Below are 129,901 nucleotides of genomic sequence, written 5' to 3'. Positions count from 1 at the left end.
TTAACGTCTATGATATCGCGTTACATAAACATTGTATTAAGGAAACATTTAGAGCAGGGGTTCCCAAACTTACTTAGTCTACTGCCCACTTTGAGAATAAATTATTTTCGAGCGCCCCCATTTTTTCACAAACCTAAAAACCACTGTAATGAGAGTTTAGTCGGTGTCTAAGAGTCCTTATTATATATTAATTTATTATATATTATTATTATATATTCAATTTATTATATATTATTATATATTAAATTTATTATATATTATTATATATTAATTACAAATCGCCTCCCAAGCTTCTGCACAACGCTCCCTTTTTTTTTTCTGGATCTGTTACCGCCCCCTTTATTAGGCCTGCAGCGCCCACAGGGGGGCGTTATCGCCCACTTTGGGAAAGGCTGATTTAGAGTAATGCAAAATAAGAGGAAAATTGTTCTTTTTAAAACAATATCCGTTATTTAGGTCACGTATAAAAGTAAGCGTCATACTGACCTCAATGCACTCGAGCAGAATTATAAAACAACGCACTTGTTAGTACTGAGTACATCCTGCATACAGGAATGTGAGCAAATCTTTTAATACTACTGACTCAACGATTGTTTTTGTCTTTAGTCAAAAACGAGATTACCATCATCATCTCCTGCCCTTCTCCCAGTCACCTGGGGTCGGCGCAACATGTTTTCTCCTTCCATACTCCTCTATCACATAATATTTCCCACTCCCGTCTTACACATATCGTCTTTCACGCAATCCATCCATTTCTTCTTGAGTTTATCTCTTCCTCTAAACGGGGTTACCATTATGGGGATAACGATGAAGGGAAGATCTTTAATGTAGCGGGTGATATGCTCGGTAGACCGACGGTCCGAATGTTTTTTTTTTAAATAATTGAAGTATTAAGTACGGTGGCTTGGAGGCCTTTCCAGTTTCACCTGGACATATGGCCGAGCAAAGATTCAGTCAGGAGGTCCGAATGTTGTTGTTCGGAACTTGTATATATGCAAGCTTATCTTTAAAATATCGTAAACGAGATTCAAGTGTCTGTCAAATATCTTGTATTCTATAATGGCTACCGCCACACCATCCTCGAATTACGGGTATAGTAGGGTACTTATTGAACGAAGCCACAACATAACCTCACTGTCAAAGTTATAGTCGATTATGGTACTAGGACATGAGTGGGTTCTCGATCGCAATACATGCCTTATTCGCTATCAGTCGGCATTAGTAACATTAAGTAGGCAGTAGCTCCATTCTTCCTCATGCTTCGTGTATCCTCAGCATTCAGGGTTGCGACCTCTGCGAAGTGTTCCGATAAGCTATGTCACGCCAAGAAGATCATTAACCCTGGCATTGGATTATTTTTTATTTCCATTTTATATAAATCGGTTTTCTAATAATAATTTAATAATGAATTTACATTAATTTAAAAATTAAGTTATCGTTTTTTTTTGGCTTTCTGTTTTAGATAGATTCGGTGTTTTAATAATAATTGAATAATTAATTTACACTACAGGTCCCGCAGTAGTCGAAATTTGACTATAATTAATTGGAATTGTAAGTTTGTACACTATTATGATTGTATTTTATACTTCTATATTCACAAATTTCGCCAAGACTACACTATAAAAAATATTAACAAAGACAAACAATAATTAATCTATTCTCAATTTGACAACAGACGTCAAGAACAAAAGTTTGACAATAAATAGTATGCATGCGTGTGTGCGTCAAATACATGGTATATAGTGTGTGTAATGTTTTTTTTATTGATTTAATGCATCTTTTATGCATTATTTCAAAAAAATATTAGCATTGTGCACTTCTTCTCTATATTCTCTATAAGTGTGGAAAATTTCATACTCCTCCGTCCGCGCAATTTTCGTAAAAAGGGATACAAAGTTTTTGTTTCACGTATTAATATATAGATTAGTTTAATAATTAATTTAAATTACACATTGAATAATGTATTCTAAAAATATGTATAGTTTGGTAACACTCAAATAGCAAGCAATTCATAATTATTTTCACCTGGTGTTCCTAATCAGGAGTATACCTGAGCCAAATTAATAAAAATATTGTATTGCCATCGGACGTGACACGTTAGCAAATTTTCAATTAAAAAAAAATTATTAGCTGGGTGGACGAGCTCACTGCCCACCTGGTGTTTATCAGAGTCTATAGACAACTACGACTTACCTAAATGCCGCCACCTACCTTGATAGATAAGTCCTAAGGTCTCAACTTGTACAGTACAACGGCTGCCCCACCCTTCAAACCGAAACGCATTACTGCTTCAGGGCAGAAGTAGGCAGTTTGGTAGTACCTACCCGTGCAGACTCACAAGACGTCCTACCACCAGTAAAAGTCAATCGGACGTTTTGAATTTGGTGAAAATTACGTTGAAACATTCCATATCATTGATATACAGATTAAGTTAATAAAAGCTAACTTTCTTATCATGACCGGAGCTAATTAAATATCCGACACAGGCGACGAGGTAACGCAAAGCCAGCGTCACCCGTAACAAGTCTTCTCGGATCTTGCGGATCAACATTCGGTGCTTTTAAGCTCTCCAAGCACTGTACTAGTCGAACTCGTTGAAAAAATTCGTCGTGCCAACTATTCCATAGTTACAGGCCACTGAGTTTCTCGCCGGATCTTCTCAGTCGGTCGTGATTCCGATCCGGTGGTAGACTCTTCGGAGCACTGCTCTTGCTAGGGCAAGCGTTAGCAATCTTTCTTCCGTGAACTTACCTATCAGTCTTTGAGTAGCTGAAATAGCCCCTCAGGCTACCAGCGACTAGGTTAAAAAAACCGTCCTATATAGAGATGATGTTCATTGATTGTCAGGATGCATTTACAAATGAGTGACTCAGAGAGTGTTGCTTCATTTCCGAAGAACAATTCAGTTAGATCTTCTCTAGGCCAAGCCAAATATTATTTCTAGGAAGTCAACTGAATTTACCGATAGTGAAATCGATAGTGTCTTATCTGACGAGTGTCGATGCGCTGAGCTAACTCGTAAACATTATTAAAACTAATTTTACGATTTAAAATATTCTTAAAATACTACAGTAAAAAGTAATTTAAAATCTTTATTGAAACGTAAAAGCAATTTTAATATATTCTCATATTTTCAATGTCACCGCATACAAGCCTAACTATCATCATTTCTCTGAAGTCATTGGATTTTATTAAGAATGAGCAAGCAAGGCTAGTCAAAGGTTGAATCAGTTTCCAACTACATATTGCTTCCGTTTTGACATGTTTCAACTAGTTACACATCGCTCGCTGAATACACAGTAGCGATATGTAATGTAATTTATGTAATTTTTGTCCTTAAGGTGCTACGTAATGAATTAGTAATAATGCAGTGCAAAAAATAACATTTTTTTTTATTGCCTAGATGGATGGACGATCTCACAGCCCACCTGGTGTTAAGTGGTTACTGGAGCCCATAGACATCTACAACGTAAATGCGCCACCCACCTTGAGATATAAGTTCTAAGATCTCAGTATAGTTAAAACGGCTGCCCTACCCTTCAGACCGAAACGCATTACTGCTTCACGGCAGAAATAGGCAGGGCGATGGTACCTACCCGTGCGGACTCCCAGAGGTCCTACCACCAGTGTTTACGCAAATTATAATTTTGCGCGATTGATTTTTATTACACGATGTTATTCCTTCACCGTGGAAGTCAATCGTGAACATATTTTGTTGAGTACGTATTTCAACAGAAAAATTGGTACCCGCCTGAGATTCGAACACCGGTGCATCGCTGCATACGAATGCACCGGACGTCTTATCCTTTAGGCCACGACGACTTCAAGCGCTTATCCGAAAGCATATTTAGTAGATACGTTCTAACTACAAGTCCTTATGTTTACTTATACAAATGTATTTGCCCGGGTTTTTTGTTTGAATTGTGATGACTTAATTGCTTAATAAGTTGCGTTGTAGCGAGATAAGTTCGGGCATTCAATTTAGTGTCGATTATAAGATACACATGTCTCATAATATCAAAACACAATAATCCATTCTCCTGTAGTGTAGTACATATAAGCCATGTAATTTGTAATAAGAGAGGAGTATTAAACCCCATGAAGGGAGTTTCTTGTTCGAATGAAAACAACTGTCTTGTCCGAGTGTTGGTTTAATACTCCTCTCTTATTATAAATTACATGGCTTATATGTACTACACTACACCCCTTAAGCGATCAATTCACAACATTTACTCCGTTTTTCGCGAGTGAAAGACATAATTAAAATCAATTTTACAATTGACTTGAAAGCCGAGAACTATTTTATATATATAGCCTTAGTCGTCAAGTTCATTGTCGACGAACAACAGTCTTAGTTATACGTAGCCACGAAAAAAGTAAAGCATTCTAAACATCTGAAATAATATAATGAAAATAGGAAACACGAGAATAACTGTAAAAGTGTTTTTAATTTATTATTATTATCTCTTCATTCGCTACTGAGGTACGCGGCCAGCTAGCTATACCTAAAATATTTTCTAGATTGTACACATTAACGTCAAGGTGAATGAACTTAAACTAAGCAAGGCGGTGAAGGATATCCCTTCATATCAAATGACTAATTCATTTGTATTCATAATAACATAAAGGGCAGAGCGACCTAAACGTATCAAGGTTTCCTCGTTCAATCAAACACACTACATCGTAGTGATAAGTATTTGTTTTTGGGAGTCCTAACGCATTTTTGAGGTTATCATACCGCACGTTGAGAATTGAAATGGCTAAAATCCTAAATTCTTATTTTTTGATAAACGTGAAAAAATGTAATTTTTCCGTTTTGATTTTAATACTTTAAGCCTTAAAACCTTAAAGCTATGCGTAAAGGTAAACCCTTGATTTAAAAGAAATGGAAAGTGTACTTTGTCCTTTTCTGCCTAAAATTTTAATTTTATCTTTAATTTAAAAAGAATAATTATATAAATAGACAGAATACATGTTTATAACTCGTTTAAAGTATAAAACTCATTTTCTTAAAATTTTTAGCTAGGCCTCTTCAATTCTAAAGGTACGATATTGCGTGCCAATGGATGCGTTCAAAACTAAATGCAGCACGTCCTTACGAATCCATTAGATCCAATAGCCCTTGCATTAGACGCCTTCAGCTCTAACACTAGGAGCCGGCTTAGGGACCTCGGTAACCGTACTCGTCGAGCTCAACAAAGAGTTCGACGTGCAACCTAACCCATGCATCAGCCCGCTGAGTTTCTCGCCGGATCTTCTCAGCGGGTCGCGATTCCGAACCGGTAGTAAACCATCCGCGAAGTAGCTGCTCTCGAGTTGTTAGGTCTCCTTCGGAGGCGCTCGGGCAGCTGTCCTGGTGGAACTGGAAAGGCCTCCGGACCACCAATCATAAAAGGACACTAAATGTGGTATGCATTGTCACGATACAATAGCAAAGCCATCAAAAAATAACTTTATCGCCGGTCGCAATATTATTTAGTTTTTATATTTTTTTATTGCTTTTGTAGGCAGACGAGCATACGGCCCACTGATGGTGAGTGGTTACCGTCGCCCATGGACTTCAGCAATGCCAGAGGCAGAGCCAAGCCGCTTGCCTGCACTGCCTGCTTGTTTTTACAGTTAACATGATATTAACAGTCCAAGCTAACTCAGTTGATATTAAGAATTCACTGAGCTTTCATAATTTTTGGATTCCGGCAGAATCAAACCGGACAGTTTTAGCTGCTGGCGCTAGCTCGCAATAAATCCGGAATTACGTCCAGTCGTTATAAAATTCTTTATCACGCGCTTAACCTTGCGAATCGAGATGCCTAAGCACGTATATTTCGAATAAAAACTAAATTCATTGTTGATTTTATTCGTTGTATCTTAGAAACTAAAGCGGATCTCGGAAATGTGGCGCATGCAACAAATATGCGGCGTATTTACCTTAAATAGGATTATTCATGGCAACACTTACATCGCGTTTGATCAACAGCGTTATCGCGTGATCCAGAATAGTGTAGCGGGAATAGATTTTGTACGACTATAAAAAACTATAAATGTGGTGTCGTGGGACACCAGGTAGGAACGAAGTTCCTTCGGCTAATGTAGAATCGACATAATTTGCAAAAAAAAAAATCGTGCTCAATTTTATGTTGGTTTTCTTGATTTTTCTCTTAAATTTTGCTGATTAGTTTTTATTTAAGTACAGGAAAGTATTTAGGAAATTCAGTATTTTAAGAAATAATAAATTAGGTAAAAAAAAAAAACATCGTAATTCAAATTATCAATTAAAATAACAAAATATGTCTCTTTATTTTTGTTTGACAACATAAAATTACATAGAAATAGAAATAATTACAAAATAGAGAGAGAAGAAATGAGAGAACGAAAAGAAAGAGGGAGAAAGAGGGAGAAAGAGAAAGGTATTATACACTACTCGCTTGTGTATACGACTGTTGCGCCTGCGCACGTCTTATTTAACGGTTTTATTCCACGCACTTTTTTCCACGGATTTTTTCTTACGGTTTTACTATCACATTTTTTTCAGTTCGGTCGCGCAGCAAAATCCCTATCCCCTCCAAGCCTGCTATAAGGAACTTCGTTCCAAAAAGTTTAGACGCTAAAATGTATACATACATATACATATTGTGTCGTGAGACATGAAGCCTCGGATTTGCAACGCAGGGCAGTGATATCAGAGAAAAAACATTATAGGCAATTTAATAATGAAAAAAAAGGTCAAAAAAAGTTCGCAAAGTTCTCCGCTACATCGCAAATATTTTAACCCGTTTTTTTTAGTTTGACCCATATGAAATAGAAACGTAATACAATAATTTTGAAACTTTGCCTATTAATTTGATTAAAATAAAAAAATTAGGCAAATAGAAAAGGTTATTGCGTTTTTTTATGTTCCTATTTACATTTTAACAATTTTAATGACCGGTAAGTTTTTTATTTGTTGATACTAGTATAGTTAGCATATAGTTAGCATTAATTTAAATTTGGTCCTTTCTTACGCCAAAGGCCCCCACTATCTTTCTCCATGACCCCTAGCCTGAACCCATCGTCATTTCCGTCCGCTAACTCAAAAAAGATTAATGTTTTAATTTCACGTCAGGTTATTTAGTACAAGTTCACATTAACTTAATATGAGATAGCTTATAGGCATTGAAGGAAATTTTTAAAATGAATGTTCTAGAACTTTCGCTTCAGTACATTTTGATAAAATGCGTTGTTACGTTGTTGTAATGTAAATGCATTAATGTAATAAAAAATCAAACCCGCAAATTATAACTTACGTAATTACTGGTGGTAGGACCTCTTGTGAGTCCGCGCGGATAGGTAGCACCACCCTGCCTATTTCTGCCGTGAAGCAGTTATGCGTTTCGGTTTGAAGGATGGGGCAGCCGTTGTAACTATACTTGAGACCTTGGAACTTATATCTCAAGGTATGTGGCGCATTCACGTTGTAGATGTCTATGGTCTCCAGTAACCACTTAACACCAGGTGGGCTGTGAGCTCGTCCACAAATCTAAGCAATAAAAAAAAATCTTCATACGAACACTGTGAAGCTTAAAGGCACTGAAGGAAATTTTTAAAATGAATTTTCTAGAAAGTTCTAGTTCTTTTCGCTGTCAATACATTTTGTTATAACGTGTTGTTACTTATAAGCCATTCTCGATCCAAATTCACTGGCTGTTTGAACAACACACGTTCGTATGGTCATCGATAATGCCAAGGACGTGACTATTGCGTTAACACGACTCCACAAATTGCGTAAAATTTTAATATAAACGATTTTCTTTTATGATTCATGCATGGTGTATATTGAACGTTAATGTCAAGTTCGTCACCACGAAAACCTTACAGTATTCGTAACTTTGGAAATAATATAAAGACAATAAACACGGCAATAGACACGTGATTAATTTAAACCGTAAAAATAGTTTTAATAACGTTAATTCTACTAGAGGTCCCGCAGTAGTCGAAATTCGACTATAATTAATTGGAATTGTAAGTTTGTACACTATTATGATTGTATTTTATACTTTTATAATCACAAATTTCGCCAAGACTATACTATAAAAATATTAACAAAGGCAAACAATATTTAATCTATTCTCAATTTGACAACATACGTCAAGAACAAAAGTTTGACATTAAACAGTATGCATGCGTGTGTGCGTCAAATACATATTATGTAGTGTGTGTAATGTTTTCTTTATTGATTTAATGTATCTTTTATGCATTATTTAAAAAAAATATTAGCATTGTACACTTCTTCTCTATATTCTCTATAAGTGTGGAAAATTTCATACTCCTCCGTCCGCGCAATTTTCGTAAAAAGGGATACAAAGTTTTTGCTTCACGTATTAATATATAGATTTTATTTTTAATATCAAAATCAACCGATTTTTTTTTATTGCTTAGTTGGGTGGACGAGCTTACAGGCCACCTGGTGTTAAGTGGTTACTGGAGCCCATAGACATTATAACGTAAATGCGCCACCCACCTTGAGATATAAGTTGTAAGGTCTCTGTATAGTTACAACGGCTGCCCCACCCTTCAAGCCGAAACGCACTGGTTCACGGCAGGAATAGGCGCGGTGTTGGTACCTATGCGAACTCACATTAGGTCCTACCACCAGTAAAAATTAGCATTCAATGATAAAGCTGAAGGTCGATTTGAAAGCAAACAAAGACAATAACTAAATAAATAAACACAAGACAATAAGTAAGTAGGCATCTGAAAATTAAATTAAAATTAATTTAGCAAAATCAAAAATTAGGTCAATGCCAGCCACGTCACAGATACAGCGAAAGGCGTATTCTTATTAAATAACTAAAAAAAGTTTTTATAACAAAAAAATATTTTGGTACGTAACCTTACCAACGGCCGTCTGGTGTAGAGGGTAAGTGACATGGTCACTACACAAGGGGGTCGCGGGTTCGAATCCTGCCAAGGGAGGATATTTGTATGATAAATATAAATGTCTTTTCCAGGGTTATGGATGTCTATTAAATATATGTATGTGTATAATAAAAATTTTACATTTATTTCCGTTATCTGGTACCTGCAACACAAGTTCTTTACGAACTTATCACGGGACCAGTTAACGTGGCGTGATTGTTAGTAAATATTTATTTATTTGTTTCATGCACTTGTCAAATCTGTATTGGTTGTCATCTCTAGAGAATGCGGCCGAGATACGTTTCGTAATTTGAGAGATTAATCCAACATCCTGTTATCGCATTCCGGTTTTACGGGAAAACCGTTGTTCCGGTCTTGAAGGCAGACCTTTACACGTGCGCAGTGAGGTGCATATAATTATTAGTTGTCGCTCAATATTTTGTACTAGCTTATTATTTTGAAAGTAAATCACAACGTATTCTAATTTTAGCTATTCTCTTTTTTATTTTTTTATTGCTTAGATGGGTGGTGTTAAGTGGTTACTGGAGCCCATAGACATCTACAACGTAAATGCCGCCACCCACCTTGAGATATAAGTTCTAAGATCTCAGTATAGTTACAATGGCTGCCCTACCCTTCAGACCGAAACGCATTATTGCTTCACGGCAGAAATAGGTAAGGCGGTGGTACCTACCCGCGCGGACTCACAAGAGGTCCTACCACCAGTTTATTAAAGAAATACATTTAAAAAAAATATCATATAAAAGCCACCAAAAGAAAACCGGGAAGAATAAACAAATGCTATTTTATTTAAATCTAATTAGGGAAAGACGAGATAAGTTCGGGCATTCAATTTAGTATCGATTATAAGAGATATATGACTCATAATAACAAAACACAATAATCCATTCCCCCTGAGCGATCAATTCACAATATTTACTCCGTTTTTCGCGAATGAAAGACATAATTAAAATAAATTTTACAATTGACTTGAAAGCCGAGAACTTTTTTATATATGTATATACTTAACACGTTAACAGTCCGGTGTTATCTATGTGGTACACGGTGAGCGGTTCCGCCGAGTTCGTGTACCCTATGAGGTACACGAGCCGATGTGTTTCTCTACGGGGCCTAGATCCACGGACTTGTCAAATTAGTTAGTGTTTTCTTTGTGGACTTGTGGCCAAGGATCTAATAAATGGAAAAAGTCGAAAACATGTCATATTTTTTTTAAATTCTTAGTATAGCAACGCGACATAAAAAAACTTAGAAAAAAAGATACAAATTTTAATAGGTGAACTAAAAGTTTAGAAAAACAAACAAGGCAATATGCTTTTTTTGCAAATTTTACATTGCGTTGATACCCTTTTGGCTTTGGCCTGTGCATATGGAGCAAGTCGACCTTCATCAAGAAGGTTTTGGCAGCATCCCACGCATCGTCTTCGGATGAATCGAGATTCTTTCTTGCCCAAAAACTCCAAAAAATGTGTCATTCTCAGCGGCGTAACTTGAACTTAAACGTTTCATGTGCTGCTAGAATGCTTTTCTCTCCTTCTCTCTTTCGGTAAACCTTTTCTCTTTTTAGTGATTGTGCCACAGAGGTCTGTATTGCGAGAAAGCATAAATTCTGTCAAAGGGTCGCTCGTGTAGTAGTTGTCAGTTATCATGCAGCGACCTTCATCAAGTAAACCTTCTGCCAATGTTACTACTATACTTCCGGAGGTATCCAAACCAAAAACTTGCACATTTTGACCATTGTAAATTTGGTATCCCCAAGTGTTCTGCAGACCATAGTTTATAGATCTTCATGATATATTTATGTGTTTGAGGGTATGTATTAGCGGAAAAGTAGTCTGCCGCGGAAGTGTACCATCGATATGGTAATAAACTAACCATACATACGTCTACTGGAACACTCATGAGCCTGTGGTACACGTTAAAGATACCCGGTAATTTAAATCATAAGTCCGTGTACCGCCCGCTGTACACGGGTATATCCGGGGTCAACGACCATATTTTATTACTTTTAATGCATCAGCAGATAGGTGGACATCTCATAATGGCCAAAAAATATATAATCACACTTGGACATATGGCGTGTTTCGGAACGCTTGTATAGGGACTGTTAACGTGTTAAGTAGACCTTAGTCGTCAAGTTCACTGTTGACGAACAACAGTCTTAGTTATACGTAGCCACAAAAAAAGTAAAGCATTCTAAACATCTGCAATAATATAATGAAAATAGGAAACACGAGAATAATTGTAAAAGTGTTTTTAATTTATTATTATTATCTCTTCATTCGCTACTGAGGTACGCGGCCAGCTAGTTATACCTAAAATATTTTCTAGATTGTTCACATTAATATAATGAAAATAGGAAACACGAGAATAACTGTAAAAGTATTTTTAATTTATTATTATTATCTCTTCATTCGCTACTGAGGTACGCGGCCAGCTAGTTATACCTAAAATATTTTCTAGATTGTTCACATTAATATAATGAAAATAGGAAACACGAAAATAACTGTAAAAGTGTTTTTAATTTATAATTATTATCTCTTCATTCGCTACTGAGGTACGCAGCCAGCTAGTTATACCTAAAATATTTTCTAGATTGTTCACATTAATATAATGAAAATAGGAAACACGAAAATAATTGTAAAAGTGTTTTTAATTTATAATTATTATCTCTTCATTCGCTACTGGGGAATGCGACCACTTAGTTATACCTAAAATATTTTCTAGATTGTTCACATTAACGTCGAGGTGAATGAACTTAAACTAAGCAAGGCGCTGAAGGATATCCCTTCATATCAAATGACTAATTCATTTGTATTCATAATGACATAAAGGGCAGAGCGACCTAAACTTATCAAGGTTTCCTCGTTCAATCAGACACGTTACATCGTCGTGATAAGTATTTGTTTTTGGGAGTCCTAACGCATTTTTGAGGTTATCATACCGCACGTTGAGAATTGAAATGGCTAAAATCCTAAATTCTTGTTTTTTTGGAAAGCGCCAAAAAATGTCATTGAAAAAATGTAATTTTTCCGTTTTGATTTTAATACTTTAAGCCTTAAAACCTTAAAGCTATGCGTAAAGGTAAACCCTTGATTTAAAAGAAATGGAAAGTTTACTTTGTCCTTTTCTACCTAAAATTTAAATTTCATCTTTAATTTTTTTTTAATAGTTTTAAAATAGATAGAATATATGTTTATAAGTCGCTCAAAGTATAAAACTCATTTTCTTAAATTTTTTAGTTAAGCCACATCAATTCTAAAGGTTACGATATTGTACTTTTCAACCAATGCGTTCAGAACTAAATGCAGCACGTCCTTACGAATCCATTAGATCCAATAGCCCTTGCATTAGACGCCTTCAGCTCTAACACTAGGAGCCGGCTTAGAGATCCCGGTAACCGTACTCGTCGAACTCGATAAAGAGTTCGACGTGCAACTTAACCCATGCATCAGCCCGCTGAGTTTCTCGCCGGATCATCTCAGCGGGTCGCGATTCTGATCCGGTAGTAGACAGCCGCGAAGCAGATGCTCTCGAGCTGTTAGGTCTCCTTCGGAGGCGCTCGGGCAGCTGTTAGCTAATTCCACCCCACCTGGCTGAGCCTTTGCTCGCCCACCTGTCCTGGTGGAACTGGAAAGGCCTCCGGGTCACCAATCATAAAAGGACACTAAATGTGGTATGCATTGTCACGATGATTTTTACAATATCAGAGCCATCAAAAAAAAAAAAAGTGTGTGTGTCCGCTCCGACGCACGACTGGAGTTTACTGGATATAAAAAATTAAACGAAACAATACGAGAAATAGTTCTATATTACGACAACACGATACACTACAGATTATTAACAAATTAACGAGACACAAAACAAACGACTAACAAATATATGAAAATACAATAATGAGAGAAACGCGCGATCAGTACGAGGCTTTGTGGCGGACTGCCGGCGCAGCAGCCCGGCGTCACCTGCGATACGCATTTCGTGTGACATGCGCAATCAGGCGCATAACGCATTTCGTGTGACATGCTAGTACGATTTTGGTCCCCATAATTTTCATACCCCGGGCCTATATATGTAAATCGATTCTAAAGGAGTAAACTCCAATAACTTTATGATCGGTTGCTATATTATTTATTTTTACAGTTAACATGATACTAACAGTCCAAGTTACCTCAGTTGGTATTAAGAGTTCACTGAGCTGTCAACATTCTTGGTTTCCGGCAGAATCAAACCGGACAGTTTTAGCTGCTCGCGCTGGCTCGCAATAAATCCGAAATTACGTCCAGTCGTTATAAAATTCTTTATTACGCGCTTAACCTTGCGAATCGAGATGCCTAAGCACGTATATTTCGAATAAAAACTAAATTCATTGTTGATTTGATTCGTTGTATCTTAGAAACTAAAGCGGATCTCGGAAATGTGGCGCATGCAACAAATATGCGGCGTATTTACCTTAAATAGAATTATTCGTGGCAACACTTAAATCGCGTTTGATCAAAAGCGTTATCGCATGATCCAGAATAGTGTAGCGGGAATAGATTTTGTACGACTATAAAAAAGTTTAGACGCTAAAATGTATACATACATAGGTATACATATTGTGTCGTGAGACATAAAGCCTCACATTTGCAACGCAGGGCAGTGATATCAGAGAAAAAACATTATAGGCAATTTAATAATGAAAAAAAAAGTTAAAAAAAAGTTCGCAAAGTTCTCCGCTACATCGCAAATATTTTAACCCGTTTTTTTTAGTTTGACCCATATGAAATAGAACGTAATACAATAATTTTAAGACTTTTGCCTATTAATTTGATTAAAATAAAAAAATTAAGCAAATAAAAAAAGGTTATTGCGTTTTTTTTATGTTCCTATTTACATTTTAATTATTTTAGTGACCGGTAAATTTTTATTTGTTGATACTAGTATAGTTAGCGTTAATTTAAATTTGGTCCTTTCTTACGCCAAAGGCCCCCACTATCTTTCTCCATGACCCCTAGCCTGAACCCATCGTCATTTCCGTCCGCTAACTCAAAAAAGATTAATGTTTTAATTTCACGTCATGTTATTTAGTACAAGTTCACATTAACTTAATATGAGATAGCACTGAAGGAAATTTTTAAAATGAATTTTCTAGAAATTTCGCATCAATACATTTTGTTATAATGCGTTGTTACGTTGTTGTAGTGTAAATGCATTGTTGTAATAAAAAATCAAACCCGCAAATTATAATTTGCATAATTACTGGTGGTAGGACCTCTTGTGAGTCCGCGAGGGTAGGTAGCACCACCCCGCCTATTTCTGCCGTGAAGCAGTTAAGCGTTTCGGTTTGAAGGATGGGGCAGCCGTTGTAACTATACTTGAGACCTTGGAACTTATATCTCAAAGTAGGTGGCGCATTCACGTTGTAGATGTCTATGGCCTCCGGTAACCACTTACCACCAGGTGGGCTGTGAGCTCGTCCATAAATCTAAGCAATAAAAAAAAAATCTTCATACGAACACTGTGAAGCTTAAAGGCACCGAAGGAAATTTTTAAAATGATTGTTCTAGAACTTTCGCTGTCAATACATTTTGTTATAACGTGTTGTTACTTATAAGCCATTCTCGATCCAAATCCACTGGCTGTTTGAATAGCACACGTTTGTATGGTCATCGATAATGCCAAGGACGTGACTATTGCGTTAACACAACTCCACAAATTGCGTAAAATTTTAATATAAACGATTTTCTTTTATGATTCATGCATGGTGTTTATTGAACGCTAATGTCAAGTTCGTCACCACGAAAACCTTAAAGTGTTCGTAACTTTGGAAATAATATAAAGACAATAAACACGGCAATAGACACGTGATTAATTTAAACCGTAAAAATAGTTTTAATAACGTTAATTCTACTAGAGGTCCCGCAATAGTCGAAATTCGACTATAATTAATTGGAATTGTAAGTTTGTACACTATTATGATTGTATTTTATACTTTTATAATCACAAATATCGCCAAGACTATACTATAAAAATATTAACAAAGGCAAACAATATTTAATCTATTCTCAATTTGACAACATACGCCAAGAACAAAAGTTTGACAATAAATAGTATGCATGCGTGTGTGTGTCAAATACATATTATGTAGTGTGTGTAATGTTTTCTTTATTGATTTAATGTATCTTTTATGCATTATTTAAATAAAATATTAGCATTGTACACTTCTTCTCTATATTCTCTATAAGTGTGGAAAATTTCATACTCCTCCGTCCGCGCAATTTTCGTAAAAAGGGATACAAAGTTTTTGCTTCACGTATTAATATATAGATTTTATTTTTAATATCAAAATCAACCGATTTTTTTTTATTGCTTAGTAAGGTGGACGAGCTTACAGGCCACCTGGTGTTAAGTGGTTACTGGAGCCCATAGACATTATAACGTAAATGCGCCACCCACCTTGAGATATAAGTTGTAAGGTCTCTGTATAGTTACAACGGCTGCCCCACCCTTCAAGCCGAAACGCACTGGTTCACGGCAGGAATAGGCGCGGTGTTGGTACCTATGCGAACTCACATGAGGTCCTACCACCAGTAAAAATTAGCATTCAATGATAAAGCTGAAGGTCGATTTGAAAGTAAATAAATAAACACAAGACAATAAGTAAGTGGGCATCTGAAAATAAAATTAAAATTAATTTAGCAAAATCAAAAATTAGGTCAATGCCAGGCACGTCACAGATACAGCGAAAGGCGCATTCTTATTAAATTATTAAAAAAAGTTTTTATATAATTTTTTTTTTTGTATGTAACCTTCATTTGTTTCGTGCACTTGTCAAATCTGTATTGGTTGTCATCTCTAGAGAATGCGGCCGAGATACGTTTCGTATTTTGAGAGATTAATCCAACATCCTGTTATCGCATTCCGGTTTTACGGGAAAACCGTTGTTCCGGTCTTGAAGGCAGACCTTTACACGTGCGCAGTGAGGTGCATATAATTAGTTGTCGCTCAGTATTTTGTACTAGCTTATTATTTTGAAAGCAAATCGCAACGTATACTAATTTTAGCTATTCTCTTTTATATTTTTTTATTGCTTAGATGGGTGGACGAGCTCACATTCCACCTGGTGTTAAGTGGTTACTGGAGCCCATAGACATCTACAACGTAAATGCGCCACCCACCTTGAGATATAAGTTCTAAGATCTCAGTATACCTAGTTACAATGGCTGCCCTACCCTTCAGACCGAAACGCATTATTGCTTCACGGCAGAAATAGGTAAGGCGGTGGTACCTATCCGCGCGGACTCACAAGAGGTCCTACCACCAGTTTATTAAAGAAATACATTTAAAAAAAATATCATATAAAAGCCACCAAAAGAAAACCGGGAAGAATAAACAAATGCTATTTTATTTAAATCTAATTAGGGAAAGACCAAAAAGTTCTGTGCCGTTTTCTTGACTTATTGTCCACAGATTATATTATAATTCTTTTTTAAATTTAGACTGTTGAATAGTTTTAATACAATAGAAAACTTTAACTGTATGGATTACAGCAATATTAATTACTAAACAAGGAGCTAAATCGGTTTCCTAAAGTTTCAAACAGGATATTAATTTAAACCTTGAATCGACTATAACTATGGAAGAATTTCAATCGTTGACCGAACTAAAAAGGAATTACTGTTTTATGATTTAAAGAATCACATTCTCAATTGATCGTCGAGTTTTAGTCTAACCTATTTCTGGTAAAACAGGATGTATGCATTATTAATAACGACGAAAATTTGGGTTAATCCAACAACGTATTGCGTTACAATCCAATTATTTTTATTACAAAATCGCACTTCCACAGAAAATCCAAAAAAACATTACCCAACACAACATAATTTCGCGTGATCTATCAAAAGAATAAATAATTACCGATTTTATAGATAACCTGATTTTACTAAAACGATTACACTTTCACATTTGGATTTAGTTTCAATTGTTGTTTGGATCGCTGCTACCGTTGGCCGGACCATTGGATTCTGGTAAAAATGACGATTCAGGAGAGCACCATATGCGGTTTGATACAAAGCTTCCCTGTATTAGTAATACTAGCGCAGAACAACAACAAATGTCTTAAGACCCCTTTTCTCTACAAGCCTCCGAGTCCTACGCAGCCACCGGAGTATTACGAGGCGCTGAACGCTCTTTTCCAGAGTTTATTCGGGCATGACCAGCACGGATACAGCCAGCCCGCCCACAGCCATGGCTACAACACCGGCTACGCTCACCACCACGGCTACGAGCAGAGCTATTCGCCGTGTGCGTATTACGGCAAGAAATGGCACGACCACGGGGTTTCCTCTAGGCCTTGCTACCAATACGTGTACCCGGGAGGCTCGCATCACAGCCATTACCTGAATTACAAAAGCGGGAGTATCCACAACGTAAGCGGAGTCCAAATTTACGGTCAGAACTATGCTCCGGATCAAGTATATGACACGACGAATAATAAATACAGAGTTATCGTGAAGAAGACGCGGATTGGAGGGAAAAGGAAGTCAGAGAAGAAAAAAGGTAAGAAGGTTACTTAGTCATGTTACAGTGTAACTCTGATTGATCTAAGCATCCGTATGTGTTTCCCAAGATCAATGAAAGCGTCTTAATTTATTTAATTTTCGCTGATGTTCCAATCTATGATTTCAATGTTATATTTTAAATACTTGACCACAAATTACCGTCTTTGATATTGTATCACGGCACTTCTCCGACCCGTTATAAAATTATTGTGTGTCGACATGCAGTCTTTTGACCGTTTTTCAATATTGGATAAGTTTTGGAGCGCAATTAAGTTTACTCTTTCTCTATATATATTATTATGTATTTCTCTCCACCTCCGCCACGAATAGACTATCACGGCTGAGAGCTCTGACGTGTCTTTTCTCAAACGAGGTTTTAAGAATCCTCAACGGCACACATCAGTTTGAATGCGCTCCAGTATTGCTCATTCACTGTTAGATACTCTTTTCTACCTTCGACAACTCTATTTAAAAATGCCCATAAAGCCCCTTCCACCGGTGACACGTTTAAGTTCTCTTTGACAAACTCATCAGATCTGGTGATTCTAGGTACATCGCATTCATAACACCGATATGTTATTTGCGTTCGTTATAAGCGTTAGACGCTAAAAAAACCGCAAATCCACTTCAAGAAGTTCACGGACGCGCACGTAACACATTACAAAAGATGTTATTTTGACTGGTTAAACTGGTTTCGCTACCTCTCGACGTTTTGTACGATAAATAATTTAGCTAAAGCAGCAGTATTTCCCCTTCGTTTTTATTTATACGCTTACGCAATTAAAAAGTTTTGATGTTAGTTAAATTTTCTTTCTGGGTCTCTAAGGAGGGACTTTGATTCTCTTTTTGAAGTTGTAATTCTTTAGGCGCGTTATGAGAAATTGATGAGAGTGAAATTTTACGATGCGCGCGCACCGTGACACAAAATTAACAGAAATGAAGTTGCCCACTAAATCGCTCATTACAATACGACCGACGTAACTTGGCGAGTCTGAATATAGCCGCAGGTGAACTTTCTACATAATCAAGAAAAGGGATGTCCAATAGGCGTGTTTGAGGATGTTGTTTAATCGATTATTTTTCAAATTGATTAAAAAAAAAAAGAAATAAATTTAATAAAAATAAAGTATAACATCTTACGCGCGTACATAAGTACACGCACCTTTTTTTTTATTGCTTAGATGGGTGGACGAGCCCACCTGGTAGTTATTGGAGCCCATAGACATCTACGACGTAAATGCACCACCCACCTTGAGATATAAGTCTCAAGTATAATTACAACGGCTGCCCCACCCTTCAAACCGAAACGCATTACTGCTTCACGGCAGAAATAGGCAGAGTGGTGGTACTTTTACTGGTGGTAGGACCTCTTATGAGTCCGCACGGGTAGGTACCACCGCCCCGCCTATTTCTGCCGTGAAGCAGTAATGCGTTTCGGTTTGAAGGGTGGGGCAGCCGTTGTGACTATACTGAGACCTTAGAACTATATCTCAAGGTGTGTGGCGCATTTACGTTGTAGATGTCTATGGGCTCCAGTAACCACTTAACATCAGGTGGGCTGTGAGATCGTCCTCACATCTAAGCAATAAAAAAAAAAAAAAAAAAAACCTACCCGCGCGAACTCACAAGAGGTTCTGGCACCAGTAAGGTGGTAGGACCACTTGGAATAATCCATAGACACAGCCCACTGTGTTTCTCGCCGGATCCGGAGTTGGTCACGATTCCGATCTGGCGGTAGATTCTGCGAAGCACTGCTCTTGCTAGGGCCAGTGTTAGCAAATTCTCTCAGGTTGAGCCCGTAAGCTCACCCACCCGTCCGCGCGTAGCTGAAATAGCCCCTTAATCTAGAGCGAATATGTAGGGTAAAAGAAAAACCACTTGGAAATGCGTTTTGTATGGTTTTTCTATACTTAATAATATTATAAAGAGGAAAGATTTGTTTGTTTGTATTGAATAGGCTCCTAAACTACTGAACCGATTTGAAAAATTCTTTCACTGTTTGGAAGGTACACTATTCCCGAGTGACATAGGCTATAAATTTTTTTGAAAAAAATTAGGGGTCCATACTAAAACTCCAATAAAGTAACCAAAGTGTAAAAAAAATACTTAAAATATTCTTTACATCGCGTGCGCTGCGAAAACTATTGATGATAGAATAAAATAATGTACTATGACTTTGTAGAACATATTATTATTTACAAAAAGTGTCGCGACAGCATATGTCCAACTATTATAGCTATGCCGCAATAACTGTTCTTTTATTTAAAAAAAACAACGTCACATATCGTTGAAATTTTTGTTAAAGACCCGAGCGAAGCGAGCCGCTAATGCATATATTTACGTATCGGCAAATCATGATAGGAATTATTAGATGAGTTATCTCCGGAAATAAACCAGACTCGCGGTGAAGAACCGACGGATTCTGCAGATTACGAATCGATTATTATAAACTAAATTAAACGAAAATTTCATATTTATGATAACATAAAAAACTAATTGTACCCGTCCGCTTCGCTGGCCATTTAAAATTAACATTATTATTTCTCACCCCCACAAAGATTCTCATCATTAACGCCCCCGCAACTGGTGTAGGGAGTCCAATACTCATAAAAATATTAGCCTATCCATTAAGTACATGTATTTTCTACATGGATACCAAGTTTCAAGTCAATCGGATGCACGGTTCAGTAGTTATAACGGAACATCCGTAAAAACCACTGTAGATTTATACTGTGATAGGGCACTTTTGTCAAAAAATTTCCTACCTATTATAGTAACCTCGAGGGGTCATGCTGGATTCACCGTACGAGTAGGTGAGCTCACGGGACTCTAACCTGGGACGTTACTAACACTGACCCTAGCAAAACCCGTGCTTCGCAGAATCTACCATCGGACCGGAAACACGACTCACTGAGAAGATCCGGCGAGAAACTCAGTGGGCTGTGTTTGAGGGATTTTTGTGACGGTGACGCGAGCAATTATGGGTATATCCATTATAATAAACACGATACTTGGATTATTCGTCATTTTAGCGACATTCTACCGACAAATTTTTCAAGTCAATTGGTAGTCATTCTCCTCTATTAAGTCAGTTCAGGTATATGTCAAACATCTGGTGCTATTTATTGCGTGCTGACACAGCCATCCTAAGATCCATCTATACTAATATATAAATCTATAGCGGTTTTTACGGATGTTCCGTTATAACTACTGAACCATGCATCCGATTGACTTGAAACTTGGTATCCATGTAGAAAATACATGTACTTAATATTTATATGAGTGTTGGACTCCCTAATAATAATGACAATAAATAATAATGTTAATTTTAAATGCCTAGCGAAGCGGGCGATTACGGCTAGTTAGTTTATAATTTTAGTTTTAATTATTTCATTCCTTTAAATGCGATTCCACATTGAAGAACTTGTTAAACAAACAAACTAAGCGCCTGTTAAAAGAAAGAAACGACGATTTAAAATCTTATTTTATTGTGAACTAGCTGACCCGGCAGACTTTGTAGTGCCTCAATCGATAAATAAAAGACCTGTGCTTTTGTATAAAATAAACTTAAAACAAACAAAAGGAATTCGTTCGACGGGGGACATATCAAAGGAAAAACAAAATTTGTTATTTTTATGTATTTCCGAGCATTTTCATATTTATCTACTTTTTAAACCTTCTCTGGACTTCCGCAAATAATTCAAGATTTATATTATTAGCCAAATCGGTCCAGCCGTTTTAGCGACTCGAGTTTTAACGAGACTAACGAACAGCAATTCATTTTTATATATATAGATTAGTCCCTCAATTCTAAACAGAAATCAATTTCTCGAAACCGTTTACTTCATTCAACCGCTTACTTTAATCATATCCGTAACAGCTGCTTTCCTAACAGTTCACATTAAATTCAAACTCCGTTTCCAAGGGCGCGATCGCGCCAAAATTCGCGCGCAATGAAATTACACTTTCTTTACATGTATATATGATATTTATTTATCAATTTCGATTTGTTTTTTGTACTGATTAGAATAATAAGTTGTGTTATTTTCGCTTTTCTCTAAATGTGTTGGATAAAGATTAATTTCAATGAATGTTTATTCTTGATAACCTTCATTATATGTTGCCGGTCAATTTCGTGATTCTTTCAATATGTAAACACTACGTGGATTATAGATAGCTGATCGCTAGTAATATATTACATAACCTTACGAAACACAGACAAAAAAAATCCGATCGCAAAATATAATTACATCACAATTCCCGTTTGAATAACCACGTACAGTGATTCATTTGCAAGACCCTACTCTCAACGGGTCTTATTATCGGGTTTTAATAAAACACTGCTTGTAGGTACATTTATACATACAGCAATGACGTACGCGTTCACCTCGACGGCCAACTTATATCAATGGGCGGTCAAGATTGACCGACACAAGAGCTCGGGATCACCGCGTCTACAGTTTGATAGAAAAAAAAAAAAAAAAAACGAATCTACAAAAAAGGCAATAGGTTCTTTTTTCTCGATTCAGTTGAAAACGTAATCTTGAGTGTGGTGCATGTTTTAGTTTTAAATAAAAAAAATAAAAATAAAAAAAGTGAATATGCGTATACTCTGTGCTTTATTGTGCTTCAGTTTATGTACGGAATTAGTTTTTTGTCAATTCGGTAAGTCATCGCGAACGTAATTAAATATCTTTAGAATTTAAGTATTTGATTACAATAAAATATAATTGCGTTCTACATTATTATTTATTTTACACATTATTCGTTCGGTCCCGATACTTTAACTTTACCGAAACATACCTTACATTTTTTAACTTTACCGAAATAAAAAATAGATAGGTTATAATTAATTATAGCAGACAAGCGGGCCACGGGTCTTTAAAAAAAATTTCAACGATTTTAGACGTTGCTTTTTTTTTTAAATAAAAGAACACATATTGCGGCATTACTATAATAGTTAGAAATATGCTGTCGCGACACTTTTTGTATATAATAATGTGTTCTACAAAGTCGTAGTACATTATTTTATTCTATCATCAATAGTTTTCGCAGGGCAAGCGATGTAAAGAATATTTTAGATAATTTTTTTACACCTTGGGTTACATTATTGGGGTTTTAGTAAGGATCCCTAATTTTTTTAAAAAAAGATAATAGCTTCCAAACAATTAAAAGAATTTTTCAAATCGGTTCAGTAGTTTCGGAGCCTATTCAATACAAACAAACAAACAAACAAATATTTCCCTTTTATAATAAGTATAGGTAATATTAGTATAGATATAATATTAGTATAGATTAGTTCCTGTTGTTTGAATTACATGAATATAAATGCGATTCTAAATGTTTGCACGAAATTAATTTAGATTCATATATCTGTTAGAATATTTAGAACAGACTGACCGTTTGTCTTTGCTATTCAATCTTCGTAATTGTTTTAAAAAATTTGATTATTCGAACGTTTTGACTGACATAATCAAATCTATTGAAATCGCTTCATATATCTCCTCATAAGAAGCTAAGAGCGAATTTACATTACCTATATCTATTTTTATACCTACACGTGTGTAGTTTTTGTATCATTTACATAAATAATTCGACTTGATGTATCAAGGCGCGATTCACAATACGTCGCACCGCCTCCGATCCGGTGGTCGATTCAGCGAAGCACTGCTCTTGCTAGGGCTAGTGTCAGCAAATTCTCTCAGATTGAGCCCATGAGTTCTCCTACCCGTGTGGGCATAATTGGAATAGCCTCTTAGAGTACCAACGAATAGGTAGGGAAAAAACTGCTCTTGCTAGTGTTAGCAACGTCACCAAGTCAGAGCCCCGTGACCTCATCAACTCTTTCGGTAAATCTAGTATGACACCTCAAGGGTCAGCAGAATATTTTATTTATTTTATTTTATTTATACTTTATTTCAGTTTTTTTTTAAAACCATAACATTTTGTTAGTCAGAATTACTTATAATCTATGTTAGTAACTTAAAAAATCTAACACATAAATATCATTACATACATTTTATATCTTTACGTATTATTTTTCCTCCAAGTGCCTGCTGCAAAGGCTATTAATCAGCAGTCCCTCGATCTTGCTCGATATGATTTTTAGATAGAAAAAAAAACGGTGACTTAGTAACAAGTGGGCTTTAAGCTTATCCACTCATTTCGTGTAGTAAACAAGCTTATGATCATGTCTGGTAGCAGTGAACGAATTATATAAATTAATATAATCCTAAACAAAACCGAAACCGAATTAGGATTACTTATACAATTTATACACATATATATATAAAGAGCAAACCAATCTATTCGTTATATTGTTTTTTTTCCAATGTGGGAATCAAATCAAATCAAATTAAAAAAAAATTATTCAACATAAATGAAAGTACATACTTGTTGAACGTCAAAAGAACTACCGCCAATTCACAAGAACTAGCCTCCGTCCTGAGAAAAATTGGCAAGAAACTCAGCGGGCATGTCTTTTTTTTTAAATATTAGATTATTTTTTTTATATTAGATTTTTTTTAAATATTCATCGAACTCAGGACCCTCGGATGAGCAGTTAGCGTACATTACTGAGCCACCGGGTCGGTCAAACTTTAATATCAAACGCACTGCTGGTTAAGTAGCGACTAATAAGTCATTCAATAACAAGGTCGCCATTTGAGGCCGAACACGTAACAATATTGTGGCTTCGATTTCATCAACACAAATATTTGTAAACTAGCTTTTACCCGCGACCCCGTCCGCGTGGAATAGTAACTTTGACATAACGCTAAATTTTACCCAAAAGATTTTTGAATTATAGAATGTTAAGGAGCTATTTAAAACCCTATTTTTAAACATTCTTTATTGGTGCTCCGCTTGTATTGGCCTTAGCGTGATGTTAGCCTATAGCCTTCCTCGATAAATGGGCTATCTAACACTGAAAGAATTTTTCAAATCGGACCAGTAGTTCCTGAGATTAGCGTGTTCAAACAAACAAACTCTTCCGCTTTATAATATTAAGTATAGACGTCCATTTTGTTGACCTGATTTGCCTAGATGAAATATCGCGCATAAGCTTATAGTCCTTTACGGTAGGCAGCGGCTTGGCTCTGTCTCTGGCATTGGTGAAGTCCATGGGCGACGGTAACCATTCACCATCAGGTGGGCCGTATGTCTGCCTACAAGAGCAATAAAAAAAAGCCTCGATAAACAAACAACTCATGCGATATTTTTTATGTACATGAACGCCAAATAACAGTGTTTTTATCCCTATTTATTTGCTGGTAGCTTACGTGGCTATTCCAGCAAAACAGTACTAGACAGTATTAGATACAGATAGTTGATTCGCAGCTCATTATCCCGGGAAAATAACGTGCTTCTTAATTTAAAAAAAAAATTAAGGCCACCGAAACCGCGGGACACGTGTAGTTAGTAATAACTAGGGGTCCCGCAGTAGTCGAAATTCGACTATAATTAATTGAAATTGTAAGTTTGTACACTATTATGATTGTATTTTCAAAGACTATTAAACTTCTATAATCACAAATTTCGCCAAGACTACACTATAGAAAAATATTAATAAAGACAAACAATAATTAAACCATTCTCAATTTGACCACAGACGTCAAGAACAAAAGTTTGACAATAATAAATAGTATGCATGCGTGGGTGCGTCAAATACATGATAGTGTGTGTAATTCTAAATTGATTTAATGTATCTTTTAAGCATTATTTAAAAAAATATATTAGCATTGTGCACTTCTTCTCTATATTCTCTATAAGTGTGGAAAATTTTATACTCTTCCGACCGCGCAGTTTTCGTAAAAAGGGATACAAAGTTTTTGCTTCACTTATTAATATATAGATTCCGAAGTATTAACGCTTTGAGCATATTAGCTATATATATATTGGTGATGTGCCGACACACCTATTCGTCACAATCTTAATTAGAATCAATCACGCTTCGTATAACATAATTTGATAAATTTGGAAATTTAATATGCGATTGACCTTCAATCAATCAACCTTTGCCTCCAAAACATAAAAATGAATATAGATATTTTTAAACCGATTCACAAAAACTTCATTTATGTATGCTTCGACTAATCAAACCTGTAGTATTATATTTTCATAAAGTTTATGTTACACTTGAGTCGTCTATTATCAAAGGTGGCAATCTGTGCATTTCGACAAAAAAATGTTATTGATATGTCAATACAGATTGATTTGAATCGTCTCCTTCAAAGAATACGGTTTAAAACCTGCATTAAATAAAGGTTAATACTTAACCTGTTATTTATCTAAGATGTCGTTCAGAAGAGTTTTGTGACTGCCAATGGAATACAAAGTCAATAATTCGTTTTTCTGATTTACCAATCATTGTCCACAAGTCACATTGCCGGCTTTGATAATAGTCGACTCACTTATCCTGTAGACCTTCGTCCTTTAGTCTGCTTGTGGGAGGGGTCAGACTCGCGTGGTGGGGGATGTACCTACTCTTGACATTGAAAAACAATATTAGTCTAATCACCTTTCACAAATTTAATTATCTTAGCATCCTGGTGTAGGCTGTATTATCGGCCTGTCAAACTGTTTGATGCTCCCATTATTGTCATATATACCTCAGCCGATCTTCGAAGCCCATAGATATTTCGAAGTTATAATTCTACAGGATTGCCCGTCTTTCAGGCTAAGAGGCGGAAGTACTGACGGTACATCACAGGATAGGCCGGACGATAATGGTCTGTGGGTTGCGATTCCGATCCGGTGGTAGATTCTGTAAAACAACTGCTCTTGTCAGGGCTAGCAAATTATGTCAGGCTGGACCCGTGAGCTCATCCTCCAGTCAATGCGAAGCCAAAATAGCCCTTTGAGGCTACTAGTATATAGGTAGAAAAGGGTCACGTCAAATTCACAACTTGTAATCATATCCTAAAAATCATATCTCACGAAGTGTATGGCAGCAGCCCTATTGGGTTCAGTAATCATTTTAGGGGCAGCGACCTAAAAATGTATTTTGCGTCCGCTTAACAAAAACCTACAACTATTTTATTCGGTGTTGCCATCACGCAAATTCGAATATCGCATAGTTGAAAATACGCCAACGGTTAATGAGTAAATAGACATTTTGAATTTGTTATTCTGAATAAAAATTTTAAGCATTTTGATTATGTTAATTTTGGTTACCATATACGTAACATTTCGGTTAGTATATTTTTTTTCTTACGGTACTTTCTGAACGTACCTTCTAGTGTAATGTACACAATTTAATATACTAAGATTTGTCGTCTAGCCATTTCGGGCTAATCGTCGACTGGATTTGTCAAACCCGGAAATAACATTTCCTATAACGTGCCGGACATTGTCAATTTGATTTTAACATTTATATTTCTTTTAGGTGATCACTCTTGATCTTTAGATGTTGGCCTTAAAAAATTCATCTGTTAATAGCTAATTATTGTAATAATATAGCCTTAATGATCGATATTTGATATTAACTAAAGATTTATATTAACTTTATGTATATACTAGCGACCCGCCCTCGCTTCGCTTCGGAAACATTAAAAAACACATGAAACCAAAAAAAAAATTTAAAAAAGTAGCCTATGTTCATCAGGGACAATGTCGGCTTCTAATGGAAAAATAATTTTTCAAATCGGTCCAGTAGTTTCGGAGCCTATTCGAAACAAACAAACAAACAAATCTTTCCTCTTTATAATATTAGTATAGAGTATAGATGTACTTTATTACATAATTTAATTTATTTTATTTAACAATACCATATCCAAGAAACTATATGCAAAATTATTTCGTCGAGTGGGTAGCCACTAAAAAAACGTTTTCAAAAACACTGGAGAAAATGTTATTACGGTGTTTAAGCTTAATATTATTTTGCATGAGATAAACAGAAGAATTTGCAGCCTCTCATACTGATGATTCACTAATTTCGACGGTGACATTTCCAATTTTTCATTAAATCTAAACTAATATATAAATCTACAATGGTTTTGACGTATGTTCCGTTATAACTACTGAACCATGCATCCGATTGACTTGAAACTTGGTATCCATGTAGAAAATACATGTACTTAATGGATAATTATATTAGTGTTGGGCTTCCTAATAAAAGTGACAATAAATAATAATGTTAATTTTAAATGCCCAGCGAAACGGGCGAGTACGGCTTGCTATTATCTAAATTTCCATGGACGCGAAGTCTCTTCAGCTAATTCAAAAATTAAATGTAAAAATGAACTAATGAATCGCGACAGAACAAAGTTCGCTCGGACTCAAAGTTTTTTTTAATTTATTGCTTAGATGGGTGGATTAGCTCACAGCCCACTTGATGTTAAGTGGTTACTGGAGCCCATAGACATCTACAACGTAAATGCGCCACCCGCCTTGAGATATAAGTTCTAAGGTCTCAGTATAGTTACAGCGGCTGCCCTACCCTTCAGACCGAAACGCATTACTGCTTCACGGCAGAAATAGGCAGGGTGATGGTACCTACCCGTGCAGACCTACAAGAGGTCCTACCACCAGTGAAGGTGGTCTGCTTCAAGGTGGTTGTGACGTGGACATCCGTGACCACAATAAGACCGGTCGAGCCCTAAGTTCTACCTCATATCTATCTCAATAAAACGAAGCCAGCATCGGTTCAATACAACCTTTACAAAAAAAAAACAACCCAAAAACTACGCGCCTCAAATCGCTCGGTACCAAAACCATTACGCGGAAACCGACTGTTAAATAAACAATCTAAATGACACGTCGTCGGTCAATATAACAAGTATTTTTAGCGTTTGAAACGTGCAAAACAAGATCCGGTTCCGTTCTTTTTGTTTAATTTGCCCATAATATGATTGTGTCGGAATGATGACAAAATGGCGTTTAGGACAAAAAATCTATTTAAAGCAATTTGTTTTTGAACAGTTTGATAAAAACTGAGTCCATAATTTTACGAAAACGACAGAGACTGATTATATTGATCTTGTCCCATTCATTTAGTAACCTTCCAACCCTGGTGTATTTTTAACAAGTGATGTCACTATTTCGGTTTTCAAATCAATGACACATAGCATTGTTATTTGAAACTTTCTTAGTGTCAATCATTATAATCATCTAAATAACTTAGCCTGGGTGAGAATCAGATAGAAAACTTCTAAAGGTCTCCCTTCTATAACATGTCAACTTCATCAATGTCTCTAATAAATATGTGTATTACGAATGACCTTCTGAAGTGAAAGAAAAACCTCACGTCTAAATCAAACTCGCAATAAAAAAAAAATCAATTATTCGAGATACCTAAATATAGAAAAAATTGCCTCTACCAACATCATAGAATGTTTAAAGGACTCCAAATTATCATGAGTGTTATTATTTATCATTTTAGAGTATGCCATAGTTTGGAATTAAAACTACAAGATATAATCAAGCCTAACAAAGTTGGGACTCGGCGGAATAGTCAACTGATTGAATTGAGAACTATACAGTCATTAAAAACCGCACTAAAGTAGTAGCTCATAGATATCCGAACGCAAAGCCGCCCATTTGAGACGTTAGGTTGAAGTACCAGTTTTATTCTATATGTCCTTCTTCAAACGAGGCTTGTAATTATGGCTTGTATTAAGCGGTAGGTAGCGGCTTGGCTCTGCCCCTAGCATTGCTGAAGTCCATGGGCGATGGTAACTACTCACTATCAGGTGGGCCGTATGCTCGTCTGCCTACAAGGGCAATAGAAAAAAAAAACAACTGTCTCAGTTCTTCTCAGGCTTTACTTCAAAATTAGCAAATACAGTACCTATCTATAAAGACTTAGAGTAACTTTTAGAATACCCTACCATCGGTTATTGCGTAAGTTCGTTTGGAACCTCTGGGTCTGCGGAGGGACTTCGGTTCCCTCTGTATTTTGTACCGTATGTTCCATGGGGAGTGCTCTGAGGAATTGTTCGAGATGATACCGGCATCTCGTTTTTACCATCGCACCGCCCGCCACCGGAGTAGAGTTCATCCGTACTAACTGGAACCACTGCAGTCATCCACAGTGCGTTTCCAGAGATCTTTTTTGCCACGTACCATCCGGCTATGGAATGAGCTCCCCTCCACGGTGTTTCCCGAGCGCTATGACATGTCCTTCTTCAAACGAGGCTTGTGGAGAGTATTAAGCGGTAGGCAGCGGCTTGGCTCTGCCCCTGGCATTGCTGAAGTCCATGGGCAACGGTAACCACTCACCATCAGGTGGGCCGTATGCGCGTCTGCCCACAAGGGCAATAAAAAAATACAAAAAAAGAAGTTCATAAATTTTGCGGATATAATTATTTTATTATATATTGGATACCTTTATTGTGGAAGTCCGTCGTGTGAGATACGTATTTGCTTCGAGAAAATGGCGCACTACTCATATTTCTCATCACAAGTACCTAACGTCTTATCATTTATTTAACAGAATATCAAATTAATTAGTTCCTACATTATCTTTTGTTGTAAACAAATGTATTTAAAGTAAATTTAATTGTTAAATTGCTCTTTTGAATTAACGTAAACTAAGTATTGTGTGAAAATTTAATATCCAAAAATGTATAGATAAAATTGTGCTTAAGCTAAATTTCAAGAAAAGTTACATAAGATATTTCAAACCAATGATGTTTTTGTGAATCTGTAAACAATTCTCAGCCAGTTTAAGGAAACTGTAAACTGTAAATATACGAAAATGAATTACAGTTATTTAATTAAAATTAACAATTCCATAGGTTTCTTCCAGCAAAGAGATGAGAAGAGATTCTCGCCGTTCCAGTTCGCTCAGAATCTCCTACCCAACCCGAATCGGTTCCGAGAAGGCATCAATAACTTCTTCAACATTGGCCCAAGGCCTATAGCCAACGAGAACCCAAACCAGTACACACCAAACCAACTAGACCAAAATTATGACAGCGGAATCCAGTCTCCCCCAAACCAGAATCAATTCACCGAAAACAAGCCAGTAGTGTTTCCCACCCCACCTCCCGAACCTGAGATTCCGAACGACCAAAACGGTTACGGCTATCAGCCCGATCAGAACGAGGAGCCACAAAACAAACCGGTCCTGTTCCCGACTGAAGAGTCCAGAGCTGATGAAACCAATCAAGAACAGCCGAATGAAAACCAAGACAACGTCCAGAATCCTGGTAACCAAAACGAAGGGAATCCATTCACGGAGAATGCTGCACAAGATTTGAGCACTCTAGCACCAGTTCAACCCCAGTCGGAGGGGTACAGTGATGTCCACACTGACACTAACTCGTTTGAGCACACCACCCTACTACAGCCCCTAACTCCACTCGCACTCCCTAATATAGAATCCAGAAACGTGAATTTCGGACCATCAGGAATATTCAGTAATTGTTTTTTTTTTTGTTATTAACTACATATTTTGTTATTAACTATTTTGTTATTAACAATGCATGCTGTTTGTTCGACACCCCGTGATCTGTGGTTAAGGTATAACATTGTTTAGCGCTTAACCGCTATTGTTCTAAAAGTTTACGAGCTTAAAAATAAGAAGCGCAGCCTTTGAGGAATTATTAATTATTAGAGATTTATTGCTATACTTGAAACTGTGTGCGGCTGTTGGCATTTCAGGAAAGATTCTAGAATCAATCTCAAATCAATGGCGCATTTTTCATTTCAATGCTCCTACTAAAATGGCTTCAGGCAGCTAAGTTGCGTAAATTTCGTCTGTTAGAAGTTTTGTTCTGAAACTCGAAAGGAGTACGATAGATAAAGAACGGAGACGAAAATCTTACGTTTTCTCGTAAAGTTTTTTCCTTTCCTCATTGCGAGATGGAATATTCAAAGATTATTACAAAGTACAGTGAAATTTTATTTCATAAAATAAAAATACCATGAAAGAGAGAGAGTTCATTCCAATAGCTTATGGCGTGCAGAGAAGAAAGTATCTGAGTACGTACTGTAGATATGAACGTAGTGATTCTATCTCCAATAATTCCTCAGAGCACTCTCCAGTGAAGGTCCGATACAAAAAACAGAGAGAACCGAACTCCCTTCGAACTATCCGTGAGAATGGGCTTATCCACGCTCTAAGTAATCCTCTTACATGCGCTGAGTCAAATGGAAATAGTTGATACTTCATATCTTTAAACTCTTTCTTCCCCCGTCGGGACCCAGAGCGGATACAATGGAAACAGAGTAAATACCAATTAATATACCAAATTATTCTGGACGTATTCCAAACAAATAGTTCCTACAAACTTTTCTAGTCGTAATTAATCTAAAGCTTGACTAATATCTCGCACTAATTTCGCTATTATGTGTGACTAATATTACAATTGTATGTGTGTAATTACACGAGAGCTAATATGATAACAAAACACGGATCGAGCTATTAGTATCAGATAATACAAACTAATTCTACATAATAATATAATAATATTAACTAGAGATAAAACCCTTATATTAGTAGAACTGATGTGTAGTTCTCAATTACGGCCAAGACTTAATCCACCATTTTAGAATTGCGTACGTTTTATGCAATAAAAATCCGATTGAAAGAAAACTAGCAAAAAGTTACGTGTTTAAAACTAATTTAGACTTACAAATACATAACACAACCGATTAAAAATTTTAAGCAAAATGGCGGACCACTATGCCTTCAGTCTTGAACACGCTAATGCTATACGATAAATAAATAAAAATATTAAATTACTGTAAGACTTCATGGTAGAACTTAGTCTAGCACTAAACTGATATGAGCTCACGATATCAATGATTGTGTTGTAATCATCAAAACACAAAAGGCAATTTAGAAAATCTAAATTAAATCTTTCGCTACACAAACATTTTCGCTATAAAAAATGAAGCGACCCCAAAAAAAATAGTCGTACGTCATACGTCAATTATTTTGTGTACCATTATCAAACGTACAGATTGGTTCCACGCTGTAAATGCCTCGCTAATGATAGGGCTATTATATTCGCACGTTCAAGGACAATTCTTCACTGGTATTCATTTTAAAATCAATAATTACCGAAAACCGAACCAAAGAACCGATTCGTGATTAATATAATTGGTGAAACTAGAAGATTCTAATGGCTTTTAATACGCGCGAGTCTTATTTTGATGAGTGAACAGAATGACCGTTAATACGTTCAGTCGCCAATATATTAAACAGTGTGCTTAGTGCGAGTTTTTAACGTTCTCGATATCGTAAAAGTTAACTCAGATTTGTATGGAGTTGGAACGTTTGCCTACGTTTGCCGCTAGGGGCGCTGTTCTAACTGCATACGCGAATTTGTAACAAAACTCACACTAAGCACACTGGATCTAATGTTTCAAGGTAGGTTTTCGCGAGATGGTATCCTCTGAAGTACCTACAATAGCTGTGCCATGCATGTTATACAAACACACAGACCTTTTTACTAATCTGTTTAGTCATGGTTGATACCCCTCCTAAGTGGATGCATTATGATCAGCGGTGGTCATCTCTTGTGGTCGGTATAACATTAACAATGATGTTTCCAGATGAACCATGCCAAACAGTGGAAAACGAGGTCGGGAGCTGTCTGAACTTGCTCCAGTGCACGCCTTACCTGAAAATCGTTAAGGAGTTCAAGACGAATCCTGCCGCTGCTGTACTACTCAGGAAGGCTCATTGCGGCTTCGAAGGGTCTAATCCTAAGGTGCGTACTGATATAATGTTTGGAAACGAAGCCAATATCAAAATATCAAATAAGCAAGTGTCAGAAAGTGAAGTCGTAGTGGCCTAACGGATAAGACGTCCGGTGCATTCGTGTTGAGCGATGCACCGGTGTTCGAATCTCAGGCGGGTACCAATTTTTCTAATGAAATACGTACTCAACAAATGTTCACGATTGACTTCCACGGTGAAGGAATAACATCGTGTAATAAAAATGAAACCTGCAAAAATTATAATTTGCGTAATTACTGGTGGTAGGACCTCTTGTGAGTCCGCGCGGGTGGGTACCACCACCCTGCCTATTTCTGCCGTGAAGCAATAATGCGTTTCGGTTTGAAGGGTGGGGCAGCCTTTGTAACTATACTTGAGACCTTACAACTTATATCTCAAGGTGGGTGGCGCATTTACGTTGTGGATGTCTATAGGCTCCAGTAACTACTTAACACCAGGTGGACTGTGAGCTCGTCCACCCATCTAATAATAAAAAAAAAACCTTTCAGAGTCGTCGTAACCTCCCCTAAATATATTATTATTTGCAACACACGGACAGACAAGCCCACGGTGCAATAGCTATTAACGGCAAGAGCCCATGGACGTCAGAACGCGCATGTCGCTCATCACTGGCTGTAATGCTGAATTAAGTTTTAACTCAAGAGTGAAGAACGGTAGGTAACAGCTTGGCTCTGTCCCTGGCATTGCTGTAGGCCATGGACGACTGTAAACACCATCAAGTAGGCTGTGTGCTTATCTCCGTACAAGGACAATAAAAAAAACTAAGGAGCACCATCAGAATGTATTAAAAAATGTCCACTGAAAAGGAGCCAATTGAGGTGCCGCCATAGTAGCAAGGGGAAAGGTTTTAAAAGCAACACCATAAACTACCATGCTTTACTTTAGCCCTGGATATATTCCTATCATTTCCAGTTCCTACACTAGCTCTATTTCACTGAGTCTTCGAACAATAACTTGATATTTATATGTGAACATTTTCTCAACTTGTCCCCTATACAAGATGGTGCTCCTTAACTCCGCCCTCCATGATTTTAACTTTCCAATTGCCGTGACCGATTTTCAGCATGGGTGACCGTAGTCATGTTCTGACATGTCTATGAACTCAACACCAAAGTAATAAGGCTGACTCGCTGAACAAAATCCAAGCCAATTACTAAACATATTTATGCCCTAATTGCGCAGGTCTGCTGTCCCCTCCCTGGCTTTCCAACGGTACCGCCAGATACTACCACCACTACGACCACGACCACGCAAGCGCCGGCTCCGACGCAATCCGCGAAATCAGCGATAGAGGACTTGGTACCAGCGTTCCCTGAGCCCCCGTACTGCGGCGTCAGCAATGCTTCCTTCAGCAGGGTCGTCGGGGGAGTCAGCGCTAAACTTGGTACGTCATGTCAGCGTACAAACAGCCGTTTTTGATTCGATTCCCTATTTAGTTATTAGTTTAGTAAGCGCTGACAATTTTTTTTTGCGTACCTAAGACTTGAGAGGCTATTTCAGCGTAACCTTAATTAGTAGGTGAGCTCACGGGGCTCGAACCTGACGATGTTGCTAACACGAACCCTAGCAAGAGCCGTGCTTCGCAGAATCTACCACCGGATCGGAAACGCGACCCACTGAGAAGATCCGGCGAGAAACTCAGTGGGCTGTGTCTGAGGGTTAATTTACGAAAACGAATGCACCGGCGTCTTATCCTTTAGACCACGACGACTTAAAGTTTTTGGAAGTTTTTGGAATAAGTTCTTCTAACTGATTATTCGTATTGGTACTACTTTGGAAGACATTCCAACTTAACAGAATCTAAATAGCGTGTTCCTGCAGGCGATTTCCCTTGGATGGTGAACCTTGGTTACAAGCCGCGCAGAGGCGGCGGAGTGCGCTGGCTGTGCGGAGGCTCCCTCATCACCAGCAGGCACGTGCTCACGGCGGCGCACTGCATGCACAACCACGACGATGACCTGTAAGTCCTTATTTTTTATTGCTTAGATGGATGGACGAGCTCACAGCCCACCTGGTGTTAAGTGGTTACTGGAGCCCATAGACATCTATAACGTAAACGCGCCACCCACCTTGAGATATAAGTATTTACAACGGTTGCCCCACTCTTCAAACCAAAACGCATTACTGCTTTACGGCAGAAGTAGGCAGGGTGTTGGTAACTACCCGCGCGGACTCACAAGAGGTCCTACCATCAGTAAAGGTATAACCTTATAACCGATATGGTTACAGAGAGTCCGGCGATTCCACACGGGCCGGATTTCACCGAAACCTTGCCAGTTTCTGACACGAAATCTCACTTATTTCCTATAGGAGGGTCCGATATTCCTTCATAACTGTGTCAGTACAATATACTTTCGCCTACTGAGTTTCTCGCCGGATCTTCTCAGTGGGTCGCATTTCCGATCCGGTGGTAGATTCTGCGAAGTACTGCTCTTGCTAGGGTCAGTGTTAGCATCACTCCGATTTGAGACCCGTCAACTCACCTACTAGTTAGGGTTACGCTGAAACAGCCTAGGTAGGAAAAAAACCAGACACAGTCTACAGACTTCGACTGTTGGAGATAGGCTGAGTTATTTTATTAAGCTGATGAGTGCAACGTCAAGTTACCAGACACCTTAACCAGACGTGAAATCGAATTCCCAATGCTAATATATGATAGCCACCCTGTCCTTTAAATTGGAAAACGGTAAATTATTCTTCGATATTCCCGTCGATAAATAAAATGATCTTAAATATGAATATTTCCAAAGGAAGCGAAAATCTTTCGATTTTTTTCCGCTAACTCGGTATGGGTTTGATATGGTAAGGGGCTATTTAAGCTACGGCCTGATGGGTGGGTGAGTTCACGGGCTCAACCCGTGAGAATTTACTAATACTAGTCCTAGCAAGAGCAGAATCTACCACCAGATCGGAATCGCGACCCACTGAGAAGATCCGTCGGGAAACTCAGTGGGCTGTGTCTATAGGTTAGTTCCCGTATTAAGTAGCCGGTTCTTGAAAGGTCTAGAACCGCCGACAATGTATCCGGGAGATCCGACATGACATGTTTTAGGCGACGGCGGCTTACCTTTGGGTCCTTACGGGTCGAATATTATGGCCTGAGACTAAAACAATACATTAAAACAAATTAGTATAGATATGCCATTACGAAGCTCATTCGTCAAGCGATAAATTAAAATGTACAAAGCAATTACATAACAACACAAGGTTTTATAATTGCGTTCATTTATCTTAAATATAAAATGCATATATTTACTTAAATAGGAATCAATATTAAAATAACAACGTGTGAAGGCAGTCAGGTCTTCGTCCAAACAATAATAATTATGTTTATGTTGATAATATTCATAAACGTTATGTTAATTTGGAACTAGTTGGTTGGTTTGTCCTTTGTAGGTTTTTTGTTTACCTATCTGCCTGTAACTTAGAGATGCTATTCTGTTAATTAACATTTGACTTGATTGATTGGCGATGCAGTAGTAACTGGCCCTGACTCTTGTGCCAAGGGTCGTGGGTTCGATTCCCAGGTTTTTTTTTATTTTTTTTTATTGCTTAGATGTGTGGACGAGCTCACAGCCCACCTGGTGTTAAGTGGTTACTGGAGCCCATAGACATCTACAACGTAAATGCGCCACCCACCTTGAGATATAAGTTGTAAGGTCTCAGTATAGTTACAACGGCTGCCCCACCCTTCAAACCGAAAAGCATTACTGCTTCACGGCAGAAATAGACAGGGCGGTGGTACCTACCAAATCACCACGTCGGGCAAACATAGTGTAATGAACAGATTTGTTTGTCCTTTGTCTAGGTGCTTATTATCTCTCTAGTAACCATAGCACAGGGAATCTTAAATTGGGGTCGGATGACCATGCGTGATTGGTATCCAGTTATTTATTTAAATTTTTTATTGGCATGACCAGTGGATGAGCTTACGGGGCTCAGCCTGAGTGTATTTGTGTATGCCATCTGTATCAGGTCACGACGTAGCTCAAATAACCCCTTAAGCTACCAGAGAATAGGCAGAGGAAAAAATGATATCTGTGATTTTGCGAATGACATATCCAAGTGGATCTAGTACCTGGAATCCAACATTCGCGTACAGGAAATCTCGCCATCTAATTATTTTGTATAAATTATCCAGTTTTTTTTTAGCACAGTCGTAGCGTAGGCGCAATTAATAGTTCCGCGATACGTTAATTAGTAATACGTTTCATTATTATGTATAGTTCCGTAATTACCTTCCTTCTTGAATCCTGATTAACGTAATGTGATTTCTAGTTTACCGATGTCTTAATTTGTTTCAAGCGCGTATGTGTAGTGTGCACTTACATACATATTTGTGTCCTGAGTCGGAGAGTTTGGCAGCTCTAAGTATTTTTGGTTCTGTGGTGAAAGTTCATCCACTTCAATGCGCTAATTTACCGAGCTTTGCTTTGGTAAAATCAGTTTGTCATTTCACATCAGGTGAAAGAGCTCGCGACTCAGGTGTAGAGCAAAACATTTGCCAATACCAACACCGACCCAAAGATATGAGGTCGGAGAAGCTTGAAGCAGCTGCTTTGTCATCTATCTATCTCTTAGGTTTATGGCGTTAAAACAATTGAGACAATGAGCCCGTGTCTCGGAGTAGACAGTGACATTGACATTCCGACGTCCATAGACTCCGATAGTCACTCCAATATCAGCGGATCTTAAACTTGTCTATGCGTCTAATATAATGACGATCATGACAACAAATATACAAGCAAACGGATCACTGCTATATCTAGTAATAAAGTAATTGAACATAATTATTTTAAATTATAACTAATTCAGTCTCTCGTATAAATATCACGAGATAAATGACTTGGGTATCAGTAATAAATTAAACAAAGACAAATGATTTAATTAAATGTAGGCGGCTGTGATTACCGCGCGTCAACCTTAATTATTGTGCTCAATGGGTGGGCGGGCTCACGATCCATTTGGTGTTAAGGGGAAAATACAACCTGAATAGCACTTAGGAACATGGATCCTATAGGTCTCAGTTTTAACAGTACAACGGATGCCCCACCCTTCAAACCGAAATGCATTACTGCTTCACAGCAGAAATAGGCAGGCTGGTGGTACCTACCCGTGCGGACTCACAAGAGGTCCTACAACTAGTAATTACGCAAAAAAAATTTTTTTGATTTAATTTAATATTACACTATGTTATTCCTTCATTGTGAAAGTCAATCGTGAACATTTGTTAAGTACATAATTCATTAGAAAAATTGATACCCGCCTGCGGGATTCGAACACCGTTACATCGCTAGATACGAATGCACCGGATGTCTTATCCTTTAGGCCACGACGATTGTCTTGTAGATACTATTACAGTTCAATCTCGCGTTTACAGACTGATTTTCACCCGTCACTGCGAATACTGTTGAAGCCTTCAAAACTATGAAAAGATCCTTGTCGAACTCGACGAGCGAACTAACCCACAGACACAGACCACTGAGTTTCTCGCCGGATCTTCTCAGTGGGTCGCGTTTCCGATCCGGTGGTAGATTCTGTGAAGCACGGCTCTTGCTAGGGTTCGTGTTAGCAACGTCGTGAGGGTTTGAGCCCCGCGAGCTCACCTACTAGTTAAAGTTACGCTGAAATAGCCTCTCAAGGCTCTCAGCTTAGGTAGGAAGAAAAAAAGCCCGCCGAGTTACTCGCCGGATCTTCTCAGTTGGTCGCGATTCCGATCCGGCAGTAGATTCAGCCAAGCACTGTTCTTGCTAGGGCTAATGTTAGCAAATTCTCTCAGGATGAGCCCGTGAGCTCTCCTACCCGTCTACGCGTAGCTGAAATAGCCCCTTAGGCTACCAGCGAATAGATACGAAAAAGAAAGACTGAAATAATCAATCTTCTATCTTCTATATATATAAAAATGAATTGCTGTTCGTTAGTCTCGCTAAAACTCGAGAACGGCTGGACCGATTTGATTAATTTTGGTCTTGAATTATTTATGTTAGTCTAGAGAAGGTTTAAAAGGTCGGAATTCAATGAAAATAACAATTTTGTTTTTCCTTTGATGTGTCCCCCGTCGGACAGATTCCTTTTGTTAATTTAGGTCTTTAATTTATTGATCGAGAAACTACGAAGTCTGCCGGGTCAGCTAGTAAATAATAAAAAATATCAATGATAGCGAAATTAAGCCGCAAAAATAGTCTTATTTATGTTTACTACAAGGGAGATTTGAGGCAAATATAAATAATACTCGTTTTCCTATCTTAGCTTAGTCTGTTAAGTCGCACGCGCATTATGCGTTTGAAATGTCAGTTGTGCGGAGAGCATTAAATTTGGTTGTTTCAAATAAAAACTGTTTAGAAGACTAACTGCGAGTTTTTAGATAACATTGACCTCTGAGGTTAGTGGACCACAGACAACGCTCGACATTGACAGATTTTTGCGTCTTATATGCTGAATGTATTTAAACCAATTTAAACAGATAAACATCTGGATCTATAGAGTGGCTTGGGTTTTCCTGTGTTTTGTACCCTACGTTCCATGGGAAGTGCTCTGAGGAAATGTTTGAGATGAACCATACTACTAAGAATTACTGCGTTCATTGCATTGTACGAATTACTCCTGGCATTGCTGACGACCTTGAGCGACGGAAATAGCTCACCATTAGGTGGGCCGTATGATGACTCTGACTTACCCGCCGTCAAACATAATACATAACGAATAAAATTAAGCTGAAAATATTTAAATCGGTCATAAACGTTACAGACAACCTTATTAAAATTTACAGTAATACAAAATTAATACGTTAATACCTTATAAATAATTTCACGAATTTAATTTGGAGACCCGGTTTTCTCGTCGTCAAAATTTACAATTTTAATTTCGACTAATGTGACTGACCGTAATCTAAAATAATCAATCGCACGTGTACTCGCTTCGAGTGATGCGATAAAACCCGGAATAATTAAAATTTGCGTAGGTAATTACTATACATTTGAGACAAGGACCTTCACTCTAAAAGTCATCTTTGTCTAAAGCCGAGTGCATTCGTATCAAGGGATGCGATTGTTGAGGTTCCTCGAAAGAACAAAATCATCTAACAAAGACCAAACAGGTTATAAATATAATTTGCGTTACAAAAACCACAAAAAATGTGGACCTCGGACGGGTTTTTTTTATTGCTTAGATGGGTGGACGAGCTCACAGCCCACCTGGTTGTTAAGTGGTTATTGGAGCTCATAGACATGTACAACGTAAATGCGCCCACGAGATATAATTTCTAAGGTCTCAGTATAGTTACAACGGCTGCCGAGTGAGGATATTCACGTTGTGAAGTCTACGGGCTCTGGTTATCCAACACCAGAGGGACCGCCAGTGACGGATTTAGGTTTGATGCTGCCATAGACCCTATTTATTGTGCGGCCTTTAATGTTAGAACAAATTTTATTAATTTAAATAACTTTAAATATATATATATAATTTTTTTTTTATCGTTAATTTAAATTTTCTTTAAATTTAAATAACCCATTATTTTAAATAACTTTATTTAATTATTAAATAAAGCATCATCATTATCCTGCCCTTCTCCCAGTCACCTGGGGTCAACGCAACATGTTTTCTCCTTCCATACTCTTCTATCATATACCATTTCTTCGCTCACTCCCCTCCTACCCATATCGTCTTTCGTCATTACGTCACAATCCATCCATTTCTTTTTAGGTCTACCTCTTCCTCTATATCCTTCCACATTCATAGTTAACACTCTCTTAACAACCTCCTTTTCATTTCGTCTCATCACATAATTATTAAATAAATAAATATATTTTTTAAAAATTAATATAAACTCATTTTCAATGGACTTTACTCTTTACCTTCTTTCGTCTTTGAAATTTTTAAATTTCAAAAATGTTGGCCTCTCCTCAAATTATGCCGCTCTAAGCCCGGAGCTCATGGACCTAAGACGTAAATCTATAACTGGGGACCGCGACCCGCGTAACCAGCCCACGCAATAAGCATGTACCTACATAAAACTAAAACATCGTCTTTCAGCAGCTCGCGAAGTCATAAAACAAAACTGCTAATAAAATCTGTTACGAAACGCCTCTAACAGGATAATATCATACAAATAACATGGGCACTTGTAAATTGCTTCGTAAACAAATAGATTCCGAGCGTCTTCAATGTCATTTATAATTACGATGTTGGAACTAAACCGGTTCCCGTGCAATTGAGGACTGTGTGAATTCACACGTTTTTCATGTTTATGGGTGAAGGAATTCACGGTCTAATGTCGAATGCTCACCGGAGTACTTGAACGTTGCCAAATGAACATGGTCCCCCGTCTGGAGACGTTAGGAGTAGGTATTAATTGAACTTGGCGGCGTCATTTATAGAACAGTTGGTACTACCCGCTAGGCGATTTCGACCGTAGATCCTGCGAAGCACTGCTCTTGCAGATAATAGCACAGTTTCACAGATAGCCCCGTGAGCACTACACATAGTACACACCCGTTGAAGCCGGTTTTTAAGGTGGTAGGACATCTTGTGAGTCCGCGCAGGTAGGTACCACCACCCTGCCTATTTCTGCCGTGAAGCAGTAATGCGTTTCGGTTTGAAGGGTAGGGCAGCCGTTGTAACTATACTGAGACCTTAGAACTTATATCTGATGATGGGTGGCGCATTCACGTTGCAGATGTCTATGGGCTCCACTAACCACTTAACACCAGGTGGACTGTGAGCTCGTCCACCCATCTAAGCAAAAAAAAATCCACAATAGCAGTATTCCTGTCCTTTGTCGTATCACTCTTGTCAGAGCTGTCGTGGTCGTCATTTAGTATCATTGCTGTGGGCAGATGCTATGCGCCTCACGAGCAATCGCCACTCCTCCCAGTTTTTGGTGAGCCTGGTACACTCATGCAAACAGCCGCCAACTGCCGACTTGACCTGGTCGGTCTATCGTATGGGCGACCTTCCACGCGGTCTGGTTCCTTCTGCTTTGCCCTGAACGACAAGGCGCTCTATGGAGTCATTTCCATATTAGCTACCCACTCTCAATTATAATTATTTTTTCCATACCTGTGCTTCGCCCTAACATATAGGTGAGCTCAGACCGGAGTGTTGCTAACACTGGCCCTAGCAAGAGCAGTGCTTCGCAGAATCTACCACCGGATCGGAAACGTGACCCACCGAGAAGATCCGGCGAGAAACTCAGTGGGCTGTGTCTATAAGTTAATTCACTCGTCGAGCCCTTCGTCGCAAGCGACGGGTTCGACGAGGGCGGTGACCGGTGCTTGTGGTACCTAAAAGCACCGTTAATGGATCGGGATGATCCGTAATGACAGTCTCAATAGGTTCTGCTACAAGTAACTATGTTTTATGAAGTTGTTGGACTTAATATTGATTACGCGATGTTTTCCTTTATCATGAACATGTTGAATACGTATTTCACTCAAAATAGTACTCGTATTTGCCACGGCTACACCAAATTTCACGAAGACTTCCGAAGAAATTATCGCGAATCCTTAATTTCCAGGTACTTAGTGCGAGTGGGAGAGCTGGATCTTGCCAGAGACGATGAAGGTGCTACTCCTGTGGACGTTCTCATTAAGACGAAGATCAAGCACGAGCAATACGATGCCGCCTCTTATACCAACGACATCGGCATCCTGGTGCTGGAGAAGGACGTACCTATTACAGGTAAGAAGAGAAATTAGTAAAACTTGGAAACGCTACTTTTAATCTACCTTATTGATGTTGGGTCGAGAAAGATCTACCGCGCACTGGTGGAAATATCGTTGGGGACGCATTTCAGCCAGTCGCCACACCAGGTGAAGGTTTATGATTTTACTTGCCGCAGTCAAGGTGTGAAGCTAAAATAATAAGATTATTGTGTCGCCATCGGCTCTTTACGCGTGTGCAAATAATCAAGTTAATTGAACGTCTTTGAGTCGGTGTAAATTTATCTATACACTAGCTGACCCGGCAGACTTCATAGTGCCTCAATTGATAAATAAAAGACCTAAACTTTTGTATAAAATAAACATAAAACAAACAAAAGGAATCTGTCCCTCGGGGGACAGACACATCAAAGGGAACACAAAATTGTTATTTTGATTTAATTCCGAACATTTTCATGTTTATCTACCTTTTAAACCTTTTTTGGACTTCTACAAATAATTCAAGACCAAAATTAGCCAAATCGATCCAGCCGTTCTCGAGTTTTAGTGAGACTAACGAACAGCAATTCATTTTTATATATAAAGAAGAAGATAGATTGAGAGGTTCCGTGACACAGATTCGGCCAAGATGGAAGCGCAATAATAACTAATATATAACTAACGCAATAATAATAATTTCAGACTTGATTAAGCCTATCTGCATCCCCAAGGACACAGAGCTTCGCTCCCGCAGCTTCGAGGACTACAACCCCATCATAGCCGGCTGGGGGGACACAGAGTTCCGTGAGTTATCCCCAGATATATCTCACCGAGTGCTCTATCTAGTTACCGAAATATTCTATCTATACGCTCTATCTATATTTTTTTTATTTCTTAGGGGTGTGGACGAGCTCACAGCTTACCTGGTGTTTAGCGGTTACTGGAGCCCATAGACATCTACAACGTAAATGCCGCCACCCACCTTGAGATATGAGTTCTAAGATCTAGTATAGTAAGTATAGTTACAACGGCTGCTTCGCCCTTCAAACCGAAATGTCTTACTGCTTCACGATAGAAATAGGTGGTGGTACCTACCCGCCCGGACTCACAAGAGGTCCTACCACCAGTAATTACGCAAATTATAATTTTGCGGGTTTCAATTTTACAACACGATACATGCACCGTCCTCAGTATATTATCAAGAATGTTAATTGTATCCACAACAGGCGGTCCATCCGCAACGCACCTCCAAGTCCTGCAGCTGCCTGTGGTCAGCAACGACTTTTGTGCTCAAGCGTACTCGCCATATAAGAATCAGAAGATCGATGAGAGGGTGCTCTGCGCTGGGTACAAGAAGGGGGGCAAGGACGCCTGTCAGGGGGACAGCGGGGGCCCTCTGATGCAGCCCATTGTGAGTATAAGAGTCCATCAATGTCTTCTTCTAAAACAAATCCAAAATGGTATTAAACTATGTAGATAAAATGCGGGTAGCGAGAAATTATGTACGTACATTTATAAATATATATATGTATGTATGTATGTATGTGTTTTGTTTGTGTATATATATATATTAGTCAGGTCATAAGTATTGTCACACAGTAAAAACTTTTCTTTTAGAATGCTGGCCACAAAAAAGTTTATTGAATTCGAATTTCGAATTGTTCATGAAAATAAAAATGTATACTTTTAGAATTTTACTCATTTTTAAATATGGAGTGGACGCTTAAAGAAGACCGTGTTGCAGTTATTGCGTTGCATCGTTGCGGTTACGCGCCAATTCAAATTTTTAACATACTGAAAATTTTGAATATAACCAAAAGATTCGTTTATCGTACCATCAAACGATACAATGAAGACTCTAGCGTAGATGACAGGTCAAGAAGTGGTCGCCCTCGGTCTGTTAGGACTCCAGCAGTGATAAAAGCTGTGAAGGCGCGAATTCAAAGAAATCCCAAACGTAAGCAGAAACTGTTGGCCCTTCAGATGGGGTTAAGCAGAACCACGGTGAAAAGGGTGTTAAATGAAGACTTAGGGCTTCGGGCATATCGAAGAAAAACAGGACATCGTTTGAAATAGTTTGAATGCTCGTCTAATGGACCTGAGACTGAAGAGATGCCGCGCTTTGTTGAAGCGGTACGCGGGAAAAAAAACTTCAGAGGTGTCAAGGGACACCCGGATGGAACGAAGTTCCTTTCGATTAATTAGTGAAGGAATTGTAATTTTTTTTTAAAGTTATAATAATAAATTACGGCATTATGAAGAAAAAAAAAACAATACTATGAACTAAATTACTATTGTTGAAACGCTATCTCGAGAAACTGTACTCATTACGCGGACCAATCGGATACGAGCAATGTCACGCGATAAGCGCCTACACGTTGATTGGTCAGAATGACGGATCTAAAAAGTGTCGTGACAACTTTTCGTAAGAATTTTTTCCGTCTAGCCCCCTTTCACAACGCGCGATAAGGAACTTCGTTCCAAAAATATCGGGAAATTCTTTTTTCGGATTAAAAAATTTTTACCGTAGAAGAGAGCTACAACAAACAAAATGATAAGGTGTACGCACACAGTAGTGAAGAAGCGAGCAAACCGTATTCCGCGTGTCCAACGAGGTCATTTTCCATCCTCGCTCATGGTATGGTTGGGAGTTTCTTATTGGGGCTTAACAGAGGTACATTTTTGTGAGAAAGGTGTAAAAACGAATGCAGTTGTGTATCAAAATACAGTCCTGACGAACCTTGTGGAACCTGTTTCTCATACCATGTTCAATAACAGGCACTGGGTATTCCAACAAGATTCGGCGCCAGCTCATAGAGCGAAGAGCACACAAGACTGGCTGGCGGCGCGTAGATTACAAGATATGGCAACACTTGGAGGAAAAGGCGTGCTCAAAGCCTCATCCCAATTTGGAGTCACTCAAGACATCCTTGATTAAGGCAGCCGCCGATATTGACATGGACCTCGTTCGTGCTGCGATAGACGACTGGCCGCGCAGATTGAAGGCCTGTATTCAAAATCACGGAGGTCATTTTGAATAAACTTTAGTGTCATAAGAATCTATGTTTTGTTAAGTTCATTTTGGTATATGAATGGTTACATAATGAATAAACTTGTTTCAATTATTTTACATTAAACATGTGACAGAATTTATGACCTGACTAGGTATATATTTCACTGGATTGGTACACCGCGCGTAATTCGTTTCCAAATGAATGATTTGTCCGCCTGATGGTTGTCTGGATGAGATCGCTTTTAGCGATAAGACCGCCAATATTAATTTAATGTATCGCATTGTTTATTTATTTTTTGGTGTACAAAAATAATCCCCTTTTTTATTTTGAAAGTGGCAAATAACACTTGGTGTTGGGTAAAAAAAAAATTAATACTCTCTTTCTCTCTCTCTCTCTCTTTCTTTCTCTCTCTCTCTCTCTCTCTCTCTCGCTCTCACTCTCGCTCTTTCTTTTTCATATATCGTTATGCGTGTTACACAATATTTTGTCTGAGGAGTGAGGAGTCTTTTCACTTCAAATCATCCTAGACCTCCTGCATGTACAAACTCACATTATGCCCTCCACCAATGAAGACTAACCATGAACACTCTTCCAGTGGAACTCGCAGACCTACAAGACCTACTTCTACCAGATCGGAGTGGTCTCCTTCGGCAAGAAATGCGCTGAGGCTGGATTCCCCGGCGTCTATGCCAGGGTCACGCACTTCGTTCCCTGGATCCAAGAGAAGGTTGTGGGTCATGCGTGATGACCCACTGGGAACCTCGGAGGAAAGTAGAGTTAATGTGTGATACTAACTAAACTGATATTTCGGACTATCAGTAAGTAATAAGATCTGTAATAGAGTTTTTAAATGAATTTACAATTTGTTTTTTGTGCTAATAAAATAAAATTGACTATTATTGATATTCAACAGTGAAGATTATATTTAATAGTGATTTTTATAAGTTTTGAGAAGTTTAATAAATATTAATCTGGATGTAGTTCGGAAGCCTCGATAATGTAAACATTACGTGTATTAAGTACGGAATAAACGAGGTGTTATTATCTTGAAATAATTGCAATAATAATACAAATAACTCAGATGATCGAAACGCTTCTTATTTTTGTCAATAGATGTCGCTACACGACGCTCGAAAGCAGTTTTAGTCACAGAGTATCTTTATATTTCGTTCAACATAAAATATATTTAATAAATGGATGTATTTAATTATTTATTTTCCGAATTAACTTAAATAAAATAGCTTACTAATATAGCAACTGTATTCATTAAAGTTTGCTTTTTTATGGCAGGGTACTCAAACTTAATTAATTTATTGTTTTTCATGACGTAGTCTACGTAGAGTGGTTATAGATTTGTCTCTTGCATCCACACTCAACTTGCAATTTGTTAGAAAGAGATAAAACACGAATTATTAACAAACAAACCATGCCGTTAATACCCAGATGACACTTTTAATAAATGTTTAATGTTTATAGTTAAGTAATCACATAAAAAATATTGAGACAGGTACATAGTGATTAGTTATCTATAAAGTACAGTATTTTTTACATTAAATAATTACTTCAAGATATTGTGTTAATATTGAAATAAATAAGTATTGTGACAGCAAAATATAATAGATTGATTATTAGTAGTTAGTTAAAAGGATGTGCATGTAAACAAATTTGTCTTTATAATACACTGGATATCTTCTATGGTGACAAATGAATAAATCGCCTACATGAATAAAATATTTAATTTTCGCTAAGGTTTGTTTTCGTGTTTATTGATTATTTGAATTCATTTTACAAACATTGAAATTTACGTTAAAACACTATGTAAAAATGTTCATACTTTTTCAGTAAATATGAACAGAATTTAGTTTGTAAAGTAAATAAATAAAATAAAGATTATTTCGATGTTATTACTCAAGTTGTGTATGTTTATATAATGTTCGTCACAAAATGCCAACCTCAAAGAAAACTAGCACGATTTTGGCGTTGCGTTTTCATATTTTTTTTACGGAATAAATTATTTTTTCACTAGAATGTGTTTGTTTTTAACATTATGGTAAGCGGCACGTAAGATGGCAAGGTTTTGGTGTACCTAGTGGGGGTAATGTCGCGCATAGTGCACATTGCAACAAAAATATGGTCACTTTTATTGCCCGCATATAATTTAATTTAATTGTATAATTTTTTTTATTTGCCATAATTTATTTTTAAGCCTCTGCTTAGAAGAAAGTTAAAGAAAAGAGAGAAATTCTGTATTAGGTGTTATAAATAAAATACAATTAAAAGTTAAGAAGGATGCGGAAAGCGGAGGACCGCATTATGTGGAAGGCACTGGGGAAGGCCTATGTCCAGCAGTGGGCAGATAAAGGCTGATGATGATGATGATGATGAAAAGTTAAGAAGTTTATTTAAAAAAATATACTTAATATTAAAAATTATGTGTCGCCGTCATCACTATCATTTTCTAATAGTGCTACCCCTTGGATTAAATTTATGGTAGCACCTGAGCTGGTGGGAGGAGTTGGTTCCTTATCGTCAACATAACGAAGAGTCGCTGTCGTAATTGGCGTAAATAATAAAACGCTCAGTGACTGAATCGACTATATGGTCATTGGTATTTGGTCCTGGCTTTGCAAACAAACTTAAAACAATAACACTCGTAACAAAAACTAAATTTAAAACAAAAATAACAACTAGTAACAAAAACTCAAAATAAACAAAGGGTACCTACAACTTTAGTAGACGCAAGTGTAACCCGGAGCGAAGGGAACGTAGACGCGGTGCGGGAGGGGAGGGTCTACTGACGCACCAATCACGCGCTCGGAATGGTACTACGTCTTTCTCCGCGTCCCGCTTGACAACTAAAGAGACCTAAAAAACGACTTGTGCGCATCTAACGACTTGCCAAGTTACGTGCCGGGGACTATAACTTTTATCTATTTTAGTAGGTAATAGAGTTGTGTACTGTAAGGTCCCGGGGTACACCTGCATTTTAACTTGCATTTTGACGACTCGAATACGTAAAAAAGTTACTCTTTCTTCTCGGGCCCGCGGTCCGCTCCCAACATCTGCGGACCAGTCGTACATACCTCGAGCGCCCCCAGGCGCGGGGACCTCGTGACCTCGGACCACAATGAAAGAATCACAACGTGTAACCAAAGTTAAAGGCTGCAAAACTTATAAATTAGCATAATTACATAAACTTAAATCTGTCATAACATATTCCTTGCAAACCGCACATGGGACACAGGATCGTAATTAACAAAAATAATTAATCACATGGGGAGCACAGTTTTTTTTTTGGTTAGCCACAGGTAATCCGAATATGCAGTTACATATTTAGTTACGTAGTTGCAGTATATGTCTTTTATTTTATCTATATATTAATACGTGAAGCAAAAACTTTGTATCCCTTTTTACGAAAATTGCGCGGACATGAATGCGCGGTATGAAATTTTCCACACTTATAGAGAATATAGAGAAGAAGTGCACAATGCTAATATTTTTTTAAATAATGCATAAAATATACATTAAATCAATAAAGAAAACATTACACACACTACATACCATGTATTTGACGCACACACGCATGCATACTATTAATTGTCAAACTTTTGTTCTTGACGTTTGTGGTCAAATTGAGAATACATAAATATTGTTTGTTTTATTAATATTGTTTTATAGTGTACCCTTGGCGAAATTTGTGATTATAGTAGTATAAAATACAATCATAATAGTGTAGAAACTTACAATTCCAATCCGAAAGTCGAAATTCGACTACTGCGGGACCTCTAGTAAATATAAATTGTCCACAAACATAACTAATGCGATCACAACTTTTTTTACACTTTCTACGCAACAGTTTAACTGAGTTATACAATAAATATCTCTTAAACTAAACAAGTAATGCAGCACCAAAGTTAACCAATTAAGTAGGTATGATTCTATAAAAAAATATTTCCGGTAAGATAAAAAAGTGACTTGATAAAAAATTTATGTTAGTATTTTTAGAACTTATAAAGGTTGCGGGAAGTAAAAATTAAAATTTTTAAACTAGTATTAGTATCGGTGTCACAAACAACATCCGTGTTCATACAACCGCTTCGAACAATACACACCTATATTAAGCTTATAAAACGGCTAATTACAGATCGCAATTGATAAGAACTATCCGTTGATAACAGCCACGGCAATCAGTACGTATGGGTTCAATCAATAAACATCACTTGTATTTGTAATGTAATGTGAATGTGTGATAGTTTTACGTGAATATTTTGTCGTGAAATGAGCTAAGATGATGCTACAAGGGAGAACAGGTATGTCAAGCGAAGTTATTTACGTAGGATTTTGATAAAAGAACTGTTTCTAATTTTGACAAAAAATACTGTTCTGTTTTCATTGATTAAACATCGCGAAAATACAGCATAGGCTTGTCAGAATTTTTTTATCGATTTTTTTTTTATATCTCTGTCAAATTCCTACAACATGTCCTCATCATAAATAAATTATAATTTGTCACATACAAGTTTTAAGCGACATTGTTGACACAGTGATATTTTTAAGGTTTTATAATCTTCTAAGTTCTTTAACGATTTTTTCAAACATAACTTGACCATTATTACTCTTTGACTTAGCCCTTGAACTTACACTCTGCCTATCGAGAGACAAATATTTAACTTCGACTGAAGTTGCAAATATTAACTGTTACTGTCGACACAACATTCATTTGTTTGAGAATTCGCTTTTTTGAATTTATAATTGAATATTCAAAATTTTATTTTCAATTTATTATCTCTAGAGAACTCTTTAGGGCATATATGTGACCACACACCGTGTCACATAGACTGTATACTTGTGTTGACGATGACAATAAAATAAAACGACTGTCCTACCCGTCGAAGTGGTACACTTCATTTTGGCCCGCAGAACTGGGCAAAATGGTGGTATCCACGCGTGTGAACTCACAATATAACCTATCATCAATAAATACCAGTTGGCGATCATAGTGTGCTCTATAATCTGAGAACGATTTGGCTCGTATAATTCTCAAAGAAAGGTTTTGTATATACTTTGTGAATCAGTCAATCGATTAGTCGCCTTTTACGACAAACACAAGTGTCTACCCACGCCCTAAAAAAAAGCGGCATTATCTTTGGGTAATTACTGGTCGTAATCTCGAAAAACTACTTATCACCGGCATAGTGGAAGGAAAGAGGCTTAGGGGGCGTAGTCCTATGCGCTAATCTGATCAAAATAAGAGACATTGGACACCGGCATCAATGTCGCTATCCACTGCGCAGAGGATTCGCATTCTTTCCTAAAGAACGGAGGAACATAGTCCAAGCAAAAGTGCTCTGTAAAGGTCACGACCCTCAGGACTAAGGAATATTAATATGACGCAAGAAGGAGAAGGACTGGTCTTAGAGAGTTTCTCGCCCGATAATCTCATTGGGCCGGAATTCCGATCCGGTGGTAGATTCAGCGAAGCACTGCTCTTGCTAGGGCAGAGGTTAGCAAGCTCTCACAGGTCGATTCCCTTGAGCTCGCCCGTTACTCCGTTGAAACCAAAACAGCCCCTCGAGGCTATTGGTAGTTATATAGGCAAAAAAATTGTAAGGCTTATTGAGATCAAAGAAGAAAGAAAGAAGTCATGTGTTTCGGTGCGTACGGTAAGAGAGCCCTTATACACTAGACCACTTCGATAAAGCGGCACGACACGAGAACCCTCTCACCATGGCCGCCGGTAACTACATTCCCGATCCAGCGGACAGAATGGAAAGCAGTCGACGTCGCCCAAAACACGTCATCTCGGATCCTCCCGATCCACTAACGGTGCTTCTAGGTACTTCAAGCTCCGGTCACCGTTCTCGTCGAACCCGTCGTTTGCGACGAAGGGCTCGACGAGTAAATTAACTCTCAGAGCCCACTGAGTTTCTCGCCGGATCTTCGCAGTGGGTCGCGTTTCCGATCCGGTGGTAGATTCTGCGAAGCACGACTCTTGCTAGGGTTCGTGTTAGCATCGTCGTCAGGTTTGAGCCCCGTGAGCTCACTTACTAGTTACGGTTACGCTGGAATAGCCTCTCTAGGCTACCAGCTTAGGTAGGAAAATAAAAAAAAAAAAAAAAAATACACTAGAAGTGAGTCTTAGATCATGAAGCTGTTTAAATTTGCGCCGCCACAGCAACGAACCCTTTGAACAGAAAACACAAGTTTTATTTATTTATTAAATTCACAGCCCACCTGGTGTTAAGTGGTTACTGGAGCCCATAGACATCTACAACGTAAATGCCGCCACCCACCTTGAGATATGAGTTCTGAGGTCTTAGTATAGTTACAACGGCTGCCCCACCCTTCAAACCGAAACGCATTACTGTTTTACGGCAGAAATAGGCAGGGTGCTTGGTACCTACCCGTGCGGACTCACGAGAAGTCCTACCACCAGTAAAATGCTCTTTCTAAGCCTAAGAAAAACTATCCGACTCAAAATAATGATTTAATCGATTTTTGTTTAATCGATATTTGTAATCGATTTGAATGTTCGTTCATTTTCAAATGAAGAAATGATCTTTGCTCAGTCCAGTCTGAACACGTGAAATTATATAAACGCTAATCTCTAAATATTTTAATTAATAATCACACTAATCTTGCGAATGCGAATTGTTGATAAATACTATTTTTGAGTTAGCTATTTCTAAATTAGGGTCTATTTTAACCGATTTCAAAAAGGAGAGAATCTCAATCGGTTCGACCATTTTTTTTGTGTTAGCTCAATTTTTTTAATGTAGGTAAACCGATTTGATGATCCTTTTTTATTTGAAATCCGATATTTCTCATGAGGTTGGTTCCATTTGGATTTTATCAAGATATTTTTACTGGTGGTAGGACCTCTTGTGAGTCCGCACGGGTAGGTACCACCCTGCCTATTTCAGCCGTAAAGTAATAATGCGTTTCGGTTTGAAGGGTGGGGCAGCCGTCGTCACTATACTCAATACTGAGACCTTAGAACTTATATCTCAAGGAGCAAACTGAGTTTCTCGCCGGATCTTCTCAGTGGGTCACGTTTCCGATCCGGTGTTAGATTCTGCGAAGCACGGCTCTTGCTAGGGTTCGTGTTAGCATCGTCGTCAGGTTTGAGCCCCGTGAGCTCACCTACTAGCCACGGTTACGCTGAAATAGCCTCTCAAGGCTATCAGCTTAGGTAGGGAAAAAAAAAATCTCAAGGTGGGTGGCGAGATTTACGTTGTGAATGTCTATGGACTCCAGTAACCACGTGGGCTGTGAGTTCGTCCACTCAACTAAGCTATAAAAAATAAAAATAAAATTGACATTACTCATCGCGCAAGACATTGCTTATCAGAAATGGCATTTAATAGGACACATTCTACGCTGCAGTGGAGTCACCACAACATCGATCGCTTTAAAGTGACAACCGCGTGGCAGAAGACCTGTGTGCTTAGTGCGAGTTTCTTAACGTTCTCGATAGCGTAAAAGTTAACCCAATTTTGTATGCAGTTGGAACAGCGCCCCTAGCGGCAAACGTAGGCAAACGATCCCATTCCATACAAATATGATCTAACTTTTACGCTATCGAGAACGTTACACTCTGTACACACTTGGCGACGCATCACAAAGATCGAAATGAGGACTGCCGGCTGGATATTCAGGAGCTAGTGTAAGACAGGGTGAAGCGGAGACAACTTGTGCGGGCCCTACGGACCAGCGGGGTTCCTTAGGACTACTACAATTGACTTTGATAACATTGAGGTTTTCTGGTTTATAAATTTTTTGGATTACTATGAATACTGGTTATTAGGTCAATGGATTTTACGTGGAAATATGGCGGTTCTATATAATCGTCAGCAGACATCTATGTAGTCCGCTATAACTTGGTATCGCTAATGTTTATCATCGGTGGCGCTGTGTGAAACCTATTCGAATAATAATTTATGTTCCATCTCTTTACACAATGTTAAATACAAATCCGCCACAGGTATAATTTTGTCCTGAAAAATTGGTGTTCAAAGATATCCTCTTACGGTTTTCCCTGCAAGTGCAACAAAGACACGACGAGGAATAAGTGTGTATATAAAACTTTCCGGCTTGCAGAATCTTTGTGGCCTTCCTATCCACCACCGCCCTCCAGTCCTGGAGAGCCTGGAAAGGACTTCGGCCCACAGGTTATCCTACCAACCTTACAACAAAAACATATAAAAGTGTTTTTCCTACCTAACACTGATTAAAGTAAATAAACATAAAATAACTTATAGACTACATACGTTAAAAATATTTAGTGATTAAAGAGTTAAGAATTAAATGATAAACGCGATAAAGGGGGTCTTATTAGCGCATTACTTAATGTGTTACTACGTAACCATTCAACACTGACCTTTCGGTTTTAAAGATTACACTTATCATACGGAAATTTGTCCTTAACTTATTTTATTATAAATAAATAAAAACAAAATAGAAAAACGGTTTTCAATTAAATAAAATATCAATTTAGTCGAATTCAATATTTGTTTACAAATCACGCGCGATCTTCCGGCTCCAATTTATGATTCTCTCTGTTATGGTTACCAGAGACTGACATAATGTATATATACGTTTAAATATATACATAAACTAGCGACCCGCCCTCACTTCACTTCGGAAAGTGTAATTTATTATTGATTTCTCCACTATTTAATGGATGTTATTATACATATAAACCTTCCTCTTCAATCACTCTATCTTTTAAAAAAACCGCATCAAAATCCGTTGCATAGTTTTAAAGATTTAAGCATACATATAGAGATATAGGGACAGAGAAAGCGACTTTGTTTTATACAATGCAGTGATAGATAGCAAACACCCAGACAAAGAGCAAATAAATCTGTTCATCACACAATGTTTGCGTAACCGCATCGCTCGATCCACCAAGCTTTTACGCAATCTAACCTTGCTTTATGTCAGCCAATTAAAAAAATTAAGATTGGGCACGTTCTTTTCAGTATTTCACAAGTTATGGTACTTCCTCCAAACGTATATCCTGACGCTGAAGAGGTTCGACCTGTTCCTCCAGGGTACCCTGCTTATCGTCATCCTGCTGGAGAGCAACGTGTACTTGCTGCTGAAGAGGGACGCGGACCAGGGTTACAGTACACCTCTTATTGAAAGTAAGGCTAAAAAGAAGCCAAGTTTTGTTTGTTTATTGCTTAATGGGAGAGTGAGCTCTCGGTCCCTTTGCTGTAAAGTGGTTAGAAAAAAGTTTAAGGGCTCTAAAGGTACTCTGTATAAAAAAGATTCCATCTATCTCACTGTGGGACATAGGCCTCCTCCAATCCTTGCTGGAACGCCCTCGAAAAAGTTTCACATCTTTTTTTACTGGTAAGATGGTCTAACTGATAAGATGTCCGGTGTAATCGTATCGGGCGATGCCACTGTACTGGGGCTTAAATGCCGCAATCAGGTACCCGTTTAGCGCAATTGAAAGACTATAACAAAATAATTGGCTTTATCTGCAAAATTAAAATTTCAGGCTGGGTACAAATCGCAGCAGGTGTCATAGAATGCGTATTGGGAGTTGTTCTGGCGTGGTGGGGGTCTGGTCGACGGCAGTTCGCGCTGACGGGATGGCTAGGAGCCTCCGCTACAGCTGGATTACTGGTCTTAGCATTTCCTTTCGCGTATTCTAATCCTGCGAATGTGGGTAGGTCTTGAAATCTAATCATTATATCTTCGAATTCGATCGGTTTCGCGGATTACCATGCACACAATTTTTTAAGAGCATAGATAAACCCCCAAATACATACTAATGAAGTTTAAAAACTGAAAAAACATGCTTAGTGGTTTAATTGCAAACCGAACTAGCACTACATGTACTTTGATATGATAACGTCTTTAAAATCGATGAACACCGATTTTAAAGACGTTTTTTTTAAGCACGCGAATTGAAGCCGATAAGAAAGGTTGCCAGATTAAGTTATTTACAAATGAACAAAGCTAACGTAAGAAAGAGTCTAAAAAAAAAAAAGTACTAGTATAGCTATTTGTGGAATTTAAACTCACAAAATTTACCAATGCAGTTTTGACACTTCTGGCCAGATATACGAACACAGCTTTTGAGCCATTGGTGAATATGCCGAAAAATGATTAAATAATAATGACATCCCACTTTAAGCATCAATCGCTTACAGAACTATGCGGGGGTGAACCGGCCTTTCGATCCATAAACCCTAGAGACGAGAACGTGACACCTCGCACCGGGATTCTGGTACTGACGGCGCTGCTATGTGCCCTCACGAAGGTCAGCATCTGGGCGCACGGATTAACCTACTTAGACGACCATGACCCGACCAACGGCCCTTACTTCTATGGTGGGTTTGCCAGACAATTTAGAAAAGTAAATGGAATTGTTCGAAACGTCATCATCATAGTCGGTTACTCTTGGCAGAGCAGTCGTGGTCATGTGGAATTCTTGTTTATTAAAGCCTTGACAGATGTTCTCCACAGTTTACGAATTGAAGGTTGGCGCACGCACTCGTTAAGTGGGGTTTAGTAGGGTCCTTCACCTGATCAGTCAAGCGCATGGGGCTTCGTCCACAAGATTTTTTACTATTGACCCTATCCTGAACAACAGGTTTCTCGTTAGACTCTGCTGGACGTCGCGATACGTATCCAAATGATTCGAATATGCCAACTTAAATTAAGAATTTTAAATAAAACTTTAATAGCATTTGTGTCATAAATTGTCATAAATAATGTGCTAAGTCAACTCTTCTGCAAAAAAGTATATTGTGTATGCATTGATGTATTTTTATATATCAATGTGTGTATGGCACCGAAAATATATAATAAGCTACCTGATGCTTTAAAAAATTTATATATAAATATAAATATGTTATTTTTAAATATAATAATATTTAAAAAGAACTTGAAAAAATTATTAACCTTAAGATGTTATTATACAGTTAGCGATTTTTTAAATGATAAATCATTATGTTAATTTTAAATTCGCTTCTTTCTGTTCTTTGTTTTCGTTTTCTATACTAATATTATAAAGAGGAAAGATTTGTTTGTTTGTTTGTTTCGAATAGGCTCCGAAACTACTGGACCGATTTGAAAAATTCTTTTTCCATTAGAAGCCGACATTGTCCCTGATGAACATAGGCTACTTTTTTTTTTTTTTTGTTTCATGTGTATTTTAATGTTTCCGAAGCGAAGCGAGGGCGGGTCGCTAGTATGACATAAATGACTAATTCTTATTCAATTAATTTATTTTGTTGTTTGATATTTTAATTAATTAATATACATATTTACTGACTGCATTTAATGTAAATCATTTTGAATAATATTTTCGCGCCGACCTGGTAGAAACACGCTGTTCTATAAAATAACTATCAACAATTTTGTAAGCCGTGTTTTAGCTAATAAAGTTTGATTTTATTTGATTTGATCTGCGTCTTTTCTTCAGGTATTCTCATATCGATTCGTTTGTCACTCGGGTTGAGCGGCACCAACTGGTTCCGCCCGAGCTCAGTACGAGACGACTGGTGGGAGGGCCAGCTCTCCGCGTCGATGCTGACGATGATGTTCGCCATTCTCTTCACGTTCTTCCCGACCAAGATGCCACAGTGGCAGGAGGAGGAAGTCACAGTGGATACAGGTAGATCGGGTACCCTTAACTTTTTTTTTTTTTTTTTTTTACCCTTAACTAAGGCAATAAAAACATCAATCGGTATACTCTTTATTTACTGGATCTGAAAACGTTAAAGATCTGACAGAACTCTGTTTCCTTCTTAGATTTCCTGCCGTCCCTGTATCGAGTGATCAACAATAGAATAGTGGTGATCCAGTCTGTGGCTCTCTCTCTACTCACTACTGCAATCTTCTGCTACGTCGAATACGACCATGCATACGTTCAGGTACGTGCTTTTAGTCGGTTCTGGTACAAGCTCTTATACATTTAGTGGTAGTTTTTAGTGGTAGGACCTCTTGTGAGTCCGGACGGGTAGGTACCACCGCCTTGCCTATTTCTGCCGTGAAGCAGTAATGCGTTTCGGTTTGAACGGTTCGGTTGTTAGAACTTATATCTCAAGGTGGGTGGGGCATTTACGTTGTAGATGTCTATGGGCTCCAGTAACCACTTAACATCAGGTGGGCTGTGAAATCGTCCAGCCATCTAAGCAATAAAAAAAAATTGAGATTGTACTACTAACAACGCCGGATCAGAGTTCAAATCACCAAGAACCAGAAGGATAATTCACAGTATGCTTCAAGATATCTTCTTTCAGCACTGCCAATGATTGACCACTCAGTGATTTCGAAGAGTTGCATTATTTTTCAAAGGAGGTTTGAGGAGTGCTTATAAGGCAGTGGCTTGGTCATGCCTCTGCCACTGCCAATATTCTACAGCAAAGCTTGTCATTTCTACAAAAAAAACCTCTCCCTTTGAATGAATGAACCTAAAACGTCATATTAAATGTGTTTTTCTGCAAAACTTGAATCATTGTAATATTTATTGTTCGCTTTCACATTTCCAGGCTCGTTTCCACGTCGAGGCTCTCAGACAGGATCTCAGGACCTCACGATTTTTGAGCGACTTCTTCAGATCGCTGGTCGTCATTTTCTTCATTATGGTAAATGAATACAAAATATAGACACAGCTAGGAGAAGTCGGCACGGGTTGGGTCATTCTGTATACACGTGATCTGCAGTCTGCTTAAAATCTTGTCATTTTCACTTCTGTGTGCTTAGTGCGAGTTTTTTAACGTTCTCGATAGCGTAAAAGTTAACCCAATTTTGTATGCAGTTGGAACAGCGCCCCTAGCGGCAAACGTACGCAAACGATCCTATTCCATACAAATATGAGCTAACTTTTACGCTATCGAGAACGTTAATAAACTCGCACTAAGCACACTGAAGTAGTCGTGGTGCAAAGGATAATATGGCTGGTGCACTCGTATCGAGCAACGTAATATGTCCATGTTCGAATCCCGCAGGCAGATACCAATTTTTCTAATGAAATACAATTGACAAGATGTTCACGACAAGATGAGTGGCGTTATTCGCGTCTATGGGCTTTTGTGGCTACTTAGCGCCGAGTGGGTCGTGAGCTCTTTTATCTGATTACGCAATGAACAAAACTTGCGATTTAATATGCCCTTTACCTATTCCTGAAAGCAACAGCTATAGGTACAAACTCTCGAAACCCCCAGATATTCAGGGTGAGATTCTCAGCGCGTCGTCCTGACGGCGTGAAGGCCAACACGGCGGCTCGAGTGGGCGGCGTGGTGGCTGTCTTCGTGGCCATATTCTTCGTGGTCCTGGCTTCCCTGGGCTGCGACACGGGCACACTCGCGGGGCTGGACGAGGAATACGTTCAGCCAGAGTGCAGTCAGCAATGCGGGTAATTGTCGGGACATTGACTCATTGCGCCAAGAGCCGGTCGTATTGATTACACAACACGACCTAACGGGTGACACGGCTCTGTAATCATTCCTTTAATGTTATTTTATTTTTGCTTAGATGAATGAACTAGTTCATCTAGTGCAGGAATTCCCAAACTTATTTTGTCTACTGCCCACTTTGAGAATAAATTATTCTTTAGCTTCCCCATTTTTCACCTACTTAAAAACCAGTGTAGCGAGAGCCCAGTCGATGTCTAAGAGTCCTCCTAGATGAAATTACAAATCGTTTCTCAAGCCTTTATACAACGCCCCCATTTTACCTCTGGGTTCCTTATCGCTACTTAGGCCTGCAGCGCCTACAAGGAGACGTTATCGCCTACTTTGGCAAACGCTGCTCTAGTGTTAAGTGGTTATGGGGGCCCATAGACATCACTAAGTGAATAACGCCACTCATCTTGAAAGATGGCACTTGATTTTGATTCCACGATGTTATTTAATCACCGTGGAAGTCATACGTGAATATATTATTAAGTAGGTATGTATTTCATTAAAAAACTGGTATCCGTCTGAGGCACACGAATACCGACACATTGCACTGCTCGATACGAATGCACCGAGCGGCTCATCCCACAGCCCAAGATAATTCAAACTGTCCTTACTTTCACTAAAACATCTATGAAGCCGAGACCCGTTTGTGTTCCAGATGCAACTCGGCTAGATACGGGTTCAGCCCGGTCTGTGGGCTGGACACGCTCACGACGTACTTCTCTCCCTGCCACGCAGGCTGCCGGGCCGTGGAAGACCTTAACGGGTTCTCGTGAGTTGGATATTTGGGAGGATCCCTTCTATCTATTTCTTTAAATGATACTCTAATGTTTTTTTCTTCTATTTCTTTTCCTTCCTATGCTGATAGCCTTGAGAGGCTATTTCAGCTTTACCCTAGCATGTAAGTGAGCTCTCGGGGCTCAAACAGGAGATGTTGTTAACACTTTCCCTAGCAAGAGCCGTGCTTCGCAGAATCTACCACCGGATCGGAAACGCGACCCACTGAGAAGATCCGCGAGAAACTCAATGGGCTATACTCTAATGCTGACACTTCGTCTATATGGAAGTGATGTATCGCCTTAAGAAAAATAAAAAACAATACTTGTTCTAGAAACTTAACCTTATACTAGAGATTTTGTCTTCTTCTAACGTGCGCGTTAGAGAGAGACGGATAGACCGTGTACGCGGCGCGCGACACACGCGCTCTTCAGTCACCCGTCCGCCTCGCCTCGCGCAGGTTGTACGCGGACTGCACGTGCGGGGCGCAACGCGCGGCTCTCGGGGCCTGCGCCCTTAGCACGTGCTCCGTGCCCTTCAGTATCTACCAGATATTCTACACTATTATACTTGCAGTCTCAGGTAAGATTCCAATATGTGTTTATATGGCTAACATTTTAGGTTGATTTGTTTTAAGCTTTAGTGGCTACCCGCGTTGCAGACATTATTATTTAACAGATTCTTACTACGATTTGCACATTTAATGAGCTTCCTATATTACGGCTGTTCCAAGTGCCATCATAGATTTACAGAATAGTGCGGGTAGAACATTAGGAGCAGACATATCTGTCTACCCTCTTTCTGGTCCTTGTTTGGATGTTACCACTGCAACTAGGTGACACACCTCGACTATATACTTATCAGCCCATGGGCGTCCATTGCTGGACATAGGCCTCCCCCAAGCCTCGCCACAAAGACCGGTCCTGCGCTGCCTGCATCCAGTGGATCCCCGCGAACCTCGATAGATCGTCGGTCCATCTTGTGGGAGGCCTACCGACTATATACACTCGCGGTTATATACATCGATAGTTTTTTCACTGAGAACGGATTTACAACATCAATTATGATTGGATTATTCTTCAATGAAACTCTATAAGCTAGCTAAGGTGCAATCTATCTTCATATTATAGTGAATCTAGTCAAGCACGGGCCCTTCTACCGGCCTAGTTTCACTAGCTGCTTGTTTTGTCTCATATCCGACCGATACCAAGCTTCATAAGATCACCCCACCTGCTGTACTAAACCGAAGATTTCAACTAAAAACAGATTTCACATTTTTAATGTTAGCAGGGCGTATCGGCGATCGGAACCAGGTCGATAGCATCATCCTGCTTATAACTGCTGCGAAGCTGTCCCTATTGCGTTTTCAAGCTGGAACAGACATTAAACGATGCAATTGAAACTTCGGCCTCATGTATCAAGATGGCGGCACATTGTGATCAGCTCGTCCACACATTTACTCAGTAAAATAGAGCAAGCAGTATAAAAAAAAACACGCTTAAACAACAAATCGCATCAAAAATTAATTTCATCTTCTTTTCGTATCTTGTTGACTTTGTTGTACCAATTGGTGTCTGCAGACAAAATATAAAGCGAAGATATTAGTTTATTGTATCATCATCGGTAGTTGAAGCGTGTGCAAATAGTCAAGTCAATCGAAGGTATTGAAGTGGGTGAAAAAAATGCTCTAAGAATCCGCCACGTGCAGACATACTGCTACGCTCTCAGTGTGCTTCCCTACATTTGCCGCTAGGGGCGCTGTTCCAACTCCATACAAATTCGAGTTAACTTTTACGTGATCGAAAAGTTAAAAAATTCGCACTAAGCACACAAGTTAACAAAACTCTCACCGAAATACAAATTAAAAGTCAATTAAATTATTACGAGGTTTGAGGTGGAATTCACTTATTTTTCGCTTTCTTGAATACATAAGTTATTATTTCCCTTCTAATAGAACGCTTTTATGACCGACACGACTGTATGTACAATTTTCCAGAACATTCCCGATGGTACTAGTTGTTTTTGCGCTATACGACGTCAGATGACGTCACTCATACCAGCATAACAATACTGAGTTAGGCTTTTGCTTTTCAGGAGCATCGTTCCTGATGCAAGGCATGGTGCTAGTGAGGGCGGTCCGCAGGGTCGATAAACCGATCGCGATTGGATTCTCTTTCGCTCTGGTGGCGCTCCTGTCCTTTGTCGTCGGAAGACTACTGTACATGCTCATCAGTTGTAAGTTACCGGTTTCCACATTCGACTCTAGGTTTGAAGAAGACATCGCCCTACCCTGGAACGACCACATAGCCCGAACGTTAACTGCTCATTCTTTAAAAAGAGCGTTTTATGTACTTCCGTAAAGGAATTACATCTATACTAATATATAAATCTAGTGGTTTTTACGGATGTTCCGTTATATCTACTGAACGATGCTTGCGATTAACTTGAAACTTGGTATCCATTTAGAAAATACATGTACTTAATGGATAGGCTAATATTTATATGAGTGTTGGACTCCCTACATCAGTTGCGGGGGCCTTCATGATGAGAATCTTTGTGGGGGTGAGAAATAATAATGTTAATTTTAAATATCCAGCAAGGCGGACGGGTACAGTTAGTCGTGTAATAAAAATCAAGCCCGCAAAATTATAATTTGTGTAATTACTGGTGGTGGTGGGATTTCTTGTGAGCCCGCACGGATAGGTACCACCACCCTGCCTATTTCTGTCGTGAAGCAGTAATGCGTTTCGGTTTGAAGTCTGGAGCAGCCGTTATAACTATACTGAGACCTTAGAACTCATATCTCAAGATGGGCGGCGGTATTTACGTTATAGATGTCTATGGGCTCCGGTAACCACTTAACACCAGGTGTGCTATCTAGCTATCTGTGCAGTAAAGAAAAACTTCTTTAGATGACAATGTGCCATTACCGGTCTCCTAATTTACAAGAATCTTGACCACAAATGTTTGCGTCCATTGTTTTTCCTGGCGGTGAACTTGTTTCATTCCAGACCTGACGTGCGCGTATTCCTCTGGAGGTGTGTGCGTCCTCCACCGGCCCACGCTGTGGGCGATGTGCGCCACCAGTAGCGCCATGGCTCTGGGATCCGCTGTTGTCAGTTTGATAGCCAGCAAGACTCCGCTAGAGCCGACCACAGAGTTGTGATAACGTAGATTAAAATTATGAATAATCGATTTTTTGTCAAATTCCGATTGAGAATCGATAACCCTTTCACAGAATTTTACTGGTGGTAGGATCTCTTGTGAGTCCGCATGGATAGGTACCACCACCCTGCCTATTTCTGCCGTGAAGCAATGCGTTTCGGTTTGAAGGGCGGGGCAGCCGTTGTAATTATACTGAGGATTTAGAGCCCATATCTCAAGGTGGGTGGCGGCATTTACGTTGTAGATGTCTATGGACTCCGGTTACCACTTGAAACCAGGTGGGCTGTGCGCTCGACCACTCATCTATGCAATAAAATTAAAAAAAAAATCTTTTGAAACGTGACCTTATTGTACTTATAGTAAAATTTTACGAATTTGCAAGTCATGATTAATGTGCGGTGATAAAAAGAACGAAGAAAGAACGTGTTGTCAATATGGACATAATTTGTAGTACTGAAACTCAACTGAATTAGACTAGAATAAATATCTTAGGTTATAATTTGTATTATAATGAAATAAAGTTTAGTACATTTTTAAAGGATCCCGAAAAGCTACGTCCAGCGGCTTTGTTTCATTTTCCCACATTTGTGCACTTTCACATATACTAAACAGTTAATAAACCACCGTTATTACACATTTAAACCCGAAGAAACGCTAAATAGACAAAATAAAACAATTCACACAACTTCGCTCCTCGCGTTCCCGCCAAAAACCTCAATGTACAGATAAAATAAAATATTAAATTTAATTTGTTTTTTTTTCCACTGACAAAGATCGGTAGAGCCCATACAGACTTCCAGACCTAATAAAATCAGACATCACGTTCGGAAAGTTATATTTGTCAATTTTCCTACACAGACTGCAGTGCAACAGGATATTTTCTATTATTATAATATTTCACGTACTTATAAATTTAAACTAATTTTTATTCCTAATGTTTTATTGATAGGTTTCTGCATATTTATTTTCATGTTACTAGACAACTTTAATAAATAGCTCTGCTCAACTGTATTATACATCCTCCTGGCTGAGCCTTTGTTCGCCCTGACCGGGTGAAACTGAAAAGGCCACCAGGCCACCAGTGCTCCTTCCTTCGTAAAAAAAATCGGTTGTCTGTAAAGTTGGTTTACTGGCGATAGTTAAACGTGAACACGTCATAAGAAAATACGCCTCAGAGCGAGGTAACGCCTCATGAGTCATGTTTTTTCGTGCGTGCAGCCGGCTCCATCGAATTATAAGACGTTGTCACGTCAAAGAATCATATGATCTGCAGTATTTGTGTTGTCGCAGTCAGTTTTACCTCATCTACCATCTATTTTATCTCATCTCATCTAGTTTCATTTAATTTCATCCATTAAATCTATTGGATTAAAATCTGGTATAAATCAACTTCACCTTAGTCCGATCCGTATTCATTTTGGTGTAACAGAATATTAAGTATATTAATATAAAAATGAGGAAGTCGATGGTGCAGTAATTCGCGTTCCTGACTGATGCGCCGAGGTTCGTGGGTTGGATTCCCACATCGGGCAACATCCACGTGATAAACAGGTTTGTGTCCTCTTTATCTGGATGCTTATAATCATCATAAAATTAATAGGTAATCTTTTATACTGGTGGTAGGACCTCTTGAGAGTCCACGGGGGTAGGTACCACTACCCTGCCTATTTCCGCCGTGAAGCAGTAATGCGATTCGGTATGAAGGGTGGGGCAGCCGTTGTAACTATACTTGAGACCTTAGAATTTATATCTCAAGGTGGGTGGCGCATTTACGTTGTAGATGTCTATGGGCTCCAGTAACAACTTAACACCAGGTGGGCTGTGAGCTCGTCCACCCGTACAAGCAAAAAAGAAAAATTTTTTTAGAGCTCGTCACTGGCAACAATTCGATTGCCAGACCAAAAAAGAAGACAGCGTTAGGTTTTTAATAGGAGGAAATTTAAGATTTAATTTTTCCTCCCACCATAAAAACGGCATTCTTGTCTAAAAGAAATAAAACGAATTATAACCAAAATGGCACATATTTTATTTTAAATATTTTAACTAAATTAAAATTTCACCTACAACTATGGAATCCATCACTATTATGTAATGTATGTAAATGTAGCAGAATTATAAAAAAATATTTAAATAAAATCTAATAAATAAATTATATAAAAAAACGGGTATAATAATGTTTTTCCTCTCATATGTTGTCTGACTGTCTCATAAATGGTCACTGCAAATAGAATGATTTTATTGCCAACTCAAACAAGATTCTCTATTGATACAAACAACACGAATAGCACCACAAATGCTCTTTTTCTGTGGCTGTTTGTTTATATTACACCTTTGCCTTATTTATATTTGTTTAAAAAACAAATACTTTGCTAATGCCCAGATGTTTTAGGCGCCAAAACCTCATAAAAATAAGAATAAATTTATAAAAATATTTTTGGTATGTATGTTTTACAATTAATTAATGATTCTATTGACATATAATCGAAATGATTGGGACGTCATAACCAACGACTAGAAATCCGATTATGAAAGAAAATGTCTAATTTTTAAACTATTTTGCATTCATTGCATTTTTGTCTGAATAAAGTTAAAATATTTTACGTTTTAATGCCTTACTAATATATAATATTACCTCTCATATTATATTAAATATGATTAAATATTATCTTTTATTTAAATTGTCTAAAAATTGAACATTTGTTGTTTCCTTGACAACGTGATTCAGGATTCAAATAATATTGTTGGCTGTTTCTATTCACAGACTACATGTAGGTACAAAAAAGCCTAACCATATTACACACTATTACAATTAATACAATGTAAAACGCTAAGGTATGAAAAAAAAAGTTACAAATCAAAATGGATCATTTAATTTTGTACTTAAAAAATGCGATAGTTTTAATGGAATTTTCGCTCCGTTTTTTTCTAAGAAGTTCTTAATTTTCAGAAAAGTGAGTGTTCTTACAAACACTAAACAAAACTGTGTTTAATTTAATGTTTATAATAATGTGTGTACGTGTTTGTGTATCTTTATAGGTATGTGTGTATATGTATGATGAGTGTATATGTTTGTATGGATGAGTGTATATATAAATCTGTATATATATCAGTGATCCAAAATCCTTAAGTTTCCAGAAACGATTTTGTTTTCGAGAATCGCACCCGATGGGATGTCGATACGGTCGCCGTGATTCGCGATTATGATCACTGTGCCCTGCGGGATAAGTGACAAATTACATTATTTAACACAATCATACCAAATCAAATTGCATATCGGGGGGTGACATGGTTTTATTTGCTATTAACATCAACAATTCGATGTTTTTAATTGAACTTCAATTAAGTTTACTCTGCTTCACGGCAGAAATAGGCAGTGTCGTGGTACCTACTCACAAGACGTCCTACAACCAGTAAGAAATGTTATCCTCGTGAGTAAATCATTCGTGAGCACCTGTTAAGTACGTATTTCATTAGGAAAATTGGTACCTGTCTAAGGAATTCCAAGCTTAATCGCGTCGCTAGATAGGAATGCACCGGCTTAATCTTCGGAACACTTGGTGACTTCGTAATACTCTATAGTCTCTTTCAGATGTGGTGATTTCATTAAACCCGCCTATTTCTGCCGTGAAGCAGTAATGCGTTTCGGTTTGAAGTGTGGGGCAGCCGTTGTAACTATACTGAGACCTTAGAACTTATATCACAAGGTGGTTGGCGCATTCACGTTGTAGATGTCTATGGGCTCCAGTAACCACCTAACATCAAGTGGGCTGTGAGCTCGTCCACCCACCTAAGCTAAAAAAATATATAAAAAAAACTCCTACACATAACTAAAAGTACTTTTAAGATTTAATCTCGCTTTTATTGTCCTCATTTTATTCTTGGCGTTTCGACTGCCTTAGTTCTCGTAGTCCCGGACGATCAAGATGCTATCCATCGACTTCTGAATACACCTACTCACGATCAGGTATTCCAATTCATTTAAAACTTCCACCATGACAGAAGATAAGCTGCGGGTTTCCCTTAACACCAAATAAGCCAGAAATGTAACAAAAAAAATCGTCCTACCTTCAAAGACACTCCTCTTCCGAAGGTCACGTCGCCAGAAACGGTCAAATGGTCCAGTTCGATCAGATCCGGTATGGTCGCGAACCTGTTCAGGTACTCTTTGACTTTAGCGAAATGATTGTCTCCTAGTTTGACGAGGGGGGTCGAGGCAAACATCCTCTGAGAGGACATGACTAAGGACCCGTGGGACAAGCTGTACAGGTTGGACATGACCAACAGCAAGTCCGAGGTCTTTTTGACCGGCAAGAACCTGCTGCGGGGCACGTTGACGCCGATCCCACCCTCGAAGCACTTCATGGCGGCCCCCACAGCCGTCTCTAGTTGAATCACATTGATACCGTCCGATAGATGCTTGTTGTTGACAATGATTTCCATGTTGAGGCTCCCCTGGTCGACCACCCGCTGAACTGCGTCCAATTTGGCCCAAAGGTTGTTCGTGTTGAAAAACTTGAATTGGCTAACAGATTTAAAATCGTCAACGCGTTCTTTGGGCACTTGGGCGATTTCTAAAAGCCGCAATTTGTCTTCGTATTGTATGAGGGTTCCTCCCTTGACGTCGGCACGGGTTTTGTCGGTCACTTCCATGACGAACTCCGGAACCGGCCGCAGAGGATCCGGGTTGAGGAGCAGGCTTAAGATGTTGAGGTCAACGGTGGCTCCTAAGTTGTCGATGTTGCTGATGAAGCAATAGGTACGACCCTCGTTGATGAACTTCTGTAGGAGACCGGAATTGTGGAATGACTCGTAGAAGTCTCCGTGACCCGGTGGATACCAGCTGTGGAGTTAAATTGTTTTTGATGTAATTTTAATTATAGATTTTTTTAGCAGACATTATTTATTTATCTATAATATACTACAGTAGTTTTTACGGATGTTTCGTTATAATTACTGAACCATGCATGCGATTGACTTGAAACTTGGTATCCATGTAGAAAATACATGTACTTAATGGATAAGCTAATATTTATGTTAGTGTTGGACTCCCTACATCAGTTGCGGGGGCGTTAATAATGAGAATCTTTGTGGGGGTGAGAAATAATATTGTTAATTTTAAATGCCCAGCGAAGCGGACGGGTACAACTAGTTTATCTATAAAACGCAATCTTTGAACGTAATTTATATCAACTCGAAGACTGGCTCGACTAACTAAAAATCTTGCTCACGTATACATCACGACCGATGATAATAAACTTACTCTGGCCTAATATTCTGATAAAATTAACAATAAGATTAATTCAGGATAAAAAATGATTCTTCTAATTAATCAGTTAAGTTTGCTATTAGCATGTAAATAGTTTTTAAATGCTTATTTATCGGTTGGTATCACTGTTTTATTGTGTAGATGAAAACTCAAACCAATAAATTGCCAGACCGATGGTAAAAACGAGATGGAAAAATCTCGAATAATACCTCAGAGCAATCCCCATGGAACATACGGTACAAAACTCCAAAACATATTGTATAAAACACGAAAATATTTTCCAAAAAACAATTATTCACAAATCGTATTCTTTATATTAGTAAAAAAAAACCTGACTACCCTCTTTGTCAAACCCCAAATACAGAAAAAATAACTTACGATTCAATATCGTCTTGAACATCACCGTTCTGAGCGATGGGCAATAGTGACTCCCTGTTAATACGAGGGTGGCAGGACTGATTGAAGGTGTGGATGTCCAGCTTCAGACCCTTATACTTCCTGATCACCTTCTGGGTGTCTTCATCCGTGTTGAAGGAGTTCATCAGGACTAGTGGGACGTTGCATTTATACGTCTTGTTCAAGTGCTGTGGAGGTAGAAAATGGATGTCAGTGGATTGTATCGGTCAGTCCTACTGGTGTTATCTATCTATCTGTGTTATACTGGTAACTGGTGTTATATATCTATCTATGTTAGCTATCGAAGCTCAAGGACCAGAATCCTCCATCGTTGGACAAGACTTCGAAGAGCCAACCGGAATACTTTCGCGGCATGCATAAGCACAATTCTTGTAGATGTCTATGGACTCCAGTAACCACTTAACACCAGGTGGGCTGTGAGTTCGTTCACCCATCTAAGCAATAAATAAATAAATTAAAAATAGTGGCGGCATTTTTGTCCCATAGATACCAATGGGACCTATGATCTCTTAAGACCATGGGCCTTTCTACTAATCTAGGGTACTACGCGATGCAATAATGCCGATCCAATGGCAGATTCAGCAAAGCACTGCTCTTTTTAGTGTTAGCAACTTTCAAGTTGAGCTAGTGAGTTCACCTAGCCACTAATATTTTAGTTAAATTCCCATTAAAATTTTACCAATTTCTGGTTAGTAATTTTTGAGATAATCTTAATAATGTATTTGTTATTAAGTTCTACAACATTAATAATATTCTCTTTTTACTCTCTTGGAGTTCGATTTTCTTTTTTGTTAAATTTTTGCATTATGTCTATATTGACATAGATGGACATGGTCTTTTTAGCGTTAGGCAGATTTCTGGGACTAATACTATAACTTGAACACTCAGGAAACACCATAAGGTAAATCTCGGAGCTCGATGATAAGTGGCAAAAATGATCTCCGTAATGGCACTGTGATTAAGCGTAGTGGTTCTAGATCCTACTTTGGTACATTACTAGGATGATGATGGTAAAATGGATTCTCAAACAAAAAGGCCCCTTTGTAAAATCTCCTACTTTCTTGTCTGCGCTCACATTACCTGCGAACTCTGCCCTAAAAGGTAAAAAAAACTCACCTCTATTTGCTGTACGGTAAGATCAAGGAAGGTCAGGTCATTCCGGACTTGGATCACCGATTTGGGGCCCTTACAGCCCATGGATGTACCCAGGCCTCCGTTAAGCTTCACCACCACCAACTTGTCGAGCATATGGTGCACGTTGTCCGTCGTTGGCGTGGACAGACTGTTATAATCGATTACAGCTCCTTCTGGAAGCTTCTCGATTTTCTCCCATGTTACCGACGGACCCTCTGAGAATTCGACACAATCAGGATTTATAAAAACGACATTAGCCCAATTAGTTTCGATTTGAGGGTACTTTTATAATGATCGCCCGTAGTCTTAAATGTTTTTTGTTCAGCTAGGCCTTTTTTATTTTTATTTATTCCTTAATCCTTAGGTGTACGAGCTCACAGCCCACCTGGTGTTAAGTGATTACTGGAGCCCATATACATCTACAACGTAAATGCGCCATCCACCTTGAGATATAAGTTCTAAGATCTCAGTATAGTTACAACGGCTGCCCTACCCTTCAAACCGAAACGCATTACTGCTTCATGGCAGAAATAAGCAGGGCGGTGGTAGCTACCCACGCGGACTCACAAGAGGTCCCTTCCACCAGCCTTCACGGACTCTTCAAAATCGTCATAACTTCACCACTCAATTCGGAGTTTAACCACTTTTGCACACCCTTTTAGTATAGTCTGGTCTGCCAATGCAGCTTAGGTCTGTATCGCTCCTTTTGGACAAGGGCAATAGTGAGGACACTGCTACTCTGGATTACCATATAATATTATCATGTCATATGCATAATGTTTGTTTGGCCGCTGTCTACAATGTGCTTGTTTTAACATACACGCGACTCTCCCAGTCACAGTCCAACCTCTGTTTATGGTGTAATTCAAATATCTACATCCAGAACTTGAATACCAAATATCTTTACGATAACACTGACCGAGAATCGAACTCGGATTGCGTTGTGGGAAACTAGCTCAAAGCACTCGACAACCGAGGCGATCATGTATAATGAAAATCGGTTTTCTATTTTAAAAACCCTTCGCTGTTTCTTTTGGACCGATAACTACGAATCATTACGCAATAAATTTTATAGACATTGAAAGACAACCTTCGGACACAATGCAACCAATTCGTCGTTTACAAGCATCATTTACGTAAAGATCGCCTAATATTTACCTATTTCCATACTGAATGTGGCCTTGAGTTGACTCTGATTAAGCGTTTGCCGATTAAGTACGTACGTGCATTAATAACGATAATGATGACTTGCACTTTATACGAGATTATTGTTTTTTCTTTCGTTTTTTTGCTGGAAAAGATTAGTAGATGCTATCGGAATCTGTTTGGTGTAGGGAACGCCGGAGTTCAGTAGGCGTTTTTAATTTGAAACAGGAGGTAAGCCTACTCGCGATTGAAAGCCACTGACTAGCCTGTTTGTCCTGGAAGGCAGACAATAGAGAGACTTCGAAGTCATCTCTCAAATTTGGTGACTAGATTAAAGTTCCGCTAACTAGCTAGATCGTTTGTCGCGGTAAACCATTTTGATAAAACACGCATTGAAGTGCTTAATGTGAGTTTTTTAACGTTCTCGATATCGTAAAAGTTAACTCAAATTTGTATGGAGTTGGAACATTTGCTTACGTTTGCCGTTAGGGGCATTGTTCCAAGTGCATACAAGCTTGAGTTAACTTTTACTCTATGGAGAACGCTAAAAAACTCTCACTAAGTACACTGGTTTATCCAATTAAGTCAAATGTGTACAGTTGTTGTTGGCACTTTAGAATAAAATTTGCGAGATTAGGCTGCTTTGCTAATCATATTTAACGGGCTAACTCAATTTGACGAGTATACGACGTCATACATCATTGCCAGGATTGTGACATAAATAATATAGAGTACAGGTTACCCTCCTATAACGCGGTAGATACGTTTCTACAACGCCCCGTGTTGTGCGAAACCGTGTTATATGAGACTAGAAGCCAGTACAAAAAGGATTGTAATTTTTCTAAATGAAACATCTCCACGATTCCTGTATGTATTTTTTTTGCTTATTAACATAAGTAAATTTTCGGTTATTCTCATATATTGTGTGTTTATAAAGCATAATGTAATTTTCTAAATAGTTTTAAACAAAAATCTCGTTATCGTTTTGTAGAAGCACCGTGTTATATATAAAAGGGTTTTGAGGATTTTGTCTTTTCGTGTTAAAACCGAATCGCGTTGTAAAATACCGCGTTATAGGACCGGGTTACCTGTAGTCGTCTTGCGTGTAAATTAGCGAACGTTAGCTATTTCAATTGTTTTGAACAAATGTAGCATTACATCAAATTTAAAAATAATTTTTAGAATATTCTAACACTATGCCGGAATAGAACAAATAATTTTGAATATGAAAGATTCAGCATGTCTATCACCCACGCACCGACTTAGATTCCAAATACACAGTTAACTAGTACATAAAGTAAGTACACTTCAAAGGTTACATATTATGTAAAACAGAACACCGTTTTTACAATAAAATTCGTCACTATTTAAAACATTTCACGCTCATATAACTCAAGCCCATTCGTAAATGACACGAGATGAATGAAATTTGTACAGTCAGCAACGAAATATGGGGCGGATCGGTGCGGCGCGTTCTGCGAATAAATTATAAAAACTGTAGCTCACCGTGTAGTGAGTTTTTTGAATTAGTAAACGTTCGCTTCCTGGTTCTCCTCATGGGGATCGAGCAAAACAATAAACTCAGCCATAAAGTAATACAATAAATGGTTTGTTACAAACATTGTGTGCCTAATAAACAAAATTCCAAACAACTTCCTTTTGTTTTATACAATGTATTACTAAGTTCTTTGAATTGAGAGGATCTATAAATATATGGTACTATAGATTGTCATATACAACCGGCGGACCCGACACGTGAGTACGAAAATTAAGTGTTTTTAACCGCCTTCAAAAAACGAGGAGGTTCTCAATTCGACTGTATCGGTTTTTTTATGTTTGTTACCTCATAACTTTTGACTGGGTGAATCGATTTTGACGATTCTTTTTTTAATAGAAAGCTGACGCTTCCCGTGTGGTTCCATTTCTATTTCATTTTGTCCAGTTCTGACAATGGTATCCATGAGAAAACCATGTAAGTCTTAAATTTGCATTAAGTACGTGCGCGACAAATAAATGAATAACTCAATATCACGCCAACCGATTTCGTTGATTATTGTTTTTAGTGTATATTAATTTGTTTTGGAAAATCTTTTTCTATTCGAAGTCGGTTTTTGTTAAAGCCTATATAATGTCTATTTATGGAAATAAATTCTAAAAATCTAAATATTTTTAATACGCTTTTATTAGCTTCAGACGTATGCATGTAACGGAATCTTTGAACATGATTTTGACCCCCTCCAAAACGTCGGATTAACTGGAAATTTTGTATACTTATTAAGGACCGACGACAATTCAATACTAAAAAAAAAATTTAAAAAAAATGAAAAACAAATAATAGTTTTAAAAAACTAACAAAATACGCTTTTATAGAAAATGCAACTAAAAAATAGAAAATAAATTTTAATAAATTTGAATTAAAAATAGTGTAAGAAAAAATGATTTTATTGTAAAAAAGTGTGGGGTGCATGGTATCAGTATTTTCTACTCATATCTGTAAAATATTTATAGATATGATAGAAGGGTTATTTTGATAATATCCTGAAAAGCACCCCACGGTTTTTTCAATAAAATCATTTTTTCTTACACTATTTTAATTCAAATTTATTAAAATTATTATTATTTTTCAATGAAAATAACCACTTACGTTCAGCCAAGAATCTGCTGAAGAGCGTCTTGAAGCCTTTGAACTCTTTCTCGAGCTGCGGACGCCTGGTTTCCGGGGCCGTGGAGATGAGCTTCTCCAGCTCCACCTCCAGTCGAGCGAGGGCATCACGTTTGGTGGCCTCCTTGAAGTCACGAGACCCTGACGGCGTCCGCTGGTGACTGCGAATCTGAAATGACAATAAAACATTATATTGTATGTACGTCTTCCCTATCAACCCGGTAGCCTCCACCTACTCAAGAAACAGCTGCAACACGCCATCCTGTTAAGATCTACAAGTCTAATGTGCTTAGAGAGAGTTTTTTTTTTTATTGCCTTTGTAGGCAGACGGGCATACGGCCCACCTGATGGTGATGGTACCGTCGCCCATGGACTTCAGCAATGCCAGGGGCAGAGCCAAGCCGCTGCCTACCGCAAAACCGTTTTTTAACGTTCTCGATAGCGTAAAAGTTTGTGGCTGGTAGCCATCATACAACGCAAGATATTTGACAGATGTCTGAACCTCGCTTACGACATTTTCAAGACAAGCTCGCATATATACAAGTTCCGAACGACAACATTCGGACCGTCGGTCTACCGAACAAATATCACCCGCTCGGTGAAAGATCTTCTTTCCACAAGTTAACTCATATTTGTATGCAGTTGGAACAGCGCCCCTAGCGGCAAACGTAAGTAAACGTTCCAACTCCATACAAATTTGAGTTAACTTTTACGCGATCGAGAAGTTAAAAGGCTCGCATTAAGCACACAGACAACTAGTTAACCATCTCTAACCTTCTAATCTTAATATAATATACAGCTCCTCTGACCGTGTGTATGTTAGTGAACTCCTAAACAGCTGGATCGGACTTGATGATTCTTTTTTGTGTGTGATTAACAATTCAATCCACTGGAAATTGTTTTTTTAATTATTTTTTTATAAGAAAAAGTTGATTTTGGATTTAAGACGTGTTTAGAGTATATAATGTTCATTACATTATCAGAATCAGAATCTTATTCCACATTTTGTGAGGTCCTGCACAGCATGTCCCAGTACCATTTTACTCCTCGTACTATTTTACTGGTAGTAGGACCTCTTATTTCTGCCGTGAAGTAGTAATGCGTTTCGGTTTGAAAGGCGGGGCAGCCGTTGTACCGTTAAAAGTTAGACCTTAGAACTCGTGTCTCAAGGTGTGTGGCGGGATTTACGTTGTAGATGTCTATGGGCTCCGGTACATCAAGTGGGCCGTGAGCTCGTCCACCCTGAAAAGCAATAAAAATAAAATCATGCTACATGGGGTTTTGGTATGAATTTTACGACAGTCGGCCTGCCCTCCTTGGGTTATATCCATTACGAATTGCAAATGGGAGAGATTTTTTCTGCTTCTTCGTTTGGTATTTCGTTTACATAATCAATTTTTGATTCTATGATTTCCATATTATTATTATTATGTTTTTATTTTTATTTACATTCTATTTTATTTACTCTAAAATTTAGATTCTCGAATTAGAAAATGATAAATATATTGTTTTTCTTTCTTTTCTTATTCTTTCGTTTTTCTGTATTTTCATAGTATGTAATGTCAAAATGACATTTGTCAAAACATGTCGCAAACATGGTCTCGTATTAATTATTATATAATTATGTAATTATGTAAAATATAATTATGTACTTATTCCAGATAACTGGAATCCATCAACAAATATTTGACCGATCATCTATATATTAATACGTGAAGCAAAAATTTGTATCCCTTTTTACGAAAATTGCGCGGACGGAGGAGTATGAAATTTTTCACACTTATAGAAAATATAGAGAAGAAGTGCACAATGCTAATATTTTTAATATTTTTAAAATAATGCATAAAATATACATTAAATCAATAAAGAAAACATTACACACACTACATACCATGTATTTGACGCACACACGCATGCATACTATTTATTCTCTAATATATTAAGTGTATAATCTATGCTATTTATTGTCCAACTTTTGTTCTTGACGTTTGTTGTCAAATTGAGAATAGATTAAATATTGGTTGTCTTTGTTAATATTGTTATAGTGGCGAAATTTGTAATTATAGAAGTATAAAATACAATCATAATAGTGTACAAACTTACAATTCCAATTAATTGTAGTCGAATTTCGACTACTGCGGGACCTCTAGTTAATATAAAAACTTGTATTCGTTACCTTAAGATGTTTAGGTAAACATTCCCATACTTAAAAACATAATAGTATCCTAAAATCGAAATAAAAATTATCGTGACTTCCGAAAACTCGTGATCAAACTGGTTCCTAATTACAATTCCGTTAAAATAACAAAATGTATGTAAAATGTAGTCAGACAAAATTTAAGTTACTAATTTTGTAAATGTATGTGCATAATTTGTATCTAAATTCTTTCATTTTTACGTTAACTATGTAAATAAGTGACAATTGTTAAAGTGAATACCGGCGGCACCCAATCATGAGGTCTATGCCTCAATTGTTTGGATTTACCCGCATTGTTTCTGATATTTGCGGGTTTGATTTTTATTACACAATAGGAGCTTTTCATTGTGGAAATCATTCGTGAACATGTGTTAAATAAGTACCTACATTTTTCATTAGAAAAAATAGTACCTGAATTTTTTGTTGCCCTTGTAGACGGTCAAACAACTTGATAGTTCTATTTTTGTGTTTACAACTTTTTTATTGAATAGATGAGTGGACGAGCTCACAGCCCACCTGGCGTTAAGTGGTTACGGGAGGCCAGAGACATTTACAACGTAAATGCCGCCATCCACCTTGAAATCTGAGTTCTAAGGTCTCAGTATAGTTACTAACAAACAATTTACACTTACGTGTCATTTATATACTATCCACTTGAGAACTTAAGATATACAATTAAAATCTTAAAAAATCTGGTGAATATCTTCATGTTTTTTTTTTATTGCCTTTGTAGGCTGACGGGCATACGGCCCACCTGATGGTGAGTGGTTACCGTCGCCCATGGACTTCAGCAATGCCAGGGGCAGAACCAAGCCGCTGCCTACTGCTTAACACTCTCCACAAGCCTCGTTTGAAGAAGGACATGTCATAGCGTGAGAAACACCGTGGAGGGGAGCTCATTCCATAGCCGGATGGTACGTGGCAAAAAAGATCTCTGGAAACGCACTGTGGATGACCGCAGTGGCTCCAGGTAGTATGGATGAACTCTACTCCGGTGGCGGGCGGTGCGATGGTAAAAACGAGATGCTGGTATCATCTCGATCATCATCTCATCTTCCAATGTGACTGATGTATTAAACTTCGCTTACGTTTCATTACTTCCATACCAAATGTTTTGATCAATGAGTGCCTAGCATCATTATCGAAATAAAGGCAGACCTTAATATTAACACTGTACAAGAATGACACGTACCCATGATTTAAATAGCTGCCCTTTATTTTCCATGATCCACTTTTTAAATACACAAAAACTTGAAATAAATATTTAAAATACACAAAATAGACAAAAGATTTATATATTAATATATTGTTTGGGACGAATCCGTGCATTTATCGCGCTAACCAAAAATAAACTGAGATAACATCGTGTTCTGTTATCAAGGATTTTACTCCATTGTGGCTAAATCAATTATGTTGTCCGTATAAAAATTGTTGTTATATTATTTTACTGGTGGTACGACCTCTTGTGAGTCCGCGCGGTTAGGTACCACCGCCCTGTCTATTTCTGCCGTGAAGCAGTATTGCGTTTCGGTTTGAAGGGTGAGGCAGCCGTTGTAACTATACTGAGATACAATTCATGTGTTTAATAAAATTAACTAAGTATAGATTTAAGAAGAGCTACGTACCGTTGTGTGCAGAAATTGCAATAGTAAATCGATTTAAATGTATGGTTATCAATAGTTTTTTTTTTTATTGCTTAGATGGGTGGACGAGCTCACAGCCCACCTGGTGTTAAGTGGTTACTGGAGCCCATAGGCATCTAAGACGTAAATGCGCCACCCACCTTGAGATATAAGTTCTAAGGTCTCAAGTATAGTTACAACGGCTGCCCCATCCTTCAAACCGAAACACGGTGGTGGTACCTACCCGCGCGGACTCACAAGAAGTCCTACCACCTGTAAAGCAGAGACAGCAGTATTGACTTAACCAACGTTTGAACCAACTTGCCGGAACGCGACTTCACGGGCGAAATAGTCAAGGCACCGGTATCCCACCGCGTGGTCTCACAACACATCTTTGTCTTAAAGATGCTTTGTGAACACAAACAATGGAACCTAATGTATAATTGGCACAGATTATAATTATCTATACTAATATTATACAGCTGTAGAGTTTGTTTGTTTGAACGCGCTAATCTCAGGAACTATTGGTCCGATTTGAATAATTCTTTCAGTGTTAGATACCCCATTTATCGAGGAAGGCTATAGGCTAAGATCACGCTAAGACCAATACAAGCGGAGCACCAATAAAGAATGTTTCAAAATAGGGGTTTAAATAGCTCCTTAACATTCTATAATTCAAAAATATTTTCACTTTCTACGTAAATGAAGTGGGGGGTAAAGTTTAGCGTTATGCCAAAGTGACTATTCTACGCGGACGGAGTCGCGGGCAAAAGCTAGTTTATTTTTATAATTTGAGAATAAAAAAATTAACGTCAGTGTTATCAAATACGTGCAAGCGGACGTGACACTTCGACCTTTGAGGACTTGACAACACTTGACCCAAGGGCGACATGATTACGTGGTAAATCAACACAAGAGTTTCCTGTCTCATCTCATCAGCTATTTTCCTATAGCAAGCGGATATCGGTAAGCTCTACGATCGTAATTCCTCAAGCATGCCTTTTGACTGTTTCATACATAACATTACAATTTCCTGAAATCAAGAAAATGTAATTAATTCCACACTTACTAATTTTTTTTATTGCTTAAGATGGTTGGACGAGCTCACAGCCCACCTGGTGTTAAGTGGTTACTGGAGCCCATAGACATCTACGACGTAAATGCGCGACCCACCTTGAGATATAAGTTGTAAGGTCTCAGTATAGTTACAACGGCTGCCCCACCCTTCAAACCGAAACGCATTACTGCTTCACGGCAGAAATAGGCGGGGTGGTGGTACCCACCCGTGCGGACTTAAAACAGGTCCTACCACCAGTGTACTACTAAAAGTACTAAGTAAAACCCATCAGTATTTTCATTAAAAAAAATTATTACACTATTAATCATTAGTGATATAGATTTATTGTTATACTTACACTAAATATTAAAGTAATTGCAATTGTTGACAACGATTTATTGATACCACTATATAGACTTTTATTTAACTTTATTTATGATTTTACCTATTATGTTCATTTCCATGTTACTTGTCTACACGCCGACGCGCGTAATTTGCCTACACCGGTAGGAGAGGGCAGACATCACCCATAACAATTTCCGTACAATGCTATTTAGACAAATCAACCGTGAGCCCTCGTCGTATTTCGAGATGCTTAACAAAGTATTACTTAGGTTACAGTTGGCAGAAGGTTGGTTCTGCCCCTGGCATTGCTGATGTCCATGGGCGACGGTAATCACTCACCATCTAGTGAGCTATATGCTCGTCTACCTACAAGGGTAATAAAAAAAATACTTTGAAACTAACGTAATGCGTTGCCTGGAAGATACACGGAAGATACAGATCTAGCACTCTTAGTGTTTGTATAGTTTACAAGAATTGGGTGTTCAATTCTTGCACACCCAATTCTTGCACAGTCGCACCAGTCGAGATGAGCTCACGGTCGGTGTTAAGTGGTTACTGGACTAAGCCCATAGACATCTACAACGTAAATGCGCCATTCACCTTGAGATATAAGTTCTAAGGTCACAGTATAGTTACAACGGCTGCCCCACCTTTCAAACCGAAACGCATTACTGCTTCACGGCAGAAATAGGCAGGGTGGTGGTACCTACCCGGGCGGACTCGCAAGAGATCCTACCACCAGTAATTATGCAAATTATGATTTTGCGGGTTTGATTTATATTACACGATGTTATTTCTTCACCGTGGAAGTCAATCGGGAACATTTGTTAAGTGCATATTTCATTAGAAAAATTGGTACCCGCCTGCGGGATTCGAACACCGTTGCATCGCTCGATACGAACGCACCGGACGTCTTATCCTTTAGGCCACGACGACTTCTGAATCTCTTCGGATCTTCTCAATGGGTCGCGATTCCGATCCAGTGGACTTAACGAAGCACTGCTCTTGCTGGAGCTAGTGTTAGCACATTCCCTCAGGTTGAGCCCGTGAGCTGACCTACTGATCCGGCCGTAGCTAGAATAGCCCCCAAACTACCAACAAATAAGTACCAATTTAAAATCTCCAAGAACTCCGCTTGCTAAGAGCCGATATTCTCTGACCTCCTACACATTAATCTGTACCATTTAATTACCTATTATTGTGACGTAAGGTACTGATAGCCAAGAAACGAATATAGTCCATTAACGGTACATAATATATGTTTTAGATTAGATAATGCCACATTCCATTTATTTGTATTGACTTGTACACGTACTTAATGACATTAGTATTTTGTTTGTTATTTACTGGTGCTCTGAAAGACAAACGATCTTATGGTTTTGTAAGAATGCAGCGTTCCGGGTACCAGCCTTTTATATGGTTTAAGCAGTTAAACAAGCTGATGGTCCCACAGGTTTTAAGCGGTGACCGAAGCCGTTAGGCATCGCTACATAAATTCCGGCTCCCGTCTTAAAACATGAAGTCTAAATCTCAATTGTATAGTATAACGGTTGGATGGCGCTTCAAGAAGGAGTGCTTGTCTACTTAGCAGCAGAAGTGGTCTGGTTAGTGATACTTACGTACAGTCCTACATACGTCCAGACAACAGAAGTCACAGACCAACTAGATCAATTAAAAATTTTATTTCAAATTTTACATGTCTATACGTAGGTACAAGCAACGATTTTAAAAAAAATGTATGATGTTTTTTTTACCATTGATGGTAACATCGGTGATGCGAGCATATCCGGGCGAGTAGGTAGACACCTAACCTAGCAAATTTGCTAACACTAGCTCTAGCAAGAGCAGTGCTTCGCAGAATCTACCACCGGATCGGAAACGCGACCCACTGAGAAAATCCGGCGAAAAACTCAGTGGGCTGTGTCTGAGGGTTCTCCGGATAATTGTAATTTCAGTCACACGGCACAAATGTATTTTGTTTCTTAAACCGCACAGTAACGATACACTGCATTCAGACGATATCGTATTGAATTTCGTTAGTCAATTTAGGTTATTACAATTTATCGTATACAGCATGATACGGTTTTGGATAAGGTCATAATATGAACTGCGTATATATATTTAAACTCCGTTTTTGAAACATTCTTTATTGGTGCTCCGCTTGCATTGGTCTTAGCGTGATGATATATAGCCTATAGCCTTCCTCGATAAATGAGCAATCTAACACTGAAAGAATTTTCAAATCGGACCAGTAGTTCCTGAGATTAGCGCGTTGAAACAAAAAAAAAATCTTCAGCTTTATAATATTAGTATAGATGAAACCAAAAAGTTCGATAATAATTTTCAAAGTCCCATAAATAAATAATAAAGAATTGAAGTCGTCGTGGCTTATTAAATGCATTAGTGTCAAGCGATGCACCGGTGTTCGAATCCCGCAGGCGGGTACCAATTTTTCTAATAAAATACCTACTTAAACAAATATTTACGATTGACTTCCACGGTGAAGGAATAACATCGTGTAATAAAAATCGAACCGGCAAAATTATAATTTGCATAATTACTGATGGTAGGAGGTCTTGTGAGCCCGCACACCCTGCATTTCTGCGGTGCAGCAGTAATCCGTTTCGGTTTGATGGATGGGGCAGATCCTATACTGTTAAAACTGAGACCTTAGAAGTCTCAAGGTGTGTGGCGGCATTTACATTGTAGATGTCTATGGGCTCCAGTAACCACTTAACACCAGGTGGGCTGGTGAGCTCGTCCACGCATCTAAGCATTAAAAAAATAAATAAAAATTAATAAATAAGTATAGACCAGTGTACTATTAAACTCTCTATGCAATAAACGCAAATATACAGTCCAGTATATGAGCTCCCGTACACTAAGTGGGCCGTGAGCTCGTCCACCCATCAAAGCAATAAAAAAAATATAAAAAGAAGAAAACCCTTATTATTTTAATCTGCGCGCTAAGTTCGAATCTACCCGTTTGGAGTAAATTAAAAGTATTAAGTAAGTGAATAGAAGAAAATGGGCAAATTCGAGCCACAAACATATTTCGTGGAAATATTACCTACAGTAGCGAAACGATGTTAAAGAAGCAAAACATGAGAGAAAATTTTGTTATAAAATTGAAATTGCAAAAGAAACTTGATAATAAATACGATTTCAGAGTTGCCAGTGTTGAGAATGACGAGTTTCACGGGTGGTAATTGATTAAAACTATAATTACTGTGATTACTTATGTACTGGTTGGTTTTTTTTTCGTACCTACACATTTAAAAGCGAACAATACATACCCTATTTATAACATCCATGATCACTCTGATTCAGTACCTACAAATAAACCCGAAGCCACTTTTATTTTTCAAAAAAATATTTGGCGCGAATGTAAGACGCGCGCTCATACAGCCAACGCGTAACACTGTAGACTGACTGCTTCAAGAAATATTAAATTGCCTTTATTAACAGAATACGTTGATAACTTATCGTCTTTGAACTGTAATTGTAAGAGGTGACGCGTTATTTCTCATTTATAAAAACAAATGCAAAATAGAAAATGTTTTACCTTACGACGGACGCCATTTTTATTATTTAGCATGCGTCTGTTGTGTAATTATTATATTGTAAATTCATTATTGTTTACCGTCAGTAAACGATTACATACGCAATCGGGGGTGTATTGTTCGCAGGTACCACAAGAGGCACTTGTGAAAACAGCCGGCAATAAACAAACTTTTAAATACTCATTCATTGTTATGATGACACAAGAGAGAAACGCTATGCATAAAATTAAGGTACCGATACGCCATTGATGCCAATCGATAGAATTCTAATGCTTTAATAAATTCATGATATGCTAAGTGCTATATATAAAGTATTAAGGTCACAGACAGTTTCATCCCTATCTTCAAGACATACAATATACTTACTTTTCTAGCATTTATATTTTAGAAGAAGCAATTTTTGTTAAAACTAATATTCATTTATTTCCTACATTGAATGATACAAGGACACGAACCACTGCAATATCAAAATATAAGAATTTATAGTATACAGGTCAATTTAACATTATTGCTGAAAAAAACATTATTGGTATGGCTCCTATTATATTCAACAAATTGTCGAATAGCATAAAGGATCAGCCCTTAAGGAAATTTAAACAACTCCTGTCTTCGCTGTTATTAAAGAAGTGTTATTACTCTGTTACCGATTTCCTAAATGATGAATTGTAACACTCCTTATTTAAGATCTCAATTTTTATAATAAACTTTTTGTTAATGAATGAATGAAGAATTACCGGTGGCGCGGAGGCTTTTCCAGTTTCACCAGGACAGGTGGGCGAGCAAAGGTTTAGCCAGGAGAGGATGGGATTTGCTAACAGCTGCCCAAGGGCCTCCAAAGACACCTAACAACTGAAGGGCAACTGCTTCGCGAGTGAATAAGCTAAGTCTACAATCACATCGTATCGCCTCTAAAGACGAGTGACAGAATCTAGGTAATGGTTCGTTTTTTATTACTACCATTAAGAGAGTTTTTTTTTTTTTTATTGCCTGTGTAGGCAGACGAGCATACGGCCCACCTGATGGTAAGTGGTCACCGTCGCTCATGCACGTCAGCAATGCCAGGGGCAGAGCCAAGCCGCTGCCTACCATGCTTTGTGGCACACCACATACAACAGGCGTTCTTTAAAAAATGTTCCCTTCCAGACAAACTTTAAATGATACAGCAGATATTCTGCAGTGTACTATTTGAACAATATTCAAAGTGATCTATCAAAATAGACCCAGACCTGTAAGCACAATAATGAATAAAAGTAAATGCATATGTACAGTGAATATATATTTACGATATACATACATATAACAAACTCACATACCAATCTCTCACATGCTACGCTTGCTTATATAGAGGAAGAGGTAGACCTAAGAATAAATGGACGGATTGCGTGAACGCGTTATGTGTTAGAGGGGAGTGAGCGAAGAAATGGTATATAATAGAGGAGTATGGAAGGAGAAAATATGTTGCGCCAACCCCAGGTGACTGAAAGAAGAAGAAAAGCATGACTGTACTTGCTTACATTTTTTTGTTATTGCTTAGATGGGTGGACGAGCTCACAGCCCACCTGGTGTTAAGTGGTTACTGGAGCCCATAGACATCTACAACGTAAATGCGCCACCCACCTTGAGATATAAGTTCTAAAGGTCTCAGTATAGTTACAACGGCTGCCCTGCCCTTCAAACCGAAACGCATTACTGCTTCACGGCAGAAATAGGCAGGTTGGTGGTACCTAGCCATGCGGACTCAAGATGTCCTACCACCAGTAAAGAATACTACCAGTACTAATAAACTCTCTATACAATAAACGCAAATATACAGTCCAGTATATCAGTCAGTGGTAAATAATTGTTCGATCAGTCTGTCCAATTATTTTGACCTCAAATGTATTGTTGATATAATAAAGTTATTTATGGCTGCCATAAATGTTTTTCAAAAAACCCAGGTAGTACCTTGATATAAGATGTGACTAAATTTGTCTTAGTAAGCATGATAAGCCTCCACTGATAATCTTGATAATTATGATAAATAATAAAATAATGACACAATTGATATTTTTCACCGTCACTATTATATGACAAATTCAACACTGTGACTTGATAGTATAGTTGTATGGTAACAATAGGTAACAATATGATTCTGTGATTAGATTCTTCTTTATTATCTATGATAGATGCTTATCAACAACCAACATATCGTTTACTAGTAGCACATAATAATAATGTGACTCATTGTTACTTTAACTTATCAAAACTTAAGTTGTGCAACTTAAAATATTATTAGTATTCATTTTCCTTATTGGATATACATTTGAAGTTGTCGTAGCCTAAAGGATAAGACGTCCGGTCATTCGTATAGATCTAGCGATGCAACAGTGTTCGAATACCGCATTACCATTTTTTGTAATGAAATACGTACTCAACAAATGTTCACGATTGACTTCCACGGTGTAGGACTAATATCGTGTAATAAAAATCAAACCCGCAAAATTATCATTTGCGTAATAACTGGTGATAGGACCTCTTCTGAGTCCGCAAGTGTGGGTACGACCACCGGGCCTATTTCTGACGTGGGGCAGCCATTGTAACTACATTACTGAGACCTTAGAAGTTGGGCTCCAGTAACCACTTAACACCAGGTGGGCTGAGCTTGTCCATCCATCTTAGCGATAAAAAAAAAAAGTAAATGTTCAGTAATGTTAGATAGGGGAGCGTCTTCCTACGTAACATTACAAAAGTTTAATGTGATACTGAGTGGTGGGTCATGAACTTCAACTTTCTTAAGAGCATAACCAGGATGCTGTCCAGCAGAGCTTTTGCTTTAAAGAGGCACATTTAATTTTTATTTTTTATTTCTCATTCTCATTCTTCATTCTCATTTTTTATTTCACGTTATTTTTTATTTCTCTGCTTAAATGATTATAGTGACCATTTGAGCTATTAAATCCTCAGAAGGGGTTTTTCACAACATTACTCTTTGGAATTATGGAACAACATACCTTCTTTTTGGAATTTTAAATGAACCTGCAAAACCTTCGATCAACAATAGTAACTAGATTTCGGGTCGGTGCATAAAATCCGTCTCGTCAAATAACAGCGCACTTGAAATGTGAGCTCTTATTTTGTTTAGTTCACTTCAAACACAGCCAATGTCAACCCGTCTCACAATACCGCAGTGTGTATTCAAAAGTTGCAAAAATAAGGCCCGAAAAAGCAATTTAACGGCCGGAATATCTTACATTCGGTAAGTACATGAAGTATAAACTATATTGTAAACTTATATAGCTTTAAACTTATAAATAATATTTAATTTTGAACAAAATTACCGATTTTTAACCACCGCTACAAATGTTGGCCAAGGCTCGGCCAACACATGGACAAACTTTTGCTTAACAGAACAGTAAATGCATGGAGTAGATTTGTGTTGTAATAATTTTTTAAAATTTGTTAGCAGCACTTCAAAATTAGTTGGTTAAAATTGGTTAATGCTGCTTTTGTGTCTGTTTGTTGGACTCTCATTAGATACTTAGCTTTCTATTTTTTATTTTAGCTTTCCTAGCAATCACGTGTGCAGAATGGATCTCGATTGTCGCCATAGAAACAAGAGATGACTTTTATAAGCCAGCTAAGATCTCCGCTTATTGACACTGGACATCTTTGCCTTCCGTGCTCACGGCTACTGAAACGTGGCTGAAACATTGTAATAAAAATACCGCGCTTGAAACCGTTTAAACGTTGTTTTATTATGTGCACTGGTCGCGAAAACTTAAAAATATATATTACACAAAAACGTAACGCTAATAAAATAATAAGTAATGTATAGATACTAACACACATACATTTCCAAAACATAAAAAGTAAACAACTAAACTTTTACTTTAATTCATTAATAAATTATTTTAGTGTTAAGCGCGACTCCCTTACCTCCTGTAGTAAATAGAAATCGGCATTTCAAGAAGCAAAAATAAATAAAGCAAAACGATGTTAGTTTTCAGAGCAATTAAGGGAAAAGTTACTTTATTTGTTGCCTTTAAGATTGATTTAACATTAAAAGTTGTTTAAAATATGTCTTTTTATTTGTAAGTGACAGGAGTAATTTATTGCTTTGCTCGTTTTATGTGACGAATGATCGTAAGTATTAGATAATGTTTTAGAGATTTGTGACTTTATTACTAGGTGCCATAGTTGTTATTAGTTTGAACGTAAAAGTGTTTCAAAACTTTTTTCTCCGTTTGTTAGTAAACGAATGTAGCTATATAAGTATATATTCACGCGGACAGTTTTTGCTTTAATTTTGTACGTATCCCTTTATCTAGTTACTATTGTTGATCGAAGTGCAAAACCTAAAAAATGCTGAACTATTGAGAAATAAGTATGACTTATCTTTATTTTGTATTAAATTCCCAACCCAAAAATACTAAGGAGGTCTTAGATAACTTATAGAACTTATAGTTTTTTTTTTTTTAATAACAAATATGCTAATAGCATTTTACACAATAGTAATAATATTTTCATCAATTTGTCAACCCAGCTCCAAGTTGTTATCAAGAAGCTTAACACTGAGCTGCTATTTTGTTGTATAAAGAGCATATGTTTGCAACATCAATAATGCATGATTTTATTGTGAAATAAGTATAAGTACTATATATAAATAATCAACTTTTTATTATCAGTATTGTTCCTCTTGTCAAAAATCATAGCCTGATGAGTTAGATTTATCGATTCTTCTCAGCACCAAGGCTTACTTGAACCAGTGGTAAAAGCACATACTAATATTCAACATGTGTGCTTCGAAGACAGTGAATTTCAAATGAGTATTTAGAATTCATGTTAAGTCACTTATATTAAACTACTAAAAGACAACTAGATTTGATCCATACCTCAGTTTGTATAACCATTGAATTTCCTGAATGCTCGAGATGTTTTCAAATTACTATACAAATAACACAAATTTATTTTAAAATCAATAATTTATTTAAGAAATGATGAGAGTGAGTACTAAAATAAAGAAAACCTTTTCTTCTACTTAAATCCAAACATTGCATGCTTAAAACATAAATGCCAACTAACCCATAGAACAATAACAAAACAAACTACTCATAGTTTAAAAGGGTCCAAACCATAGTCCCATTGCTCAAACTAAGCATGACTACATTATTTCACTTTAAGAATCTGTATTTGTTCATTTAAATACTTTGAGATTTATATTTTCCTTAACTTAATCATAATACATGTCTGATAATGATAAAATAGAACTACGTTTAAAGATCTATAAAATGTTAAGGTCAAATAAAATAAGAATTAAAATTAGTGAAAAAAGTATTTGCAGTAGCTGTGCGTTAATAATCTTACCGCTGGTTTTAGCCTCGAGCCATCAGCCTGGAAGATGCAATTATACTGTTGTTATTTAAGGCAGACAAGTTTAGTGGTGGTAGCAATAAAAGTACAATTATAGGATAAAAAGCAAATATTTCCATAAGAAGTTTATTTTATTTTATAATCTAGTGGCAAATAAGGTATTATGTGAGGCCTGTAAAGTATGTAGGTATGTCTGCATGGTGCGAAATCCACTGTTTTAATGAAGTAGTTAGGAAGAGACTGCATTTGTGAACAATTTTATTTAATATAATTAATAATTAATATTCAGAAGATTATATTTATTTCTGTTTCGGTTAATCTTAGAAATAATTTTAGAGCTTTTTATGAACATTTTTTTTATGTTCATTGAATTGCTTTCGAAGGTTCCAAAATTAAATCGTTAATGTTTTTTATGTTCATGAGATAAATTCAAGGAGTCGAGTTGTTTTGTTATTAAGTTTTTTAAATATCGCTGACCTTTGCGCAAGCCAAGGTCAAAAACCTATATTAAATTTAATTTCTGTCACGTTTTTTAAGATGGTGTTCGAGAATTAGACATAGTATTGATAAGTTTACTTATTACCTTTTTATCGGAGTCGTTGGTTTCTGGCTTCATTTCTTTATGTAATAACCGAGATAACAAGCTTTGATAACAACACAAACACAGTTTCAAACCTCTCAAAATGCTTGATTTGTTTTGACAATTGACAGTTTTGAGATTTTATGACAGTGACATTTTTAAATTGATGGCTCAATATTTGATATAAAAAAAAGTACATTCATGATCTTACCAAAGGGCTCGACGAGTAAATTAACTCCCAGAAACAGCCCACTGTGTTTCTCGCCGGATCTTCTCAGTGGGTCGCGTTTCCGATCCGGTGGTAGATTCTGCGAAGCACGGATCTTGCTAGGGTTCGTGTTAGGAACGTCATCAGGTTTGAGCCCCGTGAGCTCACCTACAAACGTTAGGGTTACGCTGGAATAGCCTCTCAAGGCTACCAGATTAGGCAGGAAAAAAAAAAAAAAAAAGATCTTAATCTTAAGAAAAGAAGAAAAGTGACTTACCGTCAAATCATATCAAACTTAATCATTTTTTCTTACATTCTGTCAAGAATCTCAACCCTTATATCTTCTCCACAATTTCTTGCAAATCACGTTGGACATCTCAGGATGAATCCGCAGAAAACATTTCTTGGTTCTTCACTCGCACAAGTTGCAAAAGCTCGCATTTAATTGTCATTATAATTTGCACATGTGACCAAGGTGGAAGCCGAAGCTACTGCTCTATGTGCGGAGCTACTTTGCACATAGATGTTTTAGAAATGCGCTTAAAAAAATCAAATTAATTCACAAAGAAAGGACGAAATGTTCACGCTTCACGAATTCCTTGTCACATCAAAACGGGACACTCGACGAAAATTAAATTACCCGAAATAGTTTACTATTATTTTGCAACTTTGTGTGTCACATTTGTGAGAATGTGGAGAACATATGACCCCTCCTAGTTCTAAACGGTAACCGGACCTCACAATGTGAATACCGTCACCAGGCTTGGGACATGAGGACTAAGTTTGAACTATGTAGTGTAAATATTGATCGAACTCATCACATCCACGGACGCATGATTACTTTGTGGGAGAAATAGGGTACCATTATTTAAAATTTCCAAGCAAACCGCAGGGGCAATGTAGCCCGACTACATCTGCAACTTGCAAGCAACACGGTGGTTTAAGCCCACTCAGTTTCTCGCTGGATCTTCTCAGTAGGTCGCAATTTTGACCCGCTGGTAGATTCAGCCAAGCATTGCTCTGGCTATGGCTAGTGGTAGCAAATGCTTTCAGGTTGCGTCCGTGAGTTCACCTACCCGTTCGCGTGCATGTGGAATAGCCCCTTGGGCTACGAGCAAATAAATAGGAAAAAAAGTGCTATTTGTACAAATACAAACTACTTTTTGCATGTCATTTCATAGTTCGCCGAGGTAGGGATTGTATAAAATACTTACTTATTGTTCTACTATGTTAGCCACAGAACGACTCATCTTACTTTAATTTTTTTTTTTTTTAAAGCGTAGATGGGTGGACGAGCTCACAGCCCACCTGGTGTTAAGTGGTTACTGAAGCCCATAGACATCTACAACGTAAATGCGCCACCCACCTTGAGATATAAGTTCTAAGGTCTCAAGTATAGTTACAACGGCTGCCCCTGGAACGCATTACTGCTTCACGGCAGAAATAGGCAGGTTGGTGGTACCTACCCGCACGGACTCACAAGAGATCCTACCACCAGTAAAATTCTAAGCCTTTGTCTACATGCCTTTTCTATGATGCTGAAATTAAGCATAGTAGTAGAAAACTGAATAGTTGGCCCGGTACTTAAATGAAGATTGCACAATAAAACAAAGCCAATATACTTGTACAAGATATTTATTAAATCTTAAGAAAATACACAGAATAATTCATAATATGTAGTATAATAGTACAGTGTATAGTGATATATAGAGGATTTCGAACACACATTGAAGAATTACGTTTATAATGTTATATACACTAAATTTATACTTGTAATATTTTAAATTCAAAAACGTTAAAACTTTTACGATATACATTGTTATATAGATTTACTCACAAAATAGACACATTAATACAATAAATATCAAAATTTTAAATACACAACAAGCATAGACTTTTCGCTGTTTTAATAACAAGCTCAATAGACAACACGTACATTATTTATAACATTTTTAATATGAAATATGAACAACAACTACTTTTTTTAAAACTATAACAAAATGTATTCATTTATAACATGCTCTAGACTCTAGAGGTAGGCAAGAGATTCTCTAGAACCGATAGAGTTGTACTAAATCTCCACCTTTGAAAGCATTAGACTCTTGCGATCAATAGCGAGAGTTTAGATTATTGTGTAACTTTCTTTAACAATTTGTTATTTGGACAAGTGGACAGCCATGTTTAAGGAGTTTTTACTGGTGGTAGGACCTCTTGTGAGTCCGCGCGGGTAGGTACCACCACCCTGCCTATTTCTGCCGTGAAGCAGTAATGCGTTTCGGTTTGAAGGGCGGGGCAGCCGTTGTAACTATATTGAGATCTTTAGAACTTATATCTCAAGGTGGGTGGCACATTTTTGTATATGTATATGGGCTCCAGTAACCACTTAACACCAGACGGGCTGTGGGCTCGTCCATCCATCTGAGCAATAAAAAAAAAAGGTTGCCGGGATTCAATAAACGTATTAAACAGTCTATCGTTGGCGATCTCGGTCTGACATGAGATTAAAATGTAGAAACAAACGACATGATACCCACCCGTGCAGCCTAAGCACCAATTATACATTTATTACCGGTTCCCATGCTGTGCTTAATTAAAAAAGTACATTACTAACTAATAGTAAGACTGCAAAATAAAATTGCAAATATGTACCTACCTATAACTTTGACGGAACGGAAGTAACGTAGGGAAATTTTTATCCAGAAAAAAAAACAATGTCTCCATGTTTTTATAATAGAAATTTAACAAGTGAAGCCGCGGTGGTCGTCTCATCGACCTCCGTCTCATTATAATTTACGTATTTTTATAACACCGCCCACCTGCCTAAATTTAGCTCTGCTTCGTCCTAAAGTTGGCCTAAGAGGACAAGGCTGGCTATACAGCATGACTTACGTATAACTGTATTTTAATTCATCCTTCTTTTTTCTTCCAATATATCCTTCTTGATGTGTAAATATATTCGGTAAATAATTAATAGCTATTAAAAACAATCACAGTTGCAAAATTATTAATAAAAAGCTACATACTTACTATATATTTCTTATCCAGGAATCCATAGCTCTACCTATAACCTACCTTCGTTTATACTTAGGTAGGTACCTACGTAATATACCTGGTGTTCCAAAATATTAAAAAAAAATTAACATATTTATCTAAATACAAACCCATACTTAGCTAGGTATGTATTTAAACAAGAATTTATTATTTCTAGTCGAAATTGGCTCGAATATATTTTGTGCCAATACGCAAAGTAAAACGCAGTGAATAAATACAATTACATTATTGTTGGATAGAAGAAAACTTGAATCAGTAATTGTTTGACATGTTATAGTAATTATTTTTTAAATAAGTATGTAACTGATAAGAGTAATGATAAATTTATGCAATTACTTTTTTATTCCAAACATTGCAAGTTTCCCTTAAATAGTCAAAACAGTGACATTACATAATACCTTCGTAATACTGCAGTTCCATTAATTGTATTACTATTAGCACTGGTCCTCCTTACTTAAATACTTTACAACAGTTACACAAATTAATCCTGTGAAATTTGTACAAATGAAAAAAAGACTCGGAATGTCGTGATTTTAACATGGGAAAGCCTACATTATAGATTAAAAATAATTAAAAACCTAAAAATAACTTTGTCTTTTTGTGTATATGTCATACGACACATATAAACATTACTTTAAGTTCAAAAAAGTAAACAAACAATAAGTGGAGTAAATAAACTGCAATATCTTAATCTTAATCAATTAATCTTAAACAGTTGTCAGGTTATCTGGAGAGGATCACTTTTAGAAAAACAAGAAGTATCTACTGAAGATATTTTGTAGAATGCAAATTGTGGTTTATTCCAATATGTGATCCATTACTTTTATGGTGAGTTAAAGTATATTGAAGAGATATTCTATGGACTACATTTTGTTTTGCAGACTATAAGCAAATAATAGTAATTTACTAAATTTGAAAAATTATTACGCACAAAAAGCACTTGCATGACACATCCACATCAGTTCTTGTATCTGTATTTCTCTTGTTTATTAACGCTGGCGCGTTCCTCCGTATCTCATTCTGCTGTCCACTGCGTGAAAATTAAAATTGTTAAGAAACAAATTCATTAAAAAAATATATTTACATATATAAAGTTACATTTTCAAAATCCATACTTAACTGTAGGTCTACATGATTCAAATTGAATACTTATAATTGATAAATTAACTTAACTAGTCTGACTATTAACTAATCAATGCATTATAAAAGAGGAAAGCAAGATTGCTTAATGGAATAAATAGATAGGACAGTCAACTTGTCTGGCCACTAGTATTCAAGATAGAAATTAGGATTACTCCTGTGAATTATGGCAATATGTTGAGAGGGTCAGAGCATACTGGCATCTTAAAATCAATAGATAAAATAATATCCATGCAATTAACTCTGCACCAAATATACCACAGTTTTAGTACTTTTTTTTTATGAAGTCTGCTTTATTGATTTTGTTAAAACCAACCATTTATTTTCAATCTTTAAAGATGGCTTCTAATTATGGTCCGGAATGGAATGGTCTAATTATAAAATTAGATAGTTTTACATACCTTTAAAGTAGCACCGCCCTGTGAAGCCAATTCCTTTTCCCGTCTTTCAATCTCTTCACTCTTTTGCTGCATTCTTTTTATTTTCTCAAGGTCTTTAATACCACGTGCCTGTTCCTGAGCTCGTCGCTTCTCTGCAGCCTCTATTTGCTGGCGCCGCCGAGTTTCCTATTTAAGAAAATGTAAAAAAAAAGTCTAAATTGAGTTTCCGGTGGCAGAGTAAAACCTCGTTTTCAACAATTTTTCAGAGGCCCCAAAATGTTTTTTTTTTCATATTTGTTTTCTGTTATGTTCAAAGGCGGCCATTAAAATCAAAATGAGACAGAAGCCCATAATGTCAAATAAATCATTCTTTATGATTTTGTTTATCATTCATTTGTATCACTCGTTGTTTACCATATCATTGTTGTATCATTCTATAGCATTACATTTGATATTCTCAATGATTATATCATGACAACATTCATACAGTTATTTTTGAAACTGATGTGATGAACAAGGTGAAAATGAAGAAAGAATTTAGCAGTTGTTCCTATACTAATTTTGTTCACAGAAGTACAAGTTCCTTAATATATCCTATAACCATGTATAGTGGCTTTATATTGCGAAGTGGGGTGGATGAGCTCATGATCCCCCTGGTGTTAAGTGGATAAATGGAACCCATAACATCAACCATATTTATGCAGACTTACTATATCTCTAAAAGCCTTCAATATTACTGTTTGGAATAAAATGTTGAGAAGAATAATCATCTAGTACTATCATCAATGGAGTGGACTCATATCTCAATTCACAGCAATTTGTGAAGACATTTAAAACAGGATTATGTCAGCTTTCATGTGTTAAATCTTTTAGTAAAATTTTGAACTTTGCATATTTCTTCGATTGAGATGAAATGACATACACAAAGCATCTACATAGATTTATATGTATTGAATATGATCAAATTTATGTTACAATATGTTTTAAAATGACTCAGTACTCTACTCTAACAAAAAAATGACTTCTGTCTTTAGAGAAATTTCAGTGATCAGTAAGAATATGCTTTGGCAGTAGTGTTGGAGTTTGAATATAAATGTAATGGCAGGCAACACTTGACACATGATTACAGATTTCGAATATTAGAATTACTTTAAATGTTTAAAAAAACATATGATTGTATTCTTGTAAGAAAAGTCAGTACTTCTCATCTAGACACGGCAAGAGAAACATGTAATAGTTTTATAAAAAATATAAAGATAATAATTTCATAATGGTGTAAAAGTGTTCAAGCTATCTGCAATATAATTATAATGAAGCAGTGTGTTTTTAAATAGCCCCTCATCACCTACAGAACCCAATCCCCTCAAAATTTAACCGTCCAACAAGCAGTCCTCAGAAATTTTGCATCACGTTTATTATTATACCAGCGAAATCACGGAGTAAATGAAAACTTTTTTTGTGCAACTCCGCTCTATTTCTGTCAAAATTTTTCAACTATGGGAAATTTTTAGATACCTATATTTTATTTCGTTAGTAATTTCTATCGGCAAGACTTACAGCATCAGGAGTGATCACGTCCGCAGCTGATGGCTTACAGCACGACGTGAAGATCCCCATTTTAATACTTTTTTATCGTAATTCTCATGAAAAATATTGCTTTTTCGTAATTCACATGAAACAGTCACGGAAATTAATCAATTCTAAATTTTAGGACTGATTTAAGCTATTATGAAGCGTATTTATTATTGACGATTAACAATTGCTTCATATTTTGATTTTTGACAAGTGATTACATTGTGTAGGTATCGATTTTGACAATTTGCATAGATTATACACTAATTTACATGAAGTGAATTTTGTTACTATTATCTAAAAAATTAAGTTGTTAAACAAATTCCTATTTTTGGGTACGGTACCTGCGTAGGATTGTACCTACACATTGGATTTTTGTTTGAATTGACAAACGAGAAACGAATGTAAAACCGTTCACTCGTTTAGAAATGTCTTTTGTTTCCGTTTATGTATTGATTTTTTTGTTCAACCAAAGTTTGACATTTCAATTTAGGGTTCCGTAGATAAAACGCTCCACTTCAAATTGGAAACAATCGTTCATCAGACTCTAACGTCACAGCTATTGTACTTTGAACGAAGACAATTACGTAAAAAAATCTAATTTGGAGCCGTTCATTTCCAATCTATGAATAAGTGATTAAGGAAACGCAATTTCTACAATAAATTAAATTAAATAATTCCAGTATATATGAATAGAGTATATAAGAACGGATACAAAGCTTGTATAATAATCTTCGATTAAACGTTTCAATAAGCGTTTAATTTTTTTTTAATGCTACAAATTAGGTACATAAAAGGGTACGGGATCATTTTGTAAAATTCAGAATGTAATTTGCACAATGAAATATAGTGGAACAATCTGGATAAATCATAAAGAATCGAGGTAGACAATATTTGCTTTGAGTTAACAATTGAGTTTTTAACATCCAGGTCTTGAGTTTACAAAGCAAACCGAAGAAAAATCTGGGTATATTAATAGATTATTTGGCACTCTTTCGTAAGATTAGTTTTTTTTTTAAATAATAATTTTCATCCTAACTACGGAACCTTAAGTTGAGATTCATCACACACTTGCTCGTTTTTTAAAAAAATGTGCCAATGTTTATAGGCTAATATTACAATGCATTTAATAATATAATGAAATTAAATAAATTTAAAACATCTTCTCTTAAGTGACCACAAAATAAATTAGTCCGCAGACAGCTTTCACACATCAATTTTGACTACCTTTACTAAGAAGTGACAATGGAAATTATAAAAACAAACCATTCTCATCCAAATAGATTGAATGTTAGCCATTTCGGGGTGATTAGTAGTCACTTAGTTCTTCAACACGCTTTTTTTAACAAATGAACAATGTTTCTCATACAGTACTGGAAAACTATGGCGTTTTAAGCATGAAAAAAGTAGGTACCAGATTTTATTGACCCGCCAAGTTATGTATTACCATCCTATAAAATCCAATGCAATGCAAATTCACACAATATTAAGCTATCGATTAAATGCCTATAGTATATTTGCTATAATACATTTACAAATTAATGATTATTGATCTAAATAATGTACAGTCGTTTGTTATAAAGCAGAACAATCGAAAACGCATAATATCGATTGTATGTGATTATACTTTTTATCTGATGAGATAAGTTGAGGTCATGTAGTTTATTCATCGAATTGGTGATTAAGTAAGGTAAGGTTAATAAGGTGAGTAAGGTGCAAATAAAAAAAAGTGGTTAAATGCGTTATCCATTTATCATTTAAGAACTAATTATTCATTTAAGAATTAATTAAATGTGACCCAAAACAATTGCAATTTTATTTTCAATTTTTGGGGCTCTTACTGTGATTTTACGTTAAATCAAACAAACAAAATTTTGGAATAATAATGAGTATAATGATAAATTATCGAAACGGAATCGAAACGAAAATATCGAATTAAATTTTTCACTATCTGCGAATGAATCTTTAGTGAAAATTCCCCCTCCCGACTAGGCGCGCCAGCACCTCCGCCCCCGCCATTCGCCCAGTCACGATGTTCGACCAGCCCATACCGTGGGCCCCGAAGGTCAAATATTTAGGCGTCACCCTCGACAGTAGGATGACATTCCGCCCTCACATCAAGACGGTACGCGACCGGTCCGCCTTCATTCTAGGACGTCTCTACCCGATGAGATGTAGGCGAAGTAAAATGTCCCTTAGAAATAAGGTGACACTCTACAAAACTTGCATACGCCCCGTCATGACCTATTCAAGTGTAGTGTTCGTTCACGCGGCCCGCACTCACTTAAAATCATTCCAAATTATTCAATCCAGTTTTTGCAGGATAGCCGTCGGAGCCCCGTGGTTCGTCAGGAACGTCGACCTCCATGACGACCTGGACTTAGAGTCCATCAGTAAGTATCTTCAGTCGGCGTCGATGCGCCACTTCGATAAAGCGGCACGACACGAGAACCCTCTCATCGTGGCCGCCGGTAACTACATTCCCGATCCTGCGGACAGAATGGAAAGCAGTCGACGTCGCCCAAAACACGTCATCTCGGATCCTCCCGATCCACTAACGGTGCTTTTAGGTACTTCAAGCACCGGTCACCGTTCTCGTCGAACCCGTCGCTTGCGACGAAGGGCTCGACGAGTAAATTAACTCTCAGACACAGCCCACTGAGTTTCTCGCCGGATCTTCTCAGTGGGTCGCGTTTCCGATCCGGTGGTAGATTCTGCGAAGCACGGCTCTTGCTAGGGTTCGTGTTAGCAACGTCACCAGGTTTGAGCCCCGTGAGCTCACCTACTAAAGTTAGGGTTACGCTGACATAGCCCCTAGGGCTATCAGCTTAGATAGGAAAAAAAAAAAAAAAGTGAAAATCGATTCTTCGGTTAATGATTCTTGGATCGCCCCCAATCGCGGGATTTGGGACAGCACTAGTGCAAAGTGCTTAGAACCGTGCGATCTTCGCATTTTGGAAATAACTTATAAAATATACGATAAATAATGTTGTCGCGCGTGGCTTTGCGTTCAGGTATGTATTTATTTATTCTATCATATACAAAACCCAACAGAGTCGCAGTAAATAAATGTATTTTGTAACCTTAACCTTACTGCTTCAGGTTTATGTAATCACTAGTTAGGTAGTATGAGTATATTTTGTTCGTAGATTTTGCTACCTTAAAGACATGTATTTTAGCAGGAAAGAGAAATTCTAATGACATATCAAAATACAATTAAGTAATATCTAATTTAATTTGTTTAGAAACAGTACCTACCTGTCCGAAATATTAAGTCAAAGATTATGATCAGCTGATTTCATCAAAAGTATGTTCAGTCATGTGATGGAAACAATTAAAATAATCACATATTTTATATATTAAGAAAAATAGTTATTTAAATAAATAAATTCTAGCTATACTACTGTACCTTAAAATATAAAAATTGTGCTTTGATATTCTAAACTAATAGTGTGAATAACAGTTAATTAAAAACGAAATGTGATTTTACGAGCTAATTTGGTACTATGATTTATTTCACACTTTGAATTTTCAGTTTACAATATACTATGTTTGAAAAGTTAATTATACTTATTGCACTGAACAGAAGTTTTGTCAATCTTCACCTTAGTGGTCCTTAACCATGAAAACTGTAAAATAAAAACTATACATGGCTGTGGCGAGCTATAACATGTCCTTCTGCAAACCAGGCTTGTGGAGCGTACTCAACGGTAGGACCCGGGGAATGCTGAGGTCCATCAGCGACAGTAACCATTTACCAACAGGCGGGCCGTATGCTTGTCTGCCTACATAGGCAATAATAAAAGATCCAAATACTTACTAAAGAGATTTCTTTCACATAGCATTAGGTCACTGAAATATAAAAAAACCCTAATTTTAATAGAGATGCACTTATTTAAAACTTAAGATTCTGTTACTGTTCTTTTTGTGTGAAAAGAAATGCAAATGTCAAGAAATTAACTTTTGTAGAGGACTAGAATTAAAGATGATAACGGCATAGTCAGCGGTTACCACAAAACCTGCAAAGTATCTGAATAATAATAAAAAATTACCTGTGAGACAACTATAACTGTAGTAGATTTAATTAAATAACAGAAACAAGTACTTAAAATTATGTTTAAATCTTGTGGAAACAAAAAAAAAATTAACAGTTGTAACCTTATAAATAGTATATCTGTACTAATATATAAATGTACAGTAGTTTTTACGGATATTCCGTTATAACTACTGAACTGTGCATCCGATTGACTTGAAACTTGGTATCCATGTAGAAAATACACGTACATAATAGATAGGCTAATATTTATATGAGTGTTGGACTCCCTACACCAGTTGCGGGGGCGTTAATGATGAGAATCTTTGTGGGGGTGAGAAATAATAATGTTAATTTTAAATGCCCAGTGAAGCGGACGGGTACAGCTAGTATGGTAATATAAGTTAAAAAGTTAAAAAATATGAAACGGATTTTTTTTTTAATTACAGGTGCGAGCAAACAGACCGCGTGCACAGCACTAGTCGCACGGGGCTCCGCCTCCGATGTAGCAACACACGACCAGAAAACCTTTGCTCGCCCTGTAAGGGGTGAGCCAGGCAAAGTTAGACTTGGCTTTATTCCTGAAGAATGGTAAAACTCAAATAATCTTTAGTGTATTAGCATCTACTACGTTTTTTCTATTTATTTATGGCAACATTGCTGTAGGTTAGTCGATAATTTTGGCCAGTATAATGTAATGGAAAAACAGGTTGGGTTTTTTGGGGCTTCTTCACTCAAATTTTCTACAGATCCTTATGAAGATTTATAGTCTATCTTATTGTAGCAGCTATCATAGAATAGATGATATTTGTTCTAAACTATAATCTATCTATAATCTAAACTATAATCACATTAATAACATTTTCAAGATAAGCTTCAATACATGCAAGTTCCAAACTACATTAAGATTCAATGTAATATCACCTGCTTGGCGGAAGATCTTCCCCGTTCTGGTGGCCGCCCTACATTACTTAAAGCAAAAACAAAACTAAAAGATGGTTAGCCTAACAGATATGTACTTTATTCCTTAAAAACTATAACTTAGGATAGCGCCAACCCAATGACCCCAAACAATTTGACAGACTAGTATGCAATCTGTCTCAAAACTGTCTCTAGAGTCTGATAATATTATGACTAGTATCTTATAAGGAAGTCGACTCATTCAGAGAAGGAGAGAAGGGTGTAAACAAATCTGGTAAGTTGCCGGATGTGTTCAAAGCAGTCATTGCCAATAGAAAAGCATTATTTACACTCTAATTACTGGTGCTATATAGCAACAGATCTGCCATGGGCTCATGTGACTAGTTAGTAGCAACAGATCTTCCATGGGCTCATGTGATTAGTTAGTAGCAACAGATCTTCCATGGGCTCATGTGATTAGTTAGTTACACATCTTCAGATAATACCATAAATACCAAAAAGGTTTTTTGTTTAAATTATTCTCTTTTGCCCTAGCAGCATCAATTATAGAGGAAACTGGGATTATTTCTTTCACAAATACATCTGTGTTGGTATTCAGGTTCCAATTCTTCCACTCGAAAACTGGTGTGACGGGTCCTTACACTTTTGGTGTGGGTCTGGCAACATACCTGTGCAGCAAGGAAATCTATGTAATGGAGCACGAATATTACTCCGGACTGTCACTGCTGGTCATGGTGTATGTGGCTCACGTGAAATTCGGACCAAAATTGGCTGCTTGGTTGGACAAGGAAGTTGAAGTGAGTGTTCTTTTCTTTTAATTTACAAAACCAACCAAACACACTAGAGCGATGACTGTAACATCTATATGAAGCCATCATAGGCTTTCAGTTGATATGTGCAAATCTTTAATAACCTAATCAAGAGTATGATCCACCCACAATATCGGGTAATATCATGCGTCCATAGATCTTGTTAATAAAAATTAAAACAACAAAAATTTGCGTAATTACTGACGGTACAACATCTTGTGAGTCCGCGTAGATAGGTACCACCGCTCTGTCTAATTTTGCCGTGAAGCAGTAATGCATTTCACATTGTATGATGGGGCAGCCGTTGTACTATAAAAACTGGACTTTACTTGTTGAAGTCTATGGGCTCCAGTAACCACACCAGGTGGGCTGTGAGCTCGTCCACCCATCTAAGCAATAAAAATAAGTTTTTTTTTTTTTTTTTTTGCTGAGATATGTTGACGAGCTCTCAGCCCACCTGGTGTTAAGTGGTTACTGGAGCCCATAGACATCTATAACGTAAATGCGCCACACACCTTGAGATATAGTTCTAAGGTCTCAGTATAGTCACAACGGCTGCCCCACCCTTCAAACCGAAACGCATTACTGCTTCACGGCAGAAATAGGCGGGGCGGTGGTACCTACCCGTGCGGACTCACAAGACGTCCTACCACCAGTAATTACGCAAATTATAATTTTGCGGGTTTCATTTTTTATTACACGATGTTATTCCTTCACCGTGGAAGTCAATCGTGAACATTTGTTGAGTACGTATTTCATTAGAAAAATTTGTACCCGCCTGAGATTCGAACATGCGAATCGCTCGCTCAACACGAATGCATCGGACGTCTTATCCGTTAGGCCACGACGAACTTAACTTATGTATGTAAATATTTTTAAATGCATGCAAATTATCTTTCGATCTTCAGGCGACCGAGAACGAATGGAACGAAGGTCGGAACCAAACCGTGAAAGCACTGGAGGACGCAATCGAGGGAGAGAAGACGGAGCAGTGGCGCGCGCAGGGACAGGAGCTCCTCATCCAGGCCAAGAAGGAGAACGTGCTCCTGCAGCTCGAGGCCGCCTACAGGGAGAGGCTCATGTACGCCTACTCCGAGGTACTGGTCACCGCTGCCAATGCGTCGCATGAATAGATCTATGATATGTGATTCATTGATATGATTATTTGTAGGCAGCGGCTTGGCTCTGCCCCTGGCATTGCTGAAGTCCATATCAGGTGGGCCGTATGCCCGTCTGCCTACAAAGGCAAAAGGCACAAGAAGTATTTGTCGACTTCGACGAAGAGCTCGACGTGCGAATTAGCCCATAGACATAACCCAACGAATTTTTCGCCAGATCTTCTCAGTGGGTCGCGATTCCAATCTGGTGATAGATTCTGCGAAGCACTGCTCTTGCTAGGGTCAGTGTTAGCAACACTCTGGTTTGAGCCCCGTGAGCTCACCTACTAGTTGAATGACACATAAATACAGACATGTGTTATCCAGACCTTAATTGTTCACACTTATACATATTGAACACCAGTGAGTACCGTGTCATCAACAGAGTGCGATGCACTCAACTCACTCTTTGAGTTTATTAAGCCCATCTGACTTTATGTTTGAAAACATTAGCTGATCATGTTTAGTCCTGGTTCGGAGATTTAGTTTAGTCAGTGCTCGTTATTTCTATTCAGGTGAAGCGGCGTCTGGACTACCAGCTCGAGAAGTCGAACGTGGAGCGCCGTCTCGCCCAGAAGCACATGGTCGACTGGATAGTGAGCAACGTGACCAAGGCGATCACTCCGGACCAGGAGAAGCAGGCCCTGGACCGCTGCATCGCGGACCTGGCTTCGCTGGCCAGGAAGTGAACGGAAGCGAACGTTATTTATGTATAGAAGTGTAATTAAAATCATTATTTGAATTTCTTGTGACTTTGATTTCAACGCCATCTGTTAGCAGCGCGTGTGAACGTTTAGCGCCATCTAGTAGATGTATTAGTAATTTCTGCCAATTTAAAGCAGAGTACCTAGGTAATTACAAACGATTATAGTATATGGAAGGTAGAGGTAAGGAGAACGGGCTTTGTGTGTGAAAAAGTGTCCGTTAAAATCTGCTAAATAAGGATGGCACTACAGTAGCAAACGGGTAAATTTAAAAAAAGGTTAACAACGTGTTAAAAGTGGCCTTAATATCTATCTAAGTTACTATTGAGTTATGTATTATTGCTTCAGCAAAACTCGAAATTATCGCCAATTTTTCACAGGACACCGAAGGGTCTGTGCATTTGATGGCGTTATAGAGTTGACGTTAAAAAAAGAAACAAGTTTATTTCAGACTACTGTTAGTTATGTATTTAAGAAAAATTACATGTGTGCAATTCACACGTGATAGAAATGAAACCTTCCAAAATTAAAATACAATTATCCTAAACGTCTTAAGTATATGTAAAATTTTGTCATTAGTAAATAATTGTAAGGTAGCGCCCTCTGTGAATTGATATTTTAATTTCACGTATAATCCTAAATTAAAATTCACTACAAGAGCTTTCATACACACGTTAGTATTAAAAAATCTCACAGATGGCGCTGTATTAAATAGTATGTATATTTCTGTCTCATTCTTTGCTGGCTTCATCCTACACATTTTTGTATTTGTGTCTCTTACCTGTCGTTTTTTCCGTTGCATCCGGTTTGAAATCACAACGATCCTAAAGAAGTTTTCACTTCAAAAGGCGCTGAAAGTTATTAGAATAAGATAGAGAAATAAAAAAGGACGAAAGAACTGTAAGCACTACAAAATCACAAAAAGTACTTTAAAGATGATAAGAAAATGCAATCGATGTCTCCACGTTTTACCACAGCAATAATTTTAGGTTATATTGACGAAATTAGTTTGGACTACGTAAACATGTGAGGTCTTGTATATTACACTGTCACTAACTACTCTAGTCATTAAATATGTTAAATTTTCTAATTCAGCATACTTCAATCACTTAACAACTGCTCAATTCATATCATACCCTGTGTCTATGCTAGCGCCATTCTGGAGGATTTTTGAACTGTTACTTAATGCTGAAAGTGGGACACTTTTTCAAGCTTTTCCCATATGAGACGGTACTCCTTACCTCTACCCTCCATTGTATAGTAACTTGGTACGTTCTTTAGCCAAAACTTTTTGACAGACTTCGACATATGAGGTGTCATTATCATTATCTTTATTATATTCACCTATTCATTCGCTGGTAGCCTAAGGGACTATCTTACCTGTCCTGTGACGGGTAGGTGAGCTCACGGGTTCAACCTGAGTGAGTTTGCTAACACTGGCCCTAGCAAAAGCAGTGCTTCGCAGAATCTACCCCCAAATTGGAATCGCGACCCGCTGAGAAGATCCGGCGAGCAACTGTAGATTTTATTATACAAAAAGCCTTATCAGTTTGTCTTCGCGTTCGTCCCTCACGTTGCGACGGAAACCGAGTGCGTGTGTGTAAGCTCTCCGAACCCACGTGGCTATTTTCTGATAAATCCAATTCTACATACCTGTGATACGGGGCTCCATGAGTTTAGTGCGAATCTTTTAACGTTAAAAGTTAACTCAAATTTGTATGGAGTTGGAACGTTTACCTACGTTTGCCGCTAGGGGCGCTGTGCCAACTCCATAAAAATTTAAGTTACTTTTACGCGATCGAGAAGTTAAAAAACTCGCACTAAGCACACTAGTGTCTACAATGTTCACGACAGACATTTCATAGTCGAGTCCGTCGAAATAATTCTCATCGAATCTTAGTTTTCATGGAAATATAAAAATAAAACAAATCGATAATGTTACAATACATTTTTTTGTTTATTTATACAAATATAATAATTAGCTGGACCAGAGTTCAGTTGACGTTGGTTAGTCGGCGATATAACGCCTATAATTAAAGCTCTCCTTAAATTATTGCACCGGCGGCGTTTCAAGCTACATACATTAATTAAATTACTTACACCGTCTCCCAACTCGCACCTAGCGACTGAAGTTTTTCAACAGATCAGAAACTGGTCTTAATTTTAACGTTAAAAAAACACCAATAACAGATCTACAGTAAAAGCTCTTTAACTTAGCGGATTTAAAAAAAAACGCGACCAAACTCGTAAATTCGCAGCTAAAGATTTCTTTATACGCGAATCTAATCGGTACTTTTTTTATAACTTAGATGTATGAACGAGCTCACCTGGTGTTAAGCAGTTACCAGAACCCATAGAGATCTACAACGTTAATGCCTCCACCCACCCAGAGTAACGTCTCAGTTTTAACAGTACAACAACTGCCCCACCCTACAAACCGAAACGCATTACTGCAGAAGCAGGCAGGGTGGTGGTACCTACCCGTGCGGACTCACAAGACGTCCTAACACCATTATAAAATCATCGCTACATACACGATTAATAAAAAGGATTCCAACATGTAGGTATCCAACCGAATATATCCTTTGTAAGCGCGCTTTTCCATATTCACGGCTTCTGTATGAATGAAGAGCTTTTACTGTATTCACTAGCTAAAGCGTACGAAGCTGTCACGTGACATTGATGACGTCACAACAACATAACCCAGCGGTTCTCAACCACAGCGGAAATGTCAGTGTGTCACGAATTTTTCACGAAATTCGATATTCGGTATCTAAGGCAATCCGGGGAGATTGCATCTCCGGGGAACACCTCGTTTAAATACACTATTGATGTTATTTGTACAACTTAATAATAATTGAGTGATAATAATTGAATGATGTATAAACACGTTTATTTCGTAACAAATTTGGTTATACGTAATTAAATATATTTATCAGGCAAACCTTTAAAATCGATTTTAAAATTAAGATCAGTTTCTATTTAATATATATTTTATAAAAAAATATTTCTTGTGCTTTTTAGTTGTTGGCTTACCGTTAGACAATTACAATTTCAAAAGAAAAACATCAAACATCATTACTGAATCATTTCCGTTTAAATCTGCCGAAAACAAACACATCACTAGTCGGAGACGTTGATTAAAATTTACAATTTCAATTTTTACGATTTAAGATTCGTTTTAATCTTTCATTTATTTAATCACGGAAAACACAACTATAGTTCGACTAGGTCCGTCTACGAAGTGTTTTTAATCAAAAACTTTCAAAACTATCACTGACAATGCAAGTCCCAATAAATTCACCTTGGAAGCGGTCTACATATTGCTTATGGAGGGTAGAGGTAATGAGTACCGTCTCTGTGTGTGAAAAAGTGTGCGTTAAAATCTGCTAAATAAGGGTGGCGCTACAGTAGCAACCGGGTAAATTTAAAAAAAGGCGCTGAATGTTATTAGGATAAGATAGAGAAATAAAAAAGGACGAAAGAACTGTAAGCACTACAAAATCACAAAAAGTATTTTATTTAAAACTGGTAAGAAAATGCAATCGATGTCTGCACGTTTTTTAACACAGCAATAATTTTAGGTTATATTGACGATTTGGACTACGTAAACATGTGAGGATATTACACTGTAACTACTCTAGTCATTAAATATATTAAATTTCCTAACTCAGCATACTTCAATCAGTTAACAACTGCTCAATTCATATCATACCCTGTGCCTATGCTAGCGCCATTCTGGAGGATTTTTGAACTGTTCTTTAGTGCTGAAAGTGGGACACTTTTTCAAGCTTATCCCATATGAGACGGTTCTCCTTACCTCTGCCCTCCATGATATTGCTAATATCGTTGACAGTGTCAACGCATCTGACTGTCAACCGTGGACCGGGAACACGTTGCGTACAAAAAACGCCTTCGGTACCCAGACCTTTTGGTGCTAATTAACATATTGTCATAGAGGCCGCTTTACAATTCCATTACAGCCAGCAAAAGAAGCTTAGGCCAACCGTTTACGGTTCACCGAAATTACGACAACAATTTATTTATTAACAAATTACACGTACAAATAAAAAAGCAATATGCAACAAAAAAAAATTATTATAAAAAACTATAGTTATTCTTTATAAACATAATCATTATGCCGCGTGCAATAAATTGCGTAAAACAAAATTGGTGACTCAATCCAACAGCGGTCACGGATATAGAAAATTGCTGTGAAATCGGATCGTGTATATTTTAATATTTAACTGTGCGTTTAGTGCGAGTTTTTTTAACGTTCTCGATAGCGAAAAAGTTAACTCAAATTTGTATGGAGTTGGAACAGCGCCCCTAGCGGCAAACGTAGGAAAGCTCAACACGGAGTCCCTCATCACTGGCATTTGGAATTAGATTTATCAGGAAATAGCCACGTGGGCATTGATATATAAAAACCCAAGATGCACAGTCTCATACAAACTGTGCCCCAAACACTCACCAATTATATCTACGTAACGTAGGCTTGCCGCTAGAGGCGCTGTTTCAACTGCCTACAAATTTGAGTTAACCAAATATCCTTACAGCCTTAGATATAGTATTATTTCTTAGCAGGTGTGCTGTCTCAACAAACACAGCGTCATATATAAAATAGAGAACGTTGCTTATCTAACAATTTTATTTTAGGTACATTATAAAAACAAAAAAAATAGTGATAACCATTTTGATAACATTCATTCTCTTAAATTGCCTATTATTATCCGTACCGCTATTAAAGTTCAGTCAACAATTTGTCGATATATCCTATATAGTTCACAACACTTCGAATACTGCCGCGCGTTTAAAAAAAAAAACAACAAAATAATAATAATAATAATTAAAAAAAACAACAAATAACTCTTAAAACGATTGGAGAGTTACATTAATAATATTTTTTGCTTCGATCAACAAAAGCAACTAGATTTTTTTTATTGCTTTGATGGGTGGACGAGCTCACAGCCCACCTGGTGTTAAGTGGTTACTGGAGCCCGTAGACATCTACAGCGTAAATGCGCCTCCCACCTTGAGATATAAGTTGTAAGGTCTCAGTATAGTTACAACGGCTGCCCCACCCTTCAAACCGAAACGCGTTACTGCTTCACAGCAGAAATAGGCGGGGCGGTGGTACCTACCCGTGCGGACTCACTAGAGGTCCTACCACCAGTAAATTCAGACCAGATTTCGGGTCGGTGCAAAAAATACCTCTCATTAAATAACAGCTCACTTGAGATGTGAGATGATGAGATGTTACTATTGTTGATCAAATATTTTTTGCAACTATTATTACTACGTGTGGCAGCCCTGATATTATGCGATCGAATTGGGAATACACAAAAAAACGGTAAGGTTAAATATAAATTGTTTGAAGCTCTTTTGATAACTTGTTGTCTTTTAGTTAAATCTCTCCATAGTAATGATCGCATAGGCATCTATTTATACAAATTAGGTCCGATTACATTTTATGAAATGTTCAATTTAAAACAATGACATCCGATAATATGGCTCTGATGTCGGTTATAGTATCAACTAAGACGAGCAAATCGTTTGCAAACACGTTTAACAAGAGGTCTTGATTGATTCTTGACGACCGAAGTCAGAGCCCGGCTTCCATCGCTTTTGAGGCTTGAGGTCGATGTCTCAACAGTACTGTACGACGGTTGCACCGCGCTTCGATGCACACGACAGTTGACATTTCGACCTCATGTCTCAATGTTGCAATTTTTTATTTTTCACTGAACCTACACTTAATAATCTATACAATAAATAAGTATAACAAATCCAAGACTTTTAAAAGTGTGATGAAAAAAATTATTATAAAAAAATAACATAATGTGTTTTGTAAATCAAATGTATACAATATTTGTCGAAAAAATAGAAAAAAATTTTTTACATGCACAGTATATTTAAATATTGAGAAGCAAATGGCAATTTGGTTTAAGGGACATTTTTGCAACTTTACACTACAGATAAGAGACATTTAAAGATTAAACTTTGGAAAAACATATCATAACATAAAAACTTCTTCAGCTATTTCAATAGACTAAACTTTTATTTTTTTTTATTGCTTAGATGGGTGGACGAGCTCACAGCCCACCTGGTGTTAAGTGGTTACTGGAGCCCATAGACCTCCACAACGTAAATGCGCCACCCACCTTGAGATACAAGTTCTAAGGTCTCAAGTATAGTTACAACGGCTGCCCCACCCTTCAAACCGAAACGCATTACTGCTTCACTTCAAACTTAATTGAGGTTCAATTAAAAACATCGAACTATCGATGCTAATACCAAATAAAACGGACCTTTAATTACAAAGATAAATGTCGCGTATTAAGCGTAATGTCCCTTAAACCAAATAACATTGCACCCCTCGATATTTAATCTTGAAATATCTCGACATTATACAAATTGTGAGACTATGGATGTTTTTTTTTATTGCCCTTGTAGGCAGACGAGCATACGGCCCACCTGATGGTGAGTGGTTACCGTCGCCCATGGACTTCAGCAGTGCCAGGGGCAGAGCCAAGCCGCTGCCTACCGATGTTTACAAACTTTCCTTGCCTCAATTGTTCATTGTGTTATACAGACAACAGACATATTCCACATCACCGCCGCCATAAAAACCTCCAGCTTCCATTAATGTTAAAACATTTAAACGCCTACATAAAATATCTAACTCATTGGTAGACGCAGAGAGTCGATCCTACGACCCGATCCGAAAACTTAATCAAGCACTAAGCCAACGGTGCTCTCACACAAAACGTAGCGCTAAAGTACATTAATAAAATTGTATAAAAATATAAACATTTAAAAATATATAATATATATTTTACTCTATTAAAAAACTAATGAACTCTATTTGAGACTGATCGTAAAGTTGAATAGTTTATCTCTCTCACGTTATAAAGGTAGACATTAATAACATCCATTGTCGATAGTGTCGACAGAATCTAGGATGGACTAATTAAAAAATTGCGCATTTTCGGGGAAAGCATTTTAGTCTTACAACACTATATGAGGATTGTGAATTTTTTTTTTAATCTAGCAACATTACATGTTTTTTTTTACGTCAATATTCGTTGTTATTTATTATTTGGTTGTTACTATGTTTAGTCGTATTTCGCTTTTCGCTGCCTTCATCTTGTATGCAGATAGATTACGTATATAATATACGACAAGAAATGAAAATATTCTCTTGATTGAAAATTGGAAGGTACTCAGATACGAGCTCACGGCCCACCTGGCGTTAAGTGGTTACCGGAGCTAAAAGACATTTACAACGTAAATGCCGCCAACCACCCCGAAAAAAAAGTCCTAAGGTCTCAGTATAGTTACAACGGCAGCCCCACCCTTCAAACCGAAACGCATTACTGCTTCACGGCAGAAATAGGCAGGGTGGTGGTACCTACCCGCGCGGACTCACAAGACGTCCTAACACCAGTAAAAGTGTTAAAAATGTAGTTTTTAAACTATAGAAACACGTTTTTACGCGGCGAACCGAAATTAAATTTTCTACTTATCTTTTTTTTTCTAACCTAATGATGATGATATTAAGCCGTAGTAATGAGACTATTGTATCATTAATAGTCCTTGACACGAGCAGAGATTGTCAAGGGATTCAAGGATGTCTTGAGGTCGGTCAAAATTACATTGGAATAAGCTATTACACAGATATAGATGAGTGAAAGGCTTATTTTGTTTAAGCGAGATTTTCGAAACTTTACAGAAGAACCACATAAAGTCTACAATTAGGACAAAAAAAAAATAACAAAAAAACTTCTTCAGTTAATGGAGTAAACTTAATTGATGTTCAATTAAAAACATCGATATGTCGATGCTAATACCAAATTAAACGGACCTTTAATTACAAAGATAAATGTCGCGTGTTAAGGGAAATTGCCCACTGAGTTTCTCGCCGAATTTACTCAGTGGGTCGCGTTTCCGATCCGGTAGAAGATTCTGCGAAGCGCGGCTCTTGATAGGACTAGTTTTTTTTTTATGATTGAATGGTTACTGGTGGCCCGAAGGCCTTTCCAGTTTCACCAGGACAGGTGGGCGAGCAAAGGCTCAGCCAGGAGGGCTGGGACTAGCTAACAGCTACCCGAGCGCCTCTAAAGGAGACTTAACAGCTCAAGAGCAACTGCTTCGCGAATAAATAAATAAATATAATAAATATTTACCAACAATCAATCACGCCACGTTAACTGGTCCCGTGCTAAGTTCGTAAAGAACTTGTGTTACAGGTACCAGATAACGGAAATAAATGTAAGATTTTTATTATACACATACATTTATATAATATACACCCATAACCCTGGAAAATACATTTTATATTTATCATACAAATATCTTCCCTTGGCGGGATTCGAACCCGCGACCCCCTTATGTAGTGACCATGTCAGTTACCACTACACCAGACGGCCGTTAACTACCGAATGAATCTACCACCGGATCGGAAACGCGACCCGCTGAGAATATCCGGCGAGAAACTCAGCGGGCTGATTCATGGGTTAGGGGGACTGGTGTTAGCAACGCCCCCAGATTAAAGCCCCATGAGCTCACCTCCTCATTTGGTTACGCTGGCATAACCTCTCAAGACTACCACAAGATTAGGTACGGAAAAAAGTGCAGAAATGTCGCTTAAGCCAAATATAGCTTTTCATCTCTCAGGATATAGATACAGGACGAGTCGCGAGAGGAGGGTTATATATAGTCTTAAATTATGTATACGCCTAATATTGTAGTTACGTTTGTTTGTAACCATCGCACCGGCAGTGTGTTATCCGACTTAAAATCTAAATTATCAAACATCTTTACAATATATTATATATATCTTTTTTTTTAAATTACAAACATTAATATTTGGTTGTAGTTTTTTTTTTTTTTTTATTTAGATTATTTACATTTTTTTCCGCTTTTCACGTCTATATATTAAAGTTATGGTGCTTTTTTGTTTTTTTTTGTAACTCCCGCTCGTGTTGACAGCTGTCAATCGTCACCACAAATAATAATAGTTTTTTTTTATTTAGATTATTTATTTATTTACATTTTTTTCCGCTTTTCACGTCTATATATTACAGTTATGGTGCTTTTTTTTTGTTTTTTTTTTGTAACTCCCGCTCGGGTTGACAGCTGTCAATCGTTACCATAAATACCGTTTTACCGATGCCGACAAATTGCCGATGACGTCCTGGGCTGAACTAAACGACAGTTCATCGGGTAAGTGACCCAAAAAGATTTTAAGCAACAATACAGTAAAAACTCATTATTCGCCCTTCCTTCATTAGAGTTTTCACTATTCGCGGATAAATAAAAACGAACCAATTCCTATATACGCGGCTAAAGATTTCTTTGCTCGCGGATCTAATGGGTAGATACACAGGCCACTGAGTTTCTCGCCGGATCTTCTCAGTGGGTCGCGTTTCCGATCCGGTGGTAGATTCAGCGAAGCACGGCTCTTGCTAGGGATCGTGTTAGCAACATCGTCAGGTTTGAGCCCCGTGAGCTGACCTACTAGCCCGGTGACGCTGACATAGCCTCTCAAGGATATCATTTTAGATAGGAAAAAAAAATAACAAGGTACATACACATTGATAAAAACTACTCCAATATGTACACACGTATCCAACCGAATATCCTTTGTGAACGCATCGTCAGATGGACTAATAAAAAAGTAAAATGGACCTTATTCACAACTACGCCAAAATCTGTTTTGTATTTTGTCACTTAAGAACGTATTCCCTACAAAACAATATATAAAAATTATCATACCAAATCCACAGAACATATACCTGGCGAATAATGAGTTTTTACTGCCGTTAAAATGGTTTTTGCGTTTACAAAATCAAATGTCCCGCCTTCAGAGTCTAGAATGTTCGGACGTCGTTGCCGTAATGGCGGCCGGTTGATTTCGCGCGGTTTTGCCATTTGACTTTACTGTTCTGTGCGACGGATGCCAATGAAATATATTAAAAAAAACTATGTACATACGTAAATAGCACCTTATCTCTTTGTGTAAGCAAATTTTGTGAAGTAATTTGGGTACTACCTAAGAAACATATTTTTTTTTGAGTCCCATTAACTCTACTGTGGGGTGTTTCAGGATTATCCATTCATTCTGGGACACCCTGTATATCGAGGGGTTAAGAGCTATATGGTTTAAGCGAAGTTTATCTTTGTAATTAAAGTTCGTTTTATTTGGTATTAGCATCGACAGTTCGATGTTTTTAATTGAACTTCAAGTAAAGTTTACTTACTACCATTCAAATATATAGCTGAAATTATTTTTTTCCTATAATATTTTTCCTATATTTAAAAAATTGGAAAAAGTCGTTTAAACCAAATACCCCTTTTCACCTCTCGATATATTATTTACGGAGTCGTAAAAATTTGTTTTTACTATAATATATTATGTTGTAATTATTAACTGAAATTTCCAAATAAATCGATTGACAAAGAAAAACCAACCCTATATCAACGTGTTAAGTGCTTATATTCTTTCACATCTATAATATTAGAGACGAAACAGTTTGTCGCCTGTTTTGTCGATAGATCCTGTTGTGTTCTTCGATTGATTCCTTCGTATTTAAAAAAAATATATTTATTTCAATCAATTTTAGATCTTACGGTATTTGTGCTTAGGGTCGATTTTCTTACGTCGAGCTAACACTGTTCGTTGTAAACTTTAATTTTAACAAAATTTGTCGCTTGAATAATTTAATTACATCGCGTCGCCTTTTTTTATTGTTTAGATGGGTGGACGAGCTCACAGCCCACCTGATGTTAATAGGTTACTGGAGCCCATAGACATCTACAACGCAAATCCGCCACCCACCATGAAATTTTAGTTCTAAGGTCTCAAGTATAGTTATGTGGCTACGTCATCGGATACAAAGATATAGGGCTGACGTTCGTTACAAGATGGTGCAATAGTTATATAGCTACGTCATCAGATACAAAGATATAGAGCCGGCGTTCGTTACAGGATGGTGCACTTCTTCTTCTTACCGCTCTCGTAATAGTTCTTCGTGTTCATCCTCTCGGCTTCCTGGAAGCGCCTTACAAGCCTCACGAGCTCGTGGAAGGCCTGGTCCACGTTCATGCGGGCCTTGGCGCTGCACTCGATGTAAGGCACCTTGAGCTGCCGGGAGAGCGCCTGGGCCTCCTCCAGCGACACCTGCCGGACGTGGCATCGACGATTGAACATGACACTTGACATTCTAACTTCTTATTGACTTCTCTAACTTAAGTAGTTTACTGGTGGTATTGCCACTTCGATAAAGCGACACGACATGAGAAGCTTCTCATCGTGGCCGCCGGTAACTACATTCCCGATCCTGCGGACCGAATGGAAAGCAGTGACGTCGCCCCAAATACGTTATTTCGGATCGTCCCGATCCACTAACGGTGCTTTTAGGTACCTCAAGCACCGGTCATCGTTCTCGTCGAACCCGTCGCTTGCGACGAAGGGCTGGACGAGTAAATCAACCCACAGACACAGCCCACTGAGTTTCTCGCCGGATCTTCTAAGTGGGTCGCGTTTCCGATCCGGTGGCGAAGCACGGCTCTTGCTAGGGTTCGTGTTAGCAACGTAATCAGGTTTGAGCCCCGTGAGCTCACCTACTAGTTAGGTTACGCTGAAATAGCCTCTCAAGACTCTCAGCTAGGTAGGAAAAAAGGTGCCGCTTTGTCGAAGTGGTGTCGATAGTCAAGTGTACGACTCACATAGCGCTGAGCTGTCGCTTAAGTAACAACGTCGTGTCGATATGTCATCGTGTTCACAGACAAACAATGTGAAATCCGGTAAGAATAGATTAGAGCAAACATAAAGACTAATAACGGTTGCTAAAAGATTTTACTGTAAAAAAGCGTGGGGTGCATGGTATAAGTAGTTGTAAATATTTTATGAACAGATAGAGCAGAAGGGTTATTCTGATAACATCCTGAAAAGCACCCCACGCTCTTTTTACAATAAAATATTTTTTTCTTACACTATTTTTAATTCAAATTAATTAAAATTCATTTTTAATTTTTAGTTGAATTTCAATTTTTTTTTTCTCAATATTGAATTGTCATCGGTCCTTAATAAATATTCCGAATTTCGAGTTAATCCGACGTTTTGAAGGGAGTCAAAATCATGTTAAAAAATTCCGTTAAAAACACGTCTAAAGCTAATAAAAGCGTATTAAAAAAAGTATTGTGCTGCTTACACATTAAGACTTAATTTGGCTTAACTCACCACTCGCTGCGTTTCTAAGTCGGCCTTGTTCCCAACGATCAGCATCGGGAACTCCTCCCTGTCTTTGACTCGAAGTATCTGCTTGTGGAATTTGTAAAGCTCGTCGAAGCTCGCGTGGTCCGCCACGGAGAAGACCAGCAGGAAGCCCTCGCCGGACCTCATGTACTGTTCGCGCATGGCGCTAAACTCCTCTTGGCCGGCTGTGTCCAAGACTGTTGGGAGAACGAACAACTTCATTGGGTATATGTCCAATCCTGTAGATTTCGGATAAGACGCAACTCACTCTGAACAGGCTGAAATGACGTATTTCTCCGGTAGCCTAGGTAATTCCGTTTACACTACCCTACCCGCTAATACCTACTGGTATCAGGTAGGTATTTTTATCAATTTTTTCGTTATTCTTACCTAAGCCTAGAGGGTTATGGCAGCGTAACCAAGCGAGTAGGTGAACTCACGGGGCTCAAGCCTGGTGACGTCACTAACACTAGCCCTAGCCAGAACAGTGTTTAGCAGAATCATCATCATGTTAGCATTCTCCTGCCCTTCTCCCAGTCACATGGGCAACTTATTTTCTCCTTCCATACTCCTCTATCATATACCATTTCTTCGCTCACTCCCCTCTTACACATATCGTCTTTCACGCAATCCAAAATCCTCTAAAGCCTTCCACATTCATATTTAAAACTTCTCAGCTTCTCTGTCACAGGTGCCACTTTTAGACTTCCTTCAACATATTCATTCCGTATTCTGTCCAATTTCGTTACTCCACACATCCATCGCAACATTCGCATCTCTGCTGCATGCAATCGCCTTTCATCCACCACTTTAGTGGTCCAACAAGCCGATCCATTCAGGCTTTGCAGAATCATTATCCAATAATGATTTGACCTACACATTATTTATTACAAAGCCCTCATACAAATTGACCACGGAGTCCAGCGGTACTTACTGTCCAATTTGGCGGGGATGTCATCGATGACGCACTGCTTCGTGTAGCTATCCTCGATCGTCGGGTCATAGTCGGTCACGAAATAACTCTGGAATTCGATAAAACTATTTACAGTAACTGAACGACAACTGCATGGATTTGCTGCTGGTATTCCTGTGACAATTAGCGACGTTGACAACTGTAAATTAGTTGGATCAACCAAGTATCGTGTAATAAATATAACATATCGTGAGTCCGCACGGGTAGGTACCACCGCCTTGTCTATTTCTGCCGTAAAGCAGTAATGCGTTTTGGTTTGAAGGGCGGGGCAGCCGTTGTACTGTAAAAACTGAGACCTTAGAACTCACGTCTCCAGGTAGGTGGCGGTATTTACTTTGTAGACGTCTATGGGCTCCTAACATCAGGTGGGCCGTGAACTCGTCCATCTTCAGCTATGAATGGGGGTAAGCTTAATAGACGTTCTATTAAAAACATAGTATTGTTAATACTTATATCAAATTAAACGGATCTTTAATTACAAATATAAATGTCGCGTATTGAGCGAATTTTCGCTTAAGCCATATAGCCTTTCACCCCTCGACATCAAGTTCGAAGGTAATGAAATAAAATGTGATATAGTTCATTAAAAGAACAGTTAAATGATGATATCTCAGAGCTAAATCTATAAAGATAAAAATCGATGTTTGTATGTTAGTTACTTTTGTATATGTTCGTAAACAATAATCCGATTGTGATATAAATATGGGTCCAAATGTCGTTGGTACTCTAGGGTAGTACCATCAACGTACGATAGGTGGCGCCAGAACAGTAAAGTAAGGAGGAGCTCCTAGTAATAAATAATAATAGCAGCAGCCACGGTAGATCATTCCTTCACTTGTGTCTTTTGATTAAGACAGTTCATTATCCTCTGGCCTAAATCCGATCGCCAGCGTCATAGTGACGTCATCCACTACTACGTAATTGAAATTACAAACAGGAAAAAAAAAAAAAAACATATAATAAAAAATTCACTAGTACCCTTTGGATGTGAATACTCATTACATCATCCATACAATATGTAATCAAAGAACCTTGCAGAATTACGAGAATCATACAAAACAATATTATGTTTATTTGGATATTCTTGTATTAGTAATATTTCAATGAGTGTGATTCATTGGAATTAATATGAATATGTTCTTTCGTGTTATAAATGGAAAATAGGTTATTCACTCTTTTTTTTCCTACCTATGCTGATAGCCTTGAGAGGCTATTTCAGCGGAACCTTAACTAGTAGGTGAGCTCACGGGGCTCAAACCTGACGAAGTTGCTAATACGAACCCTAGCAAGAGCCGTGCTTTGCAGAATCTACCACCGGATCGGAAACGCGACCCACTGAGAAGATCCGGCGAGAAACTCAGTGGGCTGTGTCTGAGGGTTAATTTACTCATCGAGCCCTCGTGGATCGGGAGGATCTGAAATGACGTGGTTATTCACAATAAGCGACTGATGCACGCATTTATCTCGTGCATCTGTTATGCAGTGATTGTAACCCATTCGCACACAAAGTGCTGCTGACCATCATTAGACATCAGGTCAAATTCTCAGTAGTATTGTTTAAGGTTCAAAAGCTAGACAAGCTGGCAGAGTGCAACCTACCAGGTATACAATATGCTGTAGAGTAGGAATTCCTAAACTATATTTGGGTGAAAGACCCTTTTTGCAAAATGACCAGACCCTCACAGCCAAATTAATTCTAAATAAAATCCTTGTTTCATTTCTATTGAAACAAAATACTTGCCGATTTAAAAAAATGCAATTGGCTAAGTAAACTTAAATCTTTTAGTAATCAAATTTTAAAAATAAAATAGACATAAAATCCAGTAATTAAAATTACACAATTAAGTATCTTGATAAAAGGTGGCTTATGTCACTCTTCTGACTTAAAAGTGTTGCTTTAAAAAAAAACATGTTTTGTTGTGAAAGACAACAAACACATTAGCACATTTATAATATTAATTTGATTTTATGCTTCTTTTGATTACTTATTTATTTATTTATTTATTTACTGATTGAAGATATCTTATTTTATGTTTTTTTTAAAAGAACGCAACCTTTTTATAAATTCATCTCAGTGGTCATTATATTCTGAATTCGTATAGACTTGAATACTCAGAAGCAGCAACCATGCCTACTAGACTTTAAAATATATATATATTGCATAGATATGAATAGCATCCCACCTAATATTAAGGTTATGGAAATATTTAGACATCATAAGCTGCCACAAGAGAAGGTCTAAGTCATTTAGTCAATGTAATAGTTGTCTAACCCATCAGACAAAATAACATTACTGCTTCACAGTAGATACAGGCAGGATGGTGGTGCCTACCTCTGTAGATTTATAATACAGGGTATATCATTAGTAAAATTTGTAACATCTTAGCTATTAGAAGTTTTATAATAATCAATTTAAAAAATTGAATGAATTATTTTTGCGCAAATCTTTGCAGGAGAAGCATTATATGGTAAATAAATAATGATTATGAAAATACTGATATAAGTAGTAGTAACTCTTAATAAAACATACAAATTATCAGATGAAAAAAAGTAAAAGGAAAAGAATAGTATGTAATGTTATGTGCTAATCATACAAGGTATCTAGGTTTCTTGGTGGTTTGTGGAATTTGTGGACCATCTGCGTTTTTAGCTGTGGGCGGCGCCTTCATAGCCTAGGCCTTGACCGAACGACTCCCATAGCTATTAATAAGCATGACATCTTTACTATTCTAAATACTTAATAGTTACATACATAAGTATCCAGTTTATTGGTCAGATATTAGTATTATGTGTTGTTTATGTGTATTTTAGACGTTCGAGGCGGGAAATACCTGAATAAATTGTATGGTGATAGCACTTTTTCCAACTCCTCCGCCGCCCACCACAACTAACTTATATGTCTGCGCTTGATTCGGTCTGTCGCCTGCTCGAGACATTTTCGTTACGCACAACGTTATACCGATCACAATTAACACTGGTTACCTACTGCAGTCGTTACAAAAATAGACTAATTTTGATTAATTTAATGACAAATGACGACAACCAGTCAACCAGCAGTACTTTGAAGTTTGATGACTCAAAGTAGAGGTATCAGACTTGAAGCTATTTTTCTAGTGCGATTTTTGAATCGATATCTCCGTGTGTGATCTCAAATCGAGTCACTAACTTCATAAATTTTGAGGAATTAAATAAGTTAGTAAATTAAGTACGATGAGAGTAAAATTTTCATTAACATATTAATGCGGTCAACATAATTACATTCCCTAAGTTAGAATATAAGTAAAATCTAAGTAATAATAGCTTGAATATTCGTTTAGTTCTATTGAACTGAATATTCGTCTATTCTCCCTCTTTAAACATTAATTTAAATTAAATTATCTATGTATATTTTCGTTTTTAATCGTGCAGCATAAAAAATGTGTACCGTAAAACGGGGTGAATTGACACAATATTGAAATTGACTTCATTTTTATATATGTTTTCAATAATCAAAAGAACATTATATTGGTCTTATATCATGTCTCTTAGCTGTTTTAATAGTTTTCAGTCATCTAAATTGGCATTTATTCCTTAATTACAGCACAAAATGCAAAAATGTGTTTCGTTTCTATTGACCCGCACATGGGTTCAATAGACACGAGGTATGGGGTGAAAAGAAAAAAATGCTAGGGTTGGCAATTTCCAAAGATTAAGTAAAGATCTGCTTATGTAGATAGGTAACGTAAGTGTGAAAAATAGATGGGTAGTTATGTAGTAAATGTTACTTAATCGTAGAAATAAAACAATAGATGAGTAAAAATATAAAACTTTTCAATCTTTAATTCTTGTCGATGAGATCAATTATTTATTCTTATATTCGAGATCAATCAGTAGCATCGTGTATTAATTGCACAAAAAACAAGCTATAATTCTAAGAAACAGTCTCATTATTAGGTAGATACATAGTTAACATTTTAAATAATTAACTTTTCAGTAATCAACATTTAAAACTAGGTACTAAATCAATGAGTTACACTTTTTAACAAGAGGACAGATTTGATATAGTCACTCAATCACTATCTAATACTGTCACGTATTATATATCGTCATCCATTAAATCTTTCAAAATATCATTATCGTTTTTGTAAAACGATGGTCGCTGAGTTTGGATAGTTTGTAAACTGCTTGGACCAGGACGATTAACATTATCAGTTATTGTATCCTTTAAAATTTTAAGACGCGAATTGGGATATATTTTTTTGCACTTATTCAAAGTAACCTTTTTCATCGTAGTAATATCTGATATCTTTTCATTAGATATAATTTTCAGTTTTCTTTTATTTTTTTCCGGTGAATTTTTTTTTTTATACGTCATTTCTATTCCGGTATCATTCTGCATCTCATTTATTTGTATGTCATGAAAAACAATTTCATTTTCACACAGCAACATGTCTTCCAACATAATAGGCATTGTTTCTATTGAATTGTTCGCTACAAAATCAAAGTCATTTATTGCGTCAAGTAGTATTTTTTCAGTGTCTGGTCCGTTTTCTTGTTTATTTTCTTTTTCAGCAATATTCTGATCTTGTGTTTTAGTTTTTTCCCTACACCTTTTCCCTTATATTTATTGTTTTCTTTGCCATCGTAAGTATTAGTTGTAGTATTTTCTTTGTTTTGTGTTATTTTGGATCTCAGATCTGCCTTTTTTGGTTTTTGTTGGCTTTCTTCTTGTTCTGTTTCTATGTAGTCTTCACTTTCAGAACCAACGCTTCGTCCAGGTATTACTATCAACTTTTTTTTCCTTTTTGGTTCGGTTATGTTCATGGTTCCATATCTCATCTCCCTGAGCAAATCTAGAACGGATTTTTCTATTTCAGTTTTCTTTTCATTGTTTTGAACTTCAGGTAGTCTGCTTAAAACCTCTTCTTCATTAATCGGGTATATTCCTGTTTTCCGGAATCCTGCTATTATATTAGCCTTACTGTTGTTACGAAGCTCTTCCATTAATTTATTTAAAAGTCTAGGAAAACATCCCTTTGGAATCGTTGATTGGGCTTTCCCATCGGTTTTTTTCCACTTCAATACTACGTTTCGCCATGCTATCTTCATAGGCCTGAAGAATGCTACATCAAGAGGTTGTGTGAGGTGTGTACTATTTGCCGGTAAAAAAATGAACGATATATTTTGTTCGTGGCACAGTTTTATTGTCTCAATCGATAAATGCGACGAGAGATTATCGCCTATTAGGCACTTTTTCCCAACTTTATCTTTGAAGTGAGGTATAATGATGGATTTAATCCAATCTTCAAAAATGGTTGCATCAAACCAACCGGATTGCGTACGATTATACCTTGCTCCTGGTGGTCCATTTTCAGTCCATGTGTTATACAAGTTTTGAGCCTTGTATACCACATACGGCGGGAGTAAAGTGCCGTCAGCTGTAGCGGCTATCATCAATGAAACTGAAGACTTTGAACTATTCATTACCCTCTCTGGGTACTTCGTTCCTCGTTTAGTAATGATTTTTTTGCGTCCTGGGTCATCAGTCAAATTAGTTTCATCGTAATTAATTATAGAACTCGGATTAATACCTGCCAATGACACTTCTAACTCTTTGAAATATTCTTTAATCAAGTTTGGTGAAACTTCTGCCCTTTTTTTCTTAATGTTTTGGCTATATCTTTGGGAAATTTGGTTTTTGTGACGTTTTAGAAAACTCGCGACAAAGTCGGGGCCTGGTAAATTATTTTTAAATTTGAGTACTGTCCGACCCACTTGGTCAAGATAAGTCTTAACAATGTATCTCAAATCTAAAGCATCTAAAGGGCATCCCCATTCTGCACATATATTGATATACTTTATCATGCATTCTTCAGTCTCGTTAGTTAAAATAGTTTGCCCTCCTTGTTTTTTCATAGTTTTGACACTGTGTCTATAAAGTACAGATTTATCAATATCATATTTCTCTGCTATGGCCTTTAAAGAGAATTTGCCATTCGCATATGCGGCAACAGCTTCATTTATAATATTTTCATCGTACTTTCTATATCTTTTCCCTCTAGGATCAGGTTTATAAACACGCGGCATAACGATTTGTACCTATAGCAGAAGCAAATATTTATACAAGCGATGACAATATTTATCTACCTACATATTTAGTAACACTGTAAACATAAAACTACGATTTAAATCCCGATTTGGAAGTTTGTAATTTAATACTACCTAGTAGCTCCCTCGGGCTTTCTGACAAAAGAAAGTAATATTCTAATATGTAGCAGCCCTAACACATATTTTTCTAATCACCTCTTACTCGTTTCTATTGAGCCCATTCACGTGTCTATTGAACCCATAATACGTATCTATTCTCCCCATACTACGTATCTATTAGCCCCTTCCCCGTATCTATTAACCTCAATCACAAGTAAAAAATGGCTTAGTTTACAATTTTACAAATATTTCGAAATTTACAACATAAACGCACTTACCTTTGTATTAATTTGGGTGACAAGGAACCAACGAATACATTGACAAATTGTGATGGCTCAAAACAGTTCCTTTCACTATGAAAATAGTAAACTTTAAAGGACCCCGTTTAACCTGCATTCAAAGGGCTCACTGCAAGATCTTTTTTTATTAAGTTGGACAAACCGCACGTCAATCCAGTGTTGCTATTTCAAGAAAAATAATGTTGCAGTTTTAAAAAAACATACATTTCAGAACGTTTTTCTTTCAAAATATTTGGCTATAGTCTGCAGAATTTTTTTTTTAGTTTTGTATCTATTGACCCCTGCGCTTTTATTCACCCCGTTTTACGGTATTTACCATGACATGGGGTAAATTGGGATTCTGGGGTAAATTGGGACTAACCTGCGGAAGATTCTCAAAGTACTTGTATCACGGAATCTACTTAATTTTCTTTAAGGTAATATTTATCAATGTATAGAAGAAAAACCAAGTTAACTATGGAAGTACTAAACATGAGTTAAGTTGGTCCCAAAAATTCGTCAAATTATATTTAAAATAGTGGTTGAAAAGTGCGTTTTAAAACAGCTTAAAGAACTTTTAAAAAAAGTAATATTTTTTTTTTTTTTTTTTTTTTTCTTTTTGGACCCAACACCAAGTGTTATTTGCCACTTTCAAAATAAAGGTTAGGAAGCAAAAATCAAATCAGAAAATATAAGTTAGATAAGGTTTAGGCAGGAAAATTGGATTAGGATTAATATAATTAGGAAGAATAAATAATATATATAATTATAATTTTAGGTTAAAACTGTTGAGGAATAAGATAATAATTTTATAAATAACTGGGTCTACTGTATGTAATAAATAAGGTACAGATATAGGAAAAGGAATACTAAGTGATGATAAAGAACTATAAAGAAGTGAATGGTCAAAAAGGGGACATGAAAGAATAATGTGATTTAAATCGCCAATGTCCGCACCGCATTCACACTTACTGCTATCCAGCACTCCGATCGTCGCTAGATGTGCCGGACTACACGTGTGGCCTAATCTCATCCGTATCAAACTGGAAGTCTCGTGGCGTTTAAAATTATATTTGTAGAACCATGGTTTGGAAGGAATGGTTGGTTGTACCCTTCGGTAATATTTTGCTTTAACGCCATTATACCACTGTGCACTCCAAGCATTATTCAAATATGTTTTAGGGAGGCTAACTAAATCATGACTATAATTTTTGAAATAATAAATATCACCACAATTGATAGCCTCGTTTGCAATTCTATCAACTATTTCATTTCCTTTAATTCCGCAATGGCTAGGTATCCATACAAATGATACTGTAAGATTTTGATCCATACATTTCATTAACAGGTTTCTACAGTCTAAGAGAATAGGGTAAATCGGTTGAGATTTAAAAGGAAATTTTGCAAGAGCCTGTAAAGCACTCTTTGAATCGGTTAGTATTAAAGTTTTCTTTAGTTTGAATATCAAAATGTATTCTATGGCCTTGTATATTCCAAAACATTCACCAGTGAACACTGATGTTTCAGATGGTAATTTTATCTTTTCAACTATTTTTGATTGCGAATGGTAGACTCCTACACCAACACAACCTTGAGGGTGTTTGGAAGCATCTGTATATATATGGTTATAGTCATTCCAGTCTTGGTCTATTACAAAATTAAAGTTAGTATTTGGTTGGGGTTGATACTTAGAAATACCCATGTCAAGATGAATATCCGGTTTTAAAATCAATGCCATATAGTTTACACAAAATAGAGGGAAAATATGAGAGTGATTAGTTGGAGTTTGAATAGACAAATATTTTCTGTAGCTAATTATTAAACATGGTAACTGTTTATGTTTCCAAAATGAAGAGTACCGGTAAAATGGGGCGATTAGGGATTGACAGGCGAATCGGGAAAAAACCGGGAAAATCTTTCGACGCTCAATATAAGTTTTATATTCGTTGCAAAATCTTCCATTTTTTGTAGTTTAATAGTAGAATGTTGAAAGTTTATACAACAACTCTGAATATGCATGATAATAGCTGCTAACTTATAAAAAATCGCGTTTCAAATTAACTTCCTGTGGTGGTCATTATTTTAGTGCTAGAAACTTTGCTCTCTTTTATTTATTTGATAATAATAGAAGACGACTATGATTTATAAACGTTATTTAGTGTTTGAACCAGCATATATATTAAAGGAAAGTCTCAGTTGTTATTGTTTTTAATGTATTTGATTAAATAAAAATACATGTAAAAATCTGTTGTTTTTGGGGATATTGGGGACGTCTTAGGTACAAATAACAACGAAAAAGGAGTCAATTGGGATGAGAATACGTGAAATGGAAACGACCTAAGTATAAATAGGTACATGTTTGTAGGGTTGTCTATGTAGTTATAACAATTTTTTTTAAATTTGTTGGTAAAAATCTGGTTTATTCGAAGCGAAATTGGGAATAAGTCTTTATTTGAAATAGATAAGCAATTTAATATAAGTAAGTCGATTTTGCAGAGACATGTAACAAGATCAATGAAATCTCAAGGTGGACAAAAATGTCTAAGTAATACATAATAAAATATTTAATATTTGTTCATCTGATTAATCCATGGAATAACCGACACACCTAATCTCTTAACCCAGATAGAAATATCAGCACTGTCGATTGCACCTATAATTGAGGTGATGTCTGCCATGTACTTTTGTCAGTTTTTCAATTTTTTTTATTGATGATCACTTTGTTGGTGCAACTAAATAAATGAATAAATTAAAACTATATATAAAAATAGAAGTAGTGCCAACCCTAGGAAATTTCTCATTTCGTCCCAATTAACCGCAATTTTCGGGTAAATAGGGATTACACCTATTTTTGCATTTTTTGCTTAAACTGGAATGCTAGTTGCATAATTTTAAATTAGACAACAAAGATGCCCCCAAGACTCAATCATTTTGATCCTGATATAGCATTATATACATCAACAACTACCTTAAAATTGCTCATAAAGTTGGAATTTGTCCCTAATCGCCCCATTTTACGGTATTCTATGAGTTCATTTAAAGTTTTAAGTTTGGTAATAATGTGATTATTTTGAATTTGTAGGGATTTGAAAACGAATTTATCAGATAAATATTGACGTCTCAAATGAAGAGGAGGATCAACACATTCTACCTGTAATGCTGTAACAGGACTAGATTTCATGGCTCCAGTGATAATTCTGAGTGATTTAGACTGTATAGTGTCTAGTTTTTTGAAAGCATTCACATCCCCTGGTTGAAGTAAAAAAGTACCATAATCTAAAACTGATCTTACTATGGCATTATATAAAAGTTTTAAATTGAATGGGTGGGCACCCCACCATACACCAGCAAGAGAACGTAAGATATTCATATTACTCAAACACTTGTTTGTAATGTAATTACAATGTTGAATTCCATTCAATTTTGAATCTAAAATTAAACCTAAAAATTTAACATGACTATTTACAGAAATTAATTCATTCTCATACAATATACTAATTGGAGGAAGAGAACGTTTTCTAGAGAATACAACAATAGAACTTTTGGAGGCAGAAAGGGAAAGTCCATTATTATCTAACCAAGATTTAAGAGTTAGAAATGAATTCCTAAGGGATAAGCAAGCCTTATGTATGTCTTTATTGCAAGTGTACATAAGGAGGTCATCAGCATATTGAAGAATTCTTACTTGATTTCCAAGGGTCTCTTCCAAATCACAAGTGTATATATTGTATAAAATTGGACTTAACACAGATCCTTGAGGAAGACCTCTCCATAAAGTTCTAGATTGTTGTGAATCTGAAGAGGTAGAGTTTAAAATGATAGTTCGATTTGACAATATAGTAATAATCAAGTTAGCAAGTCTAACAGGAACCCTTATTTTCTGTAATTTGTAAAGCAGTGTAGGAATATGTACATTATCATATGCAGCGGAAATATCCAGAAATCCAGCTACAATAGATTCAGAGTTTGAGAAAGCTACCAAAATATCCACTATAAAGATAGCAAGATTGTCCATTGTGCTTTTACCCCTTCTAAATCCGTTTTGACTGTCACTGAGTAAACTGTTACTTTCCACAAACCATTCTAGTCTAATTTTAATTAAATGTTCTAAAATTTTCAACATTACAGATGAGAGAGCTATGGGTCTGTATGACAATACATCTGATGAAGATTTACCCGGTTTGAGAATGGGTAAAATAATTTGTTTTTTCCATGACTCTGGGATAACACATGTAATGAACATAGAATTTATAAGGTTGAGGTAATATGTGAGACTAGAATCACTCAAATGGACAAAGAAAGAATAAGGAATCTTATCATCACCTGGAGCAGAGTCCTTAAGATTCGAGATTACCCCCTTCAGTTCATTAAATGAAAAAGGTAAATCAAAATCTGAAACTGGATCTGAACATGAGAAAGGAAGGACAGACGGGATAAGAACTAAACATTCTTCTGGAACATAAGGGGGAGCTAATTTATCAAGAAACTTGTCAGCCAGATCATAAGGCAAGTCTTTGACTGTATTTTCTTTATATGCAGATCTAAATCTTTTTATTTGGTTCCATACTTCAGAAGGTGAGATATTAGGACAAATCGAAGCACAAAATTTTTTAAAACCTTCTCGTTTCTTTTTTAATAAAAGATTCCGAGTACTATTGATTCTTTCTGTTAGAATATCAAAATTTTCTGTAATAGTTTCTTCTAAATATAATAATTCGGCTGCTTTTCTCTCCTTTACCGCCTGAGTGCACTCCCGGTCCCACCAAGGAGGAGAAGGAATAAAAATACCAGAAGGGCTTTTAGAAGGGAAAACTTCATCAGCTGTTTCTATAAAAGCAGAAGCTAAAATTTTTGCTTGTGCATCGGAATCTAAGTTATTAATATTTTCACAGTTGGCAAGTTTAATATCCAAACGCGATTGAAACATTTTCCAATCCTCATCTGTTACTTGAGATAGATTGTACTTTATTGTAGACTTATGTTTAGAATGATCCTTAATTACTATGTTATTGTGTGAAAATGAAATAATAATAGGATAGTGGTCACTTCCATAACTTAATTTTAATGTTTTCCAGGACAAAGACGGCACCAGAGATGGGGAGGAAATAGATATATCAGGAGCACTAACAATTTGATCAGGACCAGTTCTACGAGTTGGACTTCCAGAATTTAAAATACACAAATTCTGTTCATTAACAAAATCAAGAATTATATCTCCAAATTCATTAGATATTGAGCTTCCCCATGTTTGATGGTGAGCATTAAAATCACCCATTATTATGATTGGTCTAGGAAGATTCAAAATAATAGTTATAAACTCTTTGTAAATCTCTACAGAAGGGTGGGGAATATATACACTAACTATACATATATTATTTACAATGACCGCAATAATGGATAAACCAAAACTATGATCAGGTATATCTACAAGTTTAAAGCTAAGAACACTATTTACAAGAAGAGCAACACCACTGTACCCGTCAATACGATCTTCACGGATACAGGTATATCCTTTGATTTTGAAAGGATATATACTTTTCAACCATGTTTCCTGTAAAGAAACTATGATTGGAGAGTGTTTATTTATTAAGTGAATGAGATCAGACTTTTTACTTAGAATACTTCGACAGTTCCACTGAATCATCTTTTTTATTTGTGGAGCCATTGTATGTTTTGTTTAAAATTTGTCTTATGATATCAGCTGCGTTGGACGGTGTAGCGTTATTAGGAGCAAGTAAATTAATAAGAGCAATAATTATTTCAGCCACAGGAGATTCGGAATTTTCATTAAATTTTAAAGCACAGCCATTAGAAGGAGATGGAGCATCGTAATCTCTTGTAAGATTTCTATGGGCCCTTTGATCAAAACCTTTATCACCTTTAAAGGGAGATCGAGGTTTCATAAAAACTGTTTTTTTATATGACGATGGACTTTTACTGGCAATTACTGGGCTGGGGGCAATAGATTCATGAAACGTTGAATGATTCTTACGATCCGATGGAATTGAAGAAAGAACATCAGCATACGATTTATACACTGGAGGATGAAGTTTACATGCTTCCAAGTATGACACACAACTGTTCGCCATTGTCTGCTTTATGGCCCTTTGTCTTTCAAATTCTGGACATTTCTTATTTATAGCAAAGTGTAAGCCGTTACAAAGACAACAGGAAACATTTTCCTCCTCTACATTACAAGAATCTCCTGTATGATCTTGACCACATTTAAAACAACGCGGTTTCGATCTACACTGAGCTCTAACATGACCGAATCTACAGCAATTAAAACATTGAACTGTAGGATAAATGTATAAATCAACTGGTAATGATGTAAAACACATATATACTCTTTTAGGTAAAACCTGTCCATCAAATGTTATTACCACGGATTCTGTGTCAATAAAAGTTTTATTATCATTTACAGTGATTTTTCTTCTTAATCTCCTAATTTTTAGGATTTTTCCGCAACCTAACGGAACACTGATATTATTAATTATTTCTTCTTCAGACCATTCTGTAGGAATATTTCTAACGATACCCATGCGAGTAACTTGAAAGGTAGGAATGAATGCTCTATATTTATTCTTCTCTAAAATATCTAAATCCATGAAATTGTTAGCCGCATTAAAATTTTCAAATGTTAGTGATAGCCTGTTTCTACCAATTCTCTTAAGACTGCCATTAACAATATTTTTAATAGAATAATTTTTCAAAAATTTGCCAAAAGAAATTGGGTGCAAAATGGTATTGTCATTAGATGCCTGTATTTGTTTTTGAATATGAATGACGTAAGGGGCAGCATCCGAGTCACAATATTTATGTCTTCCTATAAATCTAGGAGTGACATCATTACTTTCCATTTGAGTCGGATGATTAGGAAATATATTAGTAGACACTGGATCATGAACAGAGCTATTAATCTTTAAGGCTTTATTAGGACCACTTTCCTCACATTGGCACTGGCAGACGGTGTTGCCTTTCGAGTCACACTTGCTCCTTTTCCTATTGCAGTGTCTACAAATTCTGCGAGATGCACGTTTGCGATTTACAGATGTTTGATGTCCGGAGTAATCGGTATCTACAGTAGAATCGTCATGCTCGACAACAACATTATGCGCCACTGCGGGCACTGACGATAAGTCACATTCGTCATTTACTTGTAAAATATTAAAACTATTAGAAGCAAGAGTCCCCCCGGGATCTCCCGGGGGGTCCATTTTACGAAACAAGGTCAAAAAGACTTACCCGACGACGAACTTAAATACACTAAATAAAGAAAAATTAAATATATATAAAAATATGTACAAACTTATCCTAATCCAACTATACGATAATTAAAAATTTTTTTAAATAAAAAACACGACCGCCAAATTTTATGCTTCCCCAAAAGTAATATTATTGTTGTTTTTTCAATAAGATCACAGTTTATATAAGTTTTTAATACACCTGGAAATACCACAACAAATGGTAAGTTGCAATATTCTTATTTTAAATACAATATTTCGACAAAATAAAAAATGTATATTTTTTTCCTTTCTTTTTGGGGAAAATTGGGACGTATGTAGGGTAATTTGGAACGAGACTGGAAAAATTAGGGACGAGAAAACACAAAATTGGAACGCCAAAAGACAAAATAGGGATGGCTTGTTAGGGTTGTCACTGATATCTTATAATAAATTTTTAGCCTATACTATCACTTAATTGCGTGATGTAAAGAAGGTTAA

The 129,901-nt window shown here is 37.2% G+C and overlaps 6 protein-coding genes and 4 long non-coding RNA genes across 21 annotated transcripts; 6 read left to right on the top strand and 4 right to left on the bottom strand.

Moving 5' to 3' along the window:
* The first annotated feature begins 20,936 nt into the window (after nt 1–20,936).
* CLIP4 (clip domain serine protease 4) lies at nt 20,937–47,821 on the top strand. 5 transcript variants are annotated; one of them, XM_062669269.1, is made up of 10 exons: nt 20,937–21,429; nt 21,804–22,118; nt 30,191–30,814; nt 32,958–33,115; nt 34,327–34,528; nt 34,966–35,104; nt 42,659–42,822; nt 43,485–43,586; nt 44,009–44,193; nt 46,392–47,821. In XM_062669269.1, the coding sequence occupies exons 2-10, from the start codon at nt 22,055–22,057 to the stop codon at nt 46,539–46,541; spliced, it is 1,788 nt and encodes a 595-aa protein (XP_062525253.1). In that variant the 5' UTR covers nt 20,937–21,429; nt 21,804–22,054; the 3' UTR covers nt 46,542–47,821.
* A 2,063-nt stretch (nt 47,822–49,884) lies between these two features.
* LOC101736042 (solute carrier organic anion transporter family member 2B1) lies at nt 49,885–63,706 on the top strand. Of its 2 annotated transcripts, XM_021347742.3 has the most exons (12): nt 49,885–50,106; nt 54,781–54,945; nt 55,308–55,478; nt 55,966–56,145; nt 57,243–57,434; nt 57,572–57,693; nt 58,312–58,407; nt 58,987–59,177; nt 59,882–59,995; nt 60,461–60,582; nt 62,095–62,235; nt 63,012–63,706. In XM_021347742.3, exons 1-12 carry the CDS (start codon nt 50,085–50,087, stop codon nt 63,164–63,166), a joined length of 1,671 nt encoding a protein of 556 aa, XP_021203417.2. In that variant the 5' UTR covers nt 49,885–50,084; the 3' UTR covers nt 63,167–63,706. The 2 variants fall into 2 exon arrangements, with proteins under 2 accessions (XP_021203417.2, XP_062525451.1); XM_062669467.1 differs by lacking the exons at nt 54,781–54,945; nt 55,308–55,478 and having other exon boundaries at nt 49,947–50,106.
* A 1,461-nt stretch (nt 63,707–65,167) lies between these two features.
* LOC101744836 (UTP--glucose-1-phosphate uridylyltransferase) lies at nt 65,168–88,649 on the bottom strand. Of its 4 annotated transcripts, XM_004925732.5 has the most exons (7): nt 88,507–88,635; nt 87,918–87,944; nt 73,773–73,959; nt 69,965–70,197; nt 68,810–69,015; nt 67,231–68,005; nt 65,168–66,379 (listed from the first exon to the last, which is right to left on the bottom strand). In XM_004925732.5, exons 1-7 carry the CDS (start codon nt 88,537–88,539, stop codon nt 66,272–66,274), a joined length of 1,569 nt encoding a protein of 522 aa, XP_004925789.1. In that variant the 5' UTR covers nt 88,540–88,635; the 3' UTR covers nt 65,168–66,271. The 4 variants fall into 4 exon arrangements, with proteins under 4 accessions (XP_004925789.1, XP_012545521.1, XP_004925791.1 ...); XM_012690067.4 differs by lacking the exon at nt 87,918–87,944 and having other exon boundaries at nt 88,507–88,649; XM_004925734.5 differs by lacking the exons at nt 87,918–87,944; nt 88,507–88,635 and adding an exon at nt 82,308–82,546.
* LOC134199180 (uncharacterized) lies at nt 71,248–73,744 on the bottom strand. 2 transcript variants are annotated; one of them, XR_009973557.1, is made up of 2 exons: nt 72,322–73,744; nt 71,248–71,273 (listed from the first exon to the last, which is right to left on the bottom strand). It is a non-coding gene; the product is annotated as an uncharacterized LOC134199180 (long non-coding RNA). The 2 variants fall into 2 exon arrangements; XR_009973556.1 differs by having other exon boundaries at nt 72,387–73,744.
* LOC134199184 (uncharacterized) lies at nt 82,558–83,798 on the top strand. Its single transcript, XR_009973562.1, has 2 exons — nt 82,558–82,805; nt 83,303–83,798. It is a non-coding gene; the product is annotated as an uncharacterized LOC134199184 (long non-coding RNA).
* Nucleotides 84,873–86,298, top strand: LOC134199182 (uncharacterized). The gene is made up of 2 exons (XR_009973560.1): nt 84,873–85,809; nt 86,116–86,298. It is a non-coding gene; the product is annotated as an uncharacterized LOC134199182 (long non-coding RNA).
* Nucleotides 88,650–90,328: 1,679 nt separating the features above from the next.
* On the bottom strand, nt 90,329–96,294 carry LOC101744609 (uncharacterized). 3 transcript variants are annotated; one of them, XM_004925731.5, is made up of 3 exons: nt 96,121–96,294; nt 93,304–93,468; nt 90,329–92,792 (listed from the first exon to the last, which is right to left on the bottom strand). In XM_004925731.5, exons 1-3 carry the CDS (start codon nt 96,151–96,153, stop codon nt 92,778–92,780), a joined length of 213 nt encoding a protein of 70 aa, XP_004925788.1. In that variant the 5' UTR covers nt 96,154–96,294; the 3' UTR covers nt 90,329–92,777. The 3 variants fall into 3 exon arrangements, with proteins under 3 accessions (XP_004925788.1, XP_004925787.1, XP_062525452.1); XM_004925730.5 differs by lacking the exon at nt 96,121–96,294 and adding an exon at nt 94,840–95,361; XM_062669468.1 differs by lacking the exon at nt 96,121–96,294 and adding an exon at nt 94,840–95,354 and having other exon boundaries at nt 92,358–93,468.
* Nucleotides 96,295–97,792: 1,498 nt separating this feature from the next.
* Nucleotides 97,793–102,506, top strand: LOC692925 (ATP synthase; the record flags this gene model as incomplete). Its single annotated transcript, NM_001046767.1, is given in 5 exon segments — nt 97,793–97,868; nt 99,337–99,478; nt 100,407–100,605; nt 101,526–101,714; nt 102,290–102,506. Coding segments are annotated over 5 exon segments (732 nt in total). The 5' UTR covers nt 97,793–97,840.
* Nucleotides 102,507–112,797: 10,291 nt separating this feature from the next.
* Nucleotides 112,798–118,771, bottom strand: Ras2 (ras-like protein 2). The gene is given in 4 exon segments (NM_001043528.1): nt 112,798–113,663; nt 114,726–114,937; nt 115,675–115,762; nt 118,545–118,771. Coding segments are annotated over 4 exon segments (603 nt in total). The 5' UTR covers nt 118,650–118,771; the 3' UTR covers nt 112,798–113,465.
* Nucleotides 118,772–123,618: 4,847 nt separating this feature from the next.
* On the top strand, nt 123,619–126,684 carry LOC134199179 (uncharacterized). Its single transcript, XR_009973555.1, has 2 exons — nt 123,619–125,534; nt 126,306–126,684. It is a non-coding gene; the product is annotated as an uncharacterized LOC134199179 (long non-coding RNA).
* Nucleotides 126,685–129,901: the final 3,217 nt, after the last annotated feature.

This window comes from Bombyx mori, chromosome 7 (assembly GCF_030269925.1).
Source record: "Bombyx mori chromosome 7, ASM3026992v2".
NCBI lineage: Eukaryota > Metazoa > Arthropoda > Insecta > Lepidoptera > Bombycidae > Bombyx > Bombyx mori.
This window is presented reverse-complemented; position numbering and strand designations above follow the sequence as displayed.

Bases quoted from the DNA above. Each gene is read 5' to 3' on its own strand.
- CLIP4 (XM_062669269.1), top strand. From the start codon at position 22,055: ATGCGTATACTCTGTGCTTTATTGTGCTTCAGTTTATGTACGGAATTA. The intron at 30,815-32,957 runs GTAATTGTTTTT...TGATGTTTCCAG, and splicing joins CGGACCATCAGGAATATTCA to ATGAACCATGCCAAACAGTG. The intron at 35,105-42,658 runs GTAAGTCCTTAT...CTTAATTTCCAG, and splicing joins CACAACCACGACGATGACCT to GTACTTAGTGCGAGTGGGAG.
- LOC101736042 (XM_021347742.3), top strand. From the start codon at position 50,085: ATGATGCTACAAGGGAGAACAG. The intron at 50,107-54,780 runs GTATGTCAAGCG...CGTTCTTTTCAG, and splicing joins GATGCTACAAGGGAGAACAG to TATTTCACAAGTTATGGTAC. The intron at 59,996-60,460 runs GTGAGTTGGATA...CGCCTCGCGCAG, and splicing joins GAAGACCTTAACGGGTTCTC to GTTGTACGCGGACTGCACGT.
- LOC101744836 (XM_004925732.5), bottom strand. From the start codon at position 88,539: ATGAAGCCAGAAACCAACGACTCCGATAAAAAG. The intron at 87,945-88,506 runs GTAATAAGTAAA...TGCATCTTCCAG, and splicing joins CCAACGACTCCGATAAAAAG to GCTGATGGCTCGAGGCTAAA. The intron at 73,960-87,917 runs GTAAGATTATTA...TTGTCATTTCAG, and splicing joins GCTCGAGGCTAAAACCAGCG to ATTCGCAGTCACCAGCGGAC.
- LOC101744609 (XM_062669468.1), bottom strand. From the start codon at position 94,899: ATGGGGATCTTCACGTCGTGCTGTAAGCCATCAGCTGCGGACGTGATC. The intron at 93,469-94,839 runs GTAAGTCTTGCC...TTTCTTAAATAG, and splicing joins ACGTGATCACTCCTGATGCT to GAAACTCGGCGGCGCCAGCA.